Source organism: Panthera tigris, chromosome B1 (assembly GCF_018350195.1).
Source record: "Panthera tigris isolate Pti1 chromosome B1, P.tigris_Pti1_mat1.1, whole genome shotgun sequence".
Lineage (NCBI taxonomy): Eukaryota > Metazoa > Chordata > Mammalia > Carnivora > Felidae > Panthera > Panthera tigris.
This window is the reverse complement of record NC_056663.1, coordinates 85,227,718-85,331,982: the sequence shown is the minus strand read 5'-3', so window position 1 is coordinate 85,331,982 and position 104,265 is coordinate 85,227,718. Positions and strand designations below refer to the sequence as shown.

Sequence of the window (104,265 nt, the reverse complement as noted above, 5' to 3'; positions counted from 1 at the left end):
ACTGAAATTCTGCCAGAGAGTGGATGGTCCATATTAAGAGTGTACAACCAACCCTGAGATAGTTTTATACACCTATGTTGGTAGAGGGTTAACTCTCTCCCTCTCCCCAAGAGTGTAGTCACATTTACTATTACTGCTAATATTAGTTATATTACCGTGTTACTGTTTACTTCAATGGTAAATAGTGCAGTTGTTGGTAGCTTATCTCAATACCGGAATTTTTTGTAAAAGGGAATTTTACCTATCATGTCTCCAAAGTTTGCAAAGCTTCTATTTACTTCAAAAGTAGTGTTTGAGGGGGAAAAAAAAAAGATTTCAGTAGAAATGTGTCTGAATGTGGTTTCTACAAACTCATCTGTTATATTGAGCCAAGGGCATAAATATATCATATGCTTTCATACATATGCTTGAGGGAAAGTGACTTTTAAAAGCAAAATCAGTATGAATGTTATAAAACAATGCCCAAAACAGCCAATAAGCACTATTTGCTCTGCTATATCCCAGATGAGTGTCAGGGATTCTCCAAATCACCCCTTTCTCAGACACCTCAGTCCAGGGACCATGGGTGAGGAGTGAAACGGTCCAAACATCCAGCAATTGGGCAGAAGAGATGGGGATGGAAACTGGGGGTGTCTCTCCTGGCTACACTATCAACATTTTCTGGAAATGCTTTGTGTTGACTGCCAAAATTCTCTGTTCTGGAATCATTTCATTAAGGGCAACAGTTATTGTGTTGAATCTTTAAGGCTTCTCTTCAACTTCTCTCTCTTTTTTTTCTTCTAGCATCTGCCACAGGTAACATCCATGTAATGTCTTTTCTTCTTCTCCCCCCACCAACCACCCTAACCCAGATTCACTGAAATATACTTGACATATTGCTTCTTCTTTTCTAAAAGGAGAGACTGAAATGGACACATGTGAACAGTTCATCTTTCATATTCTTTTTATATGTTGGTATGTGACACAGTTCATACTGAGCTAAATATGTAAAGTTTTGGCACTCAAGGATAGGTAATACACAATAGGAAGTACAATTTTCATATTTTATTGATGAATAAGAAGGAAGAAGAAATATCTCTTATTATCTCTCAAAATAAATAAAATAAAACTCAACAGAATAACAAGAAGAATAGTGGAGTTTAATAGACTCCTATAAGAAACTGATAATCAAGCAGACAAAAATCAGGAAGAATTTTAAAAACCTGAATAAGTAAATTAAAAAGCCTGATATAAGAGAATTCTGCACCCAATAATTGGGAATATTTAAGAAGACGTTTTCAAAGCACAAAACACATTTATAAGAAACAAATGAATGCAACATATTTTAAAGGGAGTCTACAGACACTATACATTCTTTTCAAATTCACATGAAACATAAGCATTCTTAACAATTCTCAAATCTCATCACACAGATAAAATCCACTAAGAACAATGTAATTAAATGAGAAATCAACAGTAAAAGATGGCAAAAACCAACATATTGGAAAAAAAAGAAAACACTCCCAAATAACCCATGAGCTAAGAAAGTAATAATAAGAGAAATTACAAAATCTTTTAGAACTGAATGACTATCGGAATACATAAATATCAAGAGGCTGGTAAACCAGTTCAAACAGCACGTTAGGGGTAAGTTTATAGTTTTAAATGCACTTATTTAAAAGACAAGAAGATATTGTGGCACTGCCAGACCCAGGCTTAGATTGTGCTTTCTTTAGATGTCCTAACAAAATGGATGAGAACATATACCAATTTACACAGAACCTATCCATGACAAGTTTCTGAACTATTAGCTATTTATTAAGATTATGTGATAGCATAACTACGTCAACAAAATTCATTTCTTAATTTTCAAAAACTTCCCTGCCTTTACTATTTTTTTAATTAAATTATAATAGTAAGGGTACAAACATCATAAATAAACACTGTAATTTTCCTTGACATAAGAGGAAGCTTAACACTTTCAAGCCTACAAGTGTGTTAATTTCTGAATTCTCTTCTATACAATTATGCATTTTCATTATTATAATTTCTGAAAGATGCCATGAGAAATCAGGCTTATCTGAGGTTCCAATGTATTACAGAATTTTTCTTGTTATGTTTATTATCTTCATATTTTCTGAAATAAAAACAAGAAGTGTATAATATCTAGAAAATTAATTAAATAGAAATTAATTAATTCACAAGAATATAATTATTTTTATGAAAAATTTTTATAACATTCTTTATTCTATCCTTTTGACCACTCTTTCACCTTATAAGTAGAGAAGAATATTTAAATTGGCAAAGACATGATTCTTAAGATATATTAGACAATATCAATTTTAATACCATCATGGTGTTAAAATTATTGAAAATAGATTTCCATCACTGGGATACCTGGGATTATCATTAAAGCCAACCAACTGTTATAGATAAGGTACAAATATTTTTAAATAAACTGTACACCTAACATGGGGCTCAAATTCACAACCCCGAGATTAAGAGTTGCATGCTCTACTGAGCCAGCCAGGTGCCCCTAATATGACAATATCCAGATATCTTTAAACATTTACTTTATTTTTATAATTTAAAATATAAATAAATATAGGAAAGATTTAAGATTGAAACATAATAAACATAAACATAAAATTGAAACATAATAATCTTTTAACACTAATATATGAAAGAAAATCAGAGACTAAATATAAAATTAGAACTGGAGAAATTTTGCTGTGAATGCAAGAAAATATGAGTACTACATTTCATATTAAATTAGTTTTGAATTTCTTGTTAGTCAAAGGGAACAAAAATACCCACAATGGGCCAAAGAAATCATGACTACTCCTTGGGAAAGAATATCCTTTTTCTAGCTAAGAGAAAGTTGTCACATGTATCTTTACATTAAAAAAAAACAAAAACAAAACTTTAAATAATACTCTTGAAAAACATGCAAATATGCCATATATTGTTATTTAATAAAAGTCAAAGGCATAAACTCAAATAATTCAATTAAAGCATTTTGATGGGAGATATCTATCTACTTCCTTTCCCTCCATCACCTCCAACGAGGCTTAGTAGATTTAGCAACGGCAATAAAACAAATGGGTCACACATACAAAAAAAAAGTGATTGTTTAACTAAATTCAAAGTTAATTAGGTATCCTGTATCTTATTTGGTAACCCTACTTTAACACATTGAAACACTTTGCCCTATGCCCAGTGAGCCGCAGTAAAACAAAAATAACTTTTCATGTAGGATGCAGCGCTGGCAAATTATAAAAACACACTATTCTCTTGCTTACCAACTAATAGAAAAACTAAGTATCTTATTTGAGTTTTCAGAAATTATTCATACAGAAATATTTTAGTTGTTTCTAAATCTCTTTTATGTTTATTATAGACGTAGAACATGAAATGATAAAGAACATTTAAATTGATGGCAGGCAAAATTTTTAAAAATTTAAAACTTAGAATATTCATCACCAAGATAAATGTTTTTATTAAATTATTTTTGAACTACTACCTAGATGAATAGAAATAAACTAAACTATTTTTCTCCTTAATGAACTATAGAAAATTTATCTTACATTTTAAAAAGTTTTGTGAGAAGTGTAATATATAATTTAACTGGTTAAGGAACAAATTTTACATAAAAGTTTTTTAAAAAGACTTAAAGAAATGAATATTAAAGTGTTGCTATGTTAGACCTGGTTAAAGAAAAGAGGGTGACATTTATCTTGCTGGGGTCATGAATGTAAATTTTATTTTACTTAATAAAATTAAAAGTTGACAAAAGTTGAAATGTAATATCTAAACTCTTCTAGGTAGTGGACGGCTAGGCCTACTGAAATGATAGTAAATGAACGAAAAAGATGTAATTCCAAACGACATAAAGAATAGAGGAGGCCCACAGCTGAGGAGACATTTAATCAAATTAACGAGAGACATAAATCTGGTGGAAGAGTGGGGCCTGACAATGGAGCCGAGCAGTCTGTGACTTCAGCATGTGGAACATAGGGCTAGAATGGAGATAGCAAATTTGATGAAAGATGGAAGCCAAAGCGGAGCTAACCCTGAAGAAGGAAGGGGGAGTGTTGTCAGGAGCACGGGAGAGCTGCAAGGCCTTTTCGCCCCAGGCAACTGATACACATAGTCTTCTCTAAGGAAAGCTGAATGAGCCACCCAGATGTAACTAGCAACTAGGGCAGGCACTGGGTGAACCTGTGTCCCAGAACAAAGCTCTTTGGGACATAGGTTGCGATGTTGGTGCCCCTTCACTCAAACCACTGGGAAAACAAAAAACGGAAAAACACTCCAACACAAAACAATCACAGCCTAGTCACCCACATACTCTACAACAGAGTTTGTAAGCCAACAAATTCTTTTTTTCTTTAAATGTTTATTCATCGTGCAAGAGTGCACGCACACACGTGTGAAAGGGGTGGGGGCTGGGGACAGAGGATCTGAAGTGGGCTCTGTGCTGACAGCAGAGGGGCTCGAATTCATGAACCATAAGGTCATGACCTCAGCCGGAGTCGGAGCTTAACCGATTTATGGTGGCCATAAGCCAACAAATTATATCCATGTACCAAAAACTCTCAGGAAGCCTCATTCCTTTCAATTTTATAAAGGAATATGAAGATAAATGCAGTGTGGGGAAAGGAGTGGGGAGGGAGAGGAATTAAAATTACCCATATTTGCCACCAGACAACCAAGAATCACTAAATATTTGAGGAAAGTGTGTAACCTAACAGACAGATCAAAATAGACAAGCAGATAGATTTATCTGGTCACAGAAAAAACAGCGCATTCAGAATGCAGAAAAGAACTTTAAAAATGTTCATGAGGGGCACTTGGATGGCTTAGTAGGTTAAGCATCTGACTTCGGGTCAGGGTATGATCTCATGGTTCGTGAGTTCAAGACCCACATCAGGCTCACTGCTGTCAGCACAGAGCCTGCTTTGGCTTCTCTGTCCCACTCTCTCTCTGCCTGTCTCCTTTCTGCACTCTCTCTGTCTCTCTCAAAATAAATAAATAAACTTAAAAAAAATAAAAATGTTTCATAAAGAGATCTAATAGTATTCTGAGATTTGAGAATAATTGTATCCACAACACAAGTAGATGCTAGGGAAAAAGGAATAAAATAAAAATAAAGTAAACATTCATTAGAAAAGTTAGTCAAGGAATCCACCTAGTGCATAGAAAAACCAATGATAGGACATAGTAAATAAAAGCTATGACATATAGAAGATCAATTCAGTAAACTTAATATTTGATTATTCTTTCAGAAAAGAAAACTCAGAAAAGAAAGGGGCAAAATAATCAATGTCATAATATCCCATCAACTGAATATTTGCATCTCCTTCCTCAAATTCATATGTTGAAGCCTAAATCCTCAGTGTATTTGGAAATATAACCTTTGGCCTTTGGGAGATAATTAGGTCAAAAAGGTGGAATGTTCATGAATGACTTTAGTGCCTTTATAGTGGGATAAAGAGACCAGACCTTTCTCTACTCTTGGCCATGTGAGGATATAGTCAGAAGACAGCTGTCTACAAACCAGGAAGTGGGCTCTCACCAAAAGCCCCCATGCTGGCATCCTGATCTTGGACTTCCCAGCTTCTACAAATGTGATAAATAAATTTCTGTTGTTTAAGCCACCCAGTTTGTGTTTTTTTGTGTGTGCGTGTGTTTTGTTTTTTGTTATGGCAGCCCAAACTGACTAAGACATGGTAAAAATGAATAAGTAGCTAAATTTTCATCTATACTGCAGGAAAAATAATGTGGATAAATAAAAATTAGCAGCGTAAGTGTATTATTTAGCAATATAAAGAAAACTACCAAGCATTTAAACCAGAATGATTAAATGTCTTTGCCTCTGGTGAGTCAGATAAGGATGGGGAAATTGCAGAGGATTGTTGCTCTTTTTGTTAATGTTCAGCTGGATATATGTATATTATTTAATAAATATAAACAAAGCTAAAAATCTGATACGATTGAATTTTATTGCATTTTGAAACGCACCCTTTGGAAAATGGAAGGGGTAGCCCATTCTGCAGCTCTTTCATCAGTTTGGAAACACCTAATTTTAAATATCTAAAAATGTTAGCAAAAGGACAGTTCCCTATTTCCCTGAAATTGTTTTTGATAGGGAAATCTGGTTGCAGTGGAGGGTGCTGAAGGCATTTCAAATTCCTAATGTGGGAGGGAAAAAATGAGGTGGTGGTGGTCTCTTGCTGTTCTTGCAGGAAAGAAGGGAGACATTCCGAAAGGAGCTTGTTAGAAAGACAGGTGACTGAGAGGGTAACAGATAAAGAAGTTGCCTGGGAAATTTGTTACCTGCGCTACCTTCTTCAAATTTTGCTGACCTCAGTCCCACTAAAAAAATAAATAAAACAAACAAACAAACAAACAACATGATGCAGGTCTAATTGAACTCACAGAATGCAGGGTTATCTTCATGGAAATGCACCCACATTTTCATGGTGAAGTGGTATGTATATAAATAATGCATACTTTTGGTTATATACTATGTACCTTTTTAATTTATTTTTATTTTTTTTAAGATTTTGATGATTTTTATTAGTAGTTTATTTATTTTTTAATTTACATCCAAGTTAGTTAGCATATGGTGCAATAATGATTTCAGGAGTACATTCCTTAATGCACCTTACCCACTTAGCCCATCCTCCCTCCCACAACCCCTCCAGCAACCCTCTGTTCTCTATATTTAAGAGTCTCTTATGTTTTGTCCCCCTCCCTGTTTTTATATTATTTTTGCTTCCCTTCCCTTATGTTCATCTGTTTTGTATCTTAAAGTCCTCATATGAATGAAGTCATATGATATTTGTCTTTCTCCAACTGACTAATTTCGCTTAGCCTAATACCCTCTAGTTCCATTCACATAGTTGCAGATTGTGCCCCTTTTACTGTTGAAGTATCAAATGTTAATTCTGCATGAACACCCTTCCATCCATAGAAATCATTCTGAGGGAGTGTCAGATGGAAAGCATATGAGACCAGATGAGAAGGGGAAGTTTTCAAATTCTAAAACACACTGGCACCAGCTACTGACAAAGGTGAGAGTAGCTCTAAGGATGACCAAAACTGAAGAGACAGTGGATATAGGGGAACAGGCAAGGGCCCTGGGGTTAACTGGAGAGTCACAGTTGGAATATACATGCTTATGCAGAGCAGCAGACATCAGAAACGACCACAGATCGACCATAGAAACTATGCAGGAATAAGAAATTTAAAAAAAATATTTTAAAAATATTAGAATCCTCAGAGGGTTAAGTAGAAGTATTTCAATCATAAAATAAGAACCAAGGGTTATAAAAGAGGACAATGACATTAGGAGGACAAAAGGAGTTCTTCAGACATTAAAGCTACAATAGCAAAAACAAACAAACAACCAAACCAACCAATCAATGAAAACTGCCCTCCTTCCCAAAAAACAAAACAAAAAAAAAGCACTCATAAAAAGGATATAAGCCAAAATTCAGAAAAACTTTCAGACAGTGAAGCAAATAGAAAGAAAATAGGAAGGAGAAAGTAAGAGACAGAGAGAACATCAATCTAAGGAATCTTACATTTGAAATAGAGTTCCTTAAAAAGAGCATAGAAAACAGAGGGAGAAATTTATCAACAAAATAATTTCTGAATATTTTCCAGAATCGAAACACGAGTTTTCATATTAAAAAGCCCTACCAAATATTAAGCACAATAGATAAAAATAGACCTATCTTATCATCATGAAATTGTAGAATCTCAAATAGAAGAAAAGTTTTAAAGGTCTACAGATGGGAAAATTGGTCTGATACCAAGAAACAGGAATTAGAATGGCTTTAACTACTTTTCATCAGTTACAGTCTTGAATACCTTAAAAAATCAGAATTCAGAATCTTTTGCCTAACCAACCTAACAATTAAGTTTGATAGACTGCAGTCATTTTAAGATGTTTTAGTTTTCCAAGAATTTACCTCCTACACAATCTTTCTCAAGAAATTACCAGGGAGAGGGGAGTGTGCTTTACTAAAACAAATGAGTTGACCAAGAATGATACAGATTTGAGATATAGAAAACAGCAAAATCAACTGCCTGGTTCCTAAGATATATGCTAGAGCTGGTCAGAAGGCTGCAGGAGAGAGATTTTTCAAGGTTAGGAAGTGGTAGAAATGCAGAAAAGCATTCAACAATATTCAACATTCAGCCATGATTTTTAAAATGTTTGAATACATCAGGAACAGATTTAGATAATTCGCAGGGAATCTGAGGATGAATTAGTGATAAGTACATTGAAATAAAGCAAATTTAAAACAAAAAAAAGCTGCATAATAAAGGAAAAATGGAGCATACTATGCAGTTTAAGTGTAAACAGGTTTTATATTCTCGTTATGAAATCATTGAATACTGAACTAAGCAATGACATAACTATATGGACAGAGTGGAGGTGTGGGTGGAGTGACCTGTATCAAGGTGAAAATCTTTCATTCATTGAAAGGCACTGTTAAGAAAATGAAAGAGCAAGTCATAAGCTGAGACCATGTATGTACAAACAAAAGTAAACAGGTGAACAACCCACTTTTTTAAATGGGCAAATACTCAGACATTTCATAAACTATATACTACATTTCATTAAAATCCATATTTGGTAAAAATCTATATTTCATTATATACACACACACATACATATATACATACATACAACTAGCACATGAAAAGATGCTCAACATCATTTGCCATCAAAGAAATGCAAATTAAAATCATAATGAGATATCAGGATCTGCCTTTTCTAGAATTCCACATTGAATCATAGAGTATATAGTCTTTTGCATCTGGCTTTTTTCATTTAGCACAGTGTTTTAGAGATTCATCCATAGTGTTGCATCTATTGATAAGAATGAGGCTTCAAACTGAGATCTATTGTCTCCAAATTCATTGTATGTATACAGTATATGATAAAAAGGAAAAGAAAATACTCATTATTCTCAAACAAAATATTAGAGAGTATATCAGAAAGTTATATGTATAAAGTTTTAAAAATACACAAAATATGATTATAAAATAAGGCTAAAAAATATCTGATAATTTTCTATATATTTATATCAATCTTTATACTTACCACTATATTATCAAAGGCTTCATTTTTTATATGAGATAGTCTCTTAGCCACTATGAAGAAAGTTGAGAACTAAGACTAATCCTCATTATGTCATTTTTTCCAAAGAATGATGCTGATCATTTTTAAAGAAGGTACTCGAATTATGAAACTCCTAATAATAAATATCCTGTTAGAAAATTTTAAAATAATATGATTAAATAATTATAATAATTAAAGTAATATATATTTTAAAAATATACAATCCACATTGGACATGTCACTAAATTGTTATTTATTTCTATTTTACATGGTGTGAGGTATAAAAAGGTTAAGAGCTAGGTTATAACATTAAAATATGAGTGATTAGATAAATATTCTACTTTATCGGTTGTAAATTTACAAAGGTAAGGTTAAAACAGCTCATCAAGCAAAAAAATACAATGCAAGAAAAGAGTTCCATTATAACAGCACCAACAAATAGAATGGTATAGACCAATTTCTTTCTGCATCACCTGCAGCTATGTTTTATGTATTTTTATGGTGTTATTTTTTGCATGCAGATTCATAAATTTTCAATATACCAGACACTTGTCTGTTTTGCTTAATGAATACTTTCAATCTAGAATTTCACCTTGCATAATAGCTAATAGCTAACATCTACTAAATTCACACTATGTTTCAGGCAGTGTTCCAAAGAACTCAGTACAATAAATATATAGAGATAAGGAGTAGAAAAGGTGGAAGGAGGGCTGATCATAAATAATGAATGAAATGATGAGAGTATGTGCACGTGCATTTCTCTCATTTCAACTGCCAAAGATTAAAGCAATCATTTGCTTTGTTGTGTGAAGAAATGAAGGGAGAGATGTCAATAGTATTTCAAAGGTGGAAAACATCTTAAGGATCATCTAATTTAAACTTCTCCCTCTTACAGACTGAAGAGAGCACAGAGGACATAGGTCACCGTAACTAAAAACTAGGTGTTTTGACTCCGAAGTCTTTGCTTCTTCTACCCTACCAAGATGCTAATTCAATTATAAATAACATTGTTTCCAAAAATGATGGAAAATTTAAGAATGATAAAAACCAAACAATACCAAAAAATCAAATTTTGTTGATACAATAAATAGTGATCTGAAATAAGAATGTTGATACATCTAAATTAGATAATAGGGACATTTTATTTGGAAATATTCTTGTCTAATTTTAAATATTAGACTAAAATAGTGAGTATATTATGATTTTTAAAACATGTTTTTAGTCATTACTTGAATTGCACAGCTGTTACATAATAGTAAGGCAAAGAAGTTAACATAGGCTAGATTTTTCTAACCATGACAGATAACTTGGGTCTTGAAAAGATGATTGCTCTTCACAACATATAGCTATTGTAAGATGAACTATGTTTAAACAACCATATTTCACAGTCTGTCTCATGTTTCCATCTCTCCTTTCCTGAACAATATTTTATAAGTTCACAAGACATTATATATTACTCAAGTAACATTTCAAAATCTTACTTTGGAATATTGTTCTCTTCCAGGGAATGATGACTGTATACCCACATGCTGGAAAAGAGAAGGTTTATATCGAATACGAATTTGCTTATTTCGTTCTGCACATTTTTCCTGGGGAAGAAGAGAAACAATAATCTTCTGTAACAACCCAAATACTCCTTTTTATTGCTTTTATGGATGGAAGAATTCTGTATTATATTAGTTTTTGCCAGAGTTCTATTTTAATACTTAAACATTAAATAAAACTTTATTACTTAGATTTTTCTTCATAAGAATAATAAAAGTTGAGGTACAAAAAGGTGTTAGTTAAAGCATGTATTTTCTTGAACTCTGTCATAGAAAATCAGGCTACTGCTGTACCAACTATAATTTTCCACTCCCTTCTTGTTATTTCAACAACATAAATGAAATTTTTTGTATTTTTCTATCCATTCTCTCAGACTATATTATTCTTTGTCTTTTCATATTAATTAATTCCTACACTGTTACACCCCCCTCAATGTATTAAGTAGAAAAAAAACATGATTAAAACAACCAATATTATGCTTTATAGAAAAAAGATTTGGTTAATCTCATTAAAAATAAAAATAAGAAAGATGACCTGTGAAACCACCCCTTAATATTACAAGCAAACATTTGAAATTATTATGATCACTGAGAATTACTTTACATACTGTATACTTAAAAATTCATAAAAATACATCTCAAATTTATATACTCAATATATTCAAGTATAATTAACATAGTGTTGTATCAATTTCAGGTACACAATATAATGATTCAACAATTCTATATATTTCTTAGTGCTCATCAAGATAAGTGTCCTCTTAATCCCCTTCACCTATTTCTCCTATCTCCCCACCCACCTCCCCGCTCTGGCAACCACCAGTTTGTTCTCTACATTTAAGGTTCTGTTTGTCAATCTCTTCATTTGTTTGGTTTCTGAAATTTCCCATGAGTAAAATATTATGGTATTTGTATTTCTCTGATTTATTTTACTTAGTATTATACCCTCTAGGTCCACCCATGTTGTTGCAAATGGCAAGATTTCATTCTTTTTTATGGCTGAGTAATTTTCCATTGTATATATACCACACCTTTATCCACTCCTCTATTGATGGATACTTGGGTTGCTTCCATATCTTGACTATTGTAAATAATGCTGCAATAAACACAGGGGTGCATATATCTTTTCCAATTAGTATTTTGTTTTCTCTGGGTAGATATTCAATATTGGAATTACTAAGTCATATGGTAATTCTATTTTTAATTTTTTGAGGAGACTCCATACTGTTTTCCACAGTGGCTTCACCAATTTGCATTCCCACCAATAGTGCACAAGGGTTCCTTTTTCTCCACATCCTTGTCAACACATGTTATTTCTTGTGTTTTCTATTTTAGCCATTCGAACAGGTGTGAGGTGCTATTTCATTGTGGTTCTGATTTGCATTTCCCTAATAATGAGTGATGTTGAGCATCTTTTCATTGTGTCTGTTGGTCATCTGCATGACTTCTTTGGAAAGTATTCAGGTTATCTGCCCATTCTTTAATCGGATTAGTTGGGAGTTTTTTGGTGCTGAGTTGTATAAGTTATTTATATATTTTGGATATTAACCCTTTATCTGATATATTATTTGCAAATATCTTCTCCCACTTGGTAGATTGCATTTTTGCAATCTTTAAACAGCAGGCTTACTTAAATGTATTTCTACTCAGTACAAACATGTAGGAAAGTATTATATTAAAGGATTGTTTTTATAACTGTAAAGTATTTAAATAATCTAGAGTTAATTTAATTTGAAACTAAGGTTAGGTAAAATTAGTTGAGGAGTTAAAAACCAGCAAATATGATAATATTTGCTAAGCTATTAATAGAAGTTCTAATGAGATGGCATTATCAAATGTTGGCTTCCCACAAAATACCCCTTTAGTTCTGCTAAAGGAAAGCTGAGTTAATTGCTTATTGCAGTAAGGGAGAAACTACCTTAGCAGTGTCTACTCAAGTGTTGTGCTTATATTTTAATTGGGTTATTTTCCTGTTATTGAGTTTTGGGAATATTATATATGTTGTGAATACAAGTCCTTGTTGTATATGGAATTTACAAATATTTCTTCATAGTCTGTGGTATGTTATCCTCTAACAGTAAAATTTATAGTACAAAAGATTTGAATTTGATGAAATCTAATTTAGTAATTTAAAAAAATGGATCATAGTTTTAGTATCATGTCTAAGAACTCTTCTCCTGGATCCTGAAGATATTTTTTTACACTTCTAAAGGTTTTAAAGTTTGTTTTATATTTAGATAGGTGATCTACTTTGAAATAATGTTTTTATCAAGCAAGATGTTTAGGTTGATATGTAGATAGGTAAGTATATACATACCAACATCTACATATCAACCTAAACATCTTGCTTACATACATACCTATCTGCATATCACATTTACACACATCCAATCCATGATCATGGTATGTCTATTTCTTTCATCAGCATTTTTAGGTTTTCAGCATATAATCTACATATCTTGTTAGTACACACACACACTCATACGTATGCATCATGATAGTCTCTATTATTGATGATTTGTTTTTGAGTCTTCTTTGTCAATCTTATCAGTTTTCTTGCTCTTTTCAAAGAACTACTTTTATGTTTTCAATTTTGTTGCTTTCGGACTTCATAGCTAATATTTTCTTACTTCTGCTTGATTTGGATTGATTTTGCTCTCTATTTCTAGTTTCTTAAAGTGGAAGCTGATATTATTAATGCAAAATCTTTCTTCTCTTCTAAGATAAAGATTTCTTCTAGGATAAATTTCTCCTTAAGCAGTGCTTTAGCTGAATCCCACAAATTTTGGTAGGTTGTATTTTCATTTCATTCTATTCAAAGTATTTTCTAATTTCCTTTGAGACTTCCTCTTTCATTCATGGTTTATTCAGGAGTGTATTGTTTAAATTCCAAGTGCTTGCAGATTTTCAGTTATCTTTCTGTTATTAATTTCTTCTTTTTAAATGTTTATTTATTTTGAGAGAAAGAGCGAGCAGGGGAGGGGCAGAGAGAAAGGGAGACAGAGAATCCCAAGTAGGCTCTGCACTTCAGCACAGAGCCTGATGCAGGGCTCGAACTCACGAATCACAAGATCATGACCTGAGCTGAGGTCAGATGCTTAACCGATTGAGCCACCCAGGAGTCCCCATGTGTATTTTAAAATAATGTGTTTTGTATTGCTGTTGGACGTAGTGCTTTTTAAATATCAATTAAATCCAGATGGTAGATGGTGTTGTTCAATTCTTTTATCTCACTGCTGATTTTCTACGCACCAGTTCTGTTCTTGAGAGAGGAGTGTTGAAGTCTCCAACTATAATTGTAGACTAATCTATTTCCCTCTTTAATTCTGTCATCTTCCAATGCATGTATTTGAGTCTCTCTTATTAGATGCATACACTTTTAGGATTGTTGTATCTTTTTGGTGATTTGACTCTTTTACCAGTATATAGTATCCTTCTTGATCCCTGGTCAAATTTTTTGGGTTTTGGCACCAAAGTCTACTTTGATATTAATATAGCTAGTACAGATTTCTTTTTGTTATTGTCTGCGTGGTATTTATTTTTCCATCTTTTACTTTTAACCTATGTATTTCATTATATTTTAACTGAGTACAGACAGCAATAATTGCATTGTGTTTTTTAATCCATTCTGATGAACTATCTCTTAGCTGGCATATTTTGACCACTTATATGTGATGTAAATATTGAATATTTGATTTGTATCTATCATTTTATTATTGTTTGTTTGTCACTTTCCTTCCACTTTTCACTAAATTTGTGGCCTGTCATTACTTCATGTAGTAGGTATAAGTGTCAGTAAAAATTCTGGATACCAGACTTAAAAACTAGTGCACTCATCAGGTTTAGTTCTGTAAACAAATTTCAGGGAATTACATTAGACAGATAGTATTTTCCTAAAATAGTTTGTATTTACAAAGTAAAGAAATACTCACAGGAGTCTCTCCTGGGTTACACATCTTTACCTGAAAAATATCCCCCAAAAGCAAATCTATGGGTTTATCTTTGTAGAACATTAAAAAAAAACGCACCAAGTCAGTTAAGTCCTCAGATTTAAATAGCTTTCCTACGAAGAAAAAGTAAACAAATCCAAATAACTCTCGAGTGTTTATACCATATATTATAAAATAACCCTTATATATAGTTGTTCATTCTATTCACAAGAGAAAGGACGAAAAAATCATTAAAAATTAAATATATCCTTATATAAGTATATCCTTAAAGCATTCATGAAGTTGAAGGATAATAAAATAATATATCTGCTTAAGTATTACAGATTACCACTTCTGGGAGAGAGAAGTGTGAAGCAGGTTTAGAATAGTGAATATCCTCAGGAAACCAATTTTGATAACCAATGAGGATCAATTTCTAAGTCTTGTGAAAGATACATACATAAAATGAAATGTACAGAAGCTATAATTTTTACTTCATTTTGTAGAAGCGGATCTATAACCTGACTTTTGTAGAACTTTATCAATCTACCACATTTTTTATGTTTAGTATTTAATTTTGATTAAAATATAGCATTATTTCAATATTTGAGCATCATTTTATAAGAATTAAAAAAAAATTTTTTTTAACATTCATTCATTTTTGAAAGGCAGAGAGAGACAGAGCGTGAATGAGGGAGGGGCAGGAGAGAGGGAGACACAGAAACAGAAGCAGGCTCCAGGCTCTGAGCTGTCAGCACAGAGCCCAACGTGGGCTTGAACTCACGGACCGCGAGATCATGACCTGAGACAAAGTCGGCTGCTTAACCGACTGAGCCACCCAGGCACCCCTCATTTTATAAGAATTTTATTTCTATCTTATATTTGTGATACTTAAAGATTTGCTATACTTTAAAGTAGGATATTTCCTTAGGTCCAATTGCTTTCTTCTAATATACTGCATCTTTGATTTTAAACTGAAGTTGAAGGTATAAGATTCAGGTAAATGTTAAAGTAAATAGTGTAAAATACACCTATTTAATAAATATGATAGTAGGAAGTAATCATGCTTCCTTTTCTTTACTAGGAGTTGAATCTGTATGAGTTATTTAATCAAATGTATAGTTATATTTTAATATTTTGGTTTTTATATAGTAACCAAAGTAAGTGATTTAATGATGGAAATAGTTGAATCAATATTTGTCTTTTCCTTATCTGCTGTCAGCATGCTGTAAAATTCTATTTAGCAAACTCATATTTTTGGTAATATTGAGTAAGAAAATTGTTAGTTTTATAACAACACTAACAACAAAAAACAAAGCTGTTGTAAACTTAAGCTTAAATAAGACTTCAGCATTACATATACAATGCTCCTTGTTCAGTGTGCTCTTGGTCAGAATGTGAATATTCTCCAGCCTTCTCACACCGGGCTTTGGTGAGAAAGATACAAAAAATTTCAAATTTTCACAGTAATGTATCAACAAAATTACTTCCTCTTCAAGCTTATCAGGTATTGCTGTTACCTATAATTTTTCCTCGTATTTAAATCAAAGATGAGCATAAACCTTTGGGGTTTCAAAATTGGATTCTGCAATACTTGACAGAAAGTATGGAAAAGAAAGTTATCAAGTAAGTATATGAATAACAGATTTCACTAGCAATCAGAGAAATTCTTAACACTCCTCCCAATGGCAAAAATAAATAAATAAAAAATGATGTAATAAAATCACATGTTGTCAAGCATATGGGGAGGTGGGAACTCATACGCACTGCTTAGGTGACTATAAACTGTACAGCCAATCTGCAAAGTAATCTGGCATGACTTAGAAACACAGTCATATTCTCCCTCAGTGGTCCTGATCCAGGGGACAAAATATGTCACTTCATTTCTTTGTGGCAGCAGAGAGTTGGGAGCAAAGTTAACCGCTTTGAGGACGGAGAAGTCAAATGCATTATTATGTGGGGCGTATGCAACAGCAGTAAGAAACAATAAACTAAATTGACACAAATCAACATGTTGACAGTTTCAAAATCTAGTTTTGAGGACAAAAATGTTAAGGGGCATGAAGAGGGATATCACATCACCATTTATGTAAATTTTAAACAGATAAAAACATGATAAACACCAATATAAGCATATTTATATGTATACTTTGTTTTAAACATTTTAAAATGTCTATTATTTATTTTCGAGAGCGAGAGACAGACAAAGCACAAGCAGGGGAGGGGAAAAGAGAGGGGAGTCACAGAATCTGAAGCAGGTTCCAGGCTCTGAGCTGTCAGCATAGAGCCCGATGCGGGGCTTGAACTCACAAACTGTGAGATCGTGACCTGAGCAGAGGTCTGACTGTTAACCGACTGAGCCACCTAGGTGTCCCTATATGTACACTTTGAACATATTAGAATGGAAGCCTATTGGGGGGTGGGAGGAAGTGGGAGTAGGGACTGGGCAAAAAATGAAAGAACAAAGTAAAAGAGGGCTCCTGTATGAAAGCAAGGATGATATGCACCATGAAATAGTGTGGTAATTCAACTTGCGGCCACAAGGTTCAAACAAAAGAAAAAGTATAGGAGGGAGGGTAGAAAGAGTGGAAGGAAGAAGAAAGAAAGTCTATAAAAGAATTTTTTTTAAAATCCCACGATTGGCCCAATTTTAGGCATTCTTCCATGGTGGGTATGATTCACATATTTTTATACTTTTCTAAGTATGTCACATTTGGCATACTGGAAATTACCAGGAATTTAGAGTACGGCAGTCCTAAATCAGAATTCCTGTCTTACAACTTTAATTCTTTGAGTTTTCATGTAAAATAGAGCAGTACCCCTTAGTCACTGAGTTAACATGTGGGCCAGACTTGCAGCAAGCATTTAGCAAGTAGTAGCTTTCTTACATTTTCATCACATGTATAGGCTGCTTATTTATATTGTCTATCTCAGGAAGATTGGTTTAAAAATACATTTACTGAAACTCAAGATACTTGAATTTGATCTTACTGTTAAATTAACAGTATCTTCACAGAAATCATGCCATTCCTTTCCATTAAGTAACAAACTAATAAGTTTAAGAAATTTTAAGATTATTGTGTGCTAGAAAATACAAGGCTTACCTATGAATCCAAGAATTGAAAACTCAATATAAAACCAATTATTTGAAGTGATATTATGCACAAAATCTGTGATTTTTGTAAAGTACATCTTTTTAGCTATGATATCATCTTCTAGCTGGAAAAAAACAAAAGTCATTAGTTCCTTTGATGCTTCCATTGAATAAATTGCATTTGCTTGAGAACTGAAAATACTTTCTCAATAGAATACACTGAAAAACCAGTTTTTATGAGGTTATTTTATTTTTAGTTCAATTCACTGAGGGTATTTACTATTAGTTTTCACTTTGAGATTCTGAGACCAGAGATGAGGTTTCTTTCCTAAGTAGTAATATGCAACACTCAATCTAAATCCTCATTGAAAAAAATCTATTTATCCGTATCTATTTACATCCTTACAAATACTTCCATTCCCAGTTTAAGCCTAACTAGCTTTATGTTTGAGATGATAGGCGCCAGGTCCTGTCACAAGAGAACCAGGGTCTGTGCTTGGCAATGAGATGATGAAAGGGAACTGACACTCTCATCCACAACTAGCTGGGTAGATGAATGTTGGTACACATAAGCCTAAGAATAGTTCTCCATAAGACAGGGGGAAAGAGAAACTAGAATTTTCTCCTAAAAAATATTTATTTATTTATTTATTTATTTTGAGAGAGAGAGAGAGAGAGGGAGAGGAAGAGCACGAGCGGGGCGGGGGGGGGGGGTGGGTGGGGGGGGGCGCGAAAGAGAGAGGGAGACAAGACAATCCCAGGCAGGTTCTGTGCTGGCAGCACGGAGACCAACTCGAAACTCCATCTCATGAACTGTGACATCATGACCTAAGCCGAAATCAAGAGTTAGACACTTAACATACTGAGGCACCCAGGCTCCCCTAGAATTTTATTCTTTTAATTTTGTATATATTATGGGTAATCTATACAATAAGAGGGCCTCCTAAATGATTCAGAAAAATGTGGAAATCCGCAAGCACGTTACCAGAGCACAAACTAGAATCACATTGTTTCAAATTGGGAAGAATACATTGGGTGGATCTCATGTTTCTGTTAACCAGAAATCAAAAGGCTCTTTTTTTTTCTTCTGGTAAAAGAGAAAGACCTTGCTTCAGGCTTTTTTCTAACGTTTCTCTCATCTCCAGTGATATCTTACAAACTCTCCTTACAACTGCACATTGTCACATATAGTGAAGTATATACTCACGGCTGAAACATAAAACTCTTTATTTAAGAATATGCCAGAATTCAGGGGATCCAAACTATATACAGTTTATTTATTTAAGAAATATAGTAAGGCACTGTAGAAGTGGGTAGAACATAAAATACAAGAGGAGACAATGTAGGGTACCAATGGCGTATATTAAGTGTTCAAAATGTTTGTTTAATGTAATAAATTTGCGGTGAGAGAAATGTAGGGAGCATAATTTCTATTTTTTTCTAATTTGAGAAGTTATTTGCAGTTTGCTTCAGGTAACTATGATTTCCTCTGTTAATAGTAAACCCCGCTAGAAGACTTAGTTCAAATCAACTTTCAACTTCCTTTTGGCATTTTCTTTGGCATTTTCTTATTTTCTGAATACAAAGTAAGGTGGAGGAATACAAGCAGGAAGGAAGGAGAACATAATACTTCCACTTTAAATTATACATATATATACCAAGGTCTTACCTGTAAATAATACATGGCCTTTGGTTGGGCATACAGCATCAAAAAACAAAAATCCAGTACTTGTTTGATGTGCCAACTAAAGATAAATAATAAAATCTGTTAATATTTGTCATTATTGTATAATTATTTATAAGCACACCAGTAATTAAACACAAACTTTGTTTAGCCCTTTGCTAACATGGAGTACTGTCTAAAGTAAGTGAAATTGAGTGTTACACTGAAAAGTTACATCAAAAAGGTTCCCATCTTCATTTAGTGGCCGATATCTGCCATCGCTAAACTAGAACAAGCATAATCTATTAATTTTACGTTTTGGTCAGTTAATTTTTGATCTGTACAAGAAAGTTAATATCCTTTCTCATCTTAGGTCCCGTTCAAATAAAAGTAAGAAGAAACTTGATTCTAATTTAACACTAAGCTAGATGCAAGGCCAGTTCCTTAACATACAAAGAACAATACACAATGCACCTCTCGCCCTTCTGGGTTTCATAATCTTCTATGAAAATATGGACAAATAATAAGATCTGAATGATTAGATAAGTGATATACAAAGACGTTGGCAATGATGATGTAACATAAGACAGGGCGGGTGGAGCAGGGAGCAGGGCATTCAGTGAGAGGACCAGTATCGCAAAGACATGAAGCATGTGAGAGAGCCTGCCACCTTAGATCTACAGCACCAAGAATGGATGGAAAAGAAGCTGACGATGGTAAGGTGGGAAGAGACCAGATCATGAAGGAAACTTTGCACCTGATCTCCTATGAAAAGGGATTCTTCTGTCTACACTATGGAGAATGAATTGGAAGACAGGCTAGGTGAGGCTTAGGGAAAGCAAACAGATCATTAATCACCTGAAGCAGAGGAATGGTCCAGAGCAGAGGAATGGGAAGGAGAGGGATGATGCAGAGAGAGATTTTTTTTTAAATAAATGTTTATTCATTTTTGAAAGAGAGAGTGTGAGTGGGAGAGGGGCAGAGAGAGAGGGAAACAGAATATCTAAAGCAGGCTCCACGCTGACAACAGCAAGACAGACGCGGGGCTCGAACTCACCAACTGTGAGATCATGACCTTAGCTGAAGTCGGGACACTCAACTGACTGAGCCACCCAGGCGCTCCAAGAGAGATTTTTTTTTAAAGAAGAAATGATAGAGACATAAAGGGCAGAAGGAAAAACAGGATCTAGAATGCCTCCCAGCTTTATGACTCTAAAAACTGACTACTTAATTAAAACAAAATCCTTAAGAGAGTTCCAGATTCTGACATACCATTTATTATTATAAAACAAAACAGAGCTAAATGAGTTTCCTGGGATAAGATGTTTTTTCTGAATTCTGGCATTTCTTTTACTCTATTAAGTTTTGAGGAACCGAATTACTACATTTCTTATAATACCTTCCACATGTATAATCAAACAGTAGTGTTCCTTTGTACACATACAAACCTTTTAATTGTTCACAATTCTTTCATAAATACTATCATATTTTATTCTCACCACGATTTTTCCAAATATACAATGTAGATTTTATTATACACACCAGAAAGTGGAAGAAGCTAAGAAAACAAAGGCTAAATTGCCAGGATGACCAACAAACAGAAAAGCTGGAATTAGAAGGCACGTGTAATAATTTATAACCCCAGGCTTTTTTCCCCCTTCATTATGCCCTTGCTAATTATCAGCTGAACATGTGAACACTGATAATCCAGTGCTGGTGGTAAATGTTTTCTGGGGAGTGGGGTGGGGATGAACCACGATTTGTAGCTTCTGCCCATTTCCATAGTGTAATTGCTCCTACCATCGCTGATTTCATGCTACCAACCTGACGTCGCTGGACGCAGACTGGGAAGGGACACACAGTCATTCTTGCAAGAACTGACTGTGAAATGGGATCTATTAGATGCTGGTTCCAACAGTACATCCGATGACGTTTGTTATTTGAGAATACTGTCTTCTAATACATCATACCGAATTTTTTTTAATGTTTATTTATCTTTGAGAGAAAGATCCAGTGTGAATGGAGGAGGGACAGAGAGAGAGAGGGAGACACAGAATCCGAAGCAGGCTCCAGGCTCTGAGCTGTCAGCACAGAGCCCAACGCAGGGCTTGATCTCACAGACTGTTAGATCATGACCTGAGCTGAAGTCAGACACTTAACCGACTGAGCCACCCGGGTGCCCTGATACCTCTCTAATTTTCCTGAGTCCTCAGTTGACTGCTTGACATGTAACATGTTTGGATAAAAAAAGGCAGGTATTGAAATGACTTCCAAGGATCCAGACTTCAGCTGCCTTTTGAATCTGTAAACAGAAGTGGAAGTTTGTAATTGAATATTTGATTTACCAAATGAACAAATACTTAAAAAGAATGTCTTCATGCACGTCCATGTAATATTTTTATTCGAATTATTTCACAGGTTGATACATGATATCCACATTATGAAACTAATACTTTTTAGCTAAAGTATTTCTTTTATAAATTAGTGCACAATATAACAACAAGTTAAAATATACAATATAAAATTAGTTTATTTTCATAAAAATTATAGGCACTTTAAATTTTTGCAAGTTTACAACCGTATATATATATACACTAAAAGATTCAAAATAATGAAACTAGTGAGTTAGCCTAGAACATCAGGTGATTTTTAAAAATGCATAGTTTTGGGGCACCTGGGTGGCTCATTCAGTAAAGTGTTTGACTCTTAGTTTGGGCTCAGGTCACGATCTCACAGTTTGTGAGTTTGAGCCCTGCATCAGGCTCTGCGCTGACAGCACATAGCCTGCTTAGGATTCTCTCTCTCCATCTTTCTCTGTCCCTTCCCCCATCTGTTCTATCTCTCTCTCTCTTTCAGTAAATAAATAAACTTAAAAAATAAAAAAATGCATACTTTTGAGTTTAATAAGATTCCTACTGGATAACAGCACTGTGGTTCCTGAAACTATAGACTCATCACAGCAAGCAAAGATTAAGGGTGACTCTTGTCCACACTCATTGGATGACTATGTATGCTTTTTATAATCTTTATTTTGTTGAGTGGAGGGATGGGATAAATGGATGATGGGTTTTGGGAAAGGCCCTTGTTGGGATGAGCACTGAGTGTTAAAAGTTAAGCGTCGAATCATTAAATTCTACTCCTGAAACAATCATCACACCATATGTTAACTAACATACAATGTATGTTGGATTTAAATAAAATAAAAATATATATTAAAATTGAAGAAAATTGAAAATTAAAAAAAATTCTAAGTTAATATTTATAGACCATCATTAAAATGCACAACACACGGCTCACAAAAGCTGTTATACAAATCTTCCACCATCAAGGTAAAGGATGGGACACCAGGTAGAGCATTTTGAATGATTTTCCTTTAGAGAGAATACGACTTTAAGTGGGATTTACGTTTAGGCATTACATTATTTATTAAAATGTTAAAGTCTCGAGAAAATGTTTGTTTTTTACTAATAGGTGGAAAAGCAGGGCAGAGTTTTACATGCACAATCTCAATTATGTGCAAAATAGGCAGTTCTCACTTTGCATAATTCCAATACAAACGAATCTCAGTTACCATGTATTAGATAACACGTCTCCCTCAACAACACTGTTGGAATTTGAGTCATCATACTATATTCACCGTGAATAATTCCATAAACTACAAACTTGCTTCGGGCTCTTCAGCCCACATACCACTACACAAATAACAAATGCACATCATCATCTCACCCCTTCTTCCAAAGTCTGTTGGCGCCTGATCACAGTGCTTGTGTCGCCTTCTTGTGACATTAGAATGCAGACAATTTTATTCCTTTTGTTTGCTTTTAAAATGGTTTCCAAATTTTTGAAATTGGTGTGTATCATGAGCATGGGGTGGCAGCAGCAGCATGTGCTACCGAGAATGTGGGGTTTGAACCCAGAAAAGGGTCTCTGCTAATTTTGCTTCCATCACTTACAAACTTTAACCAGCCATTTACTTGCTCTAACCTTCAGTTTCCTCATCTAGGAACCTAGATAAAACCTAGCATAGCAATACACTCCCCTCCAGGGAAAGAACTGTTCTACAGGTAACTCGATTCTAACGAGGCTCTATGCATCAGCGGAAGAGTTTCCGGTTATTTGCTTGTTGACTTATTATTTATTTAGGTGGGAGTGTAAATGGGGAAGTGCAGGAGATGAAAGTCTTCCTGAATCCTCTGATTTTATGGTGTATCAACTGGAAAGATTTTTAAACACTGATTTTAGTATGTTCCTTGGAGAGTAGAAAATGCTGGATCAAAGAAAAGAATGAGGAATTCTGCTTGCTTTGGGGTAAAAATTAGTAACACAATACCTACATTTTAAAAAAGTAAAATTGCATAACTTTGTACAACAATTTAGAATAGCAGAGGTACATGAAAATAACATTAAGTTGCAGCACATACAATCATCAAAAAATAGGATTACAGAAGCTTATAAATTTTGTCCTCTAGAAAATTTCATGCAAAGTCTCAAAACAACAAAGGCCCAGTTACAAATAATTTCTATCTTGACGGTATAATTTCCCATTACTGATAAAGATTCCAGGCTCATTTTTTTTTTCCAGTCTGTCTTAAGCAAGACCCTTGAATCTTGTGTGGTGACATCTTTCTAGGATTCTTTAAACCTTTTCTAGCTTATGAGGTTACGGATAGCATCAAAAGTCCTGGAGATAATGATACCAGAATTGCGAATTGCCAATGACTAGAGAAAATAATATAATTGTATGTTGTTGCCATTATAAATGAATAATTTTACCTTACAGTCATAAAAGTATGGAAACCATACAGCTTTACATTTTTATATAAAGCATATAGCTACATACAGTTTCATATAAGGTTATATATAACCTTAGTCGGGTCCTTTAACAATTACTATGTGGTCTCAAATTTAGGGTCAATAACATATAGAGCAATCTCTCATTAACCCCAATGAGAAGACCTAGGAAAAGGGTTTTGAGCTAAATTCAATACAGAAAAATGTAGGCATATAAATGAAAAGTTATGAGTCTACATTAAAATTTTAAATTATAGTTTTATTCTAGTCTCACAAAAAATAAAATTGTATTCCAACCCTTTATGCTGTATTGTTAACATTAATATCCTTATCATCATGCGAATCTTTTTGAATCATCTAATACAGTTCTCTGATACACATGATCTTCAAGCCTAGCTAAAATACCAGTTAGTGACATCGTCTTTGTACATTTTATAGCAAAACGTAAGTATCCCTATACATCAAGTAATATTTTTGTGATCTCCACAAGTAACCATATACTAGAATTCTTTTTTAAAGTCATCTTCAAAAGTTTTGCAATTATGCAAAGACTTCCCCAGGAATTGTTTATAAACCTCTACCTTCTTTGTAACGGATCCTATTAAGACTCCCTTATAAGGACCAACCTAGTATAGACTGAAGTCATTTCAGGCTAATGTGTATTCTCCAAATAGTGGATTATTATGCAGAGTAAAGCAACCAAGAGAGCATATCCTGGATTAGGGGAACATTTCAAGTATGAGGCAACTTTTCTCCTGAGCAATCTTTTTTGGGAAAAAACAGACATATATGGGTGTTTTCCTTAATCTTGCCCAGCTCTATCTCCCTCCACACACAACATCTACTTCGAGGCTTCACTACCATTCTCCAGTTCAAGCTCACTGCCAATAAATCCCTTCATTCTCAACATACTATTTTTCTTTCACAGGGAACAGCCTTTAAGGATGGAATTCTTTAGTTTCACCCTCCTTTCTCAAACTAATTATTTTTTTCTGCTCCTTCACCTGTTCTTACTGTTTTCCCCCTCATCGTAGCTTAGTCCGGCCTAAAAGTCCTTCCACATGTGCCTGGTATCCACTGCCCCTAGACCTTGTCCATCAGCTTCCTCCCATGGATGAGATCACATATAAAACCACTCCCGGAGCCCCCATCTCCAGACCTCCCCTAACACAAGTTTTCCCTCAGGCTGCTGTGTTTAACTTTACTCCCCATCCATCAAGCTTGTTGAAAATAGTCTAATTCAATTCTTTAAACTTTTATTATGAAAATTACCACACACACACAAAAGTGGGAATACAACGAATCCCAAATCATCTGATTTCAACAACCATTATTTTTTTTTTTACCACACTTGTTTCATCCATACAGCCCACTTTTTGTTGTTGAAGTTTTTAAAAACAAATCCTGGATATCATTTCTTACCCTTAAATTCTTCAGTGTCAAAATCAAAAAAGGGCATTTATTCACATAACTGCATGCCATTATCACACCTTACAAGACTAAGAATAGTTATGTAATATCACATAATATTCACCTGATAACTCACATGTCCCCAGGAGCCTGACAAGTATTCAGTGGGGGATGTGGAGTGTTCAAATAAGCATCCACATAAGATCCCCTCGTTGTAATCTGTTACCTCTTACTTCTTTTCTAAATTTACTACCCAGACCGATCATTTCAGTTTCTCTTTCTTCTTGTTCTCAAACAAGTCTTGTTGAAAGAACGGGGTCACCTGTCTTACAGAATGTCCTCCGTCCTCATTCTGGTGGCTACTCCAGACTGCTTCCTCTGTTCACTGTGTAGACGCCAAACTTGTATTTAAAGTAGATGTTGTATTTTGTGTTTGTGTTGTGTTATACTTTGGAGAGTGGCGGGCAATAATTCCCTAGAGTTGTTTCATGGTGTATTTCATTTACATCACAACAGAAGGCACAAAATGTCTCACTGTCTCACTTCCAGGGGTGCTGTGACTGATCACAGGTTCAGGTGGGAGCACTTGACCCCCTCCTGCGGATTGCCCATGTGCCCTCAGCCCCCATTCTCACACTTCTGTTCTCCCAGGTATTATAGGGGGAGGGTTCCTGCACACCACAATCCCAGACCCCCTTGCTAGACACCTTCCACATAGGTTCTGCCCATGGGAGGCAATATCAAGAGACTGGAAGGCAGTCAACAAGGAGGATATCCTTCCTACTTTCAGGATCTGGTGAAGGCCACAGCAGCAGCAGGATAGAGTAGCAGGAAGCAACGGAGAACTGGAGATCCCAGCCGAGCAAGGTGGCACAGCTCAAACCTGCGATCATGGCTGTTTCAACAACACAGCAGCAGGTGCAGCCCAACATCAGATCCTGCGGTATATATACTCCTGTCTCCCTTCATGCTTCTCCCATTTCCTTTCTCCTCTCTTTGGTTCTCTCAGCCCATGTAAACACTTTTTGACCAATTCTTCGTATCAAATTCTACCTGAATTACCAAAGGTTTTCCTGTTTGGATGCTGGCTAGTACACCTTCCTTGTAAAGCTCCCCATCACTTAATGACATGCCTGACTCTGTTGTTTTCAAAATGGTGATTTTCTAATTCTATTCATTCTACACTTATTAGCTGGAATTCTTTTGACTAAAATAACTTTGCCTCATCCCCTTGAGTTATTTGGCGAGGAAACAAACAAACAAACAAACACAGAACACTTTGCTGTCTAAGCCAAACGCATCTAGTAGCCAGATTCAGCTGGAAGGCCATGTTTTGCAACTCTGGGCTGTGGAATCAAGTGCATATTCCTTAGCATGGTATCCAAGACTCCTCATGATCTTATTACAGCCAGCCTTAACTCCCACTGATACTTCTTCCTCAAGCCCAAATATCCACACCTCAGGATATACTTATATTTCCAAAACTCTAGCATACTCCTGTTTGGCCTTGCTGCCTTCTCAAGCAATTCTCTTTGCCAGGCATTCCCTTTCTCTTTGGATCTACCTGAAGAAGATCTGCTCACACCTTTAGACTCAGCCCGTTACTTACTTCTCAGGAAGGACCTTCTTGATATCTTGCAGGCAGAATAAAATACTTCCTCCTCTACATGTTCTCATATTGCTCTCCCCATACCAATGCGAAACACCAGCTTCCTTGTTGTGATTTGTTTTTTACCAGTTGTATCACCCACGTGAACATAAACATCTAACAGGCTGGGACCAATTCCATAGGGTCTTGCTGGATGAATCACCTCATGTACATTCGTCAGCATGTGCTTGCTTCTCCTGGGCTGCGTCCAGTAGGAGATCATAAGCAGAGGCAGAGAGTGTAACTTCATACGGTAAGGAACACAAGATCGCTTAAAAAATAATCTAGTAGGCTTCTCTCAGAAGAAGTGGATTTCAGGGAGAATAGATATAACAATCATAACATGAAAAAGATGGATTTTATGAGGCAGATAACCTACAAAATTGGGTAAAGTTGTAAGCTATACTTCATCACAGCTTAGAACTACCCTTAGTTCTAAGTAGTTCCATCTACACTCATCAAGAAGAATATGATCACTAATAAAATAATTGGGCAGAAAAAATAAAAGAAAAAAAATGAAAGAACAACTATTTTTAAGCTTATCAGACAGTACTCACCTTTTTGTAATCATGTCAACAACAGATTTTAAATAATCTTCATTTCTCTAAAAATGAGAAAAATATTTTACTGAAATTAAGCATGCCTCATAGTTTTACTGATACGCTTGCTACATGTAAATCTAGTTTATGTGTGGAATGTCACTGTGTCCTAAGAATTTTTTTATTTTTTCACTTTCTATAAAAGAATTTAAAATATCCTTGTGTCTAAAAGACCTGACTGGAATACTTAAAATATTTCATTCTTCTTTTGTCACAATACAAAATATCACTATACATTATTTGCACTTAAAAATTAGTATGCAAAAACCTATGTATCTAAAACAGTTTTGTCCTAAAAATGGGATGGCTTATTTCTAAGAACTGCTCTTTTTAAAAAAAATTTTTTAGAGGCACATTGGGTGGCTCAGTTGGTTAAGCATCCAACTTCAGTTCAGGTCATGATCTTGTGGTTTGTGAGTTTGAGCCCCATGTCGGGTTCTGTGCTGACAGCTCAGAGCCTGGAGCCTGCTTCACATTCTGTGTCTCCTTCTCTCTCTGGGTCTCCCCACCACCTGAAATTTAAACATTAAAAAGAAGTTTAAAAAAATTTTTAAGTTTATTTATTTTGAGAGAGAGAGAGAACACACACGCATGTGTGAACAACGGTAGAGAAAGAAGGAGAGAGAGAGAGATTCCCAAGCAAACTCTGTGCTGTCAGAGCCCGATGTGGGGCTCATTCTAAAGAACCCATGAGATCATGACCTGAGCTGAGATCAAGAATTGGACGCTTAACCAAGTGAGCCACCCAGGTGCCCCTAAGAACTGCTCTTTTTGAAGATGTCTTCATTTTGTGAGTATTATATGGTACTAAATGTACCTCAATACTATATCACAGTTTTCCAGATAGTATTACTCAGCCTAATTCCCAAATTTTTGCCCATTAACAAACCTTATTTGCCTACTCTTCATCAAATGCTGCGCTAGATTAGATGGCAGACTCATTTGCAAATATCTTTCGGTAGTTTATTCTCAGATGGCATTTTTTTTTTTTTTTTTTACAAAAGTGATGGCATTTAAATGATATTGCTTCAGGGCCACAAGCACTCTCAAAACAAAATTCTGAAAAATGTCTGAATGATGACAATTGTATTGTCACATCTGAGTACCCTGAAAGGTATATAGTCAGATCATTTACTTAAAAATATCTGTCATAAGGAACACCTGGGTGGCTCAGTCAGTTGAGCATGACTCTTGATTTCCATCCAGGTCATGAACTCGGGGTGCCTGAGATCAAGCCCTGCTGGGCATGACGCCTGCTTCGGATTCTCTTTCTCCCTCTCTTTCTGCCCTTCCCAGCGCACACTCTTCCTCTCCCTCTCTCTCTCAAAATACATAAACATTAAAAAATATATATCTGTCATGATACAGATAACTCTATGACAGTACTTAAGGTTCTTAAGATAACCATACACTGAATCACCAGCTATTTGTTACATACTGAAACATATTACTTATTTTTTTTAAGTAGGCTCCATGCCCAGCGTGGAGCCCAACAAGGGACTTGAACCCATGACCCCGAGATCAAGACCTGAACTGAGATCAAAAGTTAGATGCTAAACTGACTGAGCCACCCAGGTTCCCTGAAACATATTACATTTTAAACATAGTACTAAAGTTACACTTCTTAAGCATTCTACACTCCATTTTAAAATCTGTCCCTAATATTTTATCATTGGTCTAAACATTTTAGGCATATGTGCATGTGTCAGCAGCAAAGAAATGAAGACTGTAATATGTAATATACAGAAATGTGGCAAAACATTTTGGAGATTATGTATATTCTTCCAATATTAAGAAACTAAACTTGGACAGAATGACTATTTAATCTTTTACTTATATTTTCCTATTAGTTCTTCTATTGCTTATTTTGAGTTTTTTCTGCATTCAAAGACATGTTTATTATAGAAAATTCAAAAGAAAGGACAAAGGATCCCTACATCTCCTACTATCCAGAGATAACCATTATTTATATTTTGGAGACCATTATTCCAAGGTTTGCTCATTTTTTTTCTTTATACATTTCATCTATCTGTATATCTTTTTTTACTTCTTTCCTTCCTTCTATCGCATTTTACATAGGTAACATTATGTTAAATGAGATGCTTAACAACTTTTTTCCCACTCAACAGTATGATAGGGACATAATTTCATGTCAGCGAATATAGATATTCATTCTCTTTTCAATGGTTACAATTGCACTGCAGATTATCACAATGTAGACAAGTATTTAGCCAGCCTCTTATTGATAGACATTTTTGGTGGTTTCCAATATTATGCTTTTAAAAAGCAATTGTGCACTGAAAATCCTTGAAACAATTACTTATTGAACACTTACTATGTGTCACGCATCATTCCAAATACTTTAAATACAGTAGCTAATTTAATTGACAAAACAACACTATGACATAGGTAATATTATGATGCCTGTTTTCAGAAAAAGAAAGTGAAGCATAGAGAAGTGAAGGAACTTGTTCAAGTTCACAAGCCAGGAAGCAGAGAAATCTAGATCGAGTCTGTGTTCTCAACGACTATAGATACTGTCACATACTGTCATATTTTTATTATTTTGGAATTCTTCCTGATTATCTCCTTAGGATAACTTCCCAGAATTGAGATTTCTGAGACAAAGGATATAGACATTTTAAATCTAACACAAACTCCCAAATTCCCCTCCAAAAAGTTTTATGGTATTAATATTTACGCAGTGTTTTATAGTTTTACATGGCATTAGAGGCAAGATAGAGAATCTATTAGACATAGACTTGAATCTGCTGTATTAATTACTGGGCAAGTTACTTACTTTCTATAAAGCCCCGGATTTTTCACCTGTAAAATCAGGAGAGCTATACCTATTTTACAAGGATGTAATGCAGGCTACAAATAAGGTATATAAAAATGGTCCACAATCCTTGAGATACAGAAAGGAGTGCTTCAATATTCATGGTAGTTATTGTTACTTAATTTAACAGAAATTACCTCTTGATTCATATGCCAACCTTTTATTGGGCTGGGCAGGGTTTTTGCTTTTTTGTTTTTGTTTTTACAATAGCTTCAATTTTGATGTTCTGTTTATAAATATAATTTCTGTACCATATAGTACACAGGGCTCCTAGTAACATATTTAACAATGCAATCTTATTTCTCTGCATGTAACCATTATCTTTTCTTTTTAGGTTGACATATTTAATTCTTTCTCAGTGGTGTCAAACAAGTATCAAATACATTGTCTGCTATCCAAAACTGGCATCTATGAATTGCTTTTTTAAATTTAAGAAAAAACATCTGAAACGATACAGTGATTACCATGGAGGAAGGGTATTTGGAGAGCTACTTATTTTTCATACGTACATCTGCGACCGAGACAATCACCACAGAGTCCTTCTCTTCTGAGAGAGTCATCCTGGAGACAACAGAATTCAGGGTTTGCTTCAGGTAACTTTGATTTCCTCTGCTAACAGTGGAAATACCCAGCGCAAAAGAGACTGCAGACATAGGTGCGTGGAATCATCATTTTGAACCACAGAGAAAAACATAATTTATCATTAATATCTATGCTTATCACTATGCTTGGGTTAGTTGTATGGTCAAAAAAGAGTGTCTGAGACTGTATTACAAAAATAATCCAAACTACTACTAATTTTTATTACAAAGTTCATTTTGTGCTTAAGCAAATTCCAATTTGCAATGGAGTCTTGGTAAATGCATTAAGTAGACTCCAAGATTTTCTCATGTTGGAGGGTTTCAGTGTAGTGAAAAATAAAACTAACCACTCTCTATTTATTATAGCTTTTACCTAACTGGATACAAAATGTGACACACTGGCCGATTGTCTACTCTTCCTAAGAACACACTGGAACCCAAAACAGGAAAAATACTATGAAATATTTTCATCTGTGGAAAAAAAAAAACGTACGAAGTAATTTCCAAGTGACTTGATGGAATGAATCCATGCCCCTGAGTTACTTTTATTGCCCAACATTGACTGGAACACTGGTGGAACAGACCTCTTGCCACCCTAAATAGCTACCAAGATTGTTATCACTGAAGTCTGCGCAAACTCAACACCAGTGCCTGGCTGTATGAACTTGGGCAAGATACGCAGCCTCTCCAGCCTCAGTTTCCCCTCCGTTAAGACAGGGATAAGGACTTCTAGAATGGCTAAGTGAGGAATTTAGCAATAATAGAACTTGGCAATAATAGAACCGGGGGGAAAACATGTTGAAACAATCAGGGCTCTGGTATACAACAAACTGAGAAGCATTTATGTAACAAAAAATTATTGAACTTTGGTGAGAACAGTAAGAATCAGTATTTCCCTGACTACTATTGAGTTGAACATATTTTCATATGTTTATAGGTCTTTGGATATTCTTTTGTAAAATCTCTGTTTAAGCTCTTACCTGTTTCCCTATTAGAGTTGTCTGGATTTCTCTTATCTATTGATGCACTTTATAGATTCTGAATATAAATGCTCTGTCAGTTATACGTATTACAAATATCAATTCCTATTCTGGGTTCCCTTTTCAACTTTTTACCTCTTGATGAACAGAAATTTTTAATTTTAATATAGTATAATTTATCCGCCTATTATTTTATACTTAGTGTTTTGATTCCTGTTGAGAAATCTTCATTTATCTTCAAGTCATAACAGATATTCTCCTAAATAACTGTTTGCCTTTTATATATAGGCTTACAGCACATCTGGAATTGATTTTTATGGGTGGTGTGAGGCAGGAATCAAGTTTCAAATTTGGGATCCACTCTAAAATGCAATTGCTGAAAGGGCGTCTGGGTGGCTCAGTCCGTTGGGCATCTGACTTTGGCTCAGGTCATGATGTTGTGGTTCGTGAGTCTGAGCCCCACATCGGGCTCTGTGCTGACAGCTCAGAGCCTGGAGCCTGCTTCGGATTCTGTGTCTCCCTCTCTCTCTGCCCCTTGCCCATCTCTCTCTTGATCTCTCTCTCTCTCTCAAAGATAAATAAACATAACAAAAAAATTAAAAAATAAAATGCAATTGCTGGAATGACTTCCAGTGCCTTAGGATAAGGAATACGTTTACAAACATTTCCAAGGCCTTTAGTGACCTGGTCCTAACCTACGTCTTCTATTTCAACTGTCTACAAGTCATCTTTCAGCTTCATACACTGACCAAACAGGACTCTCACACCTCCAAATCGTTGCACATACACCATTCCTTCTCTGCCTAGAACATTCTTCTTCAGGCTCCTTGTGCCAATTCTACTCATTCTTTCTAAATGAGGCTGAGTGTACCAGCTATATATTTGTCTTACATAGTACTTATCATCCTTTTTGTTATTAGAATACAGCATAACAGCAATATATTTGGAGTGAATAAGTGAATGGCCAAGCCCCTTTATTATTTGGCCTCTGCTTCATGTCTCACTGCCCCAAACTTCCAGCTCCAATTGGGCACATATGCCACACTTTTTCTCTAGGCCCTCTTGCTGTTACTGTTAGACCTCTCCTTTCCTTTTCTTCTACCTGGATGAACATCCTCTACTTTTCCACTGTCCATCACATGCTTTTTCCCCATAAAGCCTATTCTAATTCTTTCTACCCTTCATATCTCAGTTTAGATGCCACTTTGTCCAGAAAGTCTGCCCTAATTCCCCAAGTATGGATTACCTGCCCCACCTTGTATTTCCCTTGTCATAGCACTGGTCACTTTATACTGTAATTGTTTTCTCACACGTCTCTAGGAGAATTAGGGTCACGTCTTGCCCACCACTATTTCCCAGAGCTTAGTAGAGACCTGGTAGAAGCTGGTCCCTTGAGGACGTGGAGGACTGCACGAAGAAGTTGTTAGCTAAGCTGAAAAGTCATATTGGATAAAGACTTCCATGACAAGTGAGTTGTGGTTGACAGGAGGTGGTATGTTCATTACAGGCAGTGATTAGCATGTGCTAATCACTTGGTCTATCTGTGGGGACTATAAGTGGTTTGGGGTTGCTGGAAAGGAAGGGAAGTGGCAAAATTTGAGATTTGAAAGATATGGTCTATTGTGCATATACCATGTCAAGAAGCTAACATCCTAAATATACTGACGATCTAGCAAAGGACTTTAAGCAAGAGTTGAGCATGATATACATTTTAGTACATAGCTCTGAGGAGGATATGAAGAATGGATTGACTTTAGTAACACTAAAACCATGAGAAAAATTACAAGTCTATTACACTGGGCAAGAAATGAAAGCTCAAGGAGAATACTTATAGAGGGTAGAGAGCAGAAATTATTTGAGATATACTCAGAATACAGAATAAATAAGCCTGATGACAGATTCCCCAGTAGACCTGGCTATAGTCTTCAGTGCTTTTACAAATGTCTTATGTGTTAGGGTCTATTAGTTACTGGGCTTCTGCTTATCTTTGCTGATGTTTATTCAAGGGTGTGCTTATTCTTGGTATCCAATATTTTATACGTAATGGGTTTCTATGTAATGGATTTTTGTTCTATGACTTTCACCTCATCCTCCTGTTACCTATAGCTTTTGTGTAGCACACACTTTCTCATATGTACACACAGATACACATGCATGTGTATGTACACATTTACATGCCACACTCAAAATACTCCTAAGAGGGAACCTGACACTCAAGTGTTACCTCAGGAAGTACCTTAATATCTCTAAACCTCAACTTTCTTAGGCGTAAAAGAGAGATAATCGTATTGGGTTGTGAGGTTCAAATGAGATAATGAAAGAAAACATACTATCTCAGTATATGGAACACTGTGAGAATTCAGATGTTAAACACCGCCGTCTGGCATCCCCATCCCAACACAACAGGCTTGGCAGAGGCATGTGATATCAAACAATCCTACATATTCCCAAGGAACTACCTAGATCAAACAGAGATCAATGAGCTTTTTCTGTAAAGGACCAGATAGTAAACATTTTTGTCTCTCAGGCCATACTGTCGCTGTCACAACTCTGCCACTGTGGTGGGAGAACAACCATAGACAAGTAACAATGAACACTGACCAGGTCCACCAAAACCTTATTTTAAAATAGCAGATTTGGCCCAAGGGCTATAATTTCCTGCCGCTGGCCTAGAGTGACTCACTCATTAGAATGATTGAGGTTTGTGAGAATGGCAAGCATTCAGACTCGCCCTAATATCCCTGCTTCCAACTTAAATGCTTTTTCTCTTCTTTAATATCTGCTAAGGTTAAATTCATTATTTCAGGCTTAGCTCAAACATCACCTCTTCTGTAAAGACTTTGCTGACCTTGGTCCCCAGAAAGATGGGGATAGGAAGACAACTGAATAAGAATGCACTTATCAAAACCAAGGGAGATAAGGGTTGCCAGATGCTTCATATAAGTCACATCTGCATGTGACTTATAATGACTTGTTTTTAAAACATCTGTATTAAAATTGAATTTGAATTCAAGTCTCTAAATATCTACTGAACTAGTTTCTTCTTCCAGATAATGTACTGATTTCTGGCAGTCCAAATTAATGCCACATAGGCTGGTGGTCTATGTATCAGAGTATTATATCAATGGATTACATTTTAAAACATAAAAGCATGCATAATAATAGAGAAGTGTTCAAAAAAACTTAAAAGCTTGTCCCCCAAGATCAAAATATCTATATTTGATTTTCTAAATCTAAGTTTGCTTACCACCTGTTTTCTCTTTGCCAATGATTACATCAGGATAAATTCTGCCCACTTTCCTTAGATGAGGGAAAAAGAACTTTAGGACTTCAAATGTATTATTAGACACTGTTTCATCCTTACCCAATGTATTCATTTTCTTCTCAACTGAAAAAGAGAAAAAAATAGGGTTTCTAAGTTCATGACTATAGAGATTTTTCTCTCTTTGGTACAATTTTCATAATGTAATTATCAGATTAATTCAGTATTCAATATATAAGAGAAATACTATTAAATGTGAATTAATAAAATCATTTGGCTATAATTTATAGCTCAAATGCTATTGATTCCTATTTCTTTAAACTTGTAAGAACAGATAATACATGTGATCTTAGCCAAAAGGCCTAGAAGTGATGATTCATATTTATTTAAAAAGTAATATTTAAGTCTAGCACCCTGAGCTACATAACCAGAGACTAACAGAACTGTCAGTTCCAAATGAAGTATAACAGAAACATGGTATAATTGATCTGATCTGCTATTCAGATTAATATCACCTTAAAGTTTGTATCTATAACTTTGTTTTGTAGCTCAACATTTAATTACTCTACTTGTACCATTCATTTGAATATACCTCTACAAATTTGAAATAGAAGAACAAAATTAAAAGACTCACATTATCTAATTTAATTCATAATACATAATACAGTAATCAATACAGCATAATATTAGGGTGGCTGGGTGGCTCAGTCAGTGAAGCATCCGACTCTTGATTTAGGTTCAGGTCACGATCTCACGGTTCGTGGGATCGAGCCCCATATCAGGTTCTGCACTGACAATGTGGAGCCTGCTTAGGATTCTCTCTGCCTCTCTCTCTGCCCCTCCTCTGGTCTCTCTCTCTCTCTCTCTCTCAAAATAAATAAATAAGACCAAAAAAAAAAAAAAAAGACAGCATGGTATTACATTAAAAAGAGATACACAGACCAATGGAATAGAATAGAGAATCCAGAAATATACCCATATAAATATTGTCAGTTGATTAAAAAAAAATTACAAAGGTAATTCAATGCAGAAAAGACAATCTTTTTGACAAACGGTGCTAGAATACTTGGACACTCACATGAAAAAGACTGAATCCTGACCTATACTTCATGCCATTTATAAAAACCAACTCAAAGACTTCATAGACCTAAATGTAAAGCCAAGACTATAAAATTAAAAACAAACATATAAAAGAAAATCTTCATGACCATGATGTAGGTAGAGTTCTTAAAGATAACACCAAAAACACAATAAAAAAGAAGAAAAATTGACAAATTAGACTTCATCACAATTAAAAATGTTTGCTTTCTGAAGGACATCACAAAGAGAAGGAAAAGACTAGCTACAGATTGGGAGAAAACATTTCCAAATCACATATCCATCCGATATGTATTCAGGATATATATATATGCTAAAGAAAATTCTCGTCAAACAAAAAAACCTATATGTGAATGTTTATGTACTTGTAATCGCCAAAAAATGAAAACCCAAATGTCCTTCAATTGGCAAAAGGATAAACAAACTGTATCCAATCTACAACCATATAATGAAATGCTACTCAGCAATATAAAGGCAACAGTTGGTCACATAACAACTAAGTGATTACCTGCAAAGAAAGCATATGTGTATCAATAGTATCATACAATTTATATATGTATCAATAGTATCATACAATTTTCTATAATACATAACAAAAAAGTAAAATACATGCTTTGATGTAGCTATATATAACATTCAATGTGTGCCTGTGTGTGCGTGCATGCACATGTGTGCATGTATATGGTTTATATATAAATTGGTCACGTAACAACTAAGTGAAAGAAGTTAGTCTCCAGGGATTACACACTGTATGATTCCATTTGTATGGCATCCTGGAAAAGGGAAAACTATAAGAACAGAGAACTGACTAGTGGTTGCAAGGAATTAAGAGCAGGGAGTACCTGGCTACAAAAGGAGAAACAGAGGCAGGACTTTTTATCCTGGAGAAATGGGAGCCGCTGCAGGATGATATACAGTAGAGTGAGCATTCACTGTCTATGGTGGAAATAGACAGGTGGGAACAAGTCTGGAGAGGGAAAAATAGAAGTGTTAGCAGTCATTCAGATGAAATATGAAGATGTCCTCACTAGAGCAGCAGAGATGGTGATAGGAAAATGTGGACAGATTTGTGAAGCACGTAGGATTACCAACCTACAGGATTGCTTGCTGACTGAAATGGAAATAAGCAAGAGGGAGAGGGGAGGGGTCAGAGTGACCCTCAGGGCAGTGGCTGTGTCTTTTGGATGGAACACGAAGGCGGTGCATTTCACACAGAAAACACAGGAAGACCATTTCTGGGCTACAGAGAAGAGGCGTATCAGTGCTATCTCTTACCTGATTTTTGTATGTCTCACAATAAAAGAGCAAGTACTAATTTAGTTCTAGTGGTTGGGGAGAAATGTCCTAAAATCAGAAAGCAGAAAATCTAAATTTCCAAACACAAAACACAAAACCAACAAACAAACCACGACACACAAAAACAAAAGTAACACAAACCTAAGTCCGTGGACGTATTTTCTCTCTGTGTCATTTCATACTTCATTTTACTCAAGGCATTGATCAGCTCTTGGCGATTTCTTTCAGTTTTATTTTTTAAACGTAGAATTTTCTCCTTAAATTCCAAAATATGGTTTCTACAATTAATTAATTGATTACCTGCAAAGAAAGCATATGTGTACATGCTCATATATGTATCAATACTATCATACAATTTTCTGTAATACATAATAAAAAAGTAAAATATATGCTTTGATGTAGCTATATATAACACTCTCTGTGTGCCTGTGTGTGTGTGTGTGTGCATGCACATATGTGCATGTATATAGTTTATATATAAATATGTACATATGATACACATAAAAGGTTGGAGAAAGAGTAAGACGTTAAAATAGTACTATCTGGAAGGTGGAATTATTATAAATAGTTTCTGCTTTATAACTCTGTGCTATTTAATATTTTCCAAATTTTTCATTTTGTGCATGTATTAGATTTGTAATTAAAGGAAAAAACCAATTGAGCCAAAATACTGGCTTTTAAGAATTTATCTGAAGAAAACGACCAGAAATATATACACAGATTTGGCTCAAAGGATGTTTAATATAGGCAGCATTACTTATTATTGTAAGAAAATAAGAGACAACCTTAATGCCCAACAATGGAAATATGTTAAATAAATTACAGAATATCCTTTTTTTTTAAGTTTATTTATTTTGAGAAAGAGAGACAGAGAATGAGACAGAGAGAGAGAGAGAGAGAACGAGTGAGGGAGGGGCAGAGAGAGAGTGGGAGAGAGAATGAATCCCAAGCAGGTTCCACACTGTTGGTGCAGAGCTTGACATGGGCTTAATGTCACAAATCATGAGATCATGACCCGAGCCAAAATCAAGAGTTCAATACTTAACCTACTGAGCCACCCCGGCGCCCCCAGAATATCCTTTTAAAAGTTATATTGGCTCTGGTATTAAATCATATATAACTGAATCCTAGTTTTGCCACTTAATACCCAAGTGATCTTGGACAAGCTATTTGATGCTTGTTAGCCTATGTTCCTTCATATGCAAATGGATAAAAATCCCTGCCCCACACCTGGGTAGCAAAGTTGGTTAAGCATCCAATTTCTTGATTTCGGCACAGGTCATGATCTCACAGTTTATGGGATCGAGCCCTGAGTTGGGCTCTGTGCTGACAGTGCAGGGCCTGCTTGGGATTCTCTCTCTCTCTCCCTCTGTCTCTCTCCTCCTCCCCATTCACACATACATTCTCTCTAAAAATAAATAAATAAACTTAAAAAAAAAATTCTTGCCCCAGAGTTGGGAAGAAGAAATGCAATAACGCATGTAAACCATGTGGGAAAGCACATGAAAAAAATGCTTTGATAAATGTGTGAGAAATATTACTTATCAATGGGCTACTTTTTATTCATTTATCAATGCAATACTATGCAGCTATGAAAATCATCTTATATAAGAACATTATATTTAATGTTGCACAAACAACTGATTTTTGTTATTTTATTTTCTTTAATGTTTATTTATTTTGAAAGAGTGAGAGAGCATGAACAGAGGGCAGAGAGAGGGAGACAGAGAATCCCAAGCAGGCTCCTTGCTGTCAGTGCAGAGCCTGATGTGGGACTTGAATTCACGAACCGTGAGATCATGACCTGAGCTGAAATCAAGAGTCAGATGCTTAACCGACGGAACCACCCAGGTGCCCCAAAACAACTGTTTTTTAAAAACAAAACTGTACATAAAATCATTTCCTTTTTTCAAAAAAAATGTACAGATAGTAAAAAAGAAAAAGTATACAAGTTTACATGCTGTTAATATATAATCTTTAGTTTGTTGAATCACTTTTTGTTTCCTATTTTTATAAAATTCTTTTGTTCTATCATGCTGCATTGCTTCTATAATCAGAAAAAAAGTTAACAAATAAAATAATTAAACACCTTTTATGTGCCACCTACTGTGTGTCAAGGGACATACAGCAATAAAAAAAGATATGGTAGTTCTTGCCTTCAGGAAGTTTATAGACTAATTGGTACAACTAAATTAATTGATAATTTAAATCATTGTGAGATTTCGGATGTTACAAATTTCCTTCTCCTTATTAGGGTTTTAACTTATTGGGTACACATAGATAACACCAGCCCCAAACACTGGCTATCAGCTTTATTTGGGGCTGCCTGACAATGGGTACATTGCAGTGTGTGCTGGGATGTCCTATTTCCCTATCCAAGTTAACTTACCCCCACCCCATTATCAAAAGAGCCGCTGGACAACAGGGGGGCCACACCCACAAAGGGGGTGACTTGTCACATGTGCTCACTACTTCGGGGGAAAAAGTAGGGAGAACTGGCCCTTCTTTCATAGAGTACATAAGAGATGTTATAAGAGAAAGAGCCCAGAGATGGCCCGAGTTGCCTTTTTAAGGAAGCCATTCTGCCCCCCTGTCAGTGTGGTCTATAGAAGTCGAGTCTGACCAATTTCCCCGTTCAGATGAATCTCTCTGTCTTCTGAGAAAGGTAATGAGCTTCTGAGAGAAGGCCCAAGTGCTCACTTTAAAATGGCCTTTCTAGAACGAAATGAAAGATGTCCCCATGAAGGAAAATATGAGCACAGCAGAATAAGGTTTCAGCCCCTAACTTGTAGTGATAATGGTATGCATAGAGGACAGAGCCCAGACAGCTGGCGGGGGGTGGGGTGGGGGGGGTGGGGGGTGGCAGGGGGCAGGGGGAGAATACAGAGAAGCATTCTGGAGGATGTGCTGCCTGAGGGGACTCTGGAAGGAGTGTGAGTTAGGTAGTCAAGGGAAGCAAGGGAAAGTGTTCTATTTGGAACACTGTGTGCAAAACGCAAGGAGGCATTCAAAACATGGTCTCTATACTCCTAGAAGCTATTCAGTATCTCAAGGATAATAGTGGGAAAATTCAGAGGTGAAAAGAGGAATCTGGTTCTGCTGATCGTTTTGATAAGCCATGATAAAGACCTTGAAGTTTTCCCTATACACCAGTGTTTCTCAAACATTTCTTCTAAAAACCCTCTAATGGCAGTAAATTTGAATAAAAGGGATGTGGGTGGAGGCATAACCTGAAATAGCCCACCACAGTCATGAAACGTCTGTGAAATTCTTTTAAAATGTGTGCAGTTTTGCAGCCCATTCTACGGTATATATTTGTTTTGTTTTGTTTTTCGGTTAAGTAATTTTTAGGGGTGCCTGGGTAGCTCAATCAGTTACACGTCAGATTCTCAATTCCGGCCCAGGTCATGATCTCGCAGTTCGTGCGTTCAAACCTCCTTGTCCAGTTCTGCAATGACAGTATGGAGCCTGATTGGGATTCTCTCTCTTTGCCCCTCCCCTGCTCTCACGCATGCATGCTCTCTCTCTCAAAATAAAGAAACTTTATACAAAAATTTTTAAAAATGATTTAATATTTGCCTATATTGTGAAATGGTCACCACAATAAATCTAGTTAAAATGTATTTGTTTTAATATAAAGATAATGGATGGAGTCATGTTCTGCCCTTCTCCCAACCTTTTTTTCCGATGACTTTACATACCTTGGAACATCACTACAGGCTACCACTTCAGTTGAGAAACACGGCTGAAGACTATCATGTGCAATGTGTGTTTTAGAAAGATCATTCTGGGGCGCCTGGGTGGCTCAGCTGGTTAAGTGTCTGACCCGCTCAGATCGTGATCTCACAGTTCATGGGTTCAAGCCCTGCGTCAGGCTCTGTACTGATGGCTCGGAGCCTGGAGCCTGCTTTGGATTCTGTGTCTCCCTCTCTCTCTGCCCCTCCCCTGCTTGTGCTCTGTCTTGCTCTTTCTCAAAAGTAAATAAAAAACATTAAAAATTTTTTTTTCAGAAAGATCATTCTCGTAGCCATATATTGTTTCAGGAAGGCAAAACTGAGGCCAGAGAAACCGCCATTTAGGAAACTATAGTGATAGCAGTTTCATGTGAGAGATGACCAAAGAATAGGCCATAGCAGAAAGGACTAGGAAGTAGGGGTTAACATGAGAAATATCTGAGAGCTTTCATTGGAAAGACTTTGCACTGACTGAAAGAGGGAGACTAGAATCCCTGCTAGGCTTCAGACATGACCCCTAGATTTCTTCAGTCGGAATTGGGGAAACAGGAAAAGAGCAATTGTGATGCTTATGAGGTTTCCAAATATGTGGCAAACATTTGAAGTTCAAGGGAGAGATTAGGCTTTGAAGCTCAAGGGAGAGATTAGGGCTGGCATTATAGTGAGAGCAAAAGTAAGATTCACTTACAAAATGGAGTAAGAAAATGTAGTGATAAAAATACTGTCCCAGTCTTATCTCCTGCATGTTTCCTTCATCCCTGCCTTGGTGCACATCAGCCTTAGCCTAGGGCAGAGGGTTCAGTCTTTGAAATCCAGCAGGGTGCCTAAGTGTCTGGTTCCCAGAAGTCTTGGATCCCCGGCCATGGGCAAAAGTGGCCCCTCTTGACAGCACTGTAGTATATCCATCTTGCTGGTTCCATTTACCTTTCAGATATGACAGCTTGGAACAAAACTTGTGTCTTGCCTGAATTCTACCTAACTGAAGATAGGAAGCAACTAGTAAACTGTAATATTCTAATACTTCCCTGCGAAGGCTCAATGGACCATCCACTCCAAGATACAACAGAGGAAAGTGAACCTGCTGCTTCGCTGCTCTCTAATAGGATGTTTTGTTTCTCCCCTTTGGGTTGGAGGGAGCCCCATCGCTCCTGTGCTCAACTGGCAGCCAGCTCCATCTCTAGGGTCTGTCACAACACCTCTCCGTCTCCAGTTACCTGTCACTGAATCTCTCAAATGCAACAGTTTCATGTTATATGGATTATCCTGCCAACAGGGACACCCATCAATAGAATAACACAAACAAACAAGTTGATTTGGGTTTTATGGATGGTTGGGCTGGCTGAAACAGGGCTGTGGAGGTTTAGGGAAAGACCCAACTGACTGGCTAATCATCGCAGAGAATTGTGTAATTATGAGGAGTTCTGGCAGTCCTCGGCAATGTGTTGTACCCCACCCATGCACAAGTCCCTGGCCTTTTATGATACAACCAGCAGAACTCAAGGCTCTACACCTGCAGTCTTCACTAGTGACTGGCTGGTGGCACAAGATATATGGTGTCTTCCCTCCATCCACCTCCAAGGGAAGGCCAGACAAGAGTGAAAGACAAATGACAAGGGTGAAAAGGCACTGTTCGATCCAAGCCACAATTTCATCTGCACATATCAATCACTCAGTCACGATTAGATGGAGGATTTGGTGCTCTGAACTAATTTTTTCTTAGCAGCCTTGTGAAGGCCTCCTAATTTGGGCCCCCGAATCGATCCAGCTGACCCAGTGAATAGGCAGATGTCTGGGACCGGTCAGTTTACTGGTTGGCAATTTGTGTGGGTTGTCACTGCCCTCACACTGCAATACTAGGAATTTTGCATATTCTCTACAGATGGAAAGACGGGGCTATAGCTGAGAGATCACAAACCATTTGGTTTCAGTAGACAGTGGGGTGTGAAGAATAGAGGCAACTTGCTGTTTCTTCCTGAAACACGGTGACGAAGTGTTCAGAATTCATTTACGATTCCAAGGAAAGCCTGAGTTTTTCTTTGGGCAGGACTGCTCTTGTCAGGGGCCTCTACAGCTCACTAGCCAGAACAGTCGCCTGGCCACTCAATTCATTCACTTGTTCAACAAATATTTATTAAACTAAATAATGTTACATGTCCTGTGGGTATGACAATGCACAGAACAGACAGAACTCCTGGTCCCCTTGGAACTTACATCCTACTGGAAGGAAAAAAAAGAATAAGTGAATTATACATTTTATTAGAAAGATGGTAAGTACAAGAAAAATATAAAGCAGGGAAAAAGGATACAGAGTGTTGATGACGGCCGGGTTGGGGAGGTTTTAACTGTCAACAGGTGATCAGAGAAGGCTTTTCTAAGGAGGTAACATGTGAGCACAGACAGGAACAAAGTAAAGGAAGGAATGCTGCGAGTAACTCTGGTGCAGCGAGAAGAGCACGTGCAAAAGCCCCGAGGCAGGAATGCACCCATTATTTCCAGCCCAGTGTGGTTGAAGCAAAATGAATTACAGGAAGAGTAGCAGGTGATAAAATCACAAAGCCACCGTTGTAAGGACTTTAGCTTTTACTTGAAGCAAAGTGGAGACCCAACAGAAGTCCATAAGCACAGACTCAAATAATCTGATTTACATCAGGACAGGTTCCTTCTATCTGCTGTGTGAAAAACAGAATTAGAGAAACTGAGACTGAAGAAGGGAGATCAGGGGAGAGATGTCTGTGGCTTAGAAAATATTGTTAAGGTAAGTGGCGAGGAATGGTTTAATTCTGGATATATTTTGAAGGGAAAGAAAATAGAATTTGCTGACATTGAATGTAGGACATGAAAAAAGAGACAGTGATATTCTGAGCAACTAGAAGAAGGGAATAGCCATTTACTATGACGGAGAAGGTGAAGGGAGCAAGCTTTGGTGCGAATTCTAGGAGTCTGGTTGGAGATGCATGAGATTTGAGGTGCTTCTCACACATCTCAGTAGGTAGCTCCACATGGGAGCCTGGCAGGACTGGCCTGACCTGAACATATACATTTAGAGAGCCCTGTTTAGATTCAGGAGATCACTAGGGGAATGAGGATGAGTAGAGAAGAGATGAGGTCCCAGGGCTAAATCCTGGGGCACCCCAAGTTACAGGGTGAATAAATGAGAGAAGACAGTAACAAAGCTAAGATGGATTAGCTGGTGAGGCAAGAGGAAACTCGTGTGTGTGTGAAATCCTGGAAACCAAGTGAGGAAAGTGTTTCAAGGAGACGAAAGGCATCAACTGTCAACTGCTGCTGAACAGGACGAGGGGGATGAGGACGGGGTGGACGGTGACTCAGCAGTGTGCAGTCGCCAGTGGCTGTGCAGCGGTAAAGTGAAAGCCTATAGCTGGATGGGTTCAGGAGAAAGCAGGAAGAGAGGTCTTAGAGACAGGGCATCTAGACAACTCTTTCGAGGAGTTTTGCCATGAGAGGGGGTAGGATGATGGGCAGTAACTAGGGTGGGAGTGGAAGCGAGAGAGAGAGAGAGAGAGTTCTTCATTTTCCTTCATAGGATGGGAAAGAAACACAATGTTTGTATACAGATGGATGTGATCCGGGAAAAGGGAGAAAACTGGAGATACATGTGAAAGTAGACAAGAGGGAATGGCATCCGGTATGCGAGGGGAAGGTGGGCTTCAGCCAGAAGCACAGATGGTTATGCACAGCCATAATGGGACAGAACTCAGGATGCCTGGCCCTTAGCTACTCCAACGATGGTGGGATTTCCATTGACTATGGAACTTCTGGAAGCTCTCTTCCCATTGCTTCTAGTTGTCAGTGAAATAGGAAGTACAGTCATCAGCTGAGAGTGAGGGGAGGAGAAGGTACTGGGGCCTGATGAGAAAGAAGTATGGAATAGTTTTCTGGGAGAGCAGGAGGGCAGACAGGACAGGGAAATGTAGCATGGTTCTGATGCAGCCTCCGGGGCCTGCCGGAGTTCAGGGGGTCATGAATTCGAAGTGAGACTGTCACTGTGGCTGTTTATTTCACTCCAGCCACATTCAGTCATCAGGAGGCAGATGCAGAGTAAAAGGAGGACAGGATTTCACCAGGGTGTGATTTAGCCAAGTGGATATAACTGACAAAGAACCAAGGGACTTGAGGGTGTACACTAGGGAGCTGTTATAATGATTGTCCACGGAATCGAAACCTGATGAGGAAGAACACAGTGAGGGGGAGGCATGTGAAAAGGTAGATGAATCAACAGATTGTAGGTCTTGGTGTGTCAAAAGATTACAGTAGTTGGGGTACTAAAGACAATGGCCTGGAAATTTGGGAGGTGGTGGTCAGAGATTTGGTTGCATGAAATGGAGATTACGGAAACATGGCAATTATTGCTAATGAGGGAGAGTGACCCGAGAGTTTAAAGATGATTGCAGAAGGAGAGAAAGTGGGGTATCACTTGATATCGTCAGGGTAAATAATGAGGTATCTTGGGAAGAAAGGTGAGACAAAGATTTGGAAGCAACAATGAGAGGGAAGGCGGGCATCTACCCTACCTTGAGTACTAATGGTGTGGGAGAGAAAACACCACTATTTGAGAACAGTGTCCTCAGGCAAGTGTCCTCAGTGTCTCAGAAGCAGTGTCCTCAGGCAAGAGCTAATTTCAGTGAAAGAAAGAGGGCAAAAGAAACTTAAAGGGATGAAGACATACACAATGCTCATAATAGCCGTGAGCTCTAGTGAGCAGTCAAGGCTTTTGGGCACTGGGAAGGCTGGGGAGTAGAACTGGAAAGGCCGGGGGCACAATGTGTAGAACCATGTGTGGGTTAGAGTCCAGAAGAGGATTAACATGGGAGTCAGGGGCTGGGATAAAGGGCTTAATGAGATCAACCTCGATGGTCTCAACGTAGAATGTGGGGACGTTATGAGCGTTGGGAAGACAGACGGATGTGTATCTATCTTGTCAGGGGCTCCAGGAACACCGCCGTTCTTTCTTGAGCTTTATTGATGGAGGTGTGAGGGCGAGGGGTGGGTGTCTTACTCTGACCATTAGGGTCTCTGGGACTCTCTTTTGTCCCTGATGACAGAGGCATTGAGACTGGGAGGAGAGGTCTTAACTCTGAGCACATGCAGCTCCCTACTGAATTAGCTGCAGTCTTGGAAATCAAGTAATTTTAGGTGATGCATTGCTGGCCCAAACAATATCACAGCTCTGTAAGTGAAAAAGAGGCTGAGGTTGCACATGGATGAGCAATCCGTGGTGTTTGCCATAGTCAGGGAGATAAGAGATAGCCCAAAGAAGTCGGGAGCCTATAATGGGCGTGTGTGTGTGTGTGTGTGTGTGTGTGTGTGTGTGTCTGCCTGTCTGTCTCATCTCCTCTTCCCTCCTTCTCTCACTTTCCTTCATTCCTTCTCCATGAAGTTGCTACAGTAACACAGGACTCAGGAGCCAATTCTGCCTAATGAATAATGAAGAGCAAGGAGTTGGAAGGAACCCAAAGCCTTGAATGAAGTTAGGGAGAAGAGTCTCCCCACCAGCCTATTATTTAAATGTTAAACCACTGCTGTTTTGGATACCTGTTAACACATTGGAACTTGCATTCTAATAGATACAAAGCAACTAGAATATGGCCCAGAGAAAATAAGGGAACAGGGGCCCCAACTGGCTCAGTCAGAAGAGTACCATCTTGGGGTCATGAGTTCCTGCTTCATGTGGAGAGTAGAGATTACTTAAATAAATAAAACTTTTGGAAAAAGACAAGAAGAAAAGAAGGGACCAAAGCAGCTTCCAATCTTGGCTGCTTTGTTAAAATATTTAAACATTTAATTAGATAAGCAATTCATAGGTTGAAACACACACACACACACACACACACACGATAATCACTTCTAATGTTTTGTTTTACATGGTTGTAAACTTTAACCTACTTTTTTTTTCTGTCATATAAAAATCAGATAGAATAATGCAGGGGAAAAGGCATTAAGTTAAAGTGATTCCCTTTATGCTGAAAAAGGTATAATCTATGATGAAAACAACATAGTTATTTTTTAAGTAGTCAAATACCAAAATACATAAAGAAAAAACTATTAGAGACAAGAATATAGGATATTGTATTTCAATTAGGAAAAGCATAGGAAATGGCTAACAGTTTGGATAGAAAAAAGGTAAATTCACAGTTTGGAAAATAAATTTCAGATGGGTTTTTTTTAATTAGGGTAAAATATGAAACTGTAAAAGTAACGGTGGTATTTTTGGGTTGAAACACGTAATACTTTTTTCATTCATCTGCCTCGTATGAACCAAGGGCACACACTGTCCAGCCAGTGTCAAAACTTGATAATGCCACTCCCCTGCTCAAAATCCTCCAGAGATTTCTCCTCACACTTAGTAAAATCAGCAAAGCCTTCACCATGACAGGATCAGTCCTCTGACTCTCCCTGGCTTCATCTCCTACCTGTTCTGCCCCACTCAGAGGGAGCTCAGCTCCAGCCACACTGGTGGCTGTTCCTCACAGGAATCACCCTCCTACCTTGGGGCTTTGACTTTTGCAATTTTCTGAGCAGGCAATGTTTGTCCCCCAAATACTGATATGGCTAGAGTTTTCCAATTTCATTCAGTTTTCTGTTAAAATGTTACCTCCTCTGAGAAGCCTACCCTGCCACCCTATGTGAAACAGTACCCCTTTCTCACTCCTCTTACCCTTCCCCATCCCCAAATTTCTCATCACTACCAGACTTTCTATCATGTATATGCTGTTGGGGTTTTTTGTTTGTTTGTTTGTTTTGTTTTTTGTATTTACTGTTTTTTATGTCTCTCTCCAGAGCTCTCCAGAATGCAAGCTTGAGAATAGCAAGAATTTGGGGGGTTTTGGTACTAAATTCCCAATGTCCGAAACAGTAATAGGCATATAGCCCCTCACAAATATATGCTGAAATGAATGAACAAATTAATGCATGGACTTGCCAACATAGTAACTGAGTGATTTAAAAAAAATTTTTTTAATGTTTATTTATTTTTGACAGAGAGAGAGAGAGAGAGAGAGAGAGAGCCAGCATGAGTGGAGGAGGGGGAGAGAGAGAAAGGGAGACACAGAATCTGAAACAGGCTCCAGGCTCTGAGCTGTCAGCACAGAGCCCGAGGCGGGGCTCGAGCTCACAGACGAGAGATCATGACCTGAGCCGAAGTCGGACGCTCAACTGACTGAGCCACCCAGGTGCCCCTTTTTTAATTTTTTAAATGTTTATTTATTTGAGTGATTTTTAAACTGAATTGCGCTTTAATCAAAAGAACTGCAGCTATCCCAGATAAATCTTGAATATTCATAAGGTAGATACTGCTTGAAGATTTTTACAAACTTTAGAAGTAGACATAGGTTAACCAGTATAACACCACGTCCTGGGACTCCTGGAGTGATATGCTCTTTGCAAATTGGATCATGTGTTTGAAATTGATACATCATGGGTGATGCAACATGTCTAAGCTTCCCCAATGTAAGTCAGTCCCTGAGGGATCAATTTGGTAAACATGAAAAGAGTTTTCTCTAGAGGAAACAGTATTTGCAGAAACATCCATGCAAAAAAGGTAAAAGAGATATTCCCTAGTCTTACATCTGCTTCTTATATATGTTTACTTGATAATTCAACAAGAAAAATATTTATATTATTTGTGTATTCATTCAGGTATTTTGTGAGGATGAAATGTTATAAAAATATGTTGCAAAGGTTTGAAATTAATAATAATATGATGTTTTGAGTCAATTGTGGTGAAATTATAAAAACAGACACCAGTCCATGTGTGCAATGGGCCAATGTGACTTCCACCCATCAGAAAGGAGCCAGGTGAGGTCCTAAGTACCACTGACTTTTGCAAGAGTCTGAGGCACAGCCCCCCAGTAGAAATAAAACGTAAGACTCTTTTGTAATTTTAAATTTTCTGTAGCCACATTTAAAAAAGTAAGAAGCAGCAAGGTAATTGTCAAGAATATATTTAATGTAATTCAATATACCTGAAACATATAATCACCATAAAAAATAATTAATGGAATAGTTTACATTCTTTTTGTACTAAGTGGACTAAATCCTGTGTATATTTTATACTTGTAGTACATCTTCATTTGGATGCTAAATTTTAATGGTAACTGACATGCAGTCTTACCAAAACAATAAAACTTTGCTTAGTGGAGAAATATTTTGCACTGTTTCAATCCTTACATTTAAATTTAAATTGGGGCGCCTGGGTGGCTCAGTCGATTGAGTGTCCGACTTCGGCTCAGGTCATGATCTCACGGTCTGTGAGTTCGAGCCCCGCGTCGGGCTCTGTGCTGACAGCTCAGAGCCTGGAGCCTGCTTCGGATTCTGTGTCTCCCTCTCTCTCTCCCCCTCCCCTGCTCATGCTCTCTCTCTGTCTCAAAAATAAATAAAAACATTAAAAAAATTAAAAAAAATTTAAAGTAGTTAAACAAAATTTAAAATTCAGTGCCTCAGTTGCACTAACCATATTTCAAGTGCTCAACAGCCACCTAGTTAAGGGTCACCATACTGGACAGCAGGTCTATGGCACCAGCTGTGAGGTTATTACAAATGCAGTATCTCATGGGGCACCTGGGTGGCTCAGTCAGTTAAGCATCTGAATCTTGGTTTTGACTCAGGTCATGATCTCGCAGTTTTGTGAGTTCAAGCAGGCTGTTAGTGCAGAGCCTGCTTGGGATTCTCTCTCACTCCTCTCTCTGCCCCTCCCCTGCTCATGTTCTCTCTTTCTCTCTCCCTTTCTCAAAGTAAATAAAAAATAAACTTGAAAAAAAAAAAAAAAGAGAAATGCAGTATTTCAAACTGCACCCCAGACTTACTGAGTCAGAATCTGAACTTTAATAAGATTCACAGGTGACTGGTATGCACGTTCAAATTTGAGAAGCAGTGTTATCAGTCTCTTTAATTGTTTTATCTTTCTCATCATTGGCTCTACCATAGTGTAGATCATTATTGCTTCTAGCTGCGCTATTATAACTGCCTCTTAATTAGTCTCTCACCGCCAATCCACACTTAATCTTCTGGAAATACTTCCCAAAGACTTTAAATGGTTCTCTGAATGTTTACTGAATAAAGTCCAAACTGCTTGCCTTAGTATACAAGGTCCTATCCATATGGCCATGACCTGACTTTCCCACTCTGTTTCATTCACTAAATACCTCCAGCAATGAGAAGCATCCCAGGGTTTGCATTCTTTCTGCCATGTAATACTTACCACGTGTCACTCACTGAGCTATGTGAAAGGTAAACAAACATGGATAAGTCAGGTCCCTGCTCTAAATTACCTGACAAGACATGGGGGAAGGAGCGTATATTTAAACAACCAGTTAGTGTAATTGTGAAAACAGAGTTATGCTCAAATACAGAGGCAAAGGGAGGCAGAAATGCTTAACTAGTAAGGAAGACTGAGGAGTGGGTGAGGGAGGGAAAAAGGTCTCAGAGCAGAGGAAATATTTGAGAATTTGAAGAATGTATAGAATTTTGCAACACAGCAAAGGGCAGGGAAGGCCATTTCAAACTAAGAAAATAACAACATAAATGCATAAGTATGAAATGGCACGACGTTCTGAGGGGAAAGCAAGTAATTCACTCGGGGTAGAAAGAAAGGAGAACGAACGGCATGAAGTGAAAGTATTGGCAGACCACTTCAAATTTATTATTCATTTATTTGTACCGAACATGGTTCCAAAGAAAGACTATCTGAGGCAGCTGGTAGGAGATGAAGTTAAAAAGGTACAATACATTTTGGATTATTCCAGCCCACATAGACTTTGCAATAATCAAATTACACTACGAACCATGCGCTTTGAACTCTCTCTGAGTGGTCCCTCTGTGCATGGGATTTTTATGATGAACTATTTCAGACACTGCAAAGAGTATGTAAAACAGTCTGAGACAAGAATGAACATCCATGAAGTCACTACCTTAGACTTAAAAATATTCCATCTGTTTCCTTCCAAGATCATGTTCCCCTTCCTCCCCACTCCCAGATCAGCAGAATTTTGAATTTTGTAATAATCATCCATTGCTTTTAAGTTTTACCACTTTTGCAAGCTGATTCACATTTGTTTTTAGACATTAGTCAAAAAATAATACTTATATGTATTCTTCTATACTTGTTCCTTTTGCTTAATTTATGTTTTTGAAATCAATCCAGAGGCGCCTGGGTGGCTCAGTCGGTTGGGCGTCCGACTTCGGCTCAGGTCATGATCTCACGGTCCGTGAGTTCGAGCCCCGCGTCAGGCTCTGTGCTGACAGCTCAGAGCCTGGAGCCTGTTTCAGATTGTGTGTCTCCCTCTCTCTCTGACCCTCCCCCGTTCATGCTCTGTCTCTCTCTGTCTCAAGAGTAAATAAACATTAAAAAAAAAAATTAAAAAAAAAAAAAAAGAAATCAATCCATACCGGTAAGTCAAGCTCTAGTTCATTCATTTTTACTATGTTAAGTGTTCCATTGTTTTGAACATACAACAACATATTTACCTCTTCTACCCTTGCTGAACAGTTACAAAAAATGCAACCAAGAATACACCACATATGTATGTTCAAGAATTTCCCTTGGATATATCTGGTGGTAGGGACGTTATTCTAAACACTGAACAACGTGTATGGCCTGGGTACTGATCACCAAGAAGAGGACTTGGCCATAAACCACTGAGTAAAGCTGCGCACCAGTGTCAGCCCTGACTAGCAGAAAAATTGCTAGGACAGAGGAAATGCACGTCACAGAATGAAAGTGATTGAATGTATACGCCCCACTCCCAAGGGGAGTGTGTGTAAATTCCTGCGCTTCCATATCCTTACCAAATGTCTGATTTCCTAAATTTAAAAATCTGAAAGGTATGAAAGGGTATCTTGTGTTTTTAATTTGCATTTCCTTAATTGCTAATGAAGTCCTCCATGTTTATTCAACATTTATGTTACACTTGGCCTTAGAGCCTACTTTGCTGATAATATAGCTATACCAACCTTCTTTTGGTTCAGGTTGCTGATATAAATTTTTCCATCCCTCTTCCAACATTTCCAGGTCTTTGAAGTTCAAATGTATCCCTTGTAAACAACATTAAGTTTGGTTTTGTTTTTATATCCAGTCAGAAAATACTGTAATTTCCTCTTTGGAGCATTTACTATAATGAGTGATATTGTTATGCATTATTTTGCTATTAGTTTAGTAGTCAGACTAGATTTCAACCTGAGTCCTTGACTTATTGCAGTCTCATACAAATTCTTACATTCTCACTTTTCAACAGTGCTGCAAGTCTGTACCATTTAACTCCACTGACCCCTCTCCTATCTTGTGATTGTTGTCATGCATTGTTGTTCTAGATATACTTTAAATTTCACAAGACATTCCAATTATTGTCTTTTTTTTCAATTTTTTTTAACGTTTATTCATTTTTGAGACAGAGAGAGACAGAGCATGAACAGGGGAGGGGCAGAGAGAGAGGGAAACACAGAATCTGAAACAGGCTTCAGGCTCTGAGCTGTCAGCCCAGAGCCCGACACGGGGCTTGAACTCACGGACCGTGAGATCATGACCTGAGCTGAAGTCGGATGCTTAACCGACCAAGCCACCCAAGCGCCCCTCCAATTATTGTCTTGAATGGACCCCATTTGCATCCTGGACTCTGCTGATGTAGAGCTACAGCTGGGACCGCTCTCCTCACCACTTCTGCTCCATGGCATTTTGTAGGCATATTCTCACAAGGTCATACACTTTGGTATTTATGTACATACTACAACACATATAGTTACAACAGTATATACTATGTACTTATCCCGATTGGATGGGATGGAGGCTGCTTTCCCTCTACCAACGGTAGAAAGTGAGACCCCAAGAAATTCATTTATAAAGAAATTCATTTATAAAGTGAGACCCCAAGAAATTCACTCATTCTGGTGCTCCAGAATGAGCCTTCTTCCCACCAAGTCAATGGCTGGAGAGCATTTCTACCCTGAAAATTGCTGAACTGCCAAACTAACAAAATGTCTCATGCTGACAGATGAAAAGGGGCAGGAGAGTGGGAGAGAAATTGCTAAGCTAAGAGAAAACGTCTGTGAAGTACCCTGCATGCAGCTAGAAATGGCAAAGATGCATGAGTCAGCTATGGCTCAAGTGCATACTGCAGGTCCTGAAGAGGGCCACCTGCTAGGCAAGAAAATCCTAGCAACAAGAGGCTGTGGCAAGGGCAGCATAAGGAAGGGGGCCCTCAGGCAGATGGATACCCCACACCAGGGAAAGGGAAGTGAGGAGACCCCAGCAGATCTCAGAAGTAGTCACAAACTACTGTGTAAGAGTCAGCACTGGATTTCTGCCACACATAAGCACTCTCCAGAGAGACTGAAACCATCAGGCTGCCATCATGCAAGGAAACCTCTGTCCCTGCACCCCTTCCCACCCCAATACCACAGGGGTACAGAGCAAGGGTGGAGGAAGGGTGCAGCAGATTATATTTTCCAAAGATGGCTACAACAGTATCTCCCACAGCAAATGCTCTTCTGCAGTCACCCGTCAAGAGGTATTCAGTTTCTCTGTTCCCTCGATTCTGGGCGAACCTGTGATGGTTTTAAACAGACCAGCAGACTACGGCAGAAGTAAGGCAGTACTAATTTGGGGGGCAGTTTCCTAACTGGCTTGGAAACTAACACTTCCTGCCTTTTGAAGGGTAGTTGCCTTATAAAAAGTAAAACTCTGCTGAGACCACAACGCTATGAGGAGCCCAGGCCAAGTGGAGAGGCCGTGGAGGATAAGCCACCATGTGGGGAGACAAGAGAAATGCCAGAGTGAGAAAGCCTCTTAGGAGATCCTCCAGCCCCAAGGACCCCAGGGATACCACTGCAGATCACAAATTGCTCAGCATAGCCCATCCTAAATTTCTGATTTAAATTTCTTTGTAAACCAATTGGGGCGCCTGGGTGGCTCAGTCGGTAAAGCGGCCGACTTCGGCTCGGGTCATGATCTCGCGGTCCGTGAGTTCAAGCCCTGCGTCGGGCTCTGTGCTGACAGCTCAGAGCCTGGAGTCTGTTTCGGATTCTGTGTCTCCCTCTCTCTGACCCTCCCCCTTTCATGCTCTGTCTCTCTCTGTCTCAAAAATAAATAAACGTTAAAAAAAATTAAAAAAAAAATTTCTTTGTAAATCAAGAGTTAAAGAAAATTATTGTTTTTAAGCCACTAAGATTTGGGGAAGTTTTACACCAATCCCAGGACAAGTGTCTCAGAACACATCATTTTCTTCTCTTGCCATGGAGTTTTCCTAGAACCACAAGACTGGTCTGTCCCATAGGAAAAGGAAAAGAAAGCCCTTAATTGACTATGAGGTTAAAGTTCTAAAAAGAATGGGATAGGGTCTCTAGTAACAGGAATGAGACAGTTTGAATAACCAAAAATAAACAAAAGAGATACAGAATACGTCTTAAATATCACTATGAATCTCTGTGCCAACAGAATAGTGTTTGACGGAACACACATGGGCATTTATTGGAAAAACAAAAGTCACTCATATTTATAACCCTCACAAGTTGAACTGCTTTTAAACATCAGTTTACAAGGGGTATGGGGTGGCGCCTGGATGATTCAGTTGGTTAAGGGTCTGACTCTTGATTTCGGCTCAGGTCATGACCTCATGGTTCGTGGGATCTAGTCCCACATCGGGCTCTGTGCTATTAGCTTGGGATCCTCTCTCCTCTCTATGACCCTCCCCTGCTTGTACTCTCTTTCTCTCTCTCTCGAATTAAATGAATATTTTTAAAAAGTCAATTACAGGGGTGCCTGGATGGCTCAGTTGGTTGAGCATCCAGCTCTTGGTTTCGGCTCAGGTCATGGTCTCACAGTTTCGTGAGTTCAAGCTCTGCGTCTGGCTCTGTGCTGGCAGCACGGAGCTGCTTGGGATTCTCTCTCCCTCCCTCTCTTTCTGCCCCTTCCCTGCTCACACTGTCTCTGTCTCTCTCAAAATAAATAAACTTAGAGTAAATCAATTACATATGTCTGTAAGAGTACTGGCATTTATTTTAAAATGTCTTAAAAATGCATTCTGATTGTTTCTATATTCTCAAGTGAACTGAGTACCATATGCTTCCTATCATTTCAGTGTTCTTGCTTTCATATTTTACACTGTACAAATTCTTTTGATTTTTAATAACTTTATACATACAAAAGAAAAATGTGGAATACATAGGTAAGCTCTGTAGCATAATGTGAAATGAACCCAGGTAACCTATCACCCAAGCTACTAACTAGAACACCGCCCAGTGCCTTTGCTTCCAAGAGTGGATCCCTGCCCCATCCCATGTCACTAATGTCACTACTCTCCTGAGTTATCTGTTTATTGTTCCTTTGCTTTTTAGAGTACAGTTTTTATCAACTTATATACGTCTCTTCACTATGTGCTATTTAGTTTGGCTTGTTCCTGGACTCTGTGTGCTGACATCCGGTCCTCATGTGCCCCTTCTAGATCTTCAGTTTGATTAAAACCAGAAGTCTGCTACTTGTCCCAGACTTCCTTACCAGCCATGCTCTCATCACATTTTGCCAAGGGGAGGCAGTTGTGCCAGACTGGAGGCTACAAAAAGGTGGAGTCCTCCTGCTTCTGGTGGTTCCTCCACAGAACTGCTAGCTCCTGCTGGAGTGTCAGATGTTCAGGCAGCAGCAGACCAACTGCAGCCCCACTATTGCCAATGGTAGTGGCAGGCCAGTGCTGGCTTTTCCAGGGAGGTAGCTTTTCCATGGGCAGTGGCACTAAATGCTGCATTACCCAGAAACACACTCAGGAGAGGATCTGGAATTGGTTATCTGCCCTACATGGGCTTATGTACCCTACTTGGGCTTAAATGCAGGGATAGCCTACCACCTGCCAGAGAAGACGTGATACTGGAAGTCTGGGACAGGCACTGGCAAAACACTTACCTAAGTGGTCTTCTGTGCTTGACCGGGAAGTGCCTTCTCAGACTGTAGCCTGCAGAGGAAGTGGCTGCGGCATTCACCGATAATATAGGAATGAGGACTGTAAGGATTATGAGTGGATGGGTGTTTCTTCCTGTACTGAAGAACTTCATCAGCATTTCTGACACTGTGAAACTCTCCTCCTTGAAATATTTTCTTGGCTCTCTCAGTTTCCTAGTTTTTCCTTGACTTTGAAATGTTAGTATTCCCCAGGGCTCATTCTTTGGAATCTTTCCTTATCTATGTCAACTCCCTATATGATCTCATCCAATCTCGTAGCTTTAAATACTGTATGCTGACAGCTCTCCAATTTTTGTCCCCAGTCCTGACCCAGAATGACATAGTCAATCTCCTATTAATACTTTCATTGGGATGTCTAATAGGCGCCATGGAAATACTCATTTCACCCCGATCTGCCCTTGTCCTGGCCTTCACCATTCCAGTACATGGCACCTCCACTTCTCCAGTTGTCTGAAGTCCACAGTTTCATTTTAATAATATTAACTGTATTAAAATGCCTTCTGAGGTTACTAAAGTGAATTGCCTTCCAAGATTACTAGAAAAAGGAGTTTATGTTTTGCTTTCTCATTATGAGTTATGATTTATTTTTGTTATAAAAAAGTGCAAATTGTTTATTGTCCTAAAATACATGAAAACACATTTGGATAACGTTCCTTATAGAAAATGAAACAGAGAGAAAGTGTACAAAATGATCAAATATTAGTAGCATGAATCAGATTAATACACGTCTAATCTCTGAAACAAATGGAATAGAATGTCGATATTGTGTGTGCATGACAAAATTAAGTATTAATTAGAGGAATAAAGCCACTTCCACACTTGATCCTTGACACGACCACCAAGGTTACATTGTGTGAACCTGAGTCATAAGTGTGTTTAGTAAGAATGAAAATTCGGTGTGCCTGGGTGGCTCAGTCCAGTAGGCCTCCCGCTCTTGATTCTGGCTCAGGTCATGATCTCACAGTGTGTAAGTTTGAGCCCCAGGTCAGGCTCTGTGCTGACAGCATGGAGCCTGCTTGGGATTCTCTCTCTCCCTCTCTCTCTCTCCCTGCCCCTCCTCCTGCTTGTATGGTCTCTAAACAAACAAACAAACAAACAAACAAACAAACAAACATTAAAAAAATGAATGAAAATTTAACCTGAAACAACCTAAGAGCCATCTTGGAAGGCTTAATATATTTACAGGATTCTTGAGCTTAAATTCAAAATCCAATTATATGGACACTAAAATGTTACACTAGACATTGGACAAGAAGAGCTGAAAGATAAAACACAGGAAATCTAGTTAAACTTGAATTTCAGACGAACAATAAATCTTTTAGTATAAATATATCCCGTGCAATTTTTTAAAACTTATTTTTAAAAAGAGAACGAGCGAGTGGGAGAGAGGGGCAGAGAGAGAGAGAATCATAAGCAGGTTCCAAGCTCGGTGCCAAGCAGGTGGGGGTGGGAGGGCTTGATCCCACAACCCTGGGATCACGACCTGAGCCAAAATCAAGGGTCAGATGGATGCTCAACTGACTGACTACGCCACCCAGGAGTCCGACCTCCCACCTCAACCCCCGTGCAATGTTCATACTAAAAACTTACTCATTGTTTATCTAAAGTTCAAATTTCACTGGGCAAATTTCAAATTGAGAACCCCATAAACAAAATGAATTAAAATCTTGGTGTTTCAAAGTTGCAACGCAAGACACATGGCCCACTTGAGAATGTTTGGCTGCTATACCAGTGCTCTAAGTTGTCTCTCTCCATCATCTCACCCCTTTTCGGCTTCGCAAAAAAATACTCTCGGGAGCCTTCAAAGGTGGCTCCATAATTTAACGGTGGAACACGAAAGTGGAAAGGGTTCTTAAGTCGGACATTCACCCGTTTCTGGAAACGATGGGAAAGAGGAAGACGCTGGTGGCGGCAGGGAAGCAGGGAACACCCTGGGCCGTTGAACCTTGGGAGGGAAACCGAGTGCGCGGGCAGGAGGGCGTCGGGAGGTCCCCGCAGGCCAATCGGTTAGCGCGCGCGCCTGGCAGGGGTCGCGGCCACCGGGGTAAACTAAGGGCGTCCGTTACAGCTTAACCGCCGGTCGGACAGGAGCCTGGGGGCGGGGGTAGGGCTACAATTGTAAAACACCTTATACGAGAGCGGGCTACAGTGTCAGTCTCTCACGTCGCCCTTCTCTTCCACCCGGCCGCCCCGGCAATCCCGGAGCCCCGAAGTCGGAGGGGCGGCAAAGCGGGCGGAGAAGCCACCCTCAGCTTACTAGTTTGAGTCATCCTGGAGATGCAGAAGCAGGAGAAGCTGAAAAGCACGAAGGCGGCCAGCGCGATCAGCACGTTCACGTGCTTCGTCCTCATGGAGCCGGCCTGACGCGGGCGACAGCGGCGCGGCAAGTGGAGGCAACAAGCCGCGCCCCCCCGCAGCGGAGGATGAGCGCGCGCCGCCGCGCCTGCGCCTCTGGACGCGCGCTCTCGCGCCCCCTTGCCCTGCCTGTGTCGGTGAGGACCTCAGCACGCCTGTCCTTTGGCTCAGCACTTAGCATCCCGAACCCCTTGCTAGGACTAAGGGTAGTTAAATGCCATCAACTATGGGAAAGCTCTGCACTGCGTGGCACAGTGGTGGGTGCTCAGTAACTGTTAATTTATTTTCCTGTAGCAGTGGCTTTTGCGCCAGACCCTAGGCTAAGCAGTTTGCATGTATTAGCTGGGTAAATCCTCAAAACATGCCAATTTTTTTAAGGTAATAAAGATAATAGTATCTAATATGTTATTGGTATCTTTTACCATGAAAGAAAGGAGCCGTTGTGAATTTGAGCTACAGGATACACAGCTGGAAGTAGTTCTGCTACAAACCTTGTACATAGATAAGAAGTTTATAAATAAAAGTTCCTAAATAAAATATGTATCTTTAGCCTTAAATGAAAGCCATCAAATGCCCAAATAATTTAGGGGGCTTAGATTTTTGTGTGGGAAATGGCCAACACCAGACTTTCAGCTTTATCCCTTTATCTTTTATATTTTGGTACCCCCCCCCCCCCAAAAAAAAAGGATGAAGGAGTCAACTATTGTAAAAAAAAAAAAGTTATATATACAATGAGCACTGCAAGGGAGGTTTGCTAACCTTTGCCAAGTTCAAGATATCAGTTTTTCAGCCCTTTACAAACCAAGGCTAGGAAACACTAGGAGAAAATCAGTAGGGTGAGACTCTTTGGGCTCCATGAACTGTGGTTTGCTATTGGGTTCTCCACACTGAGCAATCTTCTTATTGTCAGTGTCTGGTTATAAGCGTTTTACTTCGAACCAGCACTATACCACTGGATGGGCTAGTTTCTGGCTCCTTGAAAGAAGAAACATTTGAACACATATCGGCGTAAGGATGCCATTGTAAGCTGAGTTTTCTCATGTGATGATGGCCAGGAGTTGTGACCTTCAGTTGAGCAGTGACTCAGCCAGGTCCCAGGAATGGCAGCTGGAAGAGACACCTCAAACTTCATTTTCCTTCATCCCTTTGGTCCCTTGCCAGTTCCTCCCATTAGCTAACCTCTACTGGGAGCCAGAAGGCAAGGAAGTTCTGTGCATTGTATTAGAGCTAAAGAACTGCCTCCTGTAGAGTAGACTGACATGTGGGAAGAAGCTATCCAGCGCAAGATATCTCCAAATTCAATAGCTCATAGTCCTCTTACTTGGTCTCCAGTTTCACACCTTTCAGCTTTTTGTTGGAAAGCAAACGATGTCACAATCCACTAGCAGTATCCAGGGAAAGTTTTTAATCCTCTCTGAGCTAGTGTTCCTCAACAGAAAGATGGGATGAATAATACCTGTCCAAGGTTGCTGAATTAAATAACATTCAAAGCCAGTTAGCATTATTTCTTGTCATTATGTAATGCTCAATACATTTTGGTTTTCTGTTGTTGCCCATCAGAGCAATATTCATTTTCTCACTAATTCTATTATTTTTTCTATGGCAGACTCCCTGCTCAAAAATCCTTCAGCAACTCTGTGTTAAAAATGAAAAGTCCTGGAATCCAGGACCTTACACAATCTGGTTCCACCTACCTTTCCAGCTATTGTATCTATCCCAGCTATTGATATGCCTCCAATTTAGTACTCAAAAGTTCTGCTGCACTCAAACTCACCAAATACCATGTTCTCAAGATTCAAAAAAGCATTTTGCTCTCACATCTTAATGCTTTTGAAATCAGCATGTGTCTTCTGATTTTTATATTTTAGTTATTTCTTTTTGTCTTTTTTTCCAAAGAAAGGAAAATCCAAAACCCTGATAATCAGGCAATGGCTTGTCTATGAATCAGAACACGTGATAGTTATTGAACATCTACACTGTGCCAGTCACTGAACTAGGTACTGGAGCTACAAGTAGTCGATTGCTGGCTCATGGCTCCACCTTCTTCATGCACAAACACGGACTACACCACACACACACACGCGTACGCCTACCTTTCAAAAGTATTCAAGACTCAGCTGAAATGTCACTTCACGAAGCTTCATTGATCACCCACGTATAAAGAAGTTTCTATGCTCTTTGAAAGCCTGTAGCCCTTGGGTTCTCTCTCAGGACACTCAGTCTGCATCACTTATCTGTTACGTACGTATTTTACTCCCTTTACCATGTTAGAAGTCCCTGAAAGAAAAAGATGATGCCTTACATATCTCCATATCATATTCCCCACTGTGTGCTCCAGGGTGTTTTACAGATGAAAGGTGTTGATTGAAACACAAGCCTATAGTACAACTGGGCTATGTTCACAACTAACCACTATAGTCACTACCTGCTACCATTCAAGCCAACAATAAGTATCACTCCAGGAAATCCAGTAAAGAATGCAGTAGTGTTTTCAAAGACCTTCACACCTCCCTTTTGTGATTTGTTTTCTAAAAGTATTGGCACAGGGGCGCCTGGATGGCTCAGTCGGTTAAGCGTCCGACTTCAGCTCAGGTCATGATCTCACTCTCGTGGGTTCGAGCCCTGCGTCGCGCTCTGTGCTGACAGCTCAGAGCCTGGAGCCTGCTTCGAATTCTGTGTCTCCCTCTCTCTCTGCCCCTCCCCTGCTCATGCTCTGTCTGTGTCTCAAAAATAAATAAAAAACGTTTAAAAACTTTAAAAATAAATAAGTAAAAGTAATGGCACATTCAGAGCACAGGGAAGTGGAGAATTGCCAGGCTAAATAATTGCTAAATACTTATAGGAATAATAACAGGGATGAGAAGAGTATCCTATGGGGGTATTACCAGCATTATAGCCCTCAGGGCTTCTAGAGTTAACTTTAGTCTAAATGGTGGTCTCGCGACTGTTATTAGTACAGCAGAATAAACTTATTAGTGGAGACAGATTTTTCTAGTCTTGTATAAATATAGGATCCTGAAGGTGAAAACAGTCTGAAAGATAATAACTTGATAAAATGCCAGTTGTCTTGGTCCTATTTTCTGTTTCAAGTGATTTAGAATTAAGTCATCTGTGCCCAGGGCGAGTGCCATCTGTTCAGCACAATTTGGGTAAATTACAGTACTGAAAGGAACTTTTATGGATCATCTAGGACAGCCATTGTTCTTAAACAAGAATCACCTAGACACCTTGTTAGGCAGATTTCTGGGCCCATGCTCAGTTTCTGATTCAGCAGGGTAAGGTTGGGACTCCAAAATTTGCATTTCTCACAAGTCCCAGATGATACTGATGCCTCTGGTCCAAGAGATGACACTTTGAGAACCACTTCATAATAATAACACTGCATGGAATCAAAGGTTGGACTTAGAAAAAGGTATAGATTGCCTAATTTATTCTCTTTGCTCAAACCATCCCAAAATACCCATTTATTTTTTTTAAATTATTATTTTGTTTTTTAAATTTTTTTTAATGTTTATTTATTTTTGAGACAGAGAGAGACAAGAGCATGAACAGGGGAGGGTCAGAGAGAGGGAGACACAGAATCTGAAACAGGATCCAGGCTCTGAGCTGTCAGCACAGAGCCCGACGCGGGGCTCGAACTCACAGACCGCGAGATCATGACCTGAGCCGAAGTCGGCCGCTTAACCGACTGAGCCACCCAGGCGCCCCTTAAATTATTTTTTTAATGTTTATTTACTTTTGAGAGAGAGAGAGACAGACAGACAGACAGACAATGTGTGAGTGGGCGAGGGACAGACACAGAATCTGAAGCAGGCTCCAGGCTCCGAGCCATCAGCACAGAGCCTAAGATGGGGCTAGAACTCACGAACCACGAGATCATGACCTGAGCTGAAGTCAGATGCTTCACCGACTGAACCACCCAGGCACCCCCAAAATACCCATTTAAAAGACACCACATTAGGGGTGCCTGGGTGGCTCAGTCGGTTAAGCGTCTGACTATGGCTCAGGTCATGATCTCACGGTCCGTGAGTTCGAGCCCCGCGTCGGGCTCTGGGCTGATGGCTCAGAGCCTGGAGCCTGTTTCCGATCTGTGTCTCCCTCTCTCTCTGCCCCTCCCCTGTTCATGCTCTGTCTCTCTCTGTCTCAAAAATAAATAAACGTTAAAAGACACCACATTCTCTGCCACCAGCGAGGGGGATTCCATTATGTGCCCTGGTAATTATATTCTACAAGTTAACAATATTTATAAAAATTTATTTCCTACCCCTGAATGTACCAAGATGGGCCTGGTTAGGTAAACAAAACAAAAAAATAAAAATAAAAAAAAAATAAAAAAAAAAAAAAAGCTTTCAGTTTCTAGGATTGCCTCCTGAATTGAAAGGCTGTAATCCCACCAAAGGGGCCTTGCCTAGGTGAGGGCTGAAATCAGCCCTTGTACCACCTGCATTCTGCTGCCGGGTTGGTTCTGTTGAGAGCAAGGAGTGCATCTCGTACGAATGCACACAAAAGCATCAGGTAGGCGGCTGAAGCCTCACCGTCCCTGGAAGGAGTGAACAAGGACAAGACATTGTCTTGTCACTAACACTAGGAAGCTGTGTAGGTACCACATAGGGTACTAGAAAAGCAGTAGAAAAACAAGCATGGCTCATAAATCACAACCCGAATGATAGTGCCACTCTGTTACTGTTGGGGCAGGGGTTCAGTGGTCCTGTGTCACAGTTTTTCTCCAGATTACCCTGGCAGAGTTTTCAAGCCAGACATCGAAATCGGCTTCAATCTAATTTTCAGGGGAGAACAGCTCTTAGGGCTTCTCCCGTCATCGGCCATGATGTAGCTTCACATCTGAGAGAAACCACTGTAGTAAGTATCATTCTCTTACTCTCAGACATTCTCGAGGACTAAGAATGACAGTCTCTTTTCCCAGCATCGCCAGTTACTTGTTCTCCTTCTTGTAAAATGTCGTCTCTTTTCCATTTATCACCTGTCAGAATACAAACCTGGTCTCCCCTTCGGTTCAGCCATACTCTCAACCCACAAAAAGAGCAGTGGTCGGAAACTTGCTGGGGCCTCCCCTTTGTCCATTCCGGGGGAAGTGGGAGGCTTGCCTCAGTCAAGTACGATGTAGCTATCTTCCCACCCTATGGGGTGACTGGGAGTGAGACCTATAGCCAATCCTTGTTTGGCCACAAGATGTGAAGTTGAGTAGGGAAAGGGTTAACATTAGGCAGGGAGAGATAAGGGAGTGTCAGGGAGGCGGGCAGGAGCTGTAATCTGGAGGCTGAAGAAGTGGGGATTTCGGGTTGGGGGTGTGGGTGGATAAATGTATTCCAGACCTGCCTAGGCTAGATGTCATGAGTGGAGTCTTACAAACTTTCTGATAAAGTGCCAATAAAAATTCAGGGACAGAAATCCTCTGTGGCTACCCAGTCAGGACCCCTCTCACTCTTGAGAGAGCTTTATACTTTCCCCTCAATTAACTCCATTGCTTTGCTCACTCTCTGTGGTCCTCGAGATTCATTCTTCGAATCCTTGAGACAAGGACCAGTGTCTCTCCCACCCTCCTGTGACAAAGTCCACTATCCAACACAGGGGATTCCTTAAAAAGATGCACATTTAGGGTGCCTGGGTGGCTCAGTCGGTGAAGTGTCCAATTTGAGCTCTGGTCATGATTTTATGCTTCATGGGTTCAAACCCCACATCAGGCTCTCTGCTGTCAGCACTGAGCCTGCTTCAGATCCTCTGTCTCCCTCTCTCTCTGGCCCTCCCCAGCTCACACTCTCTCTCTCCTCTCAAATAAATAAACATTTAAAAAAATATGCACATTTATGTCAAAAGGAATGGAAATTGTGTCTTGGGCAGCAAGTCTTCCTTTCACTGGGTCTTCCAAGGGTAGTGCTGGTCCCTTACCCATGGGACCCACTAAAATAAATTTGTAAAGTGGGAGAGAGAGAGTCAGAGCACCATCCTCCACCTCTTCACTCCCATTGCAATATTGTGATTTATAATAAGAAATATTGTGTCTTTAGCTGGTCCTGGCACAGAGCTCCTAAAACCCGTGGAATTTCCTAAGATGAAGAGTGATAAGAGTGGTTTTTGTTATGTTAATGAAGTCGCTTTCAGAAAGCACCTAAGTAAGGTGGGATGTGGGGGGTGTTAGAACATTTAGTCCCATCTCCCTGACCTCTGAGGATGGGAAAGGGGCAGGAGATTGAGTAAAAATCACCAAGGGGGGCAAAGTAATAAAGGCTCCATAAAAAAACCAAAAGATGGGGGGAGGGGAGCCTAGGTGGCTCAGTTGGTTAAGCTTCCAACTCGTGGTTTCGGCTCAGGTCAAGATCTCACAGTTTGTGAGTTTGAGCCCGGAATGGGGCTCTGCACCGACAGCACAGAGCCTGCCTGGGATTCTCTCTGTCCCTCTCTCTCTCTGCCCGTCCCCTGCTTGCATACTCTGTCTCTCAAAATAAATAAACTTAAGAAATGAAACAAAACAAAAGGACAGGATTTGGAGAGCTTCTGGATTGGGGAATACATGGAGATTAGGGGGAAGTGGAGCTCTCAGAGAGCATGGAAGCTTCATGCCTCTTTCTCCACATACTGCCCTATGTTCCATATGACTGTTCCTGAGTTATATTCCCTTATAATAAACCAGTAAGTAAAATGTTTCTCTGAGTGCTGTGAGCTGCTCAAGCAAATTAACCCAACCTATGGAGGGGGTCTTTGGAACCTCTGATCTATGAGAGTAAGTCAGAAGCACAGGTGACAAGTTTCAAGCGGTATCTGCAGTAGTGGGTGGACGAGAAGTATTGTAGGACTGAGCCCTGTAGGATCTGACACTATCTCCAGGTAGATAGTGTCCGAATTGAACGGAACTGTGGGTTACCCAGCTGGTGTCTGAGCATTACCCGGAGGTGTGGGGAAAAAAAAAAAAAAGAAAAACCTATACACAGGAATTGATGGCCAGAATTGTACCCATCCCCAGCACTCAAAAAAGCCATTCCTCCTTTACTACCCCTCTATTTGGACAAAACACATTTCACCTAACTGATCCAGCCAGCCCTCCGTATCTTTTACATTGTATTTTCAATAATGTTTCAATGACCAGTTCTAGCACTGATTTAACAATTACTTTACAGGTAGCAAAGAATTTGATGTGTCCGTATCATGTTGGGATTTGGGGGGCCTACTTCTGCACACTGGAATGTAGAATGCATTCTTTGGTCCAGAGTTTAGAGCAAGGCAAAAGGGCCCACAGCAACCACACAGCTGGATGCAAATAGGCTCATTAAGCGACCCACCTCGAAATAGCCAAAGGCCCTAACTGTCCACTTACAACCAGGCACCCTTCTTATGATTAGCAAAAAAGGGACAATTCCATATGTCCCCATACTCTCTCACTCTGCCCTAGAACTGTGGGCCCTCACCACCACCTGGTCACAAACAGTCTCTCCTTTGCTGTCCTGCCCACTGCTCCCTGGCAGCGTATTCAATAAACTTTTATCTCTTTTATTCGGCCTTAGGTGAATTGTTTCACCACCCGTGCCACCAGCCTTCACCGGATCAGAGCGCCCCACATTTGGTACTCCCTGCGTCATCCTATTGACACAGCCCACACAGAGAGAGGTATTATAGGGAACCAAATAGCACTGGGCAGTGTTTGTTTGGGCTTTAGTCCAAGACAGAATAAATGTCAAACTCATTTGGATCCTGTAGGGACTGCAAATAGTAATCTTATATAGTTCACTGGCTTTTATGCTTGGATCCTTTTGCCCAGGAGATTTTTCTGAATGCCATCTTTAAGTAGCTAATTTTGTTGCTGTTGTTATTAGCATTCAATAGTCTCTTACCACATTAGTGGCACAGGTAAAACACAAGTGGAATACATCATTATTCCACGCACTATTGCATGGCTTTGGCTCACTGTACCCACTTAAATTACGTGGCTACTTCTAGAAAATGGCAGGGCATCAGCTTGCCATTTCATCCTCCTCCTGAACAACTCCATTCTCTCTTTGTTTTAATGTTTATTTATTTTTGAGTCAGAGAAAGCACGAGGAGGGGGACAGGTAGAGAGAGAGAGGGAGACAGAGGATCCGAAGCCAGCTCTGTGCTGAGAACAGCAAGCCCTATGTGGGGCTTGAACTCACAAACTGAGATCATAATCTGAGCCAAAGTTGGACGCTCAACTGACTGAGCCACCCAGGCGCCCTTCACTAACTCCATTCTTATGATCCACTATAATTGAGGCCCCATAGGGTCTTCCACAATTGCATCACCTACAATAGGAGTATTCTTCATGTTCACGCACCAAGATTCTCATTTGGTTACTGGCTTATGACCATTTAAATGTGCACACATTGCCCTGAGGTTAAAAACCTAAGCTCTTCCTGCACTGCCATATATACTGCCCTCAACCTGGCCCCTTGCATGAACTTACCTTGGCATTATTTCACTGGGTTTTTACTCCATAGAGCAAATAGTAGCTGACTTTTATATGGCAGTTTCTATGTCACAGGACTTCTCACGGATACACCAAGAAACTTATCTTTGTTTTTGTTTGTTTGCTCATTTTTAAGAAACTTGTTTTATTTTGTTGAAAGGGGAGTCATGAGATTCAGACGCTTCAGCAAGAGAAGTGAACTGTGAATCAGTCCTAATGCCAGATGCTACTTGGTCATGGGTGTGTTGTAACTCCTCAGAGGTCCCTCTGAGGACACGAAGTCCATTTTATTTGAGAACTTTGTTGTGCAGCCTCGTATTTATCACAACTTCCTTTTTTTCCCTGTTATTACCCATGCAATATCATAGGTAGTTCAGATCTTCATTTGCTCAAGTTGTGGGGTTTGTTTTCATTAAAGCCCAACATTATGCTGGCAAAATGGCTCTCTAGCGCCATCATTAGGAACTTTTTGAGTAAAAATATCCCAGTGGTCGCCACAAGGCGGCAGTATTATCTACATCTTATTCAAAGCTTCCAATTTGCTTGTATTCTGGCATCAGAAACTTCTAAAATTATCCGTGAATGTATTAGAATGGTAGGGTCTCAAAGCATACTTAGGCCACTGCCCATTATATATTTTTCATAGCTTGCCAACAAGTTCATAAAGGTATTGTGCCTTTTTTAATTGGCGGAGTCCTGGAGGGAGAGTTATTTATTATTTACTGTTCATAGAATACCTCTGGTAACCGAAAGTTATGTTGATAAATTTAACTGATTGTGGTAAGTGCTGAATTTTACCTGAGTTAATGAACCATTTGGGTAGTCATATCTGCCTCTACTTATCTCAAATCTTCTGAGTTCCTTCCTCCAAGGGGGTAATGATCATAATATCATCACTGCAATAAATTAACTTCATTTTGATGGTGATCATGTCTACATCCAATCTCATCAATTGTGGCAGTGAATTGGAGAGGTCAGATGTCTTGGGGAAGGACTCTCAACAGATATTACATTCCTTTTCATGGACAAGCAAACTGTGCTTGATTTCTGAGAGTGGGATCAAGAAGACAGAACCAGCTGAAATGATCACAAAAACTCTCAGTCCCAGTTAGCCTGTTGAAACTCTTACAGTTTTTACAATGTCTGGCACAACAGACGTTTGTTTTTGTTACTTATTTATTTATTTATTTATTTATTTATTTAGAGAGGGAGGGGCAGAAAGAGAAGAAGAGAGATTATACTCTGTGCAGTCAGCACCGAGCTCAACATGGGTCTCAATCCCACAACCATAAATAAGATCCTGACTGGAGCCAAAATCAAGAATCAGATGCTTAACCAACTAAGCCACCCAGGCACCCCCAGACACTTGTTTAAATCATGGAAACTACCTTGTTGAAATTGTAATAGTTAACATGTTGTTTTCCAGAGCCTTCTTTTTTGGTCCTGGGTCGCAGAAGATTAATACAAAGCATTAGTGGAGATTAGCTCTTCTGCTCTCCTTTAGTTACTGAAAGGTGAGATTTTCTGTGTCGTTCCAGAATCTGACACTGCCCAATATTTACTACAAAGGAAGGTTTGGGCAATTCTCAGGGCTTTCATTTTGCGTGTCCAATTAAAATTACATGAAGGCAGACTTCTCTGGCTCTTAAAACCTTTTGGCTTTAAGCTGGTAGTGACAAGGACCATCATCACGTCTATTCTAATTATATATTCAGGTAAAGTCAAGAATTGGATAGTTCTTCCTTTCTTATTTCTTCATCTTTGGCTTCATGGGGATTCTGGTGTTACCTACCCCAACATTCTCATATGCTCCACTTGTCTTTCCAATGCCCTGTAGGCACTATGCTACATATCACACCATCATTCAATAATTCCCCAAAAGTATTCCACTATCCTCTGCCACTCGACATTAACAATATCAAGCAATCTCAGACCTGCTACCAGGGCCCAAATGAAGATTTCTTGACCCTCAAGTTAATTGTCATTTTCTCCCACAACCTTAATAGATGAATTAAAATCACCATCCTGTGTTAAACACACCTCTCTTCCCTATTTCTCTTTAGCATCATTGGCTTTAAACTCTTCCAGGCTGGGATCATTGGAGCTGATCTGATAGGTTAACTTAGGTGAGGTGGATGCAGAGCTGGAGTAGATTTCCCTCATCTCAACTATTACTACCAAACGTGCTAATGAACCCCTTGTACATCGTTTCCTGCTTCTCTATTCCAATTTCCTGCTTCTCTATTCCCTCTCACCCTCTCTTCTTTTTAAAAACAATCATATAAATCATTTGACCTGATTAAATGTTTATTTCCTTTGTTCTGGTTACCATTTTCACTCCAGTGCATTAGCTTACTTGTGAATAGTTTAAACTTTCTTTTCATTGGTAAAGCTCATTACCGGTAGCTAGGGGAAACAATCTGCTTTGGCATTCTGTGTATTTCCTTGTTCTCCCACTAAAAGAATCCAATGGTAAACCATATACATATGAGGTGTTTCCCCTCATTACAGTGTCTAAAATAGTATTTAAAATAGTTTTAGAAAAAAATAGTTTTAGGGAAGTACAACACAAATCATAAAACCTTAACATTTTTAATGCTTCCACAGAGATAATCCATTTCACTGTTAGTGAAAGGAATAAATAATTTTCCTTCTCACTATAAATTTGCTGTATTACAGACCTCACATACTCCAAAAGGGGGTATTTGATTTGATATTAAATACCAAAAGGGGATATTTAATTTGAGTCCTTTATGAATCAAATACTGAACACTGCAACAAGTTAACAGTCATGCCAAACAACATGTCCATTAAACAATTTGTAAAATTTTTTTATGTTTATTTACTTTTGAGAGAGAGAGAGAGACCGAGATGGAGCATGAGCTGGGGAGGGGTAAAGAGATGGAGACACAGAATCCGAAGCAGGCTCCAGGCTCTGAGCTGCCAGCACAGAGCCCTACACGGTGCTGGAACTCATGAGCCGTGAGTTCATGACCTGAGCTGAAGTCAGCCACTCAACTGACTGAGCCACCCAGGTGCCCCATGCAATTTCTAAAATTAATAGTGCTTGATTGTTTAGTCTGAGAATCCAAGAAAACAGGGATTCCTCAGTACTACTCAAAAATATAACCAAACATCATTACACTGAGGCCTTTGTTTTCCATGTAGGTGATTTGATAGGGCCAGCTACAGCACACAGGTTAGTTCAGAGACCTAAGTAGGTTCCACCTTCTCCTTAAACCCAGAATTCTAATCTCAGGACTTAAATACCATTTAGCCAGAAAACCAAAGAGAATAAGAGAGAGAGAAGGCCAATCTTCCCCGAGAGACAAGAAGGGCTTCATGTATCTGCCAGTTATATGCAAATGAATTAGTGGAAAAGAGGAGAGGCAATCATATGCACATGACATTTTAACGTACAATGACCTTGCTTCCAATAAATGCAGTTCGATCAACTTTTCAGGTTCTAACCAAACAGGTTACCATTACTTTCTCTTAGAGAAAAACATGGACAGAAGTGGGCCATGGGCAGCATGGAGACAAGGCGAGAGTTCCTCTGTACTCCCGACTCTCAGCACAGCAAATTTAAAAGGTAAAAAGATTATATATAATTGCACCACAGGATTATTTCACTTTAAATCATATAAAGGTCTTGTGTAATAATTGGAAGACCCTTGAAGTAGAAATTTGTTTCTATTTCTTAACTTGCCAAATTGGCTGTGTACTTTGCCTTTCTGGATCTTTTTTACGTACAATAAGTAGTGTTCACTGAGATGATCTCTAAGTTCCCTTCAAGATCAAAGATTCTAGGGGCGCCTGGGTGGCTCAGTTGGCTAAGCGACCAACTTCGGCTCAGGTCATGATCTCACAGTTCGTGAGTTCAAGCCCCGCATCAGGCTCTGTGCTGCTAGCTCAGAGCCTGGAGCCTGTTTCAGATTCTGTGTCTTCCTCTCTCTCTGACCCTCCCCCGTTCATTCTCTGTCTCAAAAATAAATAAACGTTAAAAAAAAAAAAAAAACTCATTAAAAAAAAGATCAAAGATTCTATGATTTTATTATTATAGTAGATGGTCAAATTTCATTACCAAATTGATTGTTGGTTGCTTTTACGGAGCAGGGATGATGGCTCAACCTTCACATGCCTAATTTTCTACAATTTAGTACTTTTTAAAAAATATGTTGATTTAAGTGTGGAAAAGTGTGTATTGCTGCTTCAATTTGTGTTAACAAGGGGCTGCAGGGACTATACAAATATCACTTGCGAAAACACTCCTGGAGATATAAACAAAAAACTGGCTGCTTTTGAGAAAAGGGGTTGAGGGATTAGGAGTTGTGGGTAGGTAGGGGTAAGTCATTTCTTAATGGAAGTTGTCCTTCTAACTTATATTCTACTCTCCCCTTGTCCTTTCTCCTCCGGCCACACTGGCCTTCTTGCTATTCCTCAAATGTATGAAGTATGCTCCTGGCTCAGGGCCTTTGCACTTGCATTTCTAGTGCCTGTAATATTCCTCCTACAGAAACTCAGGTTTAGGACAAAGTTCAAATTCCTTTTCTCAACATACAGAGCTCTACTTTTTTGCCATGCATTAGCCATGGGCAAGTCATTAAACGTAAATCCTGTTTCCTCTTCTATAAAGTAGGACTATTAATAATCACTCCGCAAGATTAAGATTACACGTAGGTGAAAGCGCTTTTGTAACCTTGGTGCTCTGAAAGTTACCAAAAGTACGCTGTTTCTTCCGTGCTTGGAGTCTAGGGGTAGTACAGTTTCAATCAGCGGAAATGACCTAGGTTTAAGGCGAGAAAAACCTCCAGAGCTGCACTTTGAGACCAACCTTTGGCGCCGGGTTAGCCTCCAGGTAGCCGTTGCCAGGGAAACCGTTGGGAGTCCGGAGAACAAGAGCACGCGCGCCGGCTATTCAGCGCTACCTCCTTTTAGCGTTAGCAATTGGTGGAGCTCGGGCCAATCGTAGTGGCCGGAGGGGCGGGGGCGGGCAGGGTCCCGGGAAAGGCGTTCTCGCGGCCTCGCTCCCCCACTTCCGGGTCGCGGTGCTTGCAGGGAGCGCTCCGCGGGTAGCGTCGTTTCCGTTGCCGGCTGTTTGCAGTTGGGGAAACCGAGGCAGCTCCAGCTTTCCCCCTAGTTCTTCCGCTCCTGTGAGGTGGCTGCTGTTTCTTTTCCTCTCGCCCCGTGCTGCTTCGGTGCGGCTGCGCTGAGGGCGCGCGGGCTGGTTGAGACCCTCGGTGTCCTAACGAAAACCGTGGGGCGTCCAGGCCGGCGGGGCTTTGTGCGAGCCGTACCTTCCCACTCGCGGCCAGCGCGCGACCTGGGCTCGGCCAGGCTCCGGAAGGGGGGGCTCCGCGCAGCCACTCCCCGGGGTCTGGGGAGCTCAGGCGCCTCGAAGCTTGTGTTCCCTGCGCTTAGCAGTTCTTGTTTCTTTTGTCCTATTGAGCGCGGACTAGATAGTCATTTTAGAGTAACAGTTCAGCCCATCTCTGATGATGGGCGCTGTTTCTGCACTGGCCTGCGGGGATTTCAAATTTGACAGCCCCCTCAGACCGTAGTCTAGAGATGATGTATCTAGGGAATGTTGAAGACAGGAAGGAGATAAGCGTTTTTATTTTAAAGTAACTCCTCACTTGTATTCCCCCCACCCCCGCTTCATTTAGAAGCTCAAGATTTTTCTAATGGCATAAAGATTCATTTCTGTTGAGGGTGTAGTTTGTTACTTTTCTTAGTGTTTCTGCCCTTCTCCTGTTGAATGGAAAATCAACAATTATTAGCCAGGGTGCGGTCTACTTTGTGTTCAACTTATATACTTCAATTTGTAAGCCATATGTAGTGTTTTTTTTTTGTTGTTTTTTTTGTTTTTTTTTTTTTTTGCTGGAATCTCCTTGACTGTGGGACAGATGTAACTGGAATTATACATAGGGGTTAAAAGAACTCTTCCTTTTACAAGCGATTCTGATATAAGGCATATTTGATATAATTGTTGCTAAGTTGGGCCCCTTTTGTTCTTGAACTGTTGAGCCCCATTTTCAAAGATGAGAACATAGGGAACTGAGAACTTGAATCTAAGTAAGTAGTTTGATTTTTACAGTTAATTCCTAAAAAGTGATAAATTGGCCATTTGACCATCCGTCATTTAATTGATCTAAATGGTATTTATTACTTCTGTCTTTGTTTTCTTACATGCCTAAATAACTGCTACAAAGTAGACCCAGTGGAAAAGCATGATAGGTATAACTTGGGATTTGATGAGTTGGATAAACTGTAAATTTTTTTACATTTTAAAATCGAATTCAAGGTCATTAAATCTGTCATATATTTCCTTCTCCAGGAAAAAAATGTTTATTTCTTTGTGGGAGTTCTTCTATGGGCACTTTTTTCGATTTTGGATGAAATGGCTCTTACGGCAGATGACCGGAAAGTGTGAATTGCAGCGAATTTTTGATACCTATGTAGGTGCACAAAGGACACACAGGATAGGTAATGTTATTTGAAAAAGGGTGATTAAGTAATCTGAGTGAATATTTTTTTCTCAGTATTCATAGTGGCAGTTGCACTCATTGTGTATCCTGATCAAGAAACTTAGTTTTTAATCTTTGAAATCTAGCTTTGAATGATTTCTGCTCTAAAACTGTATTATGATTTTATAGGAAAAGAAACGTTATTGTTTAATTCCACATCTGTGCAAAGAATGATCTTGGCCCGTAAAATTCATCAGTTATGCCTTAGATTATAGTTGCAACCTATTTTCCAGAGAAAAATTTCTGTATTTCTATGCCCTTTGAAATTTTTACTTAACTGGTGGGGAAGACTGGGTGTCTGAATCTGGATCCACTTTTATATTCATCATCTTTCATCAGTCTTTTAGTGTCTTATGTAATTAATGAAAGAACAGTAACAGGTATCTAGTGATCCCTGGTAGAGATTATTGCACTCAAAGTCTGCACTGTCCAGTGTTGTAGCCAGCAGCCACATGTGGTTATTGGGCACTTAAAATGTGATTAGTCTGAATTAAGGTGTGCAGAAATATATAATATACACTGGGTGTCAAAGACTTTATATGAAAAAGGAATGTAGAAAAACCTCATTAATATATGTTGAAATGATAATGTTTTGGATACATTGGGTTAAAATATATAAAATTGTGTGTGTTTTATTCTAATGTGGCTACTAGAAAATTTTTAAAGTACACATGTGGCTCACATTTTGCCTTGCATTATATTTCTGTTGAACAGTGGTGCTCTGTTACCTTCTAAAATTCATCAGCTTTCAGTGCTTAATTGAAATTATTGCTTTAAATTAGAACACAGAGGAGTGAGAAATATGGTTGAGGTCATCACTCTTTGACCAGAGTAAGGGAGATCAGGAATTGGTTACAGTTCATGTTCACTGTGTTAAAGGGAAAATCATGACTTAACCAAATCCTCCTTTGTGTTGAACAGCGTGCTTCAAGGAAGAAATTCACCCCTGTGAGATCTGGGGGGGGTGGGTGCTGGTATCCAAGGCAACTTGGGAAGAATGAGAGATATAAGGAGGGAGTAAGCCTCAGGGCAGCTGGATGATTGAAGTTTAATTACTTCCCTAGTTTTTTCACAATTTTGTGGCTGACTTCAATTACTGCCTGCTCTTTTGATTTGCCCTTTTGGCTGCTCTAAGAACAAAGTACTTTTGATGAGAAATCTTAACAGTAGTGGTTTATGTTCTGTAGTATGGGGGAAGAACATGTTAAGGCATTAATTTGTAGCAAAACTATTTGTCTTGAATTTTTCAAATTGCTGAGAATAAAGAGACTGTTAGTACATGTACCAGAAAAAAAATGTTAAATAGTCTAGTAAAAATGTTCTGGTCATTCTTAAAATAAAAGACAAGAATGGAAAAGCTGTTTTTTTATTTGTCTGTTAGAAGATAGTTAGCCAAATAATCTCTTATTTTTGTCCCTTCGTTGTTGTGTGATTCACTTGCTAGTTCCTCAAATCTAAATGCCTACTCCATAAGGCTAACAAATGAAAAAAAAAAAAAAAAGTAGTAGAGAGCACTTTCCTTATATAGTATTTAGATGAGTTTCTGGGACCCAAGCTATTGTGAGGCAGCCATGAATGAATTGCAGTGATTAGTAGACACTTGGCAGTTTGCATAGAAACAGATGACCCTGGGGAAATTAGGACAGTCCCACCACTTTGGCTCTGGTGTGTTGTGTTGGGTTGAGAGTCTTGGAATCATATCTAGTTATCTATAAGGATAATTTTTAAAAATTTTTCCTGTGTTATTCATGTGGAAATTACATCTTCTAAACTATTAACTTATTGCTGGCTTGATATTTATACTATTTTTTATAAAGTAATTCACAAACAGCATTTAAGTGGTAACATTCTTTTTTTTTTTTCTTTATTTCAGAAAATTCCTTGACCTACTCCAAGAATAAGGTAGGATTATATCACGCTGGTAATTTTAGAAAACTTTTTCTTTAAAATAATACCTCAGTTTTTGAATTATTTTTTTATGTTCTACAAGTCTTTGCTGTAAAGAGTATTGCATGAAATTTCCCACTTTTTTAAAAGTAATGTCTCACAGTTGTGAGATCGAGCCCCCTGTGGGGCTCCTCGTTGACCTGGACCTTACTTAAGATTCTCTCTCTCCCTCTCCCTCTGCCCCTCCCCTGCTCTCATACTCTCTCTTTCTTTCAAAAAGAGAGGTAATATTTTATTTTTGAAACATTTTCTTTATGTTAGTGTGCTACTTGTGCACAAAGAAGGTATTTGAATAATTTGTCTTTATCTGAGGTTTTGCTTGTTTATTTTGCCTCAAAACTTGATAGCCTTTGAAAAAGCAAGTTCTCAAGAGAAAAACCTCATAAACTGTTTTTGGGCTAGATTCTTACGTGAGAGATAAAGCAAACGATTTTGGATAGTTATAAAAAACTGTATCATGTGTCTTTTGATCTAAAATAAGTCATACCTCATGCTATTCATTAGTTAGCTTCTGCTGTGTAACAAACTTATAAAATCTCAGGGGCATGTATAATAATACATTGTTTATTTCTTGCTCATGGTCTGTGGGCCAACTGGAGAGGCTCTTCAAGTTGGTCCCAAGTTCAGATCTGTTACAATTGTGTCATTATGAAACCCAGGTTGAAAATGCATTAGATACCTGGAGAATGTTCTTCTTGCAGTAGGTCATTATTTGTCCAACCACACAGACATGTCTGTCATGTCTATTAACATCTCATTTGCTAAAGTAAGTTACATAGCCAAACCCAAATCAAGGAGTAGAGAAATACATGATGCTCGCTATAAAGCCATGGTAAGCATGTGAGTATATAATTTAATTATAGGGGAGTGAAAAATTGGGACCAGTAATTCGATCTACTGCATGCTGTTCTTTTCTATAGTAGTTCACAGTTTTTTCTATATATATATACATATACGTATATATGTATGTATATGTATCACTCGGTGTGACAAAGGTAGAGTATGGGTCATTTAGATCATTGTTTGAAATCCCGTAGGAGATCACAGCCAGCATTAACAACAAAAGGAATAGAATAGAATAGAATTAGAAAACATTGGTCATAATAAGGTTAAATACTGTTTTATGAAATTTTAATATTCATTATCTGTGTGTGTGCATCTGTTTATATTTTAGATATCCGTGGGTATGTTTGTACTTGGTCATGATGTACAGTGTGGATAAAAAAGAGTCAAAAACTGTTGACTTACTGTTGTCTAGTGATATTGATATGAGTTACTAATTCATGCCAGAGAGTAAATGGACATTGTTGAATATTGCAAGCATATCAGTTATGTTCGGGAAAGTGACCTATAAAATAAGTGTTTTACTGATTAGTTACCATCTTTTTCTATTAATGGTCAAGAAAAGCTCATGTACATGAATATATATTGGGGAACAAGAGTCTGGAGTCCTACTCTTTTATTCCAAATCCTAGAGAGATTAATATTCTTCGTCTTTTTTAATGAGAATGTAAGGATCTAAAAAGTTAATAAGTTGTTGGTTCTAAAAATTTATTTTTACCTTATACACCCATATGGTTCCTTCCATTAATTGAAACTTAGGATACAATTTCACAAAGTAACTATCAAAAATTGTGGAAGAACCTCAAGAGGAATTCTGAAACTAGCTGCTCAGTGTCACCGTGTGTAACTATTGTTACCATAACTGTAACAACAGTTTTGGTCACAGATTTTACTAATGGGATTTTATGTGTAGTAAAATTATGCCAAATTTATGTGGGACCATACATAAGATTTTACTTTTTAAGAACTCTAGTGCCTTGGCCGAATCTTTGACCAAAGATTTGAGCAGTGCTATATATTCAACATTCCACCAGAGTCTTTGCAATATACAAAAGAAATAAAAACCAGTGTTGAATATACTTATGAATAGGCAATTTGTGAAAGTATAGATAAATAGAGGCTGAAGTGTTTGGGAACTTTAAGGTAGGGGTAATGAGTTAAAGAGCAGTACAATGTTTATTATTTTTTAATCTGATATACTGACTCTGAAAAGTCCTTTTGAAAAATAAACATTTGTATTGTTACAGTTTTATTATTAAAAAGTATAGATTGCTAATAGTGTTATGTAGGGCATACTAAAAAAAAGGATGGGTGGTGAACAAATGTAGTTACTGAATTATATATCACAGAAGCTTTGTTTTCTTGAAGTTTGAAATCTAAAATAAACTTGTCAATAAACAAATGGAGGAAGCCTCATCAATTTAAACATACCATTTCTGGTATGTATTGCATCTCACATATTTCCAGTTACTTTGTAGAGTAAAATCAAATTCTGATTTTGTGATATTTCTACTAACCTGATCTACTTTTTTATGTACATGAGAAAAGTCTGGGTTCAAATCCTGATTTTATCACTTGCTAGTTGTTTGACTTTTGTGTAAGTTACTTATTTTCTCATTGTAAAAGGAGGTGTGAATGCCCAAGTGATTGTTTTAGGTTAGGAGATATTAATATGAAAGCAGTCTAAGAGAATGCCTAGTACACGATAAGTATCCAACAAATAGTAATTATTGGTAATATTAATGGGATTAAACCAATATACACTACAAGATTTTGAGAACTTTAAAATATTCATGAAAGCTTCTTAGGTATTTCAATTCTCAACATTACTGATGATTGCTGTGAATAAAAGTGATTTTAATCTAAGGCCAGTTTCCTAAAGCAGTGATAGAATGGTCCTGTTGGGTTGTGAACTATTTCATAGTGGAAATTCTTTTCTTGACTGTTAAAAATTGAGTCTCATTTGCTGGTATTTTAGGCTAAGGACTACTTATTAATTATATATTAAGATCTATTAAACTTTGGGATTTATAAATGAAAATGGAAACTTTATTAGAATTTGAGGAGTCTAATTCAGTATTCTGCTAAGAAGCATGGCTGCTGTGGAATGTATGGTAATGTTACAAAACTTCACTGTACTAATGCATATACAAGTATTTGAAATATTTGAAATTTAGGAAAAGAACACTTTGTCAATCTAATAGTGTTTTTAACTGGCTGCATTTGTTTCAATTGCAGCTGCTGTCTTAGCTTTTAAATAATAATAATAACATTCTAGCTGTGGAATAATAAATTAGTTTTATGGCATCAGTTTAGTCGCCTGTGGGTCATTGCTATAGTGATGTGTATTTGCATATTTTTTGGTATCTAATTTTGCAAAAGCTAGACTTTAAGTACCCAACCTTTAAGTATATAACTACACAGGCATGGTGTTTCAAAAACGAAATGCTCACACACTGTGTATACAAACACAAATGTATGTATAATCTCCCCAAATTTGCTTGCATAGTGAAACTTACTGTTGATATTTGCTGCCTATGAATATGTGTTAATCATGTAATTTGTAATCTATCAAGGCAGGTATAATAAAAAAGACTATATTACTTTAATGTTCATCTAATGTTTTATAATAAAATCATATGTATAAGCATATATATCTTTTCTTACAAAATATATGATAAGTGATTCATATTTGTTGTTCTTATACTGTCACCCGCTTTTTCTTTAGTAAAAAGTAAATGATATTGGGAAAATAGTCTTTGGGTGCTTACATGGTTTGAGGTTAAAAAAGAAAATTTTAGAATTGCTGACCTCAGAAATTCTCTGAGTACTATATATTCCAGTATGGAATATACCTTCAAAATGGTGGGGTACATAAGAACTAGAAAACATTGTAATGTTTTATATTTATCCTCCATCCAGGCTGCTATTTTGTTTTTGATGGGGAAGCAGACCTACCAAAAAGGTAGAGAATAAGCCAGGGATTGACAGATGGATAAAAAAGTAAGAAACCAATTAACTGAATATTGTTTCAAGAAATATACTCTAAACATAAAGACACAAACAAATAGAAAACAAAAGGATACACCATGCAAACAATAAGCATAAAAAAGCTGTTGTGTCTTTGTTTCAGAAAATATAAACTTGGAGTATTACCAGTGACTAAATACTTTTTTGTATTGATAAAAGGGTTAATTTATCAAATACAACATATTAAGTGTATGCACTTATTAACAAAGCTGCCAAATACTTGAATAAAAATTGACTCAAAGGGAGAAGTAGATGAATCAACAATTGTAGCTGGAAATACCTCTCAATACTTGATGGTACAAAAAGACAAAAAAAAATCAGAAGGGATATTTACCATTTGAACAATACTTTTAACCATCTTGATCTAAATGGCATTTATAGTCAACAAATGCAAATGCAAAATGCACATTCTCAAGTACACATGGAATATTTATATAGACACATCAATATGTGAGTCTTTAAGTCTCAATAAGTTTCAAAGGTTTGAACTTATACAGAGTATGTTTTCTGTCTCCCAAAGTACTAACTTAGAAGTAAGAAAAGTATGACATCTAGAAAATTCCCAAGTATCTGGAAGATAACCCATGAATTAGAAAAGAACTCACAAGGGAAATTAAAAAGAAAAGAAACAAAACTGAACTCAGTGATAATGAAAACACAACATATCAAAATGTAAAGTGCACCTAAACAGCTTTTAAAGGCCTTAAATCAATGATCTATGCTTATGCCTTAAACCAGAAGAGAGCAAATTAAACCCAAAGTAAGGAAAAGAAAGGATATAATTAAAAGATAAAAAATTAATAAAATGGTAAACAGACAAAAGTAGGAAATAACAAACTCAAAAACTGATTCTTTGAAAAGATTTGATTCTTAGTAATATTAATAATCCTCTAGGAACATTGATCAAGAAAGAGAGGAAACCCAAATTACCAATATCAGGAATGATAGAGGAGACATCAAACTACAGTCATTAAAAGTATAAGGGGATGCTATGAATTTATCCCAATAAATTCTGTAGCTTAGATGAAAGGGACAAAGTCCTTGAAAAACACAATTTATCAAAACTAACACAAAAAGAAATTTAAAAATATAAATAGCCATATACTTAACAAATGGAATTTATAATCTAAAAGTATTGCACTAAAAACTCTCCTTCACTAGTGAACTCTTATTAAACATTTAAGAAGAAATAATACCACTATTACATAAACTCCTAGAAAATCAAGTAGGAAGGGGCGCCTGGGTGGCTCAGGCGGTTAAGCGTCCGACTTCGGCTCAGGTCATGATCTCATGGTCCGTGGGTTTGAGCCCCACGTCGGGCTCTGTGCTGGCAGCTCAGAGCCTGGAGCCTGTTTCAGATTCTGTGTCTCCCTCTTTCTCTGACCCTCCCCTGTTCATGCTCTCTCTCTGTCTCAAAAATAAATAAATGTTAAAAAAAAAAAAATGAAAAAAAAAAAAGAAAATCAAGTAGGAAGAAACACATTTTGTGAAGCCAGTATGACCCTGATACTAAAACCAGACAAGGACAGTATACTAAATAAAAATTACAAATCAATATCCTTCATGAATACAGATGTAAAAATTCTTCATTAGCAAATTCATCCCGGTAATGCATAAAAAGGATATTACATCATGATTGAGTTTTCAAAATCAATGAATGTAATTCACCACGTTAACAAAATAAATGAGAAAAATAAGATCATTTCAATAGATACTAAAAAACTATTTTGACAGAACTCAATACCCATTTTTGAGTAGAAAGCTAAACTAACTAGGAATAGGAGATTCTTCATCCTAATAAAGGCCATCTGTGAAAAACATGCAACTAACATGATACATAGTACTGGAATATTGAATGCTCCCACATCGAATGGGGAAAAAGCCCAGGATAGTTACTCTCTGATTTTATTCAGCCTTGTACAGGAGGTCCTAGGTAGTCCAGTAAGGAAAAGAAATCTAAAACATATGATTAAAGAGAAAGAAAGAAAACTGTCATTATTAACAGGTGGAAGAGTTTGTGAGTGCAGAGAACCCTAATAAATCTACAAAAACTACTAGCATTATTAATAAATGAATTTAGCAATGTCTCAGGACACTGTGTTTCTGTAAGTTAGCAACAAACTTTTGGAAAACAAAAGAACAATACCGCTTACAGTAGCATTTAGAAACAAAGTACTCAATGATAAATTTAATGAAAACTACACAAGACTGCACTAAAACTCGTTTTCCTAAGAAACGTTAAAAGCACAAAGATTAATCATCAATTGGAAAACTCAATATTGTTAAGATGTTAATTCCCAAATTGACCTGTGGATTCAGTGCAATTCCAGTCAAAATCCCAACAAGCTATTTTTGAAGAAAGTGACAACTCATTCTAAAGTTTATACAGCAATGTAAATTTCCTAGTACACCCCAAGTAATCTACTAAAAAAACAAAATTAGAGGACTTAAACTACCTGAATTGAAAACTTTCTAGGCAAATAGATCAATATAACAGATGAGAAACCAGAAATAGACCACATGTAATTTTTTCTTAGAAAGAGTATGTGTATGTGCACATGTATAGGAGCAGGGGAAGGACAGAGGGAGAGGGAGAGGCAGAGAGAATCCCAAGTAGGCTCCACGCCCAGTGTGGAGCCTGCCACCAGGCTCTGTCTCCCAATGGTGAGATCATGACCTCAGCCCAAATCAAGAGTTGGATGCTTAACCAGCAACCACCCAAGTGCCCCATAGACCACATGTCATTTTTAACAAGGATTCCAGAGCAATTCAGTGAGAACAGGAAAGTGCAACAAATAGTGCTGGAACAATTGGATATCCACATTGAGGAAAGTCGGGGCTCAACTCCTATTTCCCCTACATGTGAAAATTAATTTGATACGTGCTTTACACCTGTGTTTAAAATTTTAAAGCTTCTCAAAATATTGGAGAATATCTACCACCATGGGTTAAGCAAAGTTTTCTGTTAGAGAAGATAGAGTGCTACCATTTAAAAAAAAGTTGAAAAATTAGGCTTTATCAAGATAAAAACTGCTTATCAAAGATGTCTTTTAAAAATGAATTGGCAAAAAAAAAAAATGGATAGGCAAGCAGCATACTGAGAAGATATTTGGTTAGCACATATATTTGGTTAGAGATTTGTATCTAGTAAAGTACTTTGAGATCTCTAATAAAAAGACAACACAGTTTTAAAAAGGGGAAAAGCCTTGAATAGTCACTTCACAAAGGAAAGAGATGCATATGCGTGTATACACACATATACATGTATATAAATATATAAATATACATACGTACATATACATGACATGGAACATATATTCATATATATGTACGTATAAAAGTATATATAAATAAAAATGCCAAAAAGCACTTCTAAAAGTTCTCTACATTATTAGCAGGGAAATGCAAATTAAAAGCACAATAAGGGGATGCTACATGCACACTAGGATAGGATGATGAAATTTCCTAAATGAAATGGGCTGACAGCACCAAATGTTGGTGAGCACCTATGGGAGTATAAAATGCTACCATTACTATGGAAAATGGTTTTGGCAGTTTCTTCAAAGTTAAACATATCCTGTGTCTTAGCAATTCCACTCTTAGGTGTGTAAGAGAAATGAAAACCTGTATTTACAAAAACATAATAAAGGATCTTTATGGCGACTTTATTGATAATCATCTAAAACTGGAAACCGTGCAAATACCCATCACAAGAATGAATAAGCAAATTAAGATCTATTCATAAAATAGAATATTACTTGACAGTGAAACAAATTACTGTTAAAAACAAGAATGTGAATGAATCCTAGGAACATTGAAAGAAGCCAGACACAAAAGAGTACCTACTTTCTGATTTGATTTATGTGTACACTACAAAGTTATGATGATAGAAATCAGGGTAGTGGTTGCTTCTTAAAAGAACAGTTGATTGAGAAAGGGCACGAGGGAACTTTCTGGGGTTATGGAAATGTTCTACATCTTGATAGGGATGTGTAATACTTGGTTATGTGCATTTGTCAAAATTGATCAAATTGAGTAACATCTGTTCCTTTCACTGGATCTGTAATATACCTCGATTTTTTTTTAAAAAGTCAGTCTTCAGGAAAAAGTATTTGCTAAGAGACTAGACATTGTTTCTAATATGAACTCTGAATTTATGTAGGGCTTTAGCAAGTTCAGTCACTCATTCATTCATAATGTAAGAGTAAATAAGAGAGACAAAGCCCGTTGGCAAATATATAAAATAAAAGTAAACAAATATGGTGTAGTCAGTGCTCTGTCACTGAGGTATGAGCATAAAAGGAAGTAGCTGACTCCAGGGCCAAGGAAGGCTTTACAAAAGGAGGTGATATTTGATTAGGTTTGTCATGTTTTAGGAGGCAAAAGCCTTCTATCCATGGTAAAGGTAGCCCTTTCATTAGTCCTGAGTTTTAAGCTTAAGTATTAAGATATTTCCTGTAGGCATATGACCTCAGCATTAGACCAACTAGACCTTGTTGACCATATGTGTATCTTTACTGTCAGTCTTTGATCCTTTTCCTTCTCATTTTTTAATTTACTTTGGGGAGTCTTCTTTTTCTTCCCTTTTCTTCCTTTTAAATAATAGTATGCATTGCTGTACTTATCTTTTACTGAAACAGTTGCCTTCCCACAGGTTTTTATCTGTTAAATATCTCCATTTAACAATTATTTGTCACTTATCTTTTACATGCAGGATATGAAAAGATGAACTAGATACAATCTCTGTCCTCAAAGAATTTTCTACTTAATATAAAAGTAACTATAATATAGAAAGTAGAATATATCATAGAAAGGTTATAGATAAATTATTATGGGGATTCAAAGAGAGGAGAGGTTAATTCCACTTGAATAGAATCAGTGAAGGCTTCTTTGACCTGGTATGTGAGCTAACTTAAAAATGGGAAGTATTGATATGTTAGTGATTGGGAAAGAGCATTCCAGAAGAAAGGCCCAGGATATGCAGAGGTATAACTCCAGGTATGATGAGAATATTTTGCCTGGAGTTATAAGGGATACCAGAGAGGATTTTGATGGTAGTTTACAGAGGGATAAGAGTTAAAGAAACTTTTTAAGGGTAAGAAAGACCTGAACTTGTTTGATTGTTGAAAGAAGGATCCAGTGGACATTTATAGGACATATTATGTAAGAAATCTGCTTTATATGCATAGAAAAAAGACTAAGGATATCTGTTACCATGGGCTATGTCTGGGGGGTCAGTAATTACAAGAATATTTGAGTTCTTTCTGCTCTTCTGCATTTAAGTTTTTTAACTTTTTTTTAAAATATTTATTTATTTTTGAGAGAGAGACAGAGAACGAGTAGGGGAGGAGCAGAGAGAGGGAGACAGAATCCAAAGCAGGCTCCAGACTCTTAGCTGTCAGCACAGAGCCCACTGTGGGGGCTCGAACTCACAAGCTGTGAGATCATGACCTGAGCCGAAGTCAGAAGCTTAACCAACCGACCCACCCAGATGCCCCAAGTTTTTTTTAACTTCTGCATTAAAATTTTTGTACACATATTTTTGTTATGTAATTAAAAAAAAATTATATATCTGCTTCATGCACCCACTGTGGTGGTAGCTCATTTGCTAAGAACTTACCAGTTGAGAACCTATTGATTCCAGTTGAAGAAGCCTTTATCTGATACATCATGCTGCTTCTCTTTTATATATGTTTGTATGTATGTATGTATGATTTTAGCCCTAGTGAAGCAAATTTGGTTTATTTTACATTTTAATATATGCATTGTAAAGACTAAATGCCCCAAAAACTTACTGTTGTGTTTCAACTATAAGAGATTTTCCTCATTCAGCTTTCTTTCACATAAACAGGTTTTGCAGAAAGCAACACTTGTTGTTCAGAGTGAAGTAGACAAATGTGTAGAAGATATAATGAAGGAAAAGAATATTAACCCTGAGAAGGATGCCAGGTATGCTGTCTTTACAGTATTCTCTTTTATTATACACTTGTATGGTGAGGTGTGGAGATCACATACACAGTTATAAAATATTGGAGCTGAAGGATTTGTAGAGATCATCCATTTCAACCATTTCACTTCACTAGATGAGGAATTGAGGAGATGCTTTCTAAATACACATATGAACCACAAGCTATGGAAGACATTATTGTGATAAGAAGATGTGATTTTTAAAAATAATAATTTTATCGTTTTCAGTTTTAAAATCTGCATGAAGGCATGCTTACTGCAGATATCCGGTTATAAACAGCTCTATTTGGATGTAGAGAGTGTGAGGAAAAGGCCATATGATTCTGATAACCTCCAACATGAAAAGCTGCTTCTCAAGGTAAAATTTTGTTTTCAGTATTTGGAGTTATTGGACACTGGAAAAATAAATTGGGCTTGAGCTAGTAAGGTCTGTGTGCAAATTCTAGAGGCTTACACAGTCATCCAATTTCTTTGCCCCTTTTGTTGGCAAAAGATTTTGAGTTAACTATTTTTATAATATTCTGATAAGCCTCTTTAAAATATATTCACATAAATTTTAATGTTTTTAATTCTGAAATAAAAGATAAACTTATTAAGAGAGATATCTTTTTAACTGATAAGTATGAGTCCATAAGCTTCAGATGTTCCCTCTACTTTTTGTATAAATCGCTCGTTTAAGTTAGGCATTTTTTTTTTTTAGCTTACTTTCAAATTGTGAACATGGATGTCCCATTTCATATTATTATGTCAAATATTTTAGGATTTATGGAATGTGAATTGCCAAATAATGCCACCACAGATTTAAAAATTAATAAAGTAATAAAATTTACTTTGAATTTTCCTATTTCTTATTTCTAAAGTATAAATACGTGAGGCTGGTGAGAGGCCAAAATTAGAGATTAGTATACCCGGAATAAGCTTTCCAGATCATCTGGTCTAGCATCTTCATTTTAGGTTTAGGGATGAGGATTCTAAGGCCCAAAGGAGATAAAGTAATTTGCTTTAGGGCCAATTTTATTTTTAATGGTTAAAGTCAAAGAAAATAGCACATTGTACTTGGAGTTAGGAGTTTGTTATACATAAAAATGCTGTAGAAAGAGGCATTAGTAGTATCTAAGTAACAGTAAGAGACAAGTTAAAAAAAAAACAACAACCCTGTTTTTCAAAAAGAGTATAAATACATACTTCACTTAATTTTAAAATTAAAAATAAAACTTGATTTTGTCAAATGAGGATGATGAAAATACGTATCTCAAAGGGCTGTTAGTGTAGACTGAATTTGTATATTTAAAGTTATAGAAAAAAATTAAAAAAACACAAAGTTTTAGAATTGTGCTGGGCACTCACTGTGGCTTGGCCTCTGTTTATATCCTCATTGTTAATCATTATTCCCTTAACTTCTGACCCTTTTTACATAATACCTTCCCTTTAGAAGGGGTAAGATGTAAATCCAAGCATTTTAGTCAAGGGAATTTTTATCTTAGTGATTCATCATGAAACCCAGTTTTAAAGGTAAAAAGCCAGTTGCTGGCAGTGAACCACCCAGCCATTGCACAGACTCAGCAGTCTCTGTGGGTAAAGTAGGTACGTGTTTCTGTAAGTGTAGTTTAAGGCCCACCTTCACTAAAGTTAACGAGTGTCTTAATATTTAGAATTGAAGGTTCTACTTTTACCCTATGAAATCAGAATCACCAGAGATGGAACCCAGCAGTTTGATATTTGTGTATTTTATTTTACTTTATTTTATTTTTAATTTTTTTAAGTTTATTCATTTTGAGAGGGAGTAAGTGGGGGAGGGGCAGAGAGAGAGGGAGGGAGAGAATCCTAAGCAGGCTCTGCACTGTCAGCACAGAGCCTGATGTGGGGCTCAAACTCACGAAATGGGAGACCATGACCTGAGCCGAAACCAAGAGTTGGACACTTAACCAACTGAGCCACCCATCATCAAACCCCTTGCCAAACTCATGGAGAGATGCCAATATGTTAGTAAAAAGAGAAGAGACCAGGTAAAATCTAATGTAATGCCTGGATTCACTTCGGGGCCAGAGTCTTGACCCTGTCTTAAAGTCACAAGTCTTCACATTTTATTTTAGGTGACAGGATACTCCTTTCATTAGGAGTCCTTTACTCAACAATGCCTGAAATTGTAGTGAAATGGAAAAAAAATGCAGGTATTTCTGTTCTGCAAATATTCACAAACTTTTTAATAATTTTTATAAGTCTGTTTTCTTTGATGACTTTTGTGGTATTGAATTTAGAAAAGGATTAAATTTTTTCAACTTTATTTTGCTTTGGTTAGTTTGTTGCTAATATTTGATTTCTGTTCTTAAATCCTCAGTCTTAAGGAACATATTTACTTGAAACCAAGCCATATTATATTTTTCTTTTAAAATTATGAAAATTTATAAAATAATGATCATATGGATTGAAATACTAGCAGTCTTACTTCTTCATGATTCCCTCCCTGTCTCCCTTCTGATTAGGGACTAATCACTCACCATTAGAGTGGAGCCTACTTAAGTATTTAGTGTTTGAGGCAAGGACCAAGTACCTAACAGTGTTTTTCTTAAGGAGGCAGTTTACCAATGCTGGTATATATGTATTACTTAGTAAATAAGGATACTTCACTGTTTTAGATATCTGTATACTTGACACTTTTTCAAAGTCTACTGTTCTTTATATCAGTCTTTTAAGTTAGGGTAAGTACGCTGCATTTTTTAGGATAATTGTAATGTTCTCTTAAGTATAGTTTTTGTTGAACCTATAATTTGTCTACAAAAGCTATTTAACATTGAAAGCATTTGACTTATATTAGCTATGAGAAGAAAAATGTCTTGGTAAATTAAGAACATCACTATTATTTGTAATATGGAAGCATGTTTGTACAGCTTTGGAATCTTCTAATGCCCACGAAAAAGTTGAAGGCTAGAATCTCCAAGCAGTGGGCCGACATTGGTTTCCAGGGTGATGATCCCAAAACAGACTTCAGAGGCATGGGCATACTTGGATTAATCAATCTCGTGTAAGTGAAAATAAACTTTTTTTTCTTCTTTAAGTGAAATTACATGGAACCTCCAATATTATTAAACTCTAATAATTGATCTAGTTGTTTCACACTTTCTCTGAATTTGAATAGCTACACTGCTAGAAGTATTTACTGATGTGCTGGCAACAATATGAAAACATGGGAAAGATTTTCTGTGTGTATGATTTCTTTGCTGACTAATATCTTTCTTCTTCCTTTCTCTCCCTGGCCTCCTTTCTGATACCTCTTAAGTAATTATATACACTCTTTTCTTACTCTTTTTATCTTCTTGCCTCTTCTCTCTTGATTCTCTAATTCCATTTGGGGAAATACAACTCGATAAGATACAAATAAAGTGTCTTCACACTTACTCTTCACCATCTGTAACAAGTGATCCAAAGCCCTGACTTTTCAGAGCCTATATGAACTCTCTCTTTTTGTTTTTTCCTCCTTTAATACTTACACTTGGGCACATACATGAAATTCCAAAATATGTGATTAAAGTCAGAATTGATGGCAAAACTATTCTAGAAAATAAACTGAGAGATTAATATGGATGTGGATATGCAAATTAAAAGATTCTAGTGTTTGGGTCTCTCCTCGAATTGTGATTTATAGACTATAAAGTGCCTAGAATGGGAAATGTAACCAGTAGCAAAGTTTGGATGGTTGTTACTGTGAAAAAATTATTCCTAAAACTGTGCTCGATTGTTAATATTGAGAAAAAATGACTAGATTTGTATGGATAAAGCTATTTTTGGGGAAAACAGACACAGGAGGGTTTTGATATCTCCAGTTTTTTTTCCAGTTACAAAAGTATTTAATTTTCTGTAATATCTAAATTTTATAAGTGTAAAGATTCCCTGTAAGTACAACTGCCAAAGATGTAACATAATATAAAAATAATAATTACAAAAAGTGAGATTGCCAGTTTTCTACTTCGATAAACAAACTTCCAGTTGGAATTGAAGTAGAATAAATGCAGTTTGTTTCCACTTGGAAGAATTATAAAATATTTTAAAATTCATTGTTTTTCAGAACACATGGATTCTTTGTTCTTAACCTTTAAAAACCATCTTTTTTCTTGGTACTTGTAAATTACACAGATACTTGAACCTCAGTTAGCTGAACACTATTCTGATGTTTCTTTTCTTTTTATGAGTAACATTGCTTCTTGCTCTTTTCCTAAGAAATCGAGATTTTTCAGCATTTGCCAGGGGGGCACTTAATTTAACTTAACATTGAAATAAGTTGGTAGGATTTGATTCAAGACTGTAGCAAGGGATTCCAATAGACCTTTAAATGATTTACAGACACTTGTATGTGGAGCTAATATTACTAATTTGAAAAATGACCAAGACGCACATATGTTAATAGTTATTTGATTGCCAATGATGTACTAGAGATGGTTGAAAACAGAAAAAATCAGAGCTGATTCCTCTACAGTTACATTTGTTGTTCTGTGTATGGAGCTATGAGTCTTCGGGGTCAAAGTAGCAATACAGTCAACAAGCAGGCGAGCTGTTCAAATATCCACATGTAATTTATTTATCTTTCTCTGCCTTCATTATCTAATCTCTTGAGATATTTTGTTGCTTTGAAATATAGCTGGTAGTTTGATAATAATGACTTAGGTTGAATGAATGTTGAGGCAGGTGTAGAAGAAGAAAGGATACTGTACAGAAAATGAATTCAAGAGAGACTGAAGAATTCAAGAAGAAATCTGAATAGAGGAGCAAATAGAAGCAGGTGACTAGAAGAACGTACAAATTAAAGCCAAAACTGTATGTAGGAACAGAGAAAAGTTAGGAAGGAAGGAGAAGGATGGAAGGCGGGCAGGCAAGCAGGTGAGAGGGAAGGAGGATAGGAAGGAGGGAGGGAATTCAGTGCAGATTATTGTAAGGAATAGTTTTCCTTATTGCACAGATGTTCCTTTTTCTTAGATGCTGTTAAGAAAGGGGTTGACTATAAGTTCATCAAGGAAATTAAATACTGTTCTGTGTTACAGATTGAGTATTTTAAGAGTAACTTGATTATTGAAATAATAATGTAATACTGAATTATATTAGTATCATGTATGAAAATGAAATATAAATAGTTTAGTAAAGGCATCCTTAGAGCCAACCTAGGGATAAAGAAGAAAAATGAGAGTATGTAAGGAAAGCATTGCACTAAAACCGAACTTTTCCTTTTTGGGGAATTATAGATCCCTTTGAGAATCTGATGAAAGTTTTGTATATTCTCTCCCCAGAAAATGTATACTCAGGAAAATTATGCATAATTTAAGGTGGTTCATGGGTACGCCTTCATTCATGAATGATCCTTCATTCACAGACTTCTGAGTTAACAACTCTTGTTTTTTAATGGGTTGAATGTTAGAGCCAGTAAAGAAAAATGGAAATCTATATTATTAATCTATAGAAGGAAAATTTGGTTAGAAATTTCTGTACTTTATGAAAATCTCAATGATTATGCCCTCTAAAATTTAAATGAGCCATGGAAATCCACTTTTTATTCTACTTCTTATCCCCATATAAGTATACATGTATATGTGTAGGAGTACCAGTGCGTCATGAGGTGATCCAGAAGGTTGAACAGAAGACTAGTGCCTAGCTTTAAGAACTCAAAGAAGTTCATTACTATAAGCCAACAGGATGTATGAGCCTGCAAACAGATAGCTTTATATATTTCTCTGTGGTACCTGCTAATACTTCTGTTTTATGGCCAGCATTTTAGTTATACCACTGACCAAGGAGGATATTTTTAGTGCAGAAGAAAGGCTATTGACCTTCTTCTCTTTGCACGGAAAACACCATTACACAATACTGACCTAAGCTGCAATAGAAGAAATAAGCCAAGGTGAAAGGATGATGTCCCAACAAGCACACATGGACTATTTTATAGAAAATTTAAAATCACAACAAACAAACAAGAAGAACTCTAGATCTGTTTTAAAGATAGATAGAATGCCTCTTGTTAAATCATTTGTTTGCTTAAGTACTTTAAAGCCTTGCCCTGTACTAACAGGATAGGCCTGATAGCTCAGAATTAAATTTTGACTCAGAAGCATTTCCAAGTCCCTGAAATGATTTGAGATGGAGATTGGGATGATTGTGGCAGTGTTATCGTCTTAACAGTAGTTTTTTAAATTTCTCCTGGATCTCTTCAATTTGAATGATGTATTTTATTATTTTTCCTAAACTTCTTAAAGGTATTTCAGTGAAAACTATACCAGTGAAGCTCACCAGATTCTTTCCCGTTCAAATCATCCAAAATTAGGGTAAGCTGGATAGATCAAGGCAACTATAAATTCTTGAATGTTAAAGTGTTGATGAGATTATCTGGATTTGAAAGTATTTCATGGTATTTTAAAAAATGAGATTATTTTTAATAAGAACTTTATAAAGGATATTGCATGATACAGTATTTTAAAAGTTAAGTGGATCATAAATCAGTTTTGTATTCAGTATATTTTTGTCACAAGATATAGTTTGTCTATAAAATGGGGGTAAGGAACTTTAAGGTTTCTTGAGGAATAGATTTGAAAATAGGAATAGGAAATAGCTTTGAAACAGAAATAGGAAAATGAAAAATAGCTTTGAAAATTGTGAAGTGAAATGCAAATGAGGCCCTATTATTAGCTTTGTCATTATTATTTTATTCTCATATTCCAATGAGACCTGTCTTTGAAAAAGCGTTATTAAAATATTACATTATAAAAATAAATACTCTGATAATGGAGAAAATGTCAGGTTACCTTAGAAGTCAATGAGAGTGTATGTAGTACTCTTTTTAATTTTTTTAAGGATTTTGGTTTTTGGTATTTGTGTGACCAAAGCTTCATATTTATTTATTTATTCATTTATAGCTTTACATATATGTGTGTGTATATACATACACGCACACATATGCGTGTATATACACACACACAAACATATATATTGGATTTTTTTTTCAGATTTTTATTTAAATTCTAGTTAGTTAACATAGTGTAATATTGGTTTCAGGAGTAGAATTTAGTAACTCATCACTTACATACAACATCCTGTGCTCATCACAAGTGCCCTTCTTAATACCCATCACTCACCTAGCCCATTCCCCACTCACCTCCCTCCATCAGCCCTCAGTTCTCTATAGTTAAGACTCTCTTATGGTTTTCTTCTCTCTCTCTTTCCTTACCCTATGTTCATCTGTTTCGTTTCTTAAATTCCACATGAGTGTAATCATATGGTATTTTTCTTTTCCTGACTGACTTGTTTCATTTAGCATAATATACTCTAGCTCTGTCCACATTGTTGCAAATGGCAAGATTTCATTCTTTTTGATGGCTAAGTAGTATTCCATAGTGTGTGTGTGTGTGTGTGTGTGTGTGTATGTGTGTGTGCGTGCGTGTGTGTGTACATACATACACACCACATCTTCTTTATCCATTCATCAGTCAGTGGACACTTGGGCTCTTTCCATAATTTAGCCTTTGTTTATAAAGCTGCTATAAACATCAGGGTGCATGTGCCCCTTTGAGTCAGTATTTTTGTATCCAAAGCTTCATTTTTACTTTCTTAGATTATATCCAGAAAGTCAACAGCCTCTAAAAGAACAGAAATCTTTTATCTATTCTGGTTTATTTTTCTTAATAGGTAGAGATTATTATAGAATCAATACTGTATTAGAAATGGATCAAAGTAACTTTTCACTGATTTCTTGCATAATTTTAAAGTTATTTTATAAGCTGTTTGGCTAGCTGCTATAACTGGTAATGTTTCTGACATAGGTATTCTTATGCAATAGTTGGAATCAACCTTACTGAGATGGCTTATAGCTTGCTAAAGAGTGAAGCTTTGAAGTTTCATCTCTACAACTTTGTTCCTGGTATACCGACAATGGAACACTTTCATCAGTTTTATTGTGAGTATTAAAATGACTTAAAACTAGATATTTCTAAGAAAATCTTTAAATCATTAGGAAGATATATAATTTAATATCTCTATTAAGTATATAACTTATGCTTTTATTTAGGGTCTTTGAAAAACAGGGAAATAATGGTAGATGGGTCCCCAAGAGTATTTTACCATCAGTTTCTATATTTGCTGAATAAAAAAATTTAGCAAGGCAGTTTTTTCACATATATGCAAATTTAGGATTTATGTAGTTTTTCTGTAGACATCCATTTTTGTAGTCAACTATAAAATGAATTTTCTGTCTTGAATACTGGTTAGTGAATGCTGCTGAGTCAAGGACAGACCATTCACAGATTATTTTGTTAGTCTTGTAAGAAAATTTAAAGGAACGTTCCCCACCTCCTATTCCCACCCCCCCCCCCACCCCTTTTCAAGGCCAGGTTTTCTTGTATTAGGTTGGTGGTACTTAATAACTGTTCCTAATGCTGTCATTATTACCACTGTTCCATTAACTTTTATTGTGATGGTATTTGCACACTGAAGGTTTAATCAAATGAACTTATCTTGTGAAGCTATTGCTCAGAGGCAAAGAATTTAAACCTAGCATAGTTTCCCATTCTACTTTTCTTGATCTTTTTGTAACACCTTTTGCATGCTGGCAGGATATAGGAAACTAGTTAGGTAATAAATTGCCGAATCATAACTTCTTCATCTCCATTGTTGAAGGTGTCATCCAAGTCTCTCCTTCACACAGCCTCCCCGGCCTTCACTTGATCTCTTACTCCCGGCGTGTCGCTTCCTAAATTTCTCTTGCCTTTATCTACTTTTTCCCATCCCCCTTGTAACTGCATGACATCAGGCTTTTGTTACTAGATTACTGTTTTAGCTTTTTCACTAGTCTTTCTCTGATGACCTTCTTCCAGTTCTTCTACACATTGAAGATAGGACTATTTAAAATGAAAATCTAGGGGCGCCTGGGTGGCTCAGTCGGTTAAGCGTCTGACTTCGGCTCAGGTCATGATCTCACGGTCCGTGAGTTTGAGCCCCGCGTCGGGCTCTGTGCTGACAGCTTGGAGCCTGGAGCCTGCTTCCGATTCTGTGTCTCCCTCTCTCTCTGACCCTCCCCTGTTCATGCTCTGTCTCTCTCTGTCTCAAAAATAAATAAACATTAAAAAATAAATAAAATAAATAAATAAATAAATAAATAAATAAATAAAATGAAAATCTAATCGTTTTGCTCCACTGCCTACAATTCTTTAAAAGGTTCCATTAGAAGGCCTTTCATAATCCATACCTTGGTAACTTCTCCAGGTTCATCTTCTGCCAAACACCAACTCCCCACAGTCTGAAATTTAGGCACCCTGGTCTTCTTTTAGTTGAGCAAATGTGTCGTGCTCTCTCTTGACTCTGGACCTTTCACTCTGCCTGGAGCACTGTTCTGGTGCCTCCTTTCTTTCTAGGTGATGCTACTCATCTTTCAAATCTCAGTTTAGACATGACGTTCTCAAGTCTTATCAGAGACTTTGTTCCTTCGGCTACCCATTTCTTTCTCTATTATTCTTCTCTTCTCCTCTTTTGGAATATTTTTATCAGAACTAGTGACCTGCTTTGGTATCTCCCATTCATTCATTCATTCACTTGCTGTGTGTCAGATGCTGTTCTGGGCACTGGGGATATGGCAGAAATGAGGCAAAATCTCTGTGTTTATGGAGCCTTCATTTTCCAAACCAAAACGAAACATTCCCTTAGTGCGGCATCCACCTCCAGTTACCACTCCCATTTATCTGCTCCCCTTCTTGTTGAACTTTTAAAATAAATGCTGTTTTCACTTCCTAACTGCTAATCTTTTTTCTAACTCCAGTTTGGTTTCTCTCCCTACTACACTGCTAAAACGGATTTTTTCAAATACATGAACAACCTTTTTTGTTGCCAGATCCACTTGCCACCTTTTTTTTCTTCGTGTTATTTGATACTTTTAGCAGCACCAGGCGTAAACCACCATGCCTTTCTTCTTGCAACCTTACCTGGGCTTTTCTGATGGCACATTCTTTTGTCTTTTCTCTGGCCCCAACTGACTCATCCATAGACTTTTTATGCTGAGCCTTCATCTACTCCCTTACTAAATGTAGGAGCACCTCAGAGCCCAGTCCTAGACCCCCTTCTGTCTTCAGCCCTTCATTCTATCTGCAAGTGGTTTTATCTAGTCCCCTGTTTGACATACCATATATGTACTAGTGATGCCAAAATGTACATCTTCAGCCCAACCTCTCTCTTTAGCCTCCAGCATTTGGATGTCTAGGTTTTTGTTTTGTTTTTTTTTTTTCAATGGAAAAGGTTAAAGGATCTCATGGGGATGGGCACACAAAGTAGGAGTTGATACAATGTGTTTTCAGATGGAGGGTCAGGTTTTTCAGGTCCCTAGGACCCCTGTCGATGATCTGCCTGAGGGCACTGGTTTCCTTTACCATAGCAGAGTTATCATTGTAGTTTTATTTATACACCCTCCTGGCCCTTCCTGACTGTACTGGAGATGTCTCTGTGCCTTGGCTGCTCCCAGATACAAATCGTGAAACCGGGTCAGTATAGCCCCAGCATACCTATCCATTAGTACAGACTCTAAGTGTGTGTGTTCGTCCTATGAGCTGGGAAGAGACCCTTCCTTGCCTTGGGTCAAGCTCAGCCAGTCTCCTTTTTTAGGGGTTGGGCATTTTGAACAGATTTTTATCCAAATCTGCATCATCTTTTCCCTGTTCTCCAGGTCTTATCTTTCATCTTGTTGCCAGGGAACTATTTATCCCCATTAGTCTTGTTTGATTTACTCCCCTAAACCTCTCATTGACTTTTAGCATAGTGTCTAGGCTCCTGGGACTTCACTGACGGCCTCTGATAATTTGTTTTCTCTATGAAATATATGCTTGTTTAAAGATGCCAATTGAACATAAAACAAATATAAAAAGAAACAATCAAAAAATTCTCCCCTCCCCCAAATTAAACATTTTACCATATTTAAGTAAATACAAAGTGTGGTAGGTAAGAACGCAGTGCAAAATGACTTCTGCCCAGTATTTTTTCCCCTATTTATGGGTAACATGAGCATCTTTGAATATTGTTGATCTCAGTGCCCTCAGCATCAACATCTTATTTGGCTCCTGTCTAGGAAGAGCATCAAGGTAATATCTGAGGTGCAAAAGTCATTATAGGACCTTCTCAGTTGCCTTGTTTTTATCAGTTCTAGATTCATAAGAGCTGTGCATCATCCTAGAAACAATTAAGCTTATGTCTCAAATTTCTTGGAACATTTAAAGCAAACACACACACACACACACACACACACACACACACACCTCTCTTAATCTTACACACTGGAGTTTCCTCCCCCAAATTGATTTTTATACCCTTTACTGTAAAGTTTTATGTCTTTTTAAAAAAAATCTTTATTTATTATTATTATTATTATTATTATTAATGTTTATTTATTTTTGAGAGAGAGCACACATTGAGCGGGGGAGAGAGACGGGGACAGAGGATCCAAAGCGTGTTCTGTGCTGACCACAGAGAGCCTGACGCGGGGCTCAAACTCACGAACTGCAAGATCATGACCTGAGCCGAGGTTGGATGCTCAGTCTATTGATCCACCCAGATGCCCCTAAATGCTTATTTTTTGAGAGAGAATGAGCAGGGGATTGGCAGAGACAGGGGGAACAGAAGATCCAAAGCGGCCTCTGTGCTGACAGCAGAGACCCGATGTGGGGCTCTCACTCAAGCTCTGTGAGATCATGACCTGAGCCGACACTTAACTGAGTCACCCAGGTGCCCCTGAAGTTTTTTGTCTTAATTAAGGTTTTATTCTTATATTCTTTATTTTTAGATATTCTTTTTAGATATTCTTTTAGATATTCTTTTTTAGGTATTTAAATATTCTTTATTTTTAAGAGCATATTCTAACTAGAAAATAATTTCAAACCTTATTTGTTGGGGGACCGGGCCCAGTTCATTTGCACAAATCAATTCCAAGGTCAAAGTTTTTGTGTAGAATAAAGAACTATAAAAAGACTAGCTTTCACATATATTATTTCCCTGTGATATATCTCCATCTCCCATTCCCCTCGTTATCCCTACTGCTTTTTTGTTGTTGTTACTGTTCTCTATAGACAAGGCTGGAAACAAGTGAGTGCCAATTCAGTTTCTTAGCTCCATTGTCACCCTTGTGTTGTATGTCAAAAATGCAAGCAGATATCCATTGTCACCTGAGTGGTTTGGTGATTCAAAAAAAAATAACTCAAGTTTGTATAACAGAAAAGTTATGGCTCAATAACAACTTTATTGAGGTATAATTTATATACCATAACATTCACCCATTTCAAGTGAACAATTCAGTGAGTTTTGGTAAATTTGCCGAGTTATACAACTAACACCATAGTCCACTTTTAGAACATTTTTATCATCCCAATAAATCCCTCATGCCAGTTTACAGTTAATCCCTGTTCCTATGGTTACCTTCTTTTAACCCCTTTTGGAAAACCTTAAGTGCCCCTGTGGCTTTGGTCAGGGACAGTAAAAGCATACGGGGAATTTTGAGGTTAGAAATTTTGTATGGTGTTTCTGTTGAGTCTAGTGTTTGAAACCTCCTAGAGGCAAAACAGCAATAGATGTGCTTTGTGGATACAACTCTTTTCCATCCTTTTCTGCAAGGCTTTCGGAGTCTTGCAAGGCCCTGTCAGCCCTCTGTAATTTTGTTCTAATCTCCTGCAGTTTCCTGATGTCTCATTAAATCAATTTAGCCATTATAGTCTCAGGCTGGTCTTTCTCTGAGACCAGTTTACATTATAAACCAACAACTCAGTTCTGAAGCAAGAAATTGCTAGTACCTTATACTTGCGCAGTTTGTTCGAAACCTAAATACTCATTTGCTTAGGCAGTAATGAAAAGCAATTTAAAGGACTTACAAGAATGGTAAATAGATGAGATATAATTGCCAAAAATAATAAACCAAAAATATCAAGTTTGCATAGATGTCTTAGTTTTCATACTACCCAACATATTAATCTCCAAATTTTTTATTGTACGTCCCTATCAATATATTGGGAGTAGGCATGGGGGGGAGCAAAGGTTCAATTTATATATGAATGTATAATTTCTATAGATGTACTATTCTAATGTATGCACAAAGTAAATTTTGAATGAAATAAAGATTAAAAACAATACCACTTAAAAATAAGTACAAGATTACCATTCTCAGTTTGGCTTTTGGAAATGAAAAGCCCTCTGCTCAAAGAGGCCTTATTCTTTGCTGTTCTCGTATATCCTAGTTAACAAAAATCTGTTTTATCATATCAAGAGATTACTTTGAAATCTTTTTTAAATTGGCCTTCTTATGAAGTGATATTTCAATGTTGAAATGTCATGGTTCTTAACTGTTAGTATTTGCTTTATGACTAATTTCTAAAATGGAATTTACTTTTTTTCATATTAAGTGATTATGATAATCTAGTCACACTTTTATGTAGTCACTGTCTTTCCCTCCCCTCCTCCATTTATCTGAAATAAGTCACTTCTATCTCTTATTAAAAATCCTCTCAGAAGAGGAAATGAGATTCTGGTGGATACAAAGTCTAATTTATATCATAATAGAGACCACTTTCGAACTATATGATTTGGGCAAGTTACTTAAGCTCTCAGGGCACCTGGCTGGTTCAGTCACTAGAGCATGCGATTCTTGATCTCAGCATCATGAGTTCTAGTCCCATGTTGGGCATAGAGATTACTAAAAAAAAAAAAAAAAAAAAAAAAAAAAGTAAAAACTCTCTGTGTCCCCCATTTCTTCATCGGTAAAATGGGAATAACAATACCACATCATAGGCTTGCTGGGAGAGTAAATACACACATGAGCAAGTGGTGAGCACGACTATAGTAGCATTTGTTAAATAAATACATACATTTGGTTGAATCCAAATATGGTTTAAGAGTGATTTTAAATTCACATTTTTTGCTTGTAAATGTATCTATTTACGTTTTTATTTTTATTATGTACTGTTAATACTTTGAGGGTTAACTTGGCTACTGTCATGAGGATATTGAAAAACAAAAACATTAAGCCTACTATTTAGAGTTTGTGTATACTTTTTTTTTAGTGTATATGCTGCCGAAGCAAGCACTGTGTATTCTTTTTAAAAAGAGAAGATGTTGATATTTCATTGAAGAAAGTAGAAATAATTATTAGATTTATAAATCAATAGAAAACGGCTTTTGTGTACTTTATCCTTGTCTAATGTCTTCTTGTTATTTCAGATTTTTTGTTTACTTGAGGGGGGTGGAGAGAGAGAGAGAAAAAGGGGGGGGGGGGAATCCCAAGCAGGCTCTGCACTGTCAATGCAGAGCCCAACGAAGGGTTCAAACTCACGAACCGTGAGATCATGACCTGAGCTGAAATCAGGAGTTGGACGCTTAACCAACTGAGCCACCCAGGTGCCACATTTTCTCATTACTTTCATATTTGTGTTTCAGGGGTCTCTGGGAATAACTTTTTTTCCTATTCCCAAGGCATCTTTTGACAGTACTGTATCTCTTACATTTGAGGGATTTTATTGATACTTGAGACAAACAGTAAATATACTAAATATTTTATTGAAATTCCTGCTTATTTTGAACAAAAATATTTCTTATAAGGTTTTTCAGGTTTCTAGTAGTTTAATATGATTTCTGATTATTGTATTTTAATATATAATTTAAAGGATGGTCCTGTACTTTAAAATGAGGTGGTTTGGTTGTGATTTCCCTACTGAGACTATATTTATGTTTTGTTTTTCTTTAACCACAGGTTACCTTGTCTATGAATTTGACAAGTTTTGGTTTGAAGAAAAGCCAGAAAGCATTATGTATTTCAACATGTATAGAGAGAAGTTTCATGAAAAGATTAAAGGACTCTTACTGGATTGTAATGTATCACTTACTTTAAAAATATGAATCATCCGTAGTATCTTCTATTTCTACCACATTTTGCACACACAACAGAATTTATATGTTGTAATAGAAAGTATCTGATCAATTACACTCCTTATATATAATTTCCTACAAAAAGATTTCAGAAATTCTATTTAAGAAAGCTAGTGGACAATCAGTGTATGTTTACAGTTGTTTATACACTGCTTTCCAAAGGTACCTTATCCTTCCAAAGATCCCTTCTGTAGAGTCCTGTGAACTACAGTTTGGAACTTGGGACTTAGCCCATTTAGTGTAAAAGTACAAATCAGGTATTTGTATTTAATTGGTTGATTAAAATGTGTCAGAATCAGTTTTCATTTTTATGTGTTGTACTATCAAGTCAGTATCGTAACCTTTCAAAGCTCTTTTAAGATTTTTTTGTGTTTTAGTTTGGAGATGATTGTTCTTTTTCTTTGTCATGTTTTCTTCCTAGGTTAATTAACAGGAAGAGTAGTTCTTCATGGTTTTCTTTGTTTGCATCTCAATCACATGCCCTAATGTTGCTTCATTAGTAGCAAAAAGCATTGATATGTCAGACAGGATAAAGAATCATGGCCTCTTCCTTTTTGGTTTCCCTGATTATTTAGCATAATGGATAATGAGAGAATGACGGTATTGGTGACTAGCTTTTTTGTTTCTAAATACCACACTTTAAAATATCACAGTGGTATTTTAAAGCTTAAAAGCATTTTCTCATCTTCAGTTATTTGCTTTTCAGTCAGTTATAGAAAAGAATAATAATGCTTGGTGTGAAGGCCTTTTATGAGGCTTCTCTGCCTGTGAGTGTTTATGAAAAGAGATGTATTGGCTAAGAAAATCTCGACTGTATTCAAAGGACAGTGGCTATTTCAATAAAACTGTCTTTGAACTTATACAAAAGGAAGACTTAAAGCTTTTCAAAAATACTGGTGAAACATCATTGGTTTATTTTATTTACGATTAACTGTTGCTTCTTTTTGCTTTGCCTCCATGGTGTTTCTGGATAATGGTATATGGACTTTATGGGTATTCTTTGAGTTAGTGGTCTGTGGGATTCAAAAGTAGCCTGAGGATGATGACTGTGCATTTCGTATAGCTTTATTCTCCTAAAATCTCAGGAGGGCATCAAGTGCTGTCAAGGATTATATAGTGATGAGCTTCTCATGGGAATGATTTCTTCCTTGTGTGTTTTAGACATTTGTACTCCTAGCAAAACTAAAAGAGTTTGAAGATAGGTTTGTCTGATCACTAAGTTCTTAAATCCTACAGAAACCGGCCTATTAAAGACATATTTTAAATATGATGAGAGTTAGCCCGTCTTTAAATGTGTATATCAAGTGCTTAAGGACTGACTCATGTGGTAGCAAGACCCAAGACTTTCAGTGTTCGTTCATGTCTCTTGACAGACCTCTTTCTGCAAACTTGTCAAAGAGAGGTAAAAAACATCTGAGCGGAAAGTAACAGATGCAGTGTCGTATAGCACACACATTGAAAGCGCAGCATCAAAACTATTACTTTCTCAACAGGATAAAACACGTAAAAATTGGGTTCACTTTATTATTGATTGTGGTGGTTTAGTGTCTCCATATCACAGGCATTTAAAATTGGTTTCTTGTAGGAGACTTCTAAACCCTGGGATTATCTCAATTTTTTCTTTATGCTTTCAGTGCATTAGTTTCTAGCTCTGCAGTTCTAGGAGATGTAGCAAAATCCTGGTAAGGATCAGGTGCTAACCATTAAAGCTCATTTTATAGTGTTTACTATTACATGGAAAGCAATTCTGTTAGTCTTTTAATGTTTATGCTGAAAATTCTTACCTTTATATTTTAATCTTTCAACAGCTGAGGTCTTGAACTGATTTAAACCTTTGTCAGTATGCTTAATAAAGAATGACACAAGTATGTATGAAAGGGAAAACTTTTTAAAGTAATCAAGTTTTTCGCCTTCTATGGAGGAAAAACACTTTGTAATGTTTTGAAAATGTCATTTGAAAGTTTGGTCAGTAATATGTTCTTTAAATCCATCACTGTTTGTACAATATAGATACTGTCCTGCTCTTGCTTCGATACTCAATAACCATTTCAGAAGCTCTGTAGTGAATTGGTCTAAAAGATACCGATAAATTCTAAAGTTTGATAGTCTGGAAGCCAAGCTAAGCGTCCCCACTTGTAAATTAGAATGTAACATAGTGACATACGTGAAAAAATATAATTGTGTCTCCTGTCCTATTTTTCCTTGCTTTCAGCATATGTGTGTTAGAATTTTATGTAGTCTTAAAATCCATGTTTAGGATCTTCCCTGTTTCTGTAATAATGAATAAAATACCAAAGTAGTGATAGAATTGAAGTAGCAGGAAAATTATGTTTGTTTTAGCATCAGAAAAGTGAATCGATGTTAAAATCAATTTTTGTATATGCCAGATCAAAGAGAGCGTGCCAGTGACAAGAATGGTGTAAAAATAGAATTATACTGGTCGTAGTTCAAGTATGTTCTGAAAGACAATCTTTAGGGAAATGGGAGAATCAGGGGATATCAGTATGTCAGTGAACCTAGATCAGCCTCTCTTTGTATATAAATATGGTGATATAGTTAGATATAAAAATCAGTGTCTTACTGGCACCAGTTTAGAAAACAGGATCTTTTTCTTAAAAAATGCCCATCCTGATTTTTTTTCTACTTTAACAGCTACTTGGATTTGTATGTATTTTTCTATGTGAAAAATATATGTACTCTTCATTTTTATTCCAGTATTAATAATTGTTTAAATACTGTTTCTCCCCTTTGCATTCAGCGAAATAGAACTTGGTCAAAGATTTGCTCAAAGGAGCAGCATTACATGAGTGGAAAGTGGAATTCTCGTTTCCAGAGCAGAAAAGATTACACACTATCATGGCACAGAAGAGAAGTTTGGCTTGGAGGGCAATAATGTTTAGAATTAATGATCAGGGGCCAGCAGCTATTTTCTCAGGATAAATGGTCCACCTAACTTCTCTCTGAACAAGTCTGGGGAGGCTTCCTTTCCATTTTCACATTTATGAACCTCTCCGCGCAAGCAGATTTTTAACAAAGACGAAGGGACTTGTTAAACATCTGAGAGAAATCATGAGTGAGCTGGTTCTTTTTTTCTGGCTTCACCTTTTGACAAGAAAAAGTTTAAATGTAGTTCAGGTAAGACCTAACTATTATAGGGCAATCCTTTCTTCTTTCTTTCTTTCTTTTTTTAATTATAGGGCAATTCTGTGGTTCTGTTAATGTATTAAAAAAATAAGCAGTGGCTTTCCCTGGGGGAAAAAGTGCTGGTTGTCAACTTAAAGAAATCGATTTTTGTCTACTTTGGATAAAACAATTAACTTCATATGTAAAAGCAATAGTTTAAATGTGATGTCATTTTGTTCAGAATGTTGTGAACAAATAAAAAAGTGTGTCAAAATTGTTACAAGCCGCTCTGCTAATCCTTCGGTCTCTTCCTATCCTCCCCATCCCTTACTTAAGCCATTTATGTTCATGAAACAGTGACTTCCTTATTTAACCCTTTAATCATGTTCCTATAGGGTAAATCAGAATACACAGAAAATTTTTATTTTTGTGACTAACTCATCCACTAATTACCTATTTAAGATGTTACTGGGTAACAACAATTGGTTATGAGACCAGAAAAGAGCTGGAAAAAAAGAAAAGAAGCTACCACTCCCACCCCCCATTCTTACAAAGGATAGGAATAATTCATA

The 104,265-nt window shown here is 37.5% G+C and overlaps 2 protein-coding genes and 1 pseudogene across 8 annotated transcripts; 1 reads left to right on the top strand and 2 right to left on the bottom strand.

Moving 5' to 3' along the window:
- Positions 1-1,061: 1,061 nt before the first annotated feature.
- On the bottom strand, positions 1,062-59,281 carry MGAT4D (MGAT4 family member D). Its single transcript, XM_042983857.1, has 12 exons — positions 58,806-59,281; positions 37,997-38,155; positions 35,447-35,587; positions 31,148-31,281; positions 27,758-27,804; positions 21,540-21,653; positions 19,358-19,433; positions 17,699-17,813; positions 14,598-14,728; positions 10,603-10,710; positions 9,104-9,269; positions 1,062-2,116 (listed from the first exon to the last, which is right to left on the bottom strand). The coding sequence occupies exons 1-11, from the start codon at positions 58,897-58,899 to the stop codon at positions 9,255-9,257; spliced, it is 1,134 nt and encodes a 377-aa protein (XP_042839791.1). The 5' UTR covers positions 58,900-59,281; the 3' UTR covers positions 1,062-2,116; positions 9,104-9,254.
- LOC122238294 lies at positions 35,712-35,834 on the bottom strand (annotated as a pseudogene).
- Positions 59,282-72,356: 13,075 nt separating the features above from the next.
- On the top strand, positions 72,357-104,025 carry ELMOD2 (ELMO domain containing 2). Of its 7 annotated transcripts, none has more exons than XM_042983861.1 (10): positions 73,147-73,415; positions 73,556-73,577; positions 73,678-73,826; positions 75,741-75,769; positions 85,539-85,636; positions 85,883-86,012; positions 88,543-88,676; positions 91,891-91,959; positions 93,451-93,584; positions 100,395-104,025. In XM_042983861.1, exons 3-10 carry the CDS (start codon positions 73,685-73,687, stop codon positions 100,538-100,540), a joined length of 882 nt encoding a protein of 293 aa, XP_042839795.1. In that variant the 5' UTR covers positions 73,147-73,415; positions 73,556-73,577; positions 73,678-73,684; the 3' UTR covers positions 100,541-104,025. The 7 variants fall into 7 exon arrangements, with proteins under 7 accessions (XP_007091846.1, XP_042839796.1, XP_042839793.1 ...); XM_042983858.1 differs by having other exon boundaries at positions 73,553-73,577; XM_007091784.3 differs by lacking the exons at positions 73,147-73,415; positions 73,556-73,577 and adding an exon at positions 72,357-72,498.
- The last annotated feature ends 240 nt before the right edge of the window (positions 104,026-104,265 follow it).

Excerpts from the sequence above, each read along its gene's own strand:
- ELMOD2 (XM_007091784.3), top strand. The coding sequence starts at position 73,685 with ATGTTTATTTCTTTGTGGGAGTTCTTCTATGGGCACTTTTTTCGATTT. Across the intron at positions 75,770-85,538 it reads TGACCTACTCCAAGAATAAG|GTTTTGCAGAAAGCAACACT; the intron begins GTAGGATTATAT and ends TCACATAAACAG. Across the intron at positions 88,677-91,890 it reads CTTGGATTAATCAATCTCGT|GTATTTCAGTGAAAACTATA; the intron begins GTAAGTGAAAAT and ends AACTTCTTAAAG.
- MGAT4D (XM_042983857.1), bottom strand. The coding sequence starts at position 58,899 with ATGAGGACGAAGCACGTGAACGTGCTGATCGCGCTGGCCGCCTTCGTG. Across the intron at positions 27,805-31,147 it reads TGATTGTCTCGGTCGCAGAT|AGAAATGAAGATTATTTAAA; the intron begins GTACGTATGAAA and ends TCTCATTTTTAG. Across the intron at positions 14,729-17,698 it reads TTCAATTCTTGGATTCATAG|GAAAGCTATTTAAATCTGAG; the intron begins GTAAGCCTTGTA and ends TTTTCTTCGTAG.